The sequence below is a fragment of the Calonectris borealis genome, chromosome 1, assembly GCF_964195595.1.
Source record: "Calonectris borealis chromosome 1, bCalBor7.hap1.2, whole genome shotgun sequence".
NCBI classification, from domain to species: Eukaryota; Metazoa; Chordata; class Aves; order Procellariiformes; family Procellariidae; genus Calonectris; species Calonectris borealis.
The window spans coordinates 124,797,271-124,941,449 of record NC_134312.1 but is presented as its reverse complement, the minus strand read 5'-3'; the positions used below and the strand labels follow the sequence as shown (position 1 = coordinate 124,941,449).

The 144,179-nt window shown below is 42.0% G+C and overlaps 2 protein-coding genes across 9 annotated transcripts; one reads left to right on the top strand and one right to left on the bottom strand.

The window, feature by feature from the left end:
* Window positions 1-72,505: 72,505 nt before the first annotated feature.
* ATP6AP2 (ATPase H+ transporting accessory protein 2) lies at window positions 72,506-93,858 on the top strand. Of its 3 annotated transcripts, XM_075174091.1 has the most exons (10): window positions 72,517-72,767; window positions 75,526-75,656; window positions 77,983-78,111; window positions 80,508-80,603; window positions 80,802-80,939; window positions 81,266-81,319; window positions 82,704-82,853; window positions 83,902-84,018; window positions 84,904-85,134; window positions 89,809-93,858. In XM_075174091.1, exons 1-9 carry the CDS (start codon window positions 72,698-72,700, stop codon window positions 85,096-85,098), a joined length of 1,080 nt encoding a protein of 359 aa, XP_075030192.1. In that variant the 5' UTR covers window positions 72,517-72,697; the 3' UTR covers window positions 85,099-85,134; window positions 89,809-93,858. The 3 variants fall into 3 exon arrangements, with proteins under 3 accessions (XP_075030201.1, XP_075030192.1, XP_075030186.1); XM_075174085.1 differs by lacking the exon at window positions 89,809-93,858 and having other exon boundaries at window positions 72,518-72,767; window positions 84,904-86,001; XM_075174100.1 differs by lacking the exons at window positions 83,902-84,018; window positions 89,809-93,858 and having other exon boundaries at window positions 72,506-72,767; window positions 84,904-86,001.
* Window positions 93,859-105,120: 11,262 nt separating this feature from the next.
* On the bottom strand, window positions 105,121-143,817 carry MED14 (mediator complex subunit 14). Of its 6 annotated transcripts, none has more exons than XM_075174042.1 (31): window positions 143,540-143,817; window positions 141,619-141,645; window positions 135,720-135,825; window positions 134,860-135,033; window positions 133,963-134,092; window positions 132,103-132,231; window positions 131,614-131,721; window positions 130,636-130,768; window positions 129,934-130,084; window positions 127,228-127,339; window positions 126,460-126,585; window positions 125,485-125,563; window positions 123,151-123,310; window positions 122,579-122,773; window positions 121,850-121,984; window positions 121,345-121,421; window positions 119,266-119,426; window positions 118,841-118,987; window positions 118,658-118,749; window positions 117,370-117,522; window positions 116,880-117,149; window positions 115,406-115,561; window positions 114,734-114,830; window positions 113,959-114,090; window positions 112,686-112,868; window positions 111,782-112,017; window positions 110,918-111,097; window positions 110,618-110,725; window positions 110,065-110,190; window positions 109,259-109,448; window positions 105,121-105,729 (listed from the first exon to the last, which is right to left on the bottom strand). In XM_075174042.1, the coding sequence occupies exons 1-31, from the start codon at window positions 143,719-143,721 to the stop codon at window positions 105,656-105,658; spliced, it is 4,329 nt and encodes a 1,442-aa protein (XP_075030143.1). In that variant the 5' UTR covers window positions 143,722-143,817; the 3' UTR covers window positions 105,121-105,655. The 6 variants fall into 6 exon arrangements, with proteins under 6 accessions (XP_075030143.1, XP_075030134.1, XP_075030160.1 ...); XM_075174033.1 differs by having other exon boundaries at window positions 114,734-114,845; window positions 143,540-143,816; XM_075174059.1 differs by lacking the exon at window positions 143,540-143,817 and adding an exon at window positions 143,337-143,368 and having other exon boundaries at window positions 114,734-114,845.
* Window positions 143,818-144,179: the final 362 nt, after the last annotated feature.

Here is a 144,179-nt window from a genome sequence, read left to right as displayed (position 1 = left end):
GCTTCTTTCCCAGCCTGTGAACCTTGGACACCTCCAGCTTCCCGGCCTCACACAGCGGCAGGGTGCTGCAGCTCTGGTCCTTGGTGGATGTTCAAGGCTTGGGGGCAGAGAATGCTGTTGTTGCTGCCGCTATTCCCATAAAAGGCACCAAACCTGATGCCTCAGCACATGGGAGAACAGAGTGAAGAGGTGATGATGCAGGTATTCAGAGAGAGGAGAGAATCCTTAGGGATATAGAGTTTGGCTAGCAGTGAAATTGGCTCCATGGGCCGAGGACAAGTGGCAGATGAGAGGAGTTAGCCTGGGAAAGGATCTGACTCAGGATATTGACACATTTTGCCTTGCTTGAGGCTAACCAGTGTTTGGTAAATATGTTGTACCCTGCCCTCCCACCCCATCCTGTGCACCTCCATGATGACAGGTACCACGCAATCCCGCACATGTCCTGTTACTGCTTTGCAGAAAACCCATCAACATACTTAGGCAAGCAGAAAAGCGCCTAAACACAATCTGTGATAATAACAGAGAGAGTAAATGCTCCCAGCATTATCGCATCCTTAAAGCCCCACTTGGGGAGTTCCTCCCTGGGCATTCGTGTTTACAGTAAATTGCTAGGGGCTTCAAAACAAGGAGAAACACCATATAGACATGCTACTGCATAATGAATAAGATATAGCATATGGCAGGGTTATGAAGCATAGGTATATGAGAATAAAGAAAATATCCGCAGCGTGTGACCTCCAGGGTGAAGGTAGCCCTACCTATCTCTCTTTACAGGGGGCATCTTAACTGTAATATCTGGTCCCTGCTAGAGCTGGACGTACCTCTGAATCCCAGGTCGCGTTGGCCTGTGTCATTTCAGATGCTTGATCCTGCTGTTCTTGAGCAAAACTCCCATTCAACTGCATGGGCATTTTGCCTGATTCACAGCCGTTGGTTGGACCTTTTGGAGGTCGGGTTGAGAAACAGCGGGGAAGAAAGCAAGGGTAGCACTCTGTAGGTGCTAACGCACCAGATCCTCTCAGTTCTACAGCCTGGCAGAGCTTAATATCTCCTTTGTCAAAGCAACAGTCAAATCCCCATGATAGATCATATAATTATTAATTCTGTTCTCAGGTGATACGCACAATTTGGAAGTTTTCTGAAGGCAAGGTAGTAAGATAACATTTCAGGGAAAAAACCCAAAAAATTCCAAATTTCCAGTTCACTAAAATTTCAAAGGTAAACAATAAAAGTTAGAGCAAAAAGATGTTGCACAGACCAAAAGATTTCTCACTGCAGGTGAGATGATGGTACAGAGACCAAATACGAACTGACCCAGGCAAGGACTAATTAAAAAGGGTTGCATCTGTATCCTCCATAACTAGTTTGGCTCGTAATTGTTGGAGTTTAAACTGCAAATAGTTTAATTTCTCTCTTTGTACGAAAAGCTCCCCACTTTTCAGAGGTTCAGCTTTCTGGCTGACATTATCCATGCTCAGAAGATAAGTGATTTTAGGGAGTCATCCAGAGTAATGTCACTCAAATGACTTTCTACTAGTTAACTATTCTCCAGCTAAACTGAAAAGCAGGACACTTTTCTCACCATTATAAAGGTGGCCTAATGACCTGTTTCCAACCTGGTTTCTGAAGGCTGGGTGAACTTTAGCAGAAATTCGGCACGAAGGTGTAGGACTAGTCATATGCTGCAGTTAGGGAGGTGGTGAGAATTCAGATATGTGACAGAAAGAAATCCCCTGCCGAGCGTGTTTGCTGGGGATCACTTTCTACCCTTTCTATGGCAAAACCAGCAAAAGCGATTAGGGGAAAGAAAAAACCTCCTCCGTGAACTTGCATGTAGACACTTTCACATGAGCCCTTGCAAGGCTTGTGTTTTCCACCAATGTTCTGGCAAATGAGCGGTATCAGTTGTGCAAATGCTGGTGAAAAACAGCTATAGGCAAATCTTAGGGTTTTCTCTGAATGAATGTTCACAAATAACGTTTTGGAGAGCTCTTGGCTGGAACATAATCTATTTAGTCAGAATTTCCAGCACAGCTAGGGACACTAGACTAAAACAGCAGATGAGTTGGAAAAAACACACCCTACACACAGAAATGTCATGGGGACCTTCCATGACCCTCCCAGTGATAACATAGCAGAAATAACTAAGCACATAAACCCATAAACTTACGTATTGGGAATTCTCTGTCCTTGAGCTCTTCCTTAAAAGCGTGTGCATAGGAGATTGCTGTAAACTGGGCAGCGCTAATGGATTCATTGATCAGACAGAATGTATCCACTTAATACTGCAGTGCGGGCTTTCCATTTGTTTACCCGTTCCTATGTTTCAGTGGCATTTTCATTTTAAGCAAATTTCAGCATAATCACTGTATTTGCTTAAACCTGCGCATGTGCGACAAAGCCGTTCCTAGCCCATCTGCTCTGGCAGCCTCTGTCATGTAAAATGGACACCCGTCCGTCCGAGGTGTCAGAAGCAGAAGGAGGGATGTCCTGTCACATGTGCAACCGAGGACAGAGGGGCAGAGGCACTGGGGAATTGTTATCACCAGACACTAAGGGGCACGTGTTTCGGAGCCAAGATTTTACACCCCTCCCACATGCATATGTATTTTACCTCATTATTGGCTTCAGCTGTACTTATTGTTATCAATTTGTGTCCCGATGCTATTTTTCTAGGCAGCCTCAGTGGGAGAGACTTGTGTGCAGAGCAATATTTGCATTTCTGCAAGCCTTTACGGGTATACGTATTGTTAATACGCACATAAACAGGATGCCATTCATATTTAAACAGAGCTTTCGGAGTCAAATGGCATCACAGCTGAGGGAATGGAAACGTTCTGATTTGTATCACTTATCTCAGTGGAGGTTGCTTCCTTCACATATTCTAACTTCTGCAGAGCCACTGTAATAAGGTAGTTATATTCACACAGGATGAGACACTAGACATTTAATAACCCCCCTTCCTCCCCCAAAAGCGTAATAAGCTTGCTTTGCCAGTTGATCTTTACAGTCGCTTGCCCCTCCGTTTTTTCTAGACTACTGTGCTTCCTTTATACTTTAGCTTTTTTTTTCATTTTCATTTGCATAGATTCAAGGCCCTAAAGAAAAACAGCTCTGCATTAAAAGGCTATTGCAGAAATATATGCTATTTAAGTAACAATAGAACATGTTTTTCATTGGGAGGCAAAAAAAAGGAGGATATTTTAGTTCCCAATAAGATTTAAAAGGATGCCACATGATGTTCAGTGTACTTTGGCTCACAGAATTTGTCCTGCAGTTTGTTGCGGCTTCTGCTTTAGTCAGTTCCTGTCTTTTGCAGAAATAGGACTGTAACAGGACCGTGTGTATTCAGACACGCCACCTCCCTCTTCATCCGAGGCTTTCCCCAAGTGCAGAGGACCCGATGCTTCGCTGCACTGCACCCTCTGCTGCTATTTGCTCTTGCGCTAAGGGGGTGTAAAGCAGCGCTGCTCAGGCTGGACAGCATTTCACACTGCCTTCAGCAGGCTGCAGGGAGCCCGGCTCAGCAGGGCTCATCCAGGCATCAGTTCCAAAAGCTTTTCATTCCTAGAAGTCACGGCTGTGTCAGGCGGGATGCTTCTCCACTGCCTTTAGGAGACAAAGTCCCAAAAGGGTATGCATTTGCAAAAACATACGGTAAAAAAATTTTGGTTACACAAACAACACCCCCAACCTCACGGGTGCTTATGTGCGTGCCTGGGGGTCTGTCTCATCGCCCCCGATGGGTTTAATGCCCAGGACTGAGGCAGTTCTTGTCCCAGCTGTCTGCTGTGGCCTTCTGCTGGCAGTCATCATCACTCAGGGGAACTCGCCGAGTAGGCTGGGTGTCCTTTCCACAACATTCTCAAGGCACAGCCCTGCAGTTGGACCTAAGATCACATTCCCACCCGAAAGGATGATCCTGCTTTCCTCCAGCCTGGCTGCGTGTTCCCAGTGCCCCCTCCGCCGGCGCTGCTGACCCTGCAGCCGCACAGGGAGTGGGAGCTGGGCACTGATGGAGCTGAACGCTCACCTGGCAAAAGGAGAAAAAGATCCTTTTTCACCAGGTCAGCAAGGTGACCTGTCCCACCCTGCGATGAGGTGGCAGGAGCACATGGCTAGGAGAAGTGGACACATTCCCTTTCAATAGTCCATTCGTCATTAGTTCAGCTAAGCTGACAGCAAAGTCGCATTTTGAGTTTACAGCTCCAGCACTAATTTAAGCTGCTGTCAATTTTTGGTTCGCCTTAGCGCCCGGGGCTGGCAGTGCCGCAGCCGCAGAGGCTTGCCAGTGCCTCTGCTAGGGGACAAGACGCTCCACCAGAGAGAGAAGGGCAGGGATGGCAGCAGTATCTGCACCTGCTGCAAATTCATCTTCTCGCTTCTTTCTTTGGGAGGGCTATTTTTAACGTGATCGTCGCGGTGACCCAAGACGTCAAAATGCAGCTTCACAAACAGTTGCGTCACTGCAAACAACGTGGAAGTGAGCTGTGAGGACGTGGGGACAGGGAAGTCCCCTTAGGCCAGCCTCACCACAGAAGCCACCGCGCCATGAGGACCACGCCTCCGACAACACGGAGGCTCTGGAGATGTTCAGGAGGGAAGAGGCTTCCCTCTCACATTTAGGTGTATAAATGTGGTGTTACCCGTGCCCTTCAGGACTCAAGCTGGCTTTCAGGCAGCAGCTTTGCCTTTGCCTAGGCTCTGTGAAGGATTGAGCAGGATACATGAAAAATCCTAATGTTTTCCCCAGTGACAGAAGAACCAATGCTCTAAGAGGAAGGACAGTTTGGGTGTATTTTCAGCATATATTTTTTTGCCAGTGAGTGAAGGGGCAGCTGCTTTATAGGTGTGAAAACGAGAGGTAAAGGACAACAAGCTCTTGCTTCCATCCCTGTATTTTAGAAAGCAGTAGACAAACCAGGCGGTTTTTGAATGCAGGACAAAACGTCCTCTGAACAGAAATACGCAGGGTCATGACTCTTCAGTGTTATTCTCATGAGGGAACAGAGAGTATTAAAAAAAGAAACCCTAAAACCCCAGTGACATATTTACTAATTTTGTGTGTGAAATAGCAGAACAACTAATTTCTCCATCTTTATCCAAGGATTTCCATAGCCCATTTTTACTGGGTATCCAGGGCAGACTCACGGATAACCGCACTTCATCATTCCACCAGAAAGCTCATTCAGACTGAAAGTTGGACTATTGGTTTTTAATTTTAATGCAGTTTTTCATTTTGATAGCTCTTCCACCTGACACGGAATTGCCACGGTGCAAATTGAATACAATAAAATTGCTAATCAGCCCATTAGAATATGTTGATGGTATAACATCTATTAGTTGTTGAATAATGTCTTCCTCCAATGTATTTTGAATTAAGTCTGCATGATAACAAAATTAATCCAGATATGTGTACCTACCCATAAACACAGCCTTCTCTTGGAAATCCATACAACTTTTTAACATGGTGACAATCCCATGCAAATACCAGTGAAAGAAAATGTGTCTTCAAATAGTGAAATAAGCAATTAAATGCAAAGAAATTATCTGTGAAGTGAGACAGGCTACAGCCATTTGCTCTGATCACGTGTCTTTCATGGGAACACAAAACCTATTACAGGCTCCAATCCCACATCGTAGTGAATTTTTCTGACTTCAGGTGCTTCTTATCCCAGGAACACCTCCCACATTTTACCTCCCCAACAGTTAAAACAAATCACTCTTATGCATCAACGTCTTCTTACTCCATTTCCTCCTGCTTTTTTCCAAGCTCTTGCCTGACAATTTCTTAGGTCCTTAATTCTGAGGCCACAATTTTTTCTCAGCACCCCAAGCCCTTAGCCTGTTTCTTTTAAGGTCTCATTTAATTTCTTTACCCCAGTGCAAGTCTTCTACTATTGCAAAGACCCACAACTTCTTTTCTTGGCTGCCTCTTCTTGGGAAAGATAATTTCCTCCACTGGCAATTTCCCCTGTCAGCATCCTCTGGTGCTACATCCCGCATGGCTGAAAGCTGCCACACCAAGAATGCCTTTGTCTGAAGCTGAAAATAGATGAAAGTAGCAGCAAACCCAAAATTTCTCTTATTTTTTTAATATGCTCTGTTAAAAGCTCCTAATCATTACCAAATAAGATAATTTGTCCCTGTCCACAAACACAGGTTCTTTACATTCAGCAGAATCAACCTTTATGGTAATCTTCTAAAAGAGACATAGTGGTCCTATCGTAAAGCCCTATAATTTGGGGGAGTTTATTTTCTGATAGGAATCTTGGGATTTTTGAATGGGTCAAAACCCAGACTTACCCAGTAATGCGTAATAAGAATATAATACTATAGAAACTTTCTCATAAAATGGTACAGCCCACTAGGAGAGCAACTGTGGTCAGAATATTACTGGCAGTTTGATTTTCATATATTGGAAATGATAGTCCAGGAGGATTTGTAACCTTGGGCATTTGCAGGCATCTCTGCATCTTTATGCATCTACACACCTTCAAGGATCAGGTTGTCAGTGCACCTAAAGCTCATACAAACCAGCATCTGTGTCTCTTAAGGCATGGATGTGAGAGTAATCTTCTTGCAAGAAATGTTAGGACTCTACCATAGGCAGATAAGAAGAGGAACAATACAGTTGAAATGGGCAAAGATGATTCAGTTCAATCTGAGGAGAGTTGCTTTGTATTCCCAGTCAGTTTAACAATCCTTTCATCTTTCAAGGAAATTATAACTGTGATTCACTGGGACAAAGTTAGCAACATCTCTTTTTATCTAAGTCCTATTATTGGTGCTTGTCACAGCCATTCAAGGGCCTCCTGGGAATCAAATGGACAATTGCATCCTCCTCTCTCTGCCAGCAAGAGGCTGGGTATCATTAACAATGCTTAAATTAATAGTGAATTTTGGAGGGAGTAAATGCACCCCTGCAGGAAACCACGGATGAAGAGATAGGATATACATTTCAGTTCAAAGTCCTGCCTGCGAGTGGAGGTCTGTGACATTTTCCTGTTCAAAATTAGACATTCATAAGTTCACTGCAGCAAGGTGTGCCTTATTGTTTTGGTCTATGGAATCAATAGCTGTGAGGGAGGGGGTGGAAGGCGGCTTTTTGAAAAAGGGAGTGTTTTTCACAATGGAAAGAAATCCATAATGTGTAATAAGTGGTTGTAGGTGGTTCCCTGCCCTTGCTCTTTTTGTGCAATGTAAGTCTCAGGGCTCTGAAAGGAACTGGAACACAGGGTGAGGTCTTTTATCAAACTTTGTATTACTGTGGATAACATAGCATCCAAATTTTGCCAGATTATGTGAGCAGAGGAGACATGTAGAAGCAAAATAGCTTGAGCTTAGTCTAGGTGAGGTCAAGGTGGGGCTGGTAAGCAGAGGGGAAGCCTGGCTTGTGGCCAGCTGCAGCCCACCAAACCTTTGTGTGCAGCCAGGCAGAAGGATTTCATACCTGTGGCCGAGAGCCAGCTGATCTGGGAGGCTGCAGTGATTCTGCCTGGCAGCAGCAGACGAGGGGCTACACTGGGATGAGCGTCCTGGCACTCCAGGGCTGGAGCAATAAGCCGGTTTGAGCTGAACACCGCCTGCACTCCTGGAGTTACCAGAGCATCCTGCAGCAGCGTGTTCCTGCTCCTCGCTGCCCCTCCATCACCCTGGGTACATTTTACCCGGCAGTGAGAAACCCTTGCAGGGCCTGCCTCATGGGTGCCACACCACTGAGGCTTAGAGGACTCTGTGCTTTCACGGGGCATGGGAGGAGTGGGAGACGTACAGCCTGACAGCCCCTTCTCAGGGGTGCAGGGGGTTGAATTGTCCCGAGGGCTGGGGGATCTGGGGGTCAGGACTTTTCCTGCAAGTTGCAGCATATGTCAGGCTGAGGTAGGGCTCGCCCCCAGGCTGAACTCTGATCCAGAAGAAACACAGAAAATTTCTGAATTTATGCTGTTGCCACTGCGTCAGATAGACACAGAAGTACTTACTGCACTGCAAATGACTTTTGTTACATGATCCCCCACCATGATGCTCCATCTACTAAAGAAACAAAACTCTGGGAGCCATTGATCTTGGGGCAAATGCCAAGGTTATCCCTGCATCTCTTAGAAAGGATGTACATCCAGTCTGGGGTACGATGGTGGCATCAAACAGAACCCACTACTGCTATGAGACCGAAGGCAGCAGTAGCAGTATTTAATGCCTTATCTCACTTAAGGCTGGTCAAAGTTGCTATATTCATTCCTTTCTAAAGTGGACCAGACGTATAATGCACATCTTTGTAATTTGGAGGCTATGTAACTGTAATACAGTCTGTCTAGTTTCAAGATCATAAACTGAGATAAAAGAGAGCATTGGATAATCTACTCTATCTTCCGTCTCTTGCAGCATATTTCCCTCTTAAGTCCCACTAGTGCTTTGTTATATATATTTTAAGTGTCCAAAATGACAGAACTTTTACTCTTCAGAGACCATCTTGAAACTTAGCAGGACTCTCCAGAGGGAATTTTTTTTATTGTTGCTAGTTAGTCTTACATTTTGTCTCCTTAGAATTAACTCCACAGTTCCTGCTTCACCCTAAAACATACTATATTTTGACCCTGGTTCCATTCACAACTCCAATGAACTCCTATTAGCATCTTCAGAAAAAGCTGTGAGTGACCTCAGCCACGATGAGTCTAAGAATGGAGTGTAGGAGTGGGCATTGCTATAGGTAACTGCCCCATCCCTTCTTGCCCTATCTAGCTTCTAGATGCTAGAAAGCATCTAGCGCAGCCTGCTACTGCTGCAGGCAAGCAAGCTGGCTGACCATTAGCAATACTGGTGAAATCCTGGCGAATTATTACTCTTTTAAGTAAACTCTCAATGAACACTTTGAGCGTACCTGAATAAAACTGATTGCCAGGCTTCAGAATCCGGAACGACAATGATCCATCCAGTTTGTGACTACCTGAGCGGCACCAAACCCCTTCCCACCCAGACCCACTCATCGGCCGCCTCAGTGGCACCAGCAGGAAGCACCTGCTAGTAAACCGGTGGTTTTCTACTTCCTCTCCGTTATACTTCACCAGAGCATCTTGCACCACGCCGCATTCACCTCTTTCCAGTGGTATTTACATACTTCAGAAGCGTGTTGTTGGTTATTTTGTCACCCTCCTAGCTGTCACTTTGTTGAAATTTGCATTTTTCTATTGTCCCCTAAGTCAGTTCCTCCAGTCTTAACTGAACCGAGCTCAATTTGAGTGACCTTCAGCAGATATAATTATAATTATAGCCTTCTCCTCCTGACCCTCTTTTCACACATTTTATCGCAGACTAACAACATTTACCCTTTCTTTAGCAGTTGAACAAGCTGATGAGCTCAAAGTGTAAAAACAGAGGGTCATCTCAGTGTACCTCAGCAAGAGGGGGTCTTGGAGGTAATAAGAAGGATGTAGCCTATGGCTTTGCCCCCTCTCTGAAGAAAAAGCTAATTGAAAAACTGTTATTTTCATGCTGTCAAAGAAATTCAATCAGTAACAGGCAAGAAATAATCTTCTTATATAACAGGTCAAATAATAATATATCATCAAGGTGCTTTTAACTTCATTAAAATTTGTCCCTTGATAAGTGACATTTTAATTATGTGATCAGGTAATAAAATAATACATGCCTGAAAACTTATGTCCAACCCGTGCATCATTAATGGTCCTAAATTAACCCTGGATGATAGGGTAGACCTTAATCTTGGATAGAAAATACTCTACTGGACATTTTTCACATGCCTGTTTTGGAGTTTTGAACTGACGGTTCAATTTGGCAAAATAACTGACATAGTGAAATTAATCTAGCCCATAAAATAAACAATAAAGGTAACAAATGCTTTTTAATCTACACTGTAATGGTGCCATAATCCAACAAAATGTCAGGAATTTGAGGATTAGACTTTTATATTGCTTTAGCACAAGTATTCCCCCAAGGGTCTTGGCAGTTCATCTAGATGTCTAACTAGGAGGTGGGTCCCAAAACGGTGTATGGCTCTCACGAACTGAATAAGACCGCCACTCCTCTGAACCAAAGCACCCTTCTTTCAAGACCGGATGAATTTGTCTATGTGGTTCTGGTTTCTGGCCCAAGGCTAGCCAGGCAGCTGTTTCTCTCTTTGTCATTGAAGAAAAGACATCTTGTTTGCCTTTTTTTGATTCACAGTCTCGTGCTGGGGTTTCTCCCTTACCGCTGCCCGGAGTACATGTGGTTCCTTGGAAATCACTGTGCAGCTCACACCGAGCACCCTGCATGCCTTTGGCAGCGTGCTCTGCACCGCGGTGAACCTGGAGCATGGCAGCCCCTGCGCCGTGCTGCATGTAGAGAGCTGCAATACTCAACCGATAAATCTTTGCTGTTGGGGAAGACGCTATAAAACCAGGGGAGCTGCTTTCCTAGGGGAGAGTCTAATGCGAAAGGAAGGCACTTCTAGCAAAGATGAAGCTACGGTTGCTGTGGGCGGTTGACCCAGAAACAAGGCCTTAAAATCCAGAGCCAAGACCTATTAGAAGAGCTGATTAGCTCTATGAGAGAGCAAAGCCAACCTGGGGTGTGTGAATGCTTTGCCCGTGGAAAACTACAGCTGCAGCAGTTTCTCTCCTTGCAAGACCAGTGCTCACCTGGCTCTTCTTCCCTCTTTTGGTAGTCTGGCATAGGGGGATCTCAGATATCAGAACTTTTATAAAAGAGTGAAGCCTGGGGTTGGTTGGAGAGGGCTTTGTTTCACCTTCGCCAAGCCTGCCGCATCACTGACTGGAAGGTCTTTCAGCCCCATGGGAGAGAAGGTACAAGACGTCCTCAGGGAGGTAGCAAATGCCATTTTAATCTTGGGTACAGTTGGATGAAAGTTGGCCTGAAGAGCATGTTTCAAGGGTCTGGACTTCAGTATAAGCTCACTGCTAATCTGTGAAAAAACAAATCTGGAGTGTTTTTTCAAGCCTTGCTATGAAATAGAGATGTAGATTACATAGGTTTAGGCATGAAGAGGCTGATCTAAAGACAGTGCTTTTGTACTTTAACTTGTGTATCAAATATTTGAATATGCCTGTCCGATAGGAAAGTGATCTTAGTTGATTCGAATTTTTATTTAGTGACCTTTAGAAATAAAAAAAGGATTTAAGAAATAAAAACAATCTGTGCAACAAAATCTTAATCTGTGAACTTTTAAGACTGCTTGCATTTAGAACTATTTGTTGGAGCAAAATCCCTTAAAAAAGAATAAACTGTGCTGGTTGGAAAACTCAGTGCAAGTGATAAATTCCAAAGGCATAGCTCCAGAATTCAACCACTGGGCCCTAAACAACGCGAGTCTAATCTAATATATAAATGTCTCCAAAGCATTTATCACTGTAGTATCTGGGCCATGCACATAGATTTCGGAAAATAGTGGGATCTGTCCAGAAGAGATGATCAATTTCCCATTTGTCTGCTGTGCTGCCCTTTGGCTTCACCATTACATTTAAAATAATGGAAGTTACTCTGTGATCACAAGGATGTAACTCACAAATGTGGTGTCCTGACGTGATTTTGATGCCGGCATTCAGGTAAGATTTACCGGGGTTTAGAGTTGCTTTTCTGCAGTTCCCCAAACATATCCCAAAAGTACAACCTCTGGTTACGTTGCTTCATTCACGTCCTGCTGCTCCCAAACATCAAATTTGGGACCCCAGAAGTAAAAACAAACTGGGAAGACAAAGGTGTGCTGTTTCAAAGATGTCCATGTGCATCCGTCACCTCTTTTATCCTGGAGAATGGGAAGCTGTTGGTGAGCTTTGATCTTTTTGTGGGAAGACATAGACCAGACAGGGACTGGCCTGGCCTGGCCTGGCCTGGAGGATTGTTCTGTTTTATGCCTAAAGGCAGTATAAAAATCCCCTTACACCCAGGAACCAGCAGAATCTGCATCTTCCAGCTTCCCCAACCCCTAGCATCTCCTCTAATGGCCTGTCTCTGATGCTGGCTGTAAGCAAATGCAATGTCCAAATGCTGAAAGATATGGAAGTTACCCCCAAAATGTATGGTCCACTCCCAACTGGCAACCTGCAGGTACAAGAAAACAAGGGTAAATTTATGCATAACAAAGACGGGTGCCCAGGTGCCACTCTTGTGGCAGTGTTCCTTCAAAAATAAAGCAAGTAAGCAGTAAGAATCAGAATGGTTCTGAAGTGCAAAGCGTATAATAAAAATTGTTATTTTTTAATAGTGCTGCTAGAAACTCCCTGAGAGCCATATCTGCCAGGAGTGATATCTGCATGTCAATCGAACTCCCTCTTTTTATTCTGTAGCAAAAAAGCTGCATTATTGCTCTTGCCGCTGTGATCCCCTCTCAGGCTGCTCTAATACATCCCTCCTTTTGGGATAAATCCCCTCCCATGCCATCTGTCTTATGCTCTGGTTCCTCCTCAGCCCCCCCCGCTGCTTCCCACACACAGCCTGAACCAGAGGCTCCATAGCACCCTGCCCAAGCCCGCAGCGATAAACCCTCTGCTGAGGGAGGTTTTGGAAGTCACCGACACTTCTGTTGGCCTAGAGTGATGGGGCTGAGATAGCGAGGGATGCTGATGGAGCGTGTCTGCATCATCCCCGTGGGCTCAGGCTTTGCCAAACGTAAGAATACACTGCATTTCCTTTCCCCCGTGCAGAGCTTGACGGGCCAGGACAGCGCGCTCATGAACACTGGCATGGGATGCATCAGGAGGGTGTCAGACAATGACAGGACCTGGTGTTTACTTCACAAGGTACCCTGTGTTTGCCCTCCACTATTTTTGAGGATGCTGCCCACCGGTGAGCTAATGAGACCACTCTGACCTCAGAGGACTGGCAGAGAGTGGCTGCAGAGCGGTGGCACGTTTGGCAGAACGAAGGAACACGGTACTGTCTCCAAAACCATTTGGATGCCCACATAGCTAAAGCAACCAAGGTTATGGGGTAGCATCTTGTCAAAACCCTTACAAGAGGGCAGATAGAGTAGGATTTGCCGTATTTCCAATTAGCATCATCTAGCTGCTGTTAGGCCAACCTTGTCTCCAGCTTATTCCCTGTGCTTGAAGTTTTTTACTGGACAGCCTCTTCCAGGTGCTCCGATCCCGACACTGGCTTTGGATGCATTTCCCCAAATCGTTTCACACTCGGCTCTCCCCAGATACTAACTAGCAATCTGGTGTGCTCCTGCGGCCAACGGGCAGCGCAGGGGAAAAGGAGCTTCCATCAAAGCCTGCGTGATGGGAGCTGGATGTCATGGAAAAGGAGCAGGCCTCATGGAAAGCAGGCACAGGGCATCTCCAACGTGCAAAAGCCAGCAGATAGCTCCCAGCATGCTGGATGCAAGTAAGGAATGGGAAGGAATAGTAAGTATGAGCCTGGGCCAGTGTGATATGACACCGGAGAACAGTGACAACTGCAAATGCTGCCCAGGTTTGGGTAGCAGGATCCTGTGGGTGAGGGGCACAACGCACATGAAAGCGTGTTTGATCTGGTTTCTTTTCAGACTGCAGCTCTTTGTAAAAGCCTGCCTACACTCGGGCTGTGTTTGGCAGGGTGTCGTGCGGGGAGCCAGCGCCGCGTCACACACTCTGCATTGGCAGGAGGTAGCCAGGCAGACGGCACAGTCACCAATTAATAGCAGACAGCAATATTTAAACTAATCATTACGGGGATCGGCATAAAACAAAACTCTTATTAAAATTAACAACATAGTCACTAAAACTGATGCTGTTTCAAGCTATTCATTATAGCTAGCAACTGAATCTAGCCAACAGCACTTGACCGGGGCTGGTGTCGTTTTTAGTTTTGTGTCTTCTGGAGACAAGGCTTACCTGATTTCAAATGCTTTGTGGGCACATCGACATAACCAGCTGGAGTCATGCTAAGCGGGAAGGACTCTAGTTCATTTTGCTGTCTCCCATTACGGTTCCACACATCCACATCACATGTTTACCAGCCGTGAAGTCTGCACCAGTGCAGTCTGTGGTGCAACGCACCACACAAAGTCAGAGCGCTAACAGCTGGAAGACGTCCTGTCTACTCTGCAAGTGGAGCACCCTGGGTGGCACGTCAAGTGCATAACTCCAACCTTGGGTCCAACAGGTGGGAAATGGCTCTGAGGCTGGTCACTGCTGTGACCAGATGGGTGCTTGAGTGCAACTGCAAGACTCCAAGTAAGGACGCAAGGAGAATTTACACCAAGAACCTCTCCAGCACACTAAATTGCCAAGGTAGACACCTTTTCCTAATAACTTTTGAACACTTTGACAGGGTATGAAAGGCTTTAAACTTAATCAGCCTCCAAAATGTGTATGCAAAGGGGCAGACAGAGCTCTATTAATGCACCCACTGAAGGAAAGGCTGCAGTATGAACTCGCACCTCCTCTGGGAGGAGTGAATCCACACATGACAGCACCCTCAAAACAAAGCTGCCCTGAGTGATCAAATTAGCACAGCATAAGAAATATTTGACCACTAAAAGAGGTGGTCAGCTGATGTGATATGAACCTGTGATGCATCCTCTCCTAGTCCACTGCAAATACACAGTGAAACATTTGCTTGAAACGCTTTTATACTTTATCTTGCATTTGCAATGGTCTAGAAGTGCATGCACCATCATTTACCATGTCTCTTAAGGGGGAAAAACTGCTCAAAAGTGGTTTCCAAGAGACTGAGCTGGTACAACAGCAGATGCTAAACTGGCAAAGAAAACTGCCATCAGATTTTTTTTTTAATCTTCATATCTATCTATCTATATCCTTCATTTGACCTCCCACTCTCCCTCCTGTACCCCCTTGAACTCTCCACTTTTTAATCCTAACAAGGTTGCACTTTTGCTTGGTGGCTTCAGATCCAGCACTCTCCCTGCCAACCTCCAGCCAGCTAATTGTTCGACTCCTTAATGTTCCCAAGATTGCAGGATGTGTCACCTCCCCCCCTGACCTCTAGGGCACTTTCAATCTCTTATGAGTTGAAGCTAGCAGCCATCTCGGTCTAAAACCTCCTCATCAGCTGTACTGCAGTAGCATCAGAAGGACCCAGTGAGGATCAAGGCCCCATTGTGCTCAGATCTGCATAAACACCCAGTCAGAGACAGCTCCTGCCCTCCTGAGGTTATGGACTTGTCGTGGTTTAACCCCATCCAGCAGCTAAGCCCCACACAGCCACTCGCTCACTCCCCCCGGCTGGGATGGGGGAGAGAATCAGAAGAGTGAGAAAACTCATGGGTTGAGGTAAAGGCAGTTTAATAGGGAAAGCAAAAGCCGCGCACGCAAGCAAAGCAAAACAAGGAATTCATTCACCGCTTCCCATCGGCAGGCAGGGGTTCAGCCATCTCCAGGAAAGCAGGGCTCCATCACGTGTAACGGATAGTTGGGAAGACAAATACCATCACTCCGAGCGTCCCCCCCTTCCTTCTTCTTCCCCCAGCTTTATATGCTGAGCATGACATCATATGGTATGGAATATCCCTGTGGTCAGCTGGGGTCAGCTGTCCCAGCTGTGTCCCCTCCCAGCTTCTTGTGGATCCCCAGCCTGCTCGCTGGTGGGGTGGGGTGGGAAGCAGAAAAGGCCTTGACTCTGTGTAAGCCCTGCTCAGCAGTAACGAAAACATCCCTGTGTTATCAACACTGTTTCCAGCACAAATCCAAACCACAGCCCCATGCTAGCTACTCTGAAGAAAATTAACTCTACCCCAGCCAAAACCAGCACAGGGCTGAAAGGGAAAGCAGGCAGAGTGAAGGCGAGTGGGACACATGTAAATGGAGTATTCATGGTGATGCTAGTCACATCGCTTGTTAGTCTCTCTTTTTTTTATCTCCCCCCTGAAATGAATATAAAATAAGTTGTTGGCTTGTTTTTGGGAGTGTTGTAAATTACTGTTTGAAAAAGCGATCATCTGTTTCCATCCACCTTGGTTCTGTGCCAGCGCTGCTCTGGGCTGCGCTTCCTGAGGAGGTCCTGTGGCTCTGCAGGAATAGCACAGCACGGAAGCACCAGAAGACGAAGGAAAAACACTTGGTTGCCCACCCGCGCCATCAGAGATGGCTGCAGTCTAGCAATAAGCCCACCAACAGCAAGCTGAATGCAGTGCAGCCCAATATGTCCTGTCAGCACCAGCCTAGGGCTGGAGAGGTGGGAGGGACTACATCCCTTCACTTATCCTGATTACAACCCAAAAGCAAGGGAGCATCCCAGCCAGTTCGCAGAATATATACCTGCCAGGGGAGAAGGAAAGTTTTGAGAACTGAAAAAATTGCTCTGAAGTAGGGTACAATATCACTTCAGTCTAACCTTAAGAAGAATAATTTATCCTCCTCTTCCTTGGGCAGCAGAATTGTACCAGCGTCACAGAACCGCAAGGACGAAGGACAGCCTGTCCTGTCCTGATGCAAAAAAGTCCTACCCTTAAAGTGAGGCTTCAGAACGGTATGTGAGAGTTTGATTTGCATCCAGAGTGGAAACATGCTTGCCAGCCATCAGGCTGATGTGATTTGAAGCAGCTGAGATATTAAATGCACTAAACCAGAATGTATAATAGCCATGCTGGCAGACCTTTAATTATTGTCGTGCTTGTGGGCACTGATATCATTCAAATTAAAAGCTTTCCCCACTACTTGCATTTTTTTAATACGTTGATGTACTCTGCACTGATGGATTGTCCTCTCTTGTCCTTCTCTCACAAAATGCTTGGCACAATTTGCTTCAGTGCAGAAAGAAAAATGATTGGCACTCACTTGCCATATTTTTGGTGCTCTTTTTGTTTTGTTTTAAAGCATGGACCCCCTAACTAGAAGAAAAGTTTGGTGAGTTTGGAGGGGCAGTGTTAATTCCTCAGACACCAATCCTCCTTCCCAGAAAAAGCAGGAATGCTCATTATTAACAGCACGACTGAAGCACCGGTGCAAGCTTCCCTAGAGCAGCGCCTTTGATAGCGCTGGCTGATGACATAGCAAGGTTTCCTTGCTGTGTGCTGCACAGATGCTCTAATTTTCCTCTCTCAGCTGGTCCAGAGACAGATATTTTTGGCCAGTCCAGTGCTCAGATATAGCAGCAGAAAGCTCGAGCAGCTCCTCTGAAGTTGAAGCAGCTTCTCTGTTTGCACCATTGTCACTGATACCGGAACCTGGCTCCTTGTCTAGTACCGTGATAAGGCTGCTCGCTTGCTCAGTGTAATTCTAGAACAAGTGGAACTGTTTTAAGCAGAATGAGCACAGTACCAGCACAAAATATTTATCAGAAAAGTTTCTCACACCCTCTCCTGAGATGGAAGACCCATAAGGTAGGCAGAGGAATATTCTTATTTATTCCCCTGGATGACAGGCATAGCACATCATATCTCCATTGTATGGAGACTCATTTGCAGGAGATGCAGCACTCATGTCTTCCATACTGCTTCTAAATTACAGCCCCTGATTTGCCACAGCTGCCACAAAACTCCTCTCAACTCTTGCTACATTATGCAGCTCCTCTTGCTGTATCTTTGTTTTATCTTCGGGGCAGTGATGGAGCACAGTTAGAAAGGGACCAGGGCTCAAACCAGGACAGTGCTTGCCCCTACCTCACCTCTCCCTAGCTCTGAGCCTCAGCCTCTCCACAGACCCCAGAGCAATGCTATTGCTTCAAGGGGAAGGTCATGCCTTGTAGCTTATTTTATCCATTGGAGACTTGGTCTAATTGCCTGCATGCAGAACGAGGATCCAGAAAACTCCTGTGTTTATAAACCTGACTGCAGCACTAAATCTTTCACTGGCCTTGAGCAATTCACTTCACCTTTCTGCCTTAGTTTCCCCATGTGTAAAAGTGAGATAACGTTTACTTTCCTCCCAGGGATCTTTCAAGGATTAATGAGTTTGCTTGAAAGGCGAAAAGCATTTTACACATGTTAAGTATTGTTGTTTCTTTGGGACAAAAAAACCTCCCTCCACTTTACAGAAGTGATTTTAAAAGCTCAAAACCAAAGAAAGGAAAAGCTGAGGATACTGGCTAACTCAAAACCAGCAGGATGTGGGAATGCTGAGGAAGGGAGATCATCGCAACATGGAAAGATTTGCAAACATGAAACCTTTCAGCCCTTTGGAAGCCAGATGAGGTGAAAACGAGCAGCATGTAATGGTCAAGTAGGATCTCTTCCTTGGTTCCTGGCTCAAACCCAACGGAGTCAGCAGCCACCTATCCTGACTGTCTGGTGGCCTCTGAATCCAGTCAGTCTGGCAGCAGGCATAGCATGGACCTTACTGGAAAACATACTATCCCAGCTGGGCTTCCAGAAGAGCAAACAAGTTCAGTGCTGCCTCAGGTGTGCTTCTGAGAGACACCAAGGAAAGGCAAGGACATTCGCACTTTCCCTGCCCAGGCTGGGTCCAGCCTTCGGGATTAAAGGCAGGATCCCACAGCTATTCCTCCTGCTTCTCACCAGCATTGAATTAAATTAAAAGAATTCAAAAGTAAATGCCCAGGACACAAAAGGAGCTGCTGTCACAGAGGAGATGAGAATCTGCTCAGGAGACTAGGGTGAGCAGCAGCACTAACTCCTGACAAAAAAGAAAAAAAAAGGAGGGAGGAAGTAAATGAAAAGCAACAGCTCTCCTAAGGTGCCATTTAAAGAGGTAAACTTAGCAGGACAAAACCAATTACAGCAGTTACTCTTGGAAGTGCTGTTCTGCAACTTCTCAAGATGCTATAGCTGTTTGGGCATAAAGGTAGCATTAACAGGGTTTACAGCGACACCCAGCCAGTCTCTTCTGCATGTCGTAACGTCTCTGGGAGGCATCCTTACCCTCAGGTCCGCCTTCCCACCAGTGTGGTCTTTCCAGACGTGCTGAAGGAGTAGCCCAGGTGTACACTTTCTATCCCATAGCAGGAAAGGTCAGGCATAAATAGGCTGAGCTGCCTACTTGTTTCACTTAAAGTAAAACGGGGAAAGTTTATGCAAGCTGTTTTCCTGCCAGACCTGTCAAGAAGGGATTTAAAATCTATTAGCAAGGTGCTAAAGAGTACTTGCTCACTGACACAACTGGATCCAAAAGATGGTGTCTGCTTACAGCCTGAGTGATGTGAGAGCTAGCAAAGGTGAGGCTATGTCACCGACAACTGGCAAAAGAGGAGAGGCAGGTGTTGCAGTGCTTATACTGTTTTCTAAACTCCATAGCCCCTTGCATAGCTGCCACAGCTTGCTCACATCTGCCCCATCCCCCTTCTCTCCTTTCTTGTATTTGTACCCACTGTGTTGAGATGTATTTGCACCTAAATTGCTACACACATTTTGGCTCTAAATGCACTTAGTCGTCCTTCTTGTATCTTGCATCTTCTTGTTTTTATATCAATATAAGTCAGGAGTAATCCTAAAGGAGATTCACAAGGGCAAAACCAGTGAAAAATGAGTAGAATCGAAAGGAGGTCCAATTTATAGAGGCTGAAAACTTAGAATGGAGGCTAAGCCAATCAAAAGTAAGAAGCTTCCAGATTTCAGGACTTCTAAGAAAGAAAGTTTTTAGATATAAAGAACCAATCATTCCCAGCTGTCACAGGCAGTCTAGGTGATGAAAGCAATGGATGTATTGACTGGCTCCAGCTGAGGATCTGGCCAGGTGGAATTAACATTGTTCTAAAGAACAACCCTGCATGAGTTTACAGGCAGAGAAAAGTCCACGTGACGGGCCTTGGTGTAATCTTCCAGGGGAAGCGTGGGCCTGAGATGTGCTCCGTATTCACAGATAGGAAGGGCAGACGGGAACTGGCTGTGAGGCATCTGCATGATGTTCTCCCCATTCTGGTTTAGCCTAACAAACGTAAGTGTTTGTGGGCTCCTGTCTCACTGATATTAGCAAGCAGTTCTTACTATTGCTCAGCATGAGAGAAGGGGGAGAAGTTAAGGGAAAAAGGAAAAGAATACACATAGTGTTAAGACAGTGTTGGAGCCTGAAGTCAATATTGCCTGCTGTTCACAAAGTTGCTGCTTCTGTTTGAAGGACCGTGCGCCTCTCTGCCTTTATCACATTTGCAATTAGCTTTCCATACACATCTGCTCCTGACCTTAAAATAATTTCCCCTCCACCTCCAAAGGAAAATGATTTTATAAAGAAATTGCTTCCAGAATCACAGTTCTTTTCTCATCCTTCAGTGGCTTTGGCAGGCAGTCTCATACATCCAGCTTACTCCAGAAAGAATCTGTGCTTTGCCGAGCATCACATTTTGTGGCCAAGATTTTGAAGAAAGCAAAAGGATCCAAAACTTCAAGCACCAAACCCGTATTTAGGCACTTGTGTAAATGCCCTTTTTTCAGCAGTGCGTAGTGTGTAGTAGCTCCATTTCTTTTCGTTCTGCTCCTCTTTTTCACACCAAGTCCCAACATAACCACAGTGTTTTGATACAATGACAGGAGTATATGCTGCCTGGTAGACTCGGATCTGTGTTTCTGCATCCTGTGATGGTACTTCTCTGGAAAGGCTGAAGGGCAGAAAAGTGAATATCCCTGGATCTCGTGGCCATTTAACACAAACAGAAAGCCAGGGCTGAATCAGAATATTTCCATAGCATTGAATAATTTCCTTTGCTCCCTCCAGAGACGTTTTCGTTCACTCATGCACTAATTACTTTCCACTGAAATTCTCAAAAACGGGCTGCAAAGGGCTCTTGCTGGTGTAGAGAAGTATTTCGCCAAGTAACAGCTGGGTCTTGGTTAGTCCTTGCGTAGATTGAGCTTTTAGTCTTGGTTAGTGGATTTTTTTCACCCTGGTTTGTTCAGCACCTGCCCTGGTGTCCGGGTGCCCTTGGTGGCCGCAGGGGAATCCCTGCTACCTCCCCAGTGTCCCACCAAGAAAACCAGAGCCGCTGGAGGCTGCGAGGAACGTGCAGCCAGGAGGGAGCCCCTCAATATGGGCACGGAGGGAGAGGACTCAGAAAAAAAGGCTGGGAAGATGGAAAATATGGATTTAGGTATCTAAAGGAAAGAGAAACTACAAAACACTGATAGCAGAAGACACACTGGGCTACAGAAATTCATCCCCGATGTAGCTTTTATTTCAGTCGGTTACCCAAGAGCTGGATTTGGCCTGCTTGGCAGAAATTGTTTGGTTTAGCCAGTAATGTTAATTGGAAAAAGTGAGCAATATTACTTTAATTGCACAAAAGAGAGGGAGGACAGATCCCATTTCAAATTTCAGAGTAAGGCTTTTTTTTAAGGGGGGGATAAATATTAATACCGAAGCTGTGTTGATGAGCTTTAGGGGGGTTGCTAAGCAACACAGCCCTTTGTCTATATGCGCCAGCGATGCTTGGGAGGGGACCGTGTAGGAAAAAAATTCATATGGCTTCTATAGAAACATATTTTTGTAGCTTTTTTAAAATAAACAGAAACCCAAATCTGTCTCCTTGACTTCCTTTTTTTTTTCACATGAAAGACTATCTGCTGAAAATGTAGTTACGGCTGCAATCTGAGAGCATGTATTTGGAGGATGTTGTGAGCCCAACAGCAAAGTTGTTTGGTTTAACACAATATCAATATTCACTCAATGTATCTCTAAATAGCATGGTTTTTTTAAAACTCTCAAATTCAGATCTGTGTACTAATTTGCTGTTTATGGCTGCTGCCATAAACAGTTATGTTTTGGTTTTTCCAGGTCACCTTAAGGAATTTTGTAAATGTATCCCAGTCTAGCATAGAAACGGAATAGCTAATAACATACCGTTATGTAACTGATAAAATAAACCCACACATTTCCAGATATTAAAATCATGTATGTGTTGGTCTAAGTAGTAAAATTCAGCTCCACAATCCTTCAAATTCAATACGTTCATTTTTATTTAAAATGTAGAGCTCAGGAGTACAGGGCAAAGGAACAGCTTTTGATTTGAGACTTGCAGAGAGAAAATCATATTTTATTAAGTTAGTGAAAATGCTGACTGCAGAGAAATTTTAAATAATTTATTTTTAAGAAATGAAAGTACTCATGTTCTGATATGAAAGAAAAGCTAAGCTTTGCTGTTTATATAAGGGAGCAGAGGTGAAAAGTGGTAAACTCAGTGAACTGAGAACAGTCAGTGCCTTTCTTCTGTGATTTGTCCTGGAATCTCCTCTTCAAAACACATACACCACACATTTTTAACTACTGAAGCCATATTATTGCGGAAAAATATAAGGTGGACTGGAAGAGCCCACTGTGCCGGCAGAAAGGCTGTGGATTTGGTATTTACTCCATAGAGCATGTGCCGCCGTGAGATGCTCCTCACATGGACAAAGGGTCTGGAGCAAGAAGATGTTCCTACCCAGAGCAGTAGGCTTGGGAAAATAAGACTACTTTACTTCTACCTGCACCTCGTGAAGAGATGGTTGTCTTGAAAGAAAGGGAGCATGCACCATTACTTACTATTGCCTGTTCAAAGGAGCCAGCAGGGGAGCTGGCCAAAGGCTCAACGGGAGCCAGCTACAGATCCCAGCTTCTTCCCTTACTTCCTGGGTCCCCAAAACCACAGGCATCCGTGCTGCCTTGCAAGAGATAGGGGCCACGGAAACAACTTGGAGCTGTTACTCTGCTGGCCATCGAGTGCTCCAGCTCCTTCCCTATTTACAGGTCAAGTTCTGGCCTGTATCACAGCCATACGTTTGCCCCTAAGGATTCTCCCATGGTATAGGCAGAGCAAGAAGCTCACCTAGGTGTATTAGGGTAGCATGCAAAGAATATTCTTGCTTTCCAAAACCACGGAGATTTGTAAGAGCCTGGTGCATTTACAAGTGGAAGGTGACAGCAACAGAGCAAGAGGTGCAAACCTCAGAAGAAAAAGGTAAAGAGGAGTTGTTGCTTCTTAGACAGTTACTAAACCACGTAGTGAATTACAGAAAAAGAAGCCATTTCTCTGTTGATGTGGGTTTTGCCATTGTAGCTACATGAGATCCAAAGGCAACCATAAGGAGGTCATTGCCCATGTTACCAGCACAAGTTAATTTCCCAGAACTCAAGGTGAGTCCACCATTAAGCATGTGGAAAACATTGGGGATATTACTGCTGGTTGTTTCGGGTTTTGTTTTTGAAATTAAAAGTTTTCTTTTACAACAAGATGATCTCCTCTGCATATGGGCCCACTGTGAAAGTGTGCTATCAAAAATTAAACAAGGTACCACTGGACTCCCAACAGGGTGATGGATAGCATATTCCTGTGCTTGCAGAAAATTCTACCTGCAGACCAGTACCAAATTTCTGATTTTCTCAGAGTCCACCAGACATTGCTTTTTATGAACACTCTATGTAAAAACATTGTAACAGGGATGTATGTGGTCCTGCATGGCCTCATAAACAGGTCTACCTCAGTTTGGGGGACCACGGACTTATATCAAAGCTGCCAGTGTCTGAGACAAATTCTCATAGGATATATGTTCCAATATATCTTTCACAGAATTGAGCTTCCTTCCTGCATATGTAACTTCTCTGGCTTCACTTTCCTCCTTTCCCAGCTCCCTCTTCTGTTGTAGACTGTAGCAGTATCAGACAAATCATATGAGGCTTTTGAAATCCACACGAGCATTTTTAAGTGCATTGGGCTGGTGGAGGAGGGAGACTGGATCATGATGCAGGTAATAATGTGCAGGCAACTCCTGAAGAATAGCATTCCCGGAGGTCTGATGGCCTGCAGCCCCTCCACAGAAGTGGCACAAGGCACTGGACGGGGAACATTTCATCCTCGGATCTATCTGCAATATACAGCACTCAACAGTGAGCCAGACCCAGGCTGTCAGAGCCTGGCTTGGAGCCTCTGCCAAAAAAGACAGTGAGCCATGCTGTTCTCCTAGATCAGCCCACAAATTGAAAAAAATTGATTTGATCTGAGGCTTGTCTGCTCAGACCGGCAAGCAATTGGCCTGGAGAGAACAACACTGGGCAACCATTCCCAGTGTGCTGGAAAGAACAAGTTTTCCAAATCCTTTTCAAATGGAGGTAGACCTGGCCTCTGCTTTTTGCTCTTACTTAGCAGGTATCTGCATCACCCAGTTTTCTGTCCCAGCACGGGACTTTGGAGGTGGTTCAGAGAGTGTCTGTGAACACTTTTTCCAGCACCCATCTGTGTGTAACTAGCCTCCTCTGAATTCTTTTTGACATGCATTCAGATCAAACCTGTCAGTCTCTGGTCTGGGAGTGAGTCAGCTCCGCTGTTTTGTTCCTTTGAGGTGTACTGCTGTTCAGCTCAGGGACGAGGGGGATGCCTCACCTAAGACAAAATAAGCAGTCTCTGAGCAAACCCACAGAACTTACTAGGACCCATCCATAAAAGGATGGCTACAGATCCAGCTAGAAGCTATCTCCTTATAAATAAGAGCGACGGGGAGGAAAATTTCGATTTTTGCAGTGTGTGTGGCTAGTATAAAATCAGAGCTCTTCCATAGCAACGTTATGGAATTTCCTATCATGGTAAGTTATATGCAGAATTTGTGCATGCCAAAATTAGAATATGCACATATAAGGTTTTGAATTCAGCTTACCTCAGGCAGAAGGGACTGCATTTTACAGTGGAGCTCAGGGTGTGTTGTGTCTATCAGCTGCAATGCACAACTCAAAATTGTGATAAATAAATGACAGGTGAAGAGCCAAAATATAAAGTGTTTTTCCCAACGAAAACGTGTCATGTCCTTTTCTTCTACCTATATGTTACCTGCTCTACAAACAACTCAGTCTTGATTATATCTATTCAGATCTTTTCCTTTCTTCCAGCAAAGACACTTGTTCAGAGAGGCACATCACTCCTCATCTTCCTCTTGACTTGTCTCAAAGGAGTTTTCTGCTAATGTTGTAATACTTCTGAGCAAAGCAGACAGATGGTGTAAGCACTCTTGCTCAGCAACCCCTGTCTAGAACATAATACTCAGCTACCTGCTAAGTGACTTCCTACTAGTTAACGTGAAGAACTGTCCATGTTCTAAAGTCCACTCAGGCGAAGGTATAAAACAACCTGCAAATGGGCTGCTGGGGGTGGAAAAGCTGAAGTGAAAAGACCTTGGAGTGAAGAGGTGAGCCATTTCATCTGTACTCTGCCAGCCTCTGACATCATTTTACTGATGAGGAATCCTTTTTCAGTACATTTGATCAATGTTAAGAGGGAGAACCAAAGGTTTCTGGATGCAAATACAGCAGATTTTCGTAATAAAAGAACATTTATTACCTTCCATTCTTGTCTTAAATACCTAGAGCAGATGCAGAATATTGTTGATTCATACTACCCACTTAAGCAATAACAACTGAGTCACAGGGCATTTCCTAGGGATTAATGAATAGCTGGGAGAGTTGATGGCCCAAAGCAAACTGGAGGGCCATTAACCCCAGCCAGACATTAATTCCCTGGGAAATGCCCTATGCCTTAACTGTTATTTGCTGCTATGACCTCCATCCCCTTCTTTATACTGTTATACAGAGGAAAAATAGATCTCGAGCAGGGGCAATGCTAGATGCTGCTTCTGCCGGACACAGATATTTCTCAGCCCGGGGAATTCTTGGTCAGGCCAGGAGTTACCAGCAGCACATTGTGCTCAGTTGTGTTCATGTGCTGCTGCTGCCGATCAAGAAATATTTCTCTAGATCTTTGCTGAAAAAGTGCTTGTCTGTCCAAAATGCACAGATAGTAATGGAGTAAATTCTTCTGTTTTGAAAGTTAAGCTTATGAGCCACAGGGAGTGCAATGATCAGTGCTCTAAGAGCTGGGCATGGACCACAGAGCCCACCTCATCAGAAGTGCAACAATAAGCTTTCCAGAAGATAGCCCTTAGAATTAGTTCTTGTTTCTCCTTTTTTGGAGGTGCTGTGTAAGTGTCCCATGTTTGGAGTCTCAGAAAGAGCAAAGAGATGGGAACATCTTCCCACTCCAAAGCCGAATGCAACAGCAATGGTAGTAGAAGAGAGACATTGCATCTTCCCTGCTGCACAATACAGAACATATGCCATGCTAGGTAATACTAGCTGGAAGACAACTGCTCCTATAGGGCATGTCATGCTATGGATCACATGGTAACCTGCTGCACATAGTGTTCATTCAGAGCAGAGCAGTTTCTGCCCCCTCCTCCTGGGACACCACCCTGGAACAGCAAAATCCTTAGGTTGAAAATCTCTCAGAGCAGCTGTGGCCGGTTCCCTTTCCCTATAAGTGCTGGAGCTCAAAATACCCTCCTGCTTCTGGAGAATGAGGTTTCCAGGTCATTTTGATGCATTTTGCTGATTTTCAAAGCACAAACTTTGTGCCAATTCACAACCTGCATAACTTGAGTTAAATTAGTGGGGCTATCCAGAACACAAGCCACTGCCTTTTCTACCCTCCTTGGTAGTTGACATAGCGGACAAAAAACCCAATCAGTTAAAAACTACACAACATTACATTAAATAAACACTTAAAAAATACACTTATTTAAATTAAATGTCAAATTAAAACAATTCATATGAAGGCCTAAAATTATATCATTTATTAAAATAACATTCAGCAACGTGTTGCTACTGCTGGAGTTCTGGTCAGATGAACTAGGTAGGTTCCCTGGGACAAACATTTGCTGAAGTAGAAAAACAGATTTGGAAGCAGTAGCCTCTTTGCACATACAGAGTATTTAATCACTTCATTTTATTTAGTTAGTTCCATTCAACAAGCTCTTTTCAAGTTGAGAAACCATACAGAAGTTAAAAATAAAGGGGAGGACTTGTTTTTCCTTCTCCAATCTATGAATAAAAATGAGTTTTGCAATTTCTTGGCTATGACTTACTTCAGGACTGATAACTTACTTAATTATTAATAGTAACAAACCAGTTAGTTACTTTTAAACTTAGAAAAACATGTCTGGTTTTTTTAATTTTCTTATGAGATATCACTTAAGGTAGTTTATTTAAGTAACAAAGGGAGTATTAGGCTATTTTGGGAAATTTTGATTGAATTCTAGTTTTCATTCAAACATAAATTCATGAAAACAAGAAAAAAATCTGTAAATAAATGAACCATCCTCCATTTTTCAATTAAAAATATGACAAAATTAAGAATCTGCTAAAGTGATTCTTAATTTATCATCATAATAAATGTGCATAGATAAATACTTTTGGTTAACAAGAAGAAAGACCTAACTGTGTACTATCTCTTGTTATAAATCAAGGTGTTCTAATGGTTACCAGCCCATGAAAGCTAACTTTTCTTTCAAAAAATAACTAGCATAACTTACAACTGCAAAAAGAGATAAAATCTATTACTTAAACCAAGATTTCCTGCTTGGTGATTTAATTCTTGATTTAAATCCGTTCACTGTGGGTGTTGGAGTTGGCTTACAGCCTTCAAATAATTGTAGGGAAGAAAAGAAACTCTGCTGAGACACATGCTATAAATGTAATATTTGCTGGTATCTGAGACTGCAGTGACGTCTTTACATTCAGAACGTCTAGGTTATTGGCATTGGAAGACTGGGTAATGCCTCTGAATTGCATTAAAATAAGTGACTGAGGCTATGGAAAGCCACCGCAATCGGTACTTGACTATTTTAACATTGACCTAAAATGGTGTGCATAGCTTTTGAACACTGTTTAACAATCAATCTGTTGGCCAGTTACCTTCCAAAAGTTGTCCACCTTTCAGTATAGGACAGATCCTGTGATCCCAAAGTTTCGCAGGCAGCAGATGTAACCTCCAAATCATGCGACACATTAGAACTGCTGCAGGACAGCAAGAAGAAAAGAAGAGAAGCAGAACCACACACCATAAAAGAAAAGTATGGCTACAGGCACAGACAGCTAGAGAAACCTGCAAAGTGACAGTTCATAAAGCATATATATAAAGACTGCAAACTGGCACTGGTAAAATAAGGTGGTGTAATCTGTGCCTTCCCATTTTCTTCAATTCCTGGTGAGCTAATTCCAAAGAACAGTATTTTCTTCTCTCTTGGCTATTTCAGCAGTCTCCAAATCCACACAGACAGCAACACGCCTACAACTGGTATATGCTCAGAAATAGCTTCTCAGTTTATCCAGTTGCTTGAGTGCTTAGCCCAAATGCTTTGGATGGTTGGTGCTACATCCTATATCTGTATTTGTCTGTTTTTTAAAAGCATCATGTCTTACTGTGGTTCCCAAACAAATCTTCGTCAGCGGTCTAAAAAAGCCAAACATTGCCTTTTCTATCCGATACAGTCACTTTCAAATCCAATTCAAGAATGGCTAGTATCCATTTACCTTAAGCCAGCAATCACTTAGATTAAAAAATTTATTACTATGAATCGTTTTAAAAACAATTCAAGGGTTCATCTGCACTTACTTTCAAGTGGTATAAGACCAGCTGTCATTTACCAGTTGCATGGGCTTAAAAGGGATACAACATCAATACTATCCAGCGTAGTGCTTAATCTCAGTCTTGTGATGGCGAAAGGCTTCACCACTGCACAATGTTTCCCCTTTCTTCCCAGTTTCCCCCAGTTAATGTAAGAGACCTGCAAAGCAATACATTCTCCTTACTGGAGATACAGTTGTGTTGGTATTCAGATGTGGTTTGTCCTGGTAGACATGTTCCCTTAAGGGACAAGGAACAACTATGCCACTTATTATTTACATATAACTACATCTACAATGGTATTTTTTACAGATATGACAACACTGGTGAAAAGTCACCCTCACAACTGACATAGTTACTTGTGTGCAACTTCTCAGTTCTGACGAGGGCAAAGAATGACCACACCCAGTCAAATACTAATTTGAACTAAAAAATTAAATCAGTAATTTCAGGGTAAGGGGAGGGAAAGATTTGGGCACTTTTGAGCAAAGTCCTTCCAATGAAGCAACCCTTTCCTCCTCTGATAGTCTCCTGATCACTTATGAAAAAAACCTAGTTGTGTATGATGCTTGAAGTGCAGTTTGTGAGCAAGCAGTCAGTAACAGCTAGGGAATGTGGGATCTGCCAGAGAGCACTCTGTCTCACAAAACTAAATCTGCTTTCTCAAAATTAGATGGCAATCTGACTGTGGCTAGACCGAACGCCAGACGTATAGTAACATTCGTATTACTTCATTCACCATGGAAGGAGAGATAAACTCTTTCAGCCTTGCCTTTATATTGAAGCTTTGACAACTGTGGTACAGAAGTGATAGCTTTTTTTTTGTGTAAAGAACTGGAATAATTGTTGATACACAGCTTAATCAAGAAAAGAGCAATCTTTCTTTTTAAAGATTCTGCACTGCTTGCAGACATTTTATCAGTCCTGCAAAACCATTCTCTGATGTAACTAAACATTATCCATTTTACAAATGGGCATGCTGTGATACAGGAGGAGACTCAGTCACACAGTCGCTGGTGCTAGATGACCTATAAAACACTTCAGTTTTGACACACAGGTATTATTATAACCATTAGACAAGGCTACCATCTTAGGAATGCAGAGATACATTTGCAAAGGATTTTGAAAATACAGCACTCGCTTGACATCACAGCTGAAGTCAATGGGATTTCTTTAAGGTCAATAAACCCCAGAGCATCTCACAGGCTGCAGCCCATATTCATTGCTCTAGAGCTCCTCAGAAAGGCAGGTGGACTGTGCATGAGAAATGGATCTTCTCACTTTTCAGGTGTGCAGGAGGACTCAGGGGAATGGCCAAACACGTTATTTGATGGGATCCATTTGGCTGGAAGAAACTTCCTTTTCCCTAAGGCTTCTCTTTATAGCAATCTGCCTTGGCTGTGAAGGTCTGGAGGAGGCTCCCTATGGAGCTTTTCTATGCTGCTTCTTGACTGCTGCCCAGTGAAGTAGGCTTTCCAAGCCTTAGAGAAACATGCTGGGCAAAAGTCCTTTACCAGACACTCAGAGCCCAGGTGACAGCGCTAACCCTCTGGGTCAGCTCTATAGCTTATCCGTTATTAAATTTCAATCCTTCATCTCTTGTGATAAAATAGAAGCCAGAGGGCGGATACACAATGAGCATTTTCGAGGGCTGTACTTGTGTGATAGTTTACTCTGTGGTGGCTTAAATTCAGACCAGAATGAATGCTTAAATCAAAGCACAAACTTCTTTGGCCTCAGGGTAAGAAAGGCATTTTAAACATTGCTGGCCTCAAGGTACAAAAATAAATATTTGCTAAACTTCCAGACTTCAAAGAGTTGGCTTTTCTAAGGCAATTCCTTATTGCTACTTCTCTGGGAGGCTTTTCCCTTTCTCTGCTTCCCACCCTTCAGGAAGAACATAGACAAGGACTAGGAGCGCAGCCTCTATCTCCAGTTCCCTCTGCTCCTGTGGGATGATCATCTCAGCTCCTCGGGTATCAGCCAACACCGAGAAGCAAAAGGAAAGCAAGATGAGAGAAATACCATCTTCTGCTGATGGTTTAGAGATGGCTTGCATTGTTCTCATGCACTTAGTTCACTACACAGACCTCAGGGGAACACTGATCTCATCACACCTACCACGGGATCAGGAAGCTTGCTAATATCTGTACGCTTTTCTGTGCCCGGCACAGCACACTCTCCTACTTGATGAGAGGGAATGTGTCTTGCAAGGTGTTGAGAATGTAAAAATGTGATTAAACAAAGACCACCACCACCACCTCTCTTAGCTCCTAGGTCTAGTCAAGACACGGGATGGGATTAGGCATGACACAGAAGTTGTAATTTTTTTTTTTTAATATCTTTTAGAACTCACTCTAGCCTTCATTCAAGTTCAAGTTAACCTCCCTCCATCCCTTTACATATTACACAAACAACCTGCTGGGAACTTACCCTGCCAGTGCGGTGTTAGGTCTTATTCTTGGCACCTAGGCATGGTTTTAGGCATAAGCTTAGCAGCAGACTGCCCATTAACTCACCATTTGACCCAGTTCACTCATGACTGGCAGCAAAGTCAGGGAGAAAAGGAAACCCTTGCTGTAGTTTGATGACCATTTCCTTCAGTCTCAGTGCCAACACAGGCAGCCCTGCACCTTGCTGCTAGCTTCTATACCATGCTATGTCTTGACTGTGCTAGAACAGCTGCTCACGGGGCCATGCTGTGAACCAGACTGAAGAACTGGTATGAGTTAAAAATAACCAATGCAACAAAAAAATAGTAATTTTTAACCTATAATGGTTCCCTGACCCAGCTGGGCCACCACGCATCAAACTGTTACAGGTTGGCCAGGCTACACCTTCCACGCGGTAACGTGAGATGTGACGTTGATTTTGCACTGCATCAGAGACCGAGGCGCTGCAAGGAGGTACAGGCTGTCCCGCAAAGAGCCAAGCGGTTAACAGAGAATTTGAGCATCTGACACCAATACATGTCCCATGGGACGCCACAGCTTGCCAGACAGACTGAGGTTAACGTCACAGTGAACTAAGTGGCAAGGAGTCCTCTTCCTTCACCAAGTGCAAACCAAGCATTTCAGAGCAGGAATATCCAAAATTTTGAGAGGACTTTTTGAAATTAACCACTTGAAATTGAAATATTTTAGGACATTCCGTCCCACTGAGAAATTAATTTCAGTTCAGTTTTCATCCTAAGTCCAAGTGAAAACAGATTTTAAACATCTGAATAAAATTGAGCAAAATTTCTTATTTTCAGTGAAGTAAGGATTATATTTATACCAAGTATAAATGACAACAAGGACAAGTAGGGTTTGCACAATGTATGATGCACAAAAAGGATGAAAATCCACGGATCAAATAGGTATTATCATCTTTACACAGATCTTCTGTAAATGTAATAAAATAACATAGCAAAATATAATACATTTAACAATTGCTATACAATATAATACATCGTCATACTATATTGTCATGCAATACTGTCATATACTGTACACATAACAATTGAAAAATTGCACATATGCATATAAAATACTCACTGCTTGCTCCTCTGATACTTCAGTATAATTCTAGTATTATTTTAATCATAAACACTCTGAAGTAGCTTTAGGGGAAGACTCCAGAATATGAGAAATGTTGAAGCAATAACTTAATTTCAGGAAAAGTGTATGTAAAGGGATTGGTTCTGTCAGTGGAAGGTAAAAAAGAATTTTGTTAATTTGGTCTTTTTAAAATGCTTTTTTAACAGACAAGTAGATTAGAATTTTATTGCCAGTGATGGAAAGTCTCAAATATTTTATAAAACCCCAGAAATATCTCCACCAAAAGAAAGACTCTCTTCTTTCTGTAACATATCTTGCCATTGTCTTGATCAAAGATCTGCGATTCACAGATAGAAATGCTTTGTATCGCAAATATTAGTGCTATATAAGGATTTCTAACAATAAATCCATAAGACTATATAGATACAGTCACTATGCCACAAACATATACTGAACAAGCTATTGGGGAAAAGCTAGGAAAAAAGAAGTTAGAGCAGGTGAGAAGAAGTTGAGAAGAATTTCTGGATGAATTACAGATTTACAAAAAATAGGGCTGAGGAAAAGACCACAAGAGATCTATACTTGGACCAGGAGGCAAAATTACAAACATTTCTGACATGTTTGTTTATTCTCTCTTTAAGACCTGCCTCCCTAAGTAATCTGCTGTAATGCTATCCTGACCTCTTACCTGAGGCTGGGAGGAAGTCTGCTGCCACAACGTAAACCCCTTGCATCCTGCCCACCCCAGCCCAGAGCTGGTGAACAAGCTATTCCTTTTTCTCTTCACAACAGACTTTTCCACAGGATTCAGGGAGCGATTTAAAGCTGAAAAGAAGGAAGTTATCATGGAGAGAAAAAAGATTAAATGGGACAGAGCTTTGGGGACAGAATAGCTGAATGTTATTTATCCAAAATAAACAAATGACCTTGGAGGAAAAGCGCTGTGAGTTACTGAAGGCATGAGTTGGGGAAACAGCAAAGAATCAGAAAGAAATAAGATCCAAGATTTCATGAAACAACTTAAAAATGGATTATGCAAGAGCAGGTGAAGCAAGTACTTCCTGCGCAAGAACAGAGACACAGTGGCATGCTGAAGCCTTTGCTGGAAGTGAGCTGTCCTTTATAACATTAATGATTTTTTTTCTCTTTGGTGAGCCTAGAATAAAAAGACCTCAGATACATGCACAGCATCTGCTTCCCCCCATTGTGCTCAGCTGCAAAGGGAGAGTAAACATTAACCAAACTTGATGCAAATGAGAGGCAAACATTTACCTTAAAAAACCTCTGACTGCAGGCCTGGCTTTGTAAATCTCTGCACTTATTAGATCTGTGGGAATGACTCATTTTTATGGTAACTACTCAGCGATGTTCACTGGACAGTTTCCTACCTAAAACACACGTGCCCAGAAAAATGCTTTTAAATCAAAAAACCTGCTTTAGCAGAGCCTGAAACAGGTAGGACTGCAATAAACTAAGTTAATGGTATACAGTCCCAGTAATAAATACTGGCTTATGAAGAAGATGCCACACATCTTATCTCTCAAGCTCTCTGAATTATGGATTTCTCTGTACTGTTCAGGGAACTCCTGGAAACCGATCCTTGCACGGGAAGGACAATGTGAGGAAACTACACAGCACAGCTTTTTCACTCAGTGTCTTTTGCACTGGGAGGATAGTCCTTGCAAACTCTGAAGCTCAGAGCCTATAATCAATGGCTTGCCACTGTTATTACCACCTTTTTGTGATCTGCTCTGGGAAAACAGTGGTTCGTGCAGCACAGCTCCAATGGTGCCCAAGTCCACCTATATACAGGACCGTGGAGTCAAATGCAGAGACCAAACCCTGTCCAGGGCTCAGGACTGATATTTTGAGTTGTCTGTTCTTCTCTTCTGTGTTTAATTCTCATAGAAGCTACATAAACTGAACTTGAGGAAATTACACCTCCACATTTGCCTGGATTTCCTCCTCTCTTCCTCCCCGTGGGTGTCACAAAAGGCTTAAAATAGCTTGTGACTTACGACACTTTTCCTGTACTATCTATTAAAGATATTTGAAAAGGGTAGAGGGAGGGAGGTTAAGATCTCGGGTAGTATTTATAAGCCTAAGGAAATCATTATAACAGTGCTAACCTAGCCCTGGACCAGCTGCCTCTTGGACCCAGAGGTCAGAGTTTTAATGCCACCCATCAGCGTCTCCTGATTTTGCTGTTTCAGAAATGCGCATTGTGTTAAGAAATTAGGAAGTTGTGTCTCCTTTTGTCTCAAGGGGTTTGGCTTTGCTTACCATTCTGGCAGTCCTCTGTGTCCTTCGAAGAAAAAAACCCTCTTGTACCTGCCACTATTTTTAGTGTGTGTTTTTGAAGGAAGAACTCTGTCTACATTGAACAGATCCCTGAAGACAATCTCCAGTGCAGACATATAGTGACATATGAAAACAAATGTAATGCTCTGCACGGTGTGCCTCTGCTTCATCGGCCAATTCTGCAAATCTACCACAGTTTGTGATTCATGGAAGTTTACCTTGTCCTTAGACACAGAACTTTAATTCCCCTCTTTCCTGTATCAATCCACTGAAACCCACTAACTCTTAAGGAACGAAATATTGTTTGCTGATGTAAAAGGCTCCTGGTGTGAAAAAAGCAGCTTTTCCTCTACCGCCTTGCGGTGGGAAGCAGACTTTGCACAGCAAGGTGATGTATTATTATAACCAGAGAAATCCACAAAATTCCTTCATGAGATTGAAATAAATTCTGTTTCGTTTGTAACTGTGTTTGCTATTTTTGTTAAACTGCCCCCTCTCAGGTCCTATCCCAAGAAGAAATCCTGTCAAGAAGAATTATTTTTGGCCAATTCTCCTTCAAAGAGTCACAATCAATAATCTCTCTTATAGAAGGCAACCTTCGGGAACACAGTAAAGGATGTTAATGGTAGTTCCTATGGACATCTCACTTTCTCTAAAGGCAGCAAATAAAATATTAAAAACTAAGTAGCATTTAAACAAGTCACTCACCATGAAGTCTGTCTCAAAGCACACAGAGTAATCAAAACCAGAGCAACACAAGGGACCCTGGCTTTATAAAAATAATCTTTCCTCCTGTATCATCAATTTCATAAAAGGCCTTCAAAATCCACAAGAGTAAAACTGTTTCTCACTTAGAGAGAAAAAAAAAGTGTGTGAGCATTTCAGGCTTTTTAAAGGAAGTAATGTAGCAAATTGTAGCCTTGTGTAATTCCATTTAAGTAAGGCAAGTTAAATACATAGGGCCTACAAGGTTGTGGAGTGGGAATTTGGTAGGCTCTAGAAATTCAGAAACATTATAATCTCCTTACAATCACCTGTAAATGGCTTATCAATACAGACTCTCAAAGAAGACCTTCAGATTTTGTAACATACCCTGAAAACCTTCACTTCGAAACAATGCGTACTGTTTACCATACATATATCACATATATATCACAGTCATATATATAGTCATAACTATATATACAAATAGATATGTTTTTGTCGAGAAAACATAAACTGAAACATCCCGTAATACCGTTCCTGCCAATATCTGCCTATAAAATTATTCTGAACCTTACGCAAATTTGGGTAGGTCTGTGATCTGTCAGGTATTGGAAGTAACAGTTGGGGTCGTTTGCCTCTGCAGCTGTAAGCAGATACAGAAGGAGGTGCTGGCGATGCTGGTTCTCAATAGTAAGGCCATATATGACGTGCTGCATGTAAACTGCCTTTTGCTCTCCTCATTCCCCCCTCACCCCCGAGAGAAAATACTGAGCTTCACTGCCTCTGTGTTGCAGGAGCGAAGGCAAGATCCTTCCCGTTACAGTTGGTGCTGCATTGGCAGCCACACAACGAAGATCAACCAGAGCCAAATTTTGTTTCTCACTAGTCGGGGAGGTATCACAGATCCTCCTCTCTTTAATGTCAAAGAGATCGTAATGACTTTTACTTCTCCCTGTTCCCCTTTGCTCCTGGCTGCCCTGTGTGGGTTTCTCTGCATATGACCTCTGTATTGTCCACGCTGTGTTAAGCTCACTACAACTGCAGGCAGAAAAGCAAAGAACTACCCAAACAAGCAAAAGGGATGGCAGCCTCCAGCGAGAGTCTCTCCCATGCAGCACATCAAGTGCATCAAGTGCTGGAGAGCCAGTGTTGCACTGCATTCGTCAGCCAGAACAAGGCTTTAAATACTCCAGACAGCTTAACTCAGACTACAGCTAGCTACAATTTCACTATAATGAGTGTTTTATATATATATTCTGCAGTCCCATAGTTGTGAAAATCGTTCCTATGCAACTGTGTTCTGGCATCTCTGTTTAGCTTTTAATTGTGCTTCTAGCCTTTTCCTTGCAAGGACAACCTAAAACCCATAAGCTGAATGCAAACCGAGGCAGCATCACTGCCAGAACCTGCAGGAAACCACAGCCACCGGTCTGCAAAGCCTGGCCTGCCCCGCTCCCCTCCCTGGGGACTGTAGGACTGCAGCCGTTGGTGGCTGCCCTCCAGTGCAGCCGCGAGCACGGCGTGCTCTCCCAGCCTCTAGCTCTCCCCATGCGCGGCTGCTCCACAGGCAAACCACGGAAGATGTGCAGAGCGCTGCAGGCAGCCCAAAGGCAGCCTGTTCGGGTACCAGGCCTCCAATGCCTGGAGACACAGTACTGCAGGGCACCCTCCCACCCCACCGGAGGCTGGGCTTCCAGCTTCACCCTCAGTGCTAACAGGTAAATCTGACCACGTAAGCCTGCACAGCGTCCCTTACCAGAGGCAGCAAAGATACACCCAGTGAGTCAGAGGCCATGCAGTGTGCATCTTTCCCAGTTTGGCACAGAGCTTGCCACCTTCCCGGAGCTCACTGCTGGGAGGCGCTGGGGCTCTCTCTTTCCCTGCCCTGCCGGGTCCTTCCCACAGCTCCCTCTGCATCTCTGTTTGCAGGCACTAACGGCTTTGCAGCATGTGCACTGCAAGGCCGTGTGCCCTCAAGCAAGAGAGCTGGAGTCCACTTTGCCACAAAGATCAAGAGCAGCCAAAAGCACAGGACGGCAATCCTTGCCTTGAGGTTAGTGCAGCAGCTCTCTGCCACCTGGAGAGCAGGGGAGATGATTTCCTAAAGATGGCTATGAGCTTCTCACTTCCCCATCGTATGTGAGGAAATGAGGACATTGACGAACCCAAACCTGAAAGTCAGGGAGACGCATTGCTGAGAACAGGTATACATTCTCCCTTTTCAAAGCATGGGGCTCTTCAGATGGGCACAGAGAATGAGTCCTCATCCTCTCTACTGTTCCTGAAGGAGGGAAAGGGAAGCTTTTGCACCCCAGCAAACAAATTAATTTACTGGACTCCTACGTCACCTGTTGGAATTAGGAAATAATTATTTGCCTAGGACACTTGACTGCAGAACTTATATCCCTTTTAAGCCTAAGCATGAAAATGTCATGTTAGTGTTCAAAGCAAAACTAACCAGCAGCAGATTCTTTGATGTCAGCTCCTCACAGACAAACTGTGGACCAAGAATTATTCACGGGAATCCTTCTCTTGGGACATTTTCAATAGAAACACTTTGTATTTGACTATTTGACTTGAGTGGAAGCAGACCTCATCCTTTCCATCCAACTAATCAAGCAGGCCAAGAATATATCAATCATATCAAGAGCATGGGCACAAGTTTGGGTTTTTAAAAATTATTTTAAATAAACTCATCATTAGTAAGGATGTGGAAATGAAATGTTCTATTATCACAAACATCAGAATATCAGAAGGAAGTAGCAAATATTCTAGTATAGCTTTCCAGGTCCAGTTTGAATGAGGTTGGAGACGATAACAAATGGGCTGTGTCTGCCAAGTATTTGTACATGTGTTCAAACAGTAAAGAAAGCGAGGAATCTGACTATATATTCTTTGCTGATACTAGACAAACTGATCAATCATGGTGAAAACTCATTCATAATCAGACATTTGAGTTGGTCTCAAGTCACTGCATGGGGCAGAGATGTGCATGGCTTTTAAAGCATGTGTTGACCTTACTGCATGCCTAACATTACCCACATTCTTAACTTCAAGCATGGGAATAATTCCTTTAATATGAAGTATTTCTGTGAGTATTTGCAGGTCTGGATCCTAACTCTGAGCTGGTCTTCACAAAGATGTTCAGGAAAATTAATCCAAATTAAGTAAAGGCTTAATTTAAAGCAGATTAGTTAAAGTGCATTTAACCCTGTAAAGACTTTTCAAAATTATAGTAGTCTTAATTCAGCTTTGTATAAAGCTTAATCCATTTTCAATTTACACTTTAAGTTAATTTAGACTAATTAAGTTGAATGTCCTATGTAAATGAGCCTGAGGCCCTAATTCAGAACTGTGTCCAAGCACAGGTATAAAACTATCCCTATTCAGAAAAGCATACCCTTGAAATCAGCTGTTTTCAATAAGATGCATACAGGTACTTAAATATTTTCCCGAATCACACTCTTAACTATTTTATATTCTTAAACCATTTGAGAATTATAGTTTGATGGTGAGGAAAAATCACAGCCCAAAGGGCTGAAAGGCAGATAAATATATTTCATTTACTGTCCTCCAGATGATACCAATTTCTCCTGTGTGTATACAAGAAATCTTCAGTCATTGTTTTCTGTAGGAAGCCTCTGATTGACACAGAATTAAAAACTGGTTCTTCAGGCTGGAATTATTTTTTCCTTAGAAGGGGAAAAGAAGATTAACCCTTCATTTTCTGGGAAGACTTCATAATGGGGTGTTGTTTTCTCAACCCAAACTGGTAAAGCACCCTATCCATTCCCAATGGAAAAGATTAATTTCAGCAGCTGTATTTATCTAGGATTTTACATCCCAGATTTTGCAACTCTTCTTTCAAAGCTTCCTTCCATGGAAGTGTACTCGAAGTGTCTGAATCTAGATTATTTTCTTGCTGGATATGCAGCAAGAAACTGAGAAAAAAACAAGCTTTATAACAAGGTCTGAATAAGTACCCTACTTCATATGTAAGTTTAAATACTCGATGTTAGTTACATATGTGCTTAACTACTTCACTGAAGAAAGGTAAAACTGTACGATGGTATTCTTGCTAGTAATGTAGCAGCAAAGGTGTATTAAATGGCAAGTTGTCTGCTGGCTACCTAAAGTGAGCTAAGAAATAACCACTACCTCCAGAATAAAATTTGCCAACTAGATTAGGCATGGAGCCAGAAAGGCTATTTACAGAGTCATGGAGCCTAGGCAGACATCCCACGTCTGCTTACTCAGAGTGGGTTGGAGAAGTCAGCTCACATGTGATACAGCTCAGCTCCTGATCCATCCAACTTACTGTCCAAATACAAATTCCTTCAGCTCCCCCTGGTACTTGAATGGTCATATTCACACAGCGCAACAGAGCAATCTCCAAGATGCTAAAGACCTGAGACGTTGTGATGTATATATGATGTGCTGTACCCCAACATAGAGAACCAGTACAGTTGTATTTCCATGGCACTGAGCCCAAGCAAGTACTCTTCACCTCTCAGCAAGACAGTACAGCTTCTGGACACAAGCTGGCATAGATACGGCTGACTCATGCATCTTCACCTGATCTTTCTCTACTAGAATGGGTATGGGTGGAAGTAGATCGAGTATGTCTGCACTACCACGTACCCACAATCCACCCAATGCAATGATGCAGTTATGAGTGATGCCCACCCGATGGCCACAACAAAACTACTTGTAAATGGGTCTTCTTTTTAATTTCACTGTCATTGTTTCCAGAATTTCCATGGCTCGCTTTCAGTTGAAGAGATGTTTCTGCCACACTGAGCTAAAAGAGCTTTTTAGATGTGTTTGAAGACTGTTAGCCACCATCACACATCAGCCATTCTCTCCTTGTGTTCTGTAGCTGCTTCACACCAAGCACCAGTGGTCTCTGCACTTGCTGCTGTCTCCTCTTGAACCAAAAGCTTTCACTATTCTTCAGTTTGCAGATGTGGTCCGGATGAGGACCAGTGCCTAGCTGAGGTGCGTACAGTAAAATAATCATTCCAGACACAGAAAAGCAACTTCTCCCATGCACACATTAAGCTGGCAGCATTTAACAGCACCTAGATAATAAGGATATCTATTTCACTGCAAAACATGGTCAGGACTCCCAGCCATGAAATGGACTTGATAGCCTTTAAATTCTGTTTTACTGTGCTGGCTTACAGACATGGCTTGGAGCCGATGTGGCAGCTCATTAACACTCAGTTAACACTTCTCTATATAGCACAGCATTGACTTTTACGTTTTCTTATTTTCAGGGGAGCAATGCATGTGGAATTAAAGGGAGGGGTAATAGCTTAAGACACACAAAATATTATGAACAAATCAGTTTTAAAAACATTGAAATAAAAAATCTACAATGTACTGAAAGTACCATTTGTGAATATAAAGTCCAGGAGAAGCATTACTTTTACCTCGCCGAGTTTCCAATGCACATGATTTCTGAGAGTCCCAGCTTCAGGTACCAGAGAAAGACATCTACAGAGGGGCAGTTTGTTATCTGAGGAAGCATGCATCTAAATCAGCTTCCGTTTTCAACCTCACAGCAGCATCTGTTTTATTTAAAAACCCTATAACTCACTTTTAACGGTTAGGCTGCAAAACCGGGGAGAGTGCAACTCGCTTTCTTTGATGCTGTAGACTTCAGCTCTGAAAGCCAGAATGATCTCTTCTTGCAAATAAAGCAGTAAAAGAGGAAGTGAAAATGTCAGACTGCATTGGATTGCCAGAAAACTGACTGTTTCCCATAATAAAAGAGAGTAATCCCCATGTGAAATGGGGATCTTGTCTACTAGTCGTCTCAGACCTCAGGCAGCATAGTGCGTGCAGGAGTTTAATAGGCAGATTATCTTCCAGCCCTCCCCACTGCAACATCTGTCTGTGTTAACGAGTGGCCTAGCACAGAATGTGCTGAAATCCCACTTAGGTTGCTCTCCATCGGCATGAACCCCGATCTAGCAGCCACCCAGAGCCTAACTGAGGATTGGCAAGCAACAACTTGCAAAGCGACTAAAGCCTGCCAAGGAGGAGGAGGGCATGCTGAAGGTGGCCAGTAGATACCCTGACAGCCTACACAGCTGCCCAGGGAAACCCCCCTCTCCCTGCATCAATGACTTTTATCAGACAACCTCTCCTGGAGTGCTCAGCAGAAACAAAAGCTGCTTCTCCCTGCATAGGATTTTGGCAGGCAGCATTTCCACCCTTCCCCCCTGGGTCGAGCCTGCCAGGAGAGAACTGAACTTTTCTGATGAAAGGAGGTACTCCTCACACTCCCCACTACCTGCAGGAGGTCATGAGTCTTTTAAAGGTCCCTTTCTTGCTAATCCAGGCACTCTGTGGACACCGGGGGCCCGAGTGTGCTGCACAACACGATGCCCGGCAGAGTCACCAAACGAGTTCTAAGAGAGGTAGCGTGGTAGTAGGGGCAGTATAGCTGCATTACTGCAAAGCTCCACCTGGCCCCATTAGCCCCACTGGAAACCACTTTGGGCGTCTCTGTGTGGCCTTGCGTTGTGCCAAGTAAACAAATACATACAGCACATTTGCAAAGACGGCCTTTACAACTACGCCAGAAACGTTCATGCACAGATTGAGTCATTAAGCAGATTTCAGCTGGATAGCCGTGCATGAACTCTGGTGTTTTGCACATGGAAGATGGCAGGCAACAACTGAAGAAGCAGCTCCTGGCCTCTGATGGGGGCTCGTCTCACAATGAAGAAGCAGCACTAGCTGCGGAAGTTAAAAGGCATTGAGCTTTCTTTTGGAAATGTGATTGCCAATGGAGAGGGAAAGCAGTAGAAGAAGCAGTGAGAGATGATACATTCAGACAGAAATCTCTTTTTGGCTGCAATGCCCAAGAGGAGTGCCTCCATGTAATGCAAGGAACTCCTCTTTGGTGAGGGGGCAGATGGGACAAAGGCAAGCCTGACTCAACCTGGGGTTTTGCTCATATTTGTAAATGAAGCAACTCTAGTGTAAAGAGGACTTTTAATGACCTCTGCTCTCCCTTTTTCCTTTCTCCTCAGATAGCCCTAAAAACATTCAGCTGCAGGCGTCCTTCTAGTTGATCAGTCAATGCTGGGTCTCCTGAACATTTTCTTCCCAGGTATTTGATAAACTCTAATTCATCATAATACCATCTTTGGTTTTATTTTTTTAGATCTACCACTAATTCAGTGGGGTATATTCCATCCTTGAAAAGCAGTAAAATCCTTCATGTTTTTAATCAATAAATATTAAATGACACCTTGTTTTCAAATATTACATCACTTGTATATTCAAACACTGATTTCAAGTATTGATCTTGATGTACGTTAAAAATTTGACATCTCCATATTCTACATTCACCTCTAATTCTCACCTACCTTATCTTCTGGACATCGGAGGCCCAGAGTTTCCAGCAGGAAGAAAAAACATTCTACTTCCCCCAACCATAGAAAAAGCAAAGTAATTTCACAGAACATTTTACATGAAAAATTCAGCTTTACATCTCCTTTCACACTCCAGAACACTCCAGATCAGAAATAAAAAATATTTAGGGGCTCATAAGTTGGCCAAATATGACTCTCTGTTACAGCAAAATAAAAAAGTTCACCTTGCCACAGGAAGGATCTCCCCCATTTAATACTGTGTCCCTGCTATGGATGCATGGGTACGCTGAATTTCTTATATAAACTGAACGTAAGCTGTTTGACATGGAAAAAACAAAGTTTTATAGCCAGCCTCATTTTGAAAAATGGCTAAATTATCTTATATGAAACCTCATCATTCCTGCCTCCCTCCCACAAAAAATTGTAATCAACTTAGGGTATGTAGAATGGAAAATTGCAACCCCAACAGTTAAAGTTTGGTAAAAAGTCTGAAAAAAGAGTTACAGTGGGAAGTGTCAGGTGAGCTTAAGTGAAAGAATTACTACCTGCTTCACCTGTAATGTCTTCATTATTGGGGCCTTAGATATTATGGTGATAGCTGCTACTAAAACACCTCAGACTAATATCCCTACATTAATCTCTTTTGGTGATATTGGAAAAATGCCTGTAAGCTAATAAGTGCTCAGCACGAGAGGATCAGATTTGATATAACTGAACTATTTTTTCTGGGGCTTTGGCACTTAGCTACATACATAAGAAGCAGAAAATAGGAGAAAAACTGCAAAGTAATATGAAAGCACACGATGGTGGTTTATTAAAAGACTTACAGCTGAAAAGTATGAATGCCCCTTTTTTGCCTCTATACGTGATGTACCAGCCCCTCTCCCATAGCTCTTTGAAGGCAGAAAATCCAGAAGTAGCAGCTGGATTCTCAAATCAAAAAGCCAATGAGCTGGAATATTCCCCTCGAAAGAGATGATGGTGGCTTTATTGAAATGACTCTCCAAGAAGTGGCCGGCTCCCAGAGTGTGTGGGGGAGCCAGCCATCTCTGGGAACAGACTTGGCATAAATGAGGAATAACCCAAGGCAGTGTCCATGCCAGGCCTCTTGTCATCAGCCAACGGCGCTGCTGGGATGTTTAGTCTCAGGACCCCTCAGGAACACAGGCTTCCCCTCGGCCAGCGGCTTCACTCATTCAGAGTAAGTCTCATTCAGAATAAGGAATCAACAGTAGCACAACCAGGATTTTTGAGAAGGTACTTGGTGGGGCATAATGAAAGGGAGCCTGAGCCTCAGGGAAGAGACTAGAAGGCAGCATTGCCAACTAATGCTGCTAGAAACAAAGCTCTTGCGATAGCATCTCCTCCGCGGGCAATGAGCATGAATACCAGCCAAGCTTACATTCTAGTAGATTGCAGGGGTATTTGAGAAAAAAAGCCATCAGATACCCTGAGTGGAAGATGGCTGTGCTCTTGCCAGGCTGCCGATGTAGGTGAGCTGCTATATTTACAGATGCCTTCCTTTATAGAAAAATGAAATAACTACAAGTATCAGCAAAAGCACCACCGCATTTATGCAGTATAAATAAACTAGTAACAAATGCATCTTGCACACAAACTATTGGGGTTCTTTAGCATGCAGCACTGTGGCTCAAGACCTTACAGAACAAAAGAAAACAGAGCACTTAAAGAACCGTATGTTTATTTCACTATACAGTATATATAACACAAACTTTGCGTCTGAATTTAGCAATAAGTCTTTATTGCTTTCCATCGTGCAAATTGCCAAGTTGCACATCAACAATCACTTTAGTTTCAGAGAAAGTTGCACATAAGAGGTGGAATTATTTGCAAAGTAAGATGAAGTGTTGATCATCGTGTCCTCACCATATGATAAAAGGATATTGCACTGAGCTTCAGGATGCAGAGTAACAGCATGGTCCCTCCTGTGATCTCGCTCAGGGAAAGGTCAGCTAGCTAGAGAAATTATATTTACTTTTGGAGCATTCAGCTACATAAGCTACCAGCGAGGAAAAAAGTGTTGAGTGACTCAGAGGGAGATGATTCTACACCCCCAACATGAATTGAAGTTATGAAGGGTTAACAATGAGAAATGGTGGAAGATGGTTCAATCAACCGATCTGTGCCCACTGTTCCGAAAAGAAAGCCCAAACGTTCCCAAAGTAGGGAGGATTCTCCAAAGCATTTAAAGCCATTCTCTATTTCACAGATGAAAAGGTGCGTACACATCCATGTTACCATGGAGAAAACTACATCTTTGCTCTCCCCTACTTGTGGATTTCAGGCTTTGAACTTTAGATTAATACAGGTCATTTTTTACCTTCACCTATCCTTCTCCACAACACAGATGGCCCTGAAACTGAAAAGTAAAACCATTTATTAATGGACCCATAGGGTTAGATTCAAACCCCAAACATTACACTTTTAAACTCTCAAACCTTTGGCATATTTAAACCTAGCACTGCATTTTGCATGGTACCTATTTTTCTAACGCGTTGGAACAAATTCTGAAGCCTGACCACTTGGGCCAGATTCTGATACCTTTCACAATGAGCAGCATTTTTTCCCTTGAAGAGCCCCAAACTAATAGACTTTGTACGAAGAGAGACAGGAATGTGACACTTTCTAGCATTCAAAATCTGGATTCAAATTCATATTTTACAGGTTGGGTCTAGCCCACAATCCAACTCATTTGGCAACACTTTTTCTTCTAAATGAGATATATAGTTCAGCACGAATGAAATACTTCCACAGTTAAAGAAGACACTAAAAAGCCTTTTTCCAACAGTTAATTGAAATTAATTTTAAAGTAGTAAAAGTCTGATTATAGAATGATGTCATTTGCATGGACTAACTTCATTCTAACATTAGGCTAAGTCAAACGAACAAAGCTAATGAAGGTGAGAAGAGTAGCAGTGTTTTTAGCTGAAATTAATACTTTCAGCACTGTATGTTAAAACAGGTAACAATCTCCTAATCTTTACTTTGATATGTGCTTTATTTCCATATACACATTAGTGGCAAGACATCAATTAATTAGTAAAATGAAAAGAAAGATTTCTAAGGCAATATTAATATTTAAAATTTCAAACATCATCGTTCCTTACACTGTTCTCTTTAATCTTAAGTTTGCTCTTGGAAACTGAACCTAACTTCTCCAATGCGTATATTGCTCAGGGGTCCCTGAGCTAATCTGACTGCTGTTCTATATGGGTTTCAAAAAAGTGAGAACACTTCAAGTACAAAAGCAATGCAGAATAGAGACTATGCAAAAATGGTACTTCCTCATTCCTCATGCACCAAAACAGCAGTGCAAGGGAGCTTCATGGCTGACGTGCACACTGTGATTCCCCAGCTGCTTCCAAGGGACCTCTTGGAGAGCACCACGAATGCATCCCTGTTCCATCGCCCATGGGAGCCAGGGCTCACGAGGGCTCGGGGAGGGAGGTGAGCTTCCATATCTCCCCTCCACACGTAGTCGAGGCATCGCCAGGGTGCTCATTCAGAGCCAGAATTTAGGACTCGCCCTTGGATCCTATGTTTTAGATGCAGCCTGTATCTATCCACTTTATAGACAAGAGCAGCTGCTCACCACCGCATCCCCAACCCACTTGAGAAAACTCTGATCTGAGAAAATGAGCTAACTTCTATCCTGAGTCCTGCTTTATCAATAACGTTTTCTGTTAATAACATTGGAGCAGAAAAGATCTCATGGATCATTGAATTTGAGGTCCTTTATTATAGAAACTACATCACAAAATCTCTTTCATAAAATTACCGAGCATAGTCTAATAATAAGCTAAGTTGTTTGCCACCACCACTCTTCCTGGGACATTTTTCCAGAACCGCACTATTTGGATGACTGGAAATACACTTCTATCTTCTAGCTTTAATTTATATACCCCTACGGATTTTTACTACGAGCAATGATAAGTAAGCCAAAAAGAGCTTAGTTTAATTCCCGAAACCAGCATGAGCAAAGAAGGAAAGTCATTAGGAGAAGGTACCGCTTGGGAAGCAAGTTAGAATTTGAAGGTATAAGAGAAAATAAGCATCCGCTGTTCTCATATTCACCACCGACAGGTCTTAATTGAATTTTCTGGACCTACATAAACTTTTATCTGGTTTGGTTTTACCACCAGGAACATGGTCCTATTATTTAGAACCAGGGGAAGTTGTACCTCCAACTCGCCTCTCAGCACCCAGCCAAGAACATGCACTTCAGATTCGAAGATACCAAAGAACTGAATGATGTTTATGTGGACCGTTACAGAAACTTTGAGATATAATCCAGCCTAGAAAATGTTCTGATTAAAAATGTTTATTATTTATTTACAATAGAAAGGGGCACATGTTTTCGCAGATGAAAACCGCCATTTTCTAGCCAATTCTAGTTGCGAGCAGGAAAGGATATAAAATCTTGAATTTAAGTTTAATTTCTGAGTTTACAAGTGACTCAGCCTCAGTTCTCACACCAGTCCCTTATCCTCTTTCTGTCTCCATTTCCTCATCTTTAAAATATGGGTAATAATACTTCTGTATCCCTTGAGTGTTTCTTAAGCTTAATTAATTCAATGCTTTACAAAGTGCTTTCTGATCCAGAGATTGGAGTGCTGCTCATATCCAAAGGATTCTATTTTAGACCATTTGTAAATAAACAAAACTGTACTTTCTAGGTCTTAATTTTAATACAGAATAGGAATGACCTGGCCTCACGTGATCTTCTCTCAGGGAAGAGGCGTTGGAAGCCAGGTCTGCAGCCAGCGGTTTCTCCCAGGTCAGTGGTCCTCCCTTGCCTGGGGAATGTGAGAATGTGGCTGCAGGCCAGGCCTCTCGCGCGCAGAGGGAGGGAATTGGAGCACCAGGCCTCTGGCCAGCACTTGCCAACCAAAGCTGCACTTTTCTCATAGAAAGCTAATGGGAAAATGTATGTGCACGCCAACGGGTCTTGCTCAACTGAGAGCTCTGCAGCTGTCCTGCTAGGAAACGAACGTGACACAGGGGCAGCGAATTGTACAAGAGCTCAGGGGCCCCTTGTACCTTGAAGGAAGGGGAAGCGGAGGTCAAAAACTCTGGCCGGTCTTGTACTTCATTAGGACTACAGCTCCGCAAATCAGATCGCTTACGGTAAAACACGATTTTTGGAGCTGACACTTCACTGCAAGGCCGAAGATGGGAAGCCCAAGATGGGGCCAAGGTTTTTCAACTAGGGTTAAAGGGTTTATCTGTATTCAGCTGCAAAGGTGTGTGGAGTAGGGAAGGAACAAGAATTATTGGCCTATTACTTCTCAGTCAGGAAAGGTTTATTACTCTCTAAACTGAAAGTAACCAGGGCAACTAGGATGCTTTTAGAATCATAGAATCATAGAATCATAGAATAGTTTGGGTTGGAAGGGACCTTTAAAGGTCACCTAGTCCAACCCCCCTGCCGTGGGCAGGGACATCTTCAACTAGATCAGGTTGCTCAGAGCCCCGTCCAACCTGACCTTGAATATTCCCGGGGATGGGGCATCTGCCACCTCTCTGGGCAACCTGTGCCAGTGTTTCACCACCCTCATTGTAAAAAATTTCTTCCTTATATCCTGCAATACATCTGTTAAAGGTGGTTTTGCTCCTACACGTAATGGTGAAAATTAATCAGAAGGTGGCTTCTGGCTAGCTGTGATGTTTCTTTAAAATGAAAGAATGGTTTGTCATGGAAGAAGTGTGGTCAAGCAGTCAAGCAGCAAGTTCAGACTCAGGAAGCCCAGGGTCCATTCCTTATCCTACCAGAGGCACAAGAGCTGTACTTGTATTTTCTGCAGAACTCCTCATTGGGAATGCAAAGTGCCTCGCACTATTTTAAATCACCCCATCTCTGTGTCTCAGTCCCCCATGTGTAAAATGGGATACAATAGCAAAGAAGTCTCACAGGGACTGTGAGATGCTCAGATGCTAAAGAAGGAGAGGCCATATGTGTTCCTAAAATAAGTAACAGCATGGATAGGGCTATTTTGGGACAATAGAGCTGTGCTAGCTTTGCATGCAACTGCCTCCACCACAGCAGAAATGAAGTCTATAGGAGTTTAAAAAAAAATGTAAGGTAAATGATTTTTGGTTTTAGACTGCTCAGGTGATAGCATTTAGAAATTCTGGCAGCCTCTGAACTCCACTTTTAAGTGGCATAGATAATGCTGTGAGCTAGAGTCAAGTAGCTCAAGAGTTATGGCATTACCAGTTGGTAGTTTTAAGGGTGATGTCCAGGGAAGGGGACAGTGGTTTGGTGACTGCCTGGGGTGCCTGGTGTACCCTGGCTGCCCACACAGGCAGGGAGAGTGAGGTGAACACCAGTGCCATGTGCAGGACCAGAGTGGTGCGGTGAAGAAGTAGTGATGGTGGTAACGCTGCCTCGTTTCAGTAAGTTTCTGGCTGAGGCTCTAAATATCGGACTTAATCACCTAATGTGCCTAGTGGTGGCTTATGCCCTCCTGCAGGTCTAACTTTTTATACCTACCTCTGAACGATAAACGATAAAAGCTTTGAAATCTATAGCTATAAAATAAAGAGCATGTGGGGCACATATATAGCTTATGGCTGTTTGCCATAATTAAGGTCTGCACAAACTTGCTTTTTCTTGTCAGGTACAGATATGCCCCAGACTGTGCCATAATCCAAGCAGCAGGGAGAGAAGAGGACACCAGACAGGATCACTTGAACTTGTAAACAGACTTTCAACAACTGGAGATGAGAGCAGGTCACAAGGGTTGGTGAATGTACGTCTGGCACCCACGTACCTCATCACCCACAAATAGTTTAGGTATTTATTTAGATATGGACCTAGCAATCTGGCTTGTGTTCAACACAGAGATTCAAGTCCGATTTGACCAAATATTCCAGAGTTTTACCTTATAAACTGGTCTTTTATAGGTGTGTATTAACACACATATACCCATATGATACATTTCTCATTGTTGTTTGAATTAGAAATGTCACAGTGATGTTCACTGCCTTTTAAATCCATGAACAGATGCAAAAACTAGAGGATTGTGAAAAAATAATGTTGAAAAGTAGCCATGTTTCCCCAAATCTCAAAAATACTCACATTTGTGTTAAACTGCTTTACATATTCTAATTTATTTGCTTTTATTTATGGGTAGTTCCCAGGCTTCTTTGCCATCAAAGAAAGTGTATAGGTATGTGTACATGCAAGATAAATTATTAGACCAAATTGCTACAATCATTATAATTTTCACTCATGGCTCAGCTCTGAAAGGTGCTGAGCACCACAGCCAGATGCACTTGAAGTCAAGAGAATGAATGTGCTCACAGAGATCAGTGTAATACACATTGAAGATAGAGATAATTGGAATTACTCGCTATATTGGGCACAATTGCAAGGTTTTGGTAGGAGAGAGGGCTGCAGGGGTGACTTCTGTAGGAGGAGATGAGGGGCTGGTCACAGCCTTTTCCCGCTGGCTCCACAACGGACAACACTGACCCACTTGTGCACCAAGACCGAACCAATGAGAGAAGCATATGGTGCCTCTGCAAAAACATATTTAAGAAGGGTGTTAACCACTAAACAAGAAGAGATGTCAGAGAAGGAGAGATGCCACAGCAGGCACAGAACAAGAAGAGGTGCCCAAGCAGGGGCAAGAGAGACACCAGAGCAGGGGAGATGCTGGAGAAGAAGGAGGGACACAAGGAGCCAGATCCAGGGCAAAGCAGGGGCAGAGCAAGAGGAGAGACTCGAGCAGGGGTGAGGAGACTCCGGAGCAGGTACGCCTCTGAAGGGACTGTGGCCCGTGGAGGAACCTCATTAGAGCAAGAAACAAGGAGCAGTGAAAGAAAAGGAAAAACCACACACTGACCACCTTCTCCTGTGATGCCCATTGTCTCATCAAAGGGATGAAGCATCTCATGCAGTGAGGGGACTGGGGATGGGGAAGGGGAGGAGAGGTTTCGCAGAGGGAAGTGGTATTTTCCCGAAGTGTTTGTCGTCTTTATTTCTCAATACTGGAATAAGGAATTAAAAGTTTACATTAATTGCAAGAAACTAAATTCTGTGAAATTCCCCAACTCAAGACTGCTTTTTTGTCCGCGACACTTGGATAACAAAAGAATCAACCGAAATCTTTATTCCAAACCTGAAATAACTACCTACAGTTTAGCAAAAATGAGAACCTTTCCCCTCTGCTGTCTTTCTTCATGTTTTCACCATACTTACCCCAGATCCAAACAGGCCTGCATTTTATGAATTGGACAATGCCCAATAACTATGGGAATTAAAAGATAATAACGTGCTAAAACACTGACTGCCAGAGCTAGACAGACACAAGGGACAAAAAGAAATGTATTTTCCTAACTATCCAGCTGCTTTGAATTCAGCTGAAACACAGTCTCTCTCTGAGAAACCAAGCGAAAATGGCTCGCACTGTGCGAAGCCGACCCGCCTGCTCACTCGGGAGGGACTCAGCCAACCCAGGACATGGAAGAAGTGACATGAGCTTTCTGAGGAGGGGGCCAGATTGCTCCCCGTGCCAAGATATGTTGAGCCCAGGAGAAGGGATAGGATGCTAGGGAGCCCGTGCTGATTCTCGGATGATGCTGGCCCTCTCCCAGGCTCTCTCATCATGGGGCGCTTGAACTTGCGAGAACTGGACAGGGTCCCTGCAGGGCTGGAGCCAGATAAGCACCAAGAGAGTGGAGTTTCTCCCCCTCTCCAGTTTCATTTCTCTTGGCGTGTTGAGAATTCCCCATTGCCAGACTGACCAGCCTGAAAGCGATGAGGAGGTTGAGAACGAGCCCTGATTGTTGTTTAGCACTCGCAACAGCTAGATAGGCCTTGGAGTTTCCCACTTCTTCCATCCTAAACGCAGGAGTACTGCAAAGGCTAAAGTTAAAGTAAACTCATATTTTAACTGCAGCCCCTGCAATTTTTCCCCACATATCCCATTTCTACCAAACAGGTTCAAACTTAAGTATTTTGTGGACAGAAGCTGGAAAGGGCCAGGAACTTTGCAGAAAGCTCCTATGGATGATTTATGGGCAAACCATTGCTAATTCACAAAGGGTGTCCAAGTATGATTGCCTTTTCAGTCACTCCACACAGCTCCAGATAGAACAAAAGCTGGGATTGTCACCGAAATCGGGAAGGAACCTCGTAACACCAATGTAGTGTTAAAAGGCAGGCATTCTTTATTAGCAGCGCTGGGGACACGGGGGATCGCTCCACCACAGCGTGTCCAATTTGTTGCACCTTTCACCATAAATTTATACAACAAAATCATAAATATACATAGCATTACATCATTTACTAATACATATGCATGACTAGTCTTCGCTTCGTATTAAAATGAGCTCTCCTCCCATTTGCGCCTGCGCACTGTTGCTTGGTGGTGGTCGTCAGGGGTCTTGGAGATGAAGGCTAGTGACTCCTCTTCGTCACCGTTGGCTGACCCTTTTACTTTGCGCAGACTCAGTGGCCTCTTGGCTTCTATCCGACCTAGGTGATTTGCTTCAACTGGTTTCTTCTAAGCATCAGTTGCTTCTTACAATGGTATGCTAAATTATCTTCTAATATTTAACAAACCAACAATCCCTCATGTTCCTAAATTTATTTGTACTGTACTGTACTATAGAAACATGAACAGAACACTCTACCTGAATTTATAATAACTATTTGTTTCAAACATTACTCCTAGCAACTAGTGATTTCTTTTGATCATTAGTTTGATTGGAATTTAACCCAATCATGGTTTGGGGCTTTACAGAGAAATTTAAAGTAGCAGCACTGCTTGGTAACTGTATGGTAACATTTCCCCCCTTTGGAAGTCTTGAAATTTTATTTAATTTCAATACTTCCACAATATTAACTATTTACAAAAGCAGGATTCGTGTTTGCTAGATTGTAATTGTCACCACTATTTCCTACTAGTGCGAGAGTGATCTTTCGATCAACGGCAGCCTTCCTTGTGAATTCTCTTTTCAAGCAATAATAGATAAGCAATATCACTAGGGGAATAATTAACAAACACAATACAGTACTAATTAAAGATTTTACCCAGGATTCAAATTTGTCGTTAAAATTCCCCATGGAATCGACTCACCTACTGCTCTCGGAATTGGGAGGCATGCCGTTATTTGGGTGACATTTTGCAATTTAGCAAACTCCTTTATCAATCCTATCATTAGATTTTCTTCCGGAGTCCTTTTGGGAATGTGTATCAATTGCTCTGATGAATCTTCAATTTCTGTTTTGTTCATTTGATTTCCTTCTTCTCCAAATAAAGTTCCCACCAATATTAATTGCCAGATTAACATACATTTTCTTACAATCAGACACATTTTAGAGTCAATTTTGCAGTTTCTGGATCCCTATTAATAATTTTCCACGACGGGGCCTTCTTTACTCGAGTGTAATGTATCCACGGCTCCACTCCTTCTACTTTGATTGCAGTGTAAGTTGTTAACAGTACCTGGAAGGGTCCCTTCCACTTCTCCTGCAGTGGTTCAGAGTTCCAGGTTCTTACATATGCAAGATCACCTGGCTGATACTGATGTACAGGCGTATCCAAGGCAAGTGATCTAGTCAATACCACATATCTTCGGAGTGCTCCAAGGACTTTCCCTAAAGAAATCAAATATCTTTTCAAATCAGTTTCCCCAGTTACCTTCATATCCCCTGGGATTAAAGGAATTTGGTATGCCTTACCATACAAAATTTCATATGGACTTACACCGTCTTTTGATCTTGGTTGAATTCTAATTCTTAAAAGAGCCAACGGTAAAGCCTGTGGCCACCTCAAAGATGTTTCCTGGCAAATTTTACTTATCTGTCTTTTCAATGTTTGATTCATTCTCTCTATTTTTCCACTTGACTGTGGTCTCCAGGGGGTATGTAGGTCCCACTTGATGCCTAAAATTTTGCTAATTTGCTGGACCATTTCTGCCACGAAATGCGGTCCCCTATCAGAAGACATTCCTATCGGTACTCCAAATCTAGGTATTATTTCTTTCAATAATATTTTGACTACCTCTTTGGCTTTGTTGGTGCGGCAAGGAAAGGCCTCCGGCCATCCAGAAAATGTGTCAATCAACACTAACAAATATCTACACCCATTTTGCCTGGGTAACTCAGAAAAATTTGCCAATAATCTCCAGGAGAATTTCCTTGCTTTATTACTCCTAACGGTGGCTTCTTTTGGTTCAAAGGATTATTCTTATGACAAATTAGACACTTAGCTACTATTAATTTAACTATTCCTGTCATTCCCACGCAAACTGCAAATGTTTTCAAATTAGATATCATTGCATCTATTCCCCAATGTGTCTGCTCATGCTTTTCTTTTGCAAGTTCTATCATAACCTGCGGGGTCACTATTACTTGTTTTTCCGGTGTTACCCACCATCCTTCGGCATTTTGGGATGCCTTTAATTGCTCTGCCAATTGGTTATCCAATTTACTATATTTTGGTTTTAAATCAGGGAGTTTTATGTGTTTTACTGGTACTAGTGCAAGGATGCCTTGTTTTGCTGCCTCTTTCGCAGCTTTATCTGCCAATCGATTACCTATGTTTACTACTGTTTGACCAAATTGGTGGGCTTTGCAATGCATTACTGCTACTTCTTTCGGTTTCTGTACGTCTTCTAGAAGTTGGAGAATTTCTTCCTTGTATTTTATAGATGTTCCTTGAGCTGATAACAATCCTCTCTCTTTCCAAATAGCTCCATGAGCATGAATCACACCAAACGCATATTTAGAATCAGTCCAAATGTTTACCCTTTTTCCCTCGGCAATTTGCAGAGCTCGCCTTAATGCAACCAGTTCTGCTTTCTGTGCTGAGGTATTTGTAGGCAGCATCCTTGATTCCAGTACCTCGGTGGTGGTGACAACAGCATACCCGGCCATTCGCTTTCCTTCCTGGACAAAGCTGCTTCCATCAGTAAACAGTTCCAAGTCAGGATGTTCCAGAGGTTCATCTCTCAAATCCAATCTACTGGAATAGACTTGTTCAATGGTTAGCAAACAATCATGTTCTAAACTTTCTGCTGGATTCTCTGTTGTTAGAAATATTGCTGGATTGACAATTGGTGTGGTTTTCAATTCCACATCATCTTGTTCCAATAGGACAACCTGGTATTTTAGCATTCTGCTAGGGGACAACCAATGACCCCCCTTTTGCTCTAGAACAGTTATCACCATGTGTGGGGCATATACTACCATCTTCTGTCCCATAGTCAACTTTCGAGCCTCTTGGATCAACAACACTGTTGCTGCTACAGCGCGCAAACATCCCGGCCATCCTTTACTCACATTATCAAGTTGTTTGGAGAAATACCCAACCGGTCTTTTCCAGGATCCCAGTCTTTGTGTCAGCACTCCCAGAGCCAGATGTTGTCTCTCGTGCACAAACAGCTCGAACGGCTTAGTCACATCAGGTAGTCCTAAAGCAGGAGCCATCATCAACGCTTTCTTTAGTTCTTTAAATGACTTTCGGCATTCAGGTGTCCAGGTCAAATACCGGTCTTTGGATTCTTTCAAAGCCTCGTATAGTGGCTTTACATATAGTCCATAGTCCACAATCCAAAGTCGGCACCATCCAACCATTCCCAAAAAGGCTCTCAATTCCTTTGGGCTATTGGGTTCAGGGGTCTGACAAATTGCTTCCTTTCTTTCATTCCCCAATTGTCTTTGTCCCTGGGATATTTCAAAACCCAGGTAAATCACAGTTTCTTTTCCTATTTGGGCCTTAGTCTTAGAGACTCTATATCCACCTTGGCCCAGGAAGTTCAATAAACTAATAGTACTCTCGAGGCACTCCTTTTTGTTTTCTGCCGCTATCAAGATGTCATCCACATACTGTAACAATGTGCCTTTCCCTTGATTCTGTCTCTTCCATATTTCCAATTCTTTTGCCAATTGGTTTCCAAATATTGTAGGGCTATTTTTAAACCCTTGTGGAAGTACAGTCCATGTCAATTGTGTCTTCCGTCCTGTGGTAGGGCTTTCCCATTCAAAAGCAAATATGCTTTGGCTTTTTGCATCCAGGGGTATGCAAAAGAAGGCATCCTTTAAATCCAGTACCGTAAACCATTTATGTTCCTCTTTTAGAGAGGTCAATAAAGTATATGGGTTAGCTACAACTGGATGCATATCTTGCACTATTTGATTTATAGCTCTCAAATCTTGAACTAATCGATATTCTTTTCCTCCAGATTTCTTTACTGGCAATATGGGAGTGTTATATTCTGATTCACATTCTACCAAGAGCCCATATTCTAAAAATTTTGTAATCAATTCTTCTAATCCTTTCCGAGCCTCCCACTTAATGGGGTATTGTTTTTGTCTTACCGGCTTGGCTCCAGGTTTCAGGTTTACTTTTACCGGTTCTGCCAACTTAGATCGTCCTGGTTTTCCACTCGCCCAAACCAATGGAATTACTGCATTTTCCACTTCTTCTGGAATTTGTTCTTCCTTGGGGAAATCCTGCAACATAAACGCCTTTGCCTCTATAATTTTTGACTCCGGTACTAACAATTTAATTTCCCCATCTCTAAAAGTTATCTGTGCATTTAACTTACTCAACAAATCTCGCCCTAATAAGGGCAATGGGCATTCTGGCATATATAAAAACTGATGAGTTACCCACCGCTTTCCCAATTTAAACTTTAATGGTTCTAAAAAGGGTCGGTTCTCTCTTTGCCCTGTCGCACCAACAACATTAACTGATTTACTACTAAGTCCCCCCTTACACATATTTAGTACTGAATAGGTAGCTCCTGTATCTACTAAAAATTCTATTTCTTCATCCCCTAGCCTTAACATTACCAGAGGTTCAGCTAGGGTTGATTCCTCCGGTCCCCTTCATAAATCTTCGTCCAAGGTCATCAATTTAACTGCTTGAAGAGTTGGATCTAATTCTCTAATTTTGGGGCATTCTTTCTTCCAGTGTCCATGCTCCTTGCACGCGGCACATTGATCTTCCGCCAATCGGAGGTTTACCCTTTCTCTATCTCCAACATTCATTCCACGTCCTCTTCCTCTACCTCTACCCCTCCTATTATTTCCAGCTAGAACAGCCAGCAATTTTCCATCCCTTCGTGCATCCCTTCGTGCTTGTCTTAATTCTTTCTCTTTTTCTCTATTATTATACACAGTCCATGCAACTTCAAGCATTTTACCCAAATTCCTAGATTCAGAACCTTCCAATTTCTGAAGTTTCTTCCTAATGTCTGGGGCCGACTGGCCCATAAATATAGAGGCCAATTGCGCTTCTTCATCTGGTTTATCTAAATCTAAATTAGTATATTTTCTAGCAGTCACCTTCAGTCTTTCCATGAAGGCTGAGGGAGACTCATTTGGTTCTTGTCTTACATCATATAATTTTGACCAATTCATTGCCTTGGGCATTGCATGTCTCACACCGTATAAAATCCACCTCTGATATCTATTTAACATCTCTCTGGGCCCTGGTTGATTAGGGTCCCATTCAGGATTCACGGATGGAAAATTCTGTTCCACTGTTCCCTGTAAACCCCCGTTAGCATGTGCCCCTTCTACCTGCTTCCTAGCAGCATTTAATACCATCCCTTTATCAGTATCATCAAGCAAAGCATCCAATATCACTTGTAAGTCACTCCAATCTGGTCGCAATGCGAAAAACAAATCAACATATGCCATTTCATCCCATTTACCTTCCCTCTTACAAAATAACATCAGTTGTAGGATGGTATTATATTGCAATGTTCCATTCTCTGGCCATTTTTCCCCATCTTCCAATTTATACATGGGCCACCAATTATTACAATATTCAATTAGCTGTTTCCGAGTCAAAGGATCACCCCCCAAATCTTTCCAATGCTTCAAAATACATCCCAAGGGTGTTCTTTGTGGGACCGGTTTCTTGCTCGGAAAAGTACCCATCCTCCAAAGACTAGTTGAGTGTGATTGTGCACTATCACCAGTCACTAGTCAGAGGGACCCCAACCCCTGGTGGAGCTCCCTCTCCGGGGCCTCTTACCCCTTCCTTTACCCGGGTCTCTAGCCCAACCCTGCGAAGCTTTCACCGCGACTTATGGGCAGGCGTTATTACTAGGTACCTCTCAGCCCAACTCTGCGTAGCTTTCGCCGCGCCTTACGAGCAGACCGCGGGGACTCTACCCCTTTCTTTTTTTTTAGAAAAGAATGCCTTTTTACCTGTTCCAGGGGACTTGCTTTGAATTCTTCGGTCCGGGGATCAGAGGTTCTCCCCGAGAATCCCTCGGTGCCGGCTGGAGGTCCTGTGATCCCACGGATCCGTCGAGATTCACAAGCAGGGTCCCACCTGGGTCGCCAAAACTGTCACCGAAATCGGGAAGGAACCTCGTAACACCAATGTAGTGTTAAAAGGCAGGCATTCTTTATTAGCAGCGCTGGGGACACGGGGGATCGCTCCACCACAGCGTGTCCAATTTGTTGCACCTTTCACCATAAATTTATACAACAAAATCATAAATATACATAGCATTACATCATTTACTAATACATATGCATGACTAGTCTTCGCTTCGTATTAAAATGAGCTCTCCTCCCATTTGCGCCTGCGCACTGTTGCTTGGTGGTGGTCGTCAGGGGTCTTGGAGATGAAGGCTAGTGACTCCTCTTCGTCACCGTTGGCTGACCCTTTTACTTTGCGCAGACTCAGTGGCCTCTTGGCTTCTATCCGACCTAGGTGATTTGCTTCAACTGGTTTCTTCTAAGCATCAGTTGCTTCTTACAATGGTATGCTAAATTATCTTCTAATATTTAACAAACCAACAATCCCTCATGTTCCTAAATTTATTTGTACTGTACTGTACTATAGAAACATGAACAGAACACTCTACCTGAATTTATAATAACTATTTGTTTCAAACATTACTCCTAGCAACTAGTGATTTCTTTTGATCATTAGTTTGATTGGAATTTAACCCAATCATGGTTTGGGGCTTTACAGAGAAATTTAAAGTAGCAGCACTGCTTGGTAACTGTATGGTAACAGGATTAGCACTTCAGGGGATGTATAATCAACAATCAGCAAGGCTGAGGTATGCAGACACTATTTATCTCAATGAAACCCTTTTTACATTATGATGACCTGAATTTAATTACATCAGCTTCATCCATCAGCTGACATGCGGTCTCTCCACTTAGATTGTCTCTCAGAGCATTGAACTTGCAGCATAACCAAGAAGACATCAGCCCTTAAATCATCTTCTCTAAAGCATGGAAACATACAAGTTCTTTTAGGTTACAAAATATTTTTTTTTTTTAGTAGGGCCTCTTTGTTAGGCATGTTGAGTCTAGTATACCCATGTCCTGTAAAACTTTACTGGCTTATTTGTTTTGTGTAAGCTAGCACAACACAGCTGCTCTTTATGGACTGAAACTTTTACCTGGCACTGAAATGATCCTTGGCTTCATTTTATAAAGCTGTGGAAAACCTCAACCTGTGATTATTTTGTTAGCTTTAAAAATGACTTTTGTTTTCACATGCCTTTAGTACTCTCTAATTGTGCTAGGGAGTTTGCTGCATAATTTCCCTGTGTTGATTTGGAAACTATTCTTTCTGCCATAAGATCCATGTGTGTGTTTGTAGCATGGAAAGTTCCAGTTTGTGATTCAAAAGCTGCCATTCAATTAGATATGGACATTTCAACTTCAGTCTGGCAAAAACACTACTGTGATTTCCCAACATCACAGATGCTTTATCTGCACACAAACCCTCCAGATGCTCATGCTGTCACATACATACCGTTGAAGGCTGTCCAACAATGCTCCAAGATCCTAAAAGCATTTACAAAATCAAGCTCAACTGCACTCACCAATGGAGAAATCACACTGAAATATGATGAGAGTGAGGATATTGCAATGAAAGCAATGACCAGAATGGGCAGGCACCAGCAGGAGCTGAGCACCTTTGGACAATTAGCTCAGGGTGGAAAGGGACCTCCAAAAGTCCCAGTTGTTTTGTTCTTCATTTTGACAACCAATCCATCATTTGATTTTAAAGACAGGCAAGAACAGGTTCAAAGCATTTAGGGCCTGACTCAAAGTCCCCCTGTAATCAGAAAGAAAATGCCATTGCTGTAGGGGTTGGTGGTGTAGGTCTGTGATGTCTCTTTGAGAAAACATCAATTAAAAGATTATGAAACACAATAAATTGCCAAATTTCACGTGGAAAACTGTTTTCTAAAACTTCATTTTTCATATTAGTTTTAATTTCGCTTGTAGCCTTTCTATTTGTATGAGATTTTGCTGCTTGTATCCATGACCTAGGCCTTACAGAATGGAGCATCATTATGCTCAGCTGCAAGGAACATCTATCACAGACAAGCCTCCAGCATTGCCCAAATCCAACTCTATGTTTCTTAGGCCCCTTGGAGAAAGACCGCAGCCTCGACCTCATAAGTAAGGAGGAAAAAAGTGCTTGCCATCATAATGACAGTTCAGAGCAAGATTACAAGGAAGAAAAAAAAATTGTTGCCTGAGCCCATCCATGGAGAACAGGCAGTTTCTACTGGGGCTTCTCTGCAAGGAAAGTCACCATCACCATGGGGATTTCCCCTGCAGCAAGAGAAATAACCCCCAAGCTCTCCCCGTTGAGACTGCACTTCTGTTAAAGTCATCTCCCAATGGAGGAATGGAGCAGCCCATTGCCCCACTCAATACCAGTTACAGGGAGAGAAGAATTTTCACCCATTATTTTCTAAGTTCTCTTTCTGTCAGGGGAAAGGGCTCTGGAGCATTCTCTGGGCCATCAGTAAAGGAGGGTGGGGTTTGCTGTGAAAAGGAAGCAATGAGCAATCAAAATCAGTCAAATCATGTAAGAGCAGTGTTTGGAGGCGTTTGGGGAATTATGAGGGGTTTGTCTCAAAATTCCTTTCAATGCAATGTGTTGAGAGAGAAATAATATCTGATGGAAACACCAGTTCGGCAAAACATTACGCGGGTACTTAATGTAAAGTTAAATATAAAATAAAAATTAACGGAAGGCAAGTATAATCCACAAACTTCCCATGAGTCTTCTCAGCTACTTCTTTGCATGGATTTATTGCTTACTTGACCCAAGAAACCACCATACCCAATCTATTCCCATTTTTCTCTTCTAGGAATGGGCCAAAATCCTTTTTTTTTCCTTCCCCAGAAAATCACTTTAATAAAAAAAGAAAATTCCCCACCCTCCTGCCTATGGAGAAGATATTGTGGGGTTATACCATGGTCTTCAACAGATGCTCATAATTACATAATTACATAAGTGTTTTTCAGAGATTGGAAGAGAAAATGGTATGTAGCAGTTGAATTCTAATTATAACCCACTGAAGTCACTGGAGAAGGCCTGGCACTATCATGGCTGAATTTGGTTGGGCATGCGCATATGTCAAGGGTTTGTTTTAAAAGCACAAGATTACAGAATGTCAAACGGACAGAATTAGTATACTTAGATATATTCTCATCTCAGAACACTGTGCGCAGGTTCTGCAGTAATGAGTTTGACCAAATCTCTCAGGTTCATCTGTGCCATCCTGTACTCTTTACAGGCACAGGGAAAAATATCTTCCAAAGCAAGAGTAATAAATTTTGGATCTGAAAAATATTTAGCTCCCAGGACAGTAGCTATGCATGCAGATACGAAGTAGGACTGAGAAGCATGTTAATCTGACCAACATCATGTTGGCCAAGGGTGGGAAACCTTTTCCTTGTTGAGGGTCAAAGAGACCCATCTAGCCCCATTACCACTCACCTTATCTAAAAATGAAAAGAATCCCACCACATGAAATTAAGTCACAGGTCACAGCCAGCCAACAGCCAATATTTCCCATCCTTGCCCTAGACGAAGCTTTGTGGAGCATGAACTTTATCTTCTTGTCTGTAACTGTAAAGACTAATGCACATATATATCACACTGTAAAAATTGCAGTTTCCATAGTGGAACACTATAGGTTCTGAAATGGCCCACACTTTTATAAGTACTGTTCTGTTCATAGCCTTGTTTATGAAATGTAAGGTGTAAAGACTTTCTGCAGACTTAGAAAAAAAAGAAAAAAAGTGACTTAAAGATTTAACTACCATATGGATTTCAGAATGAGGCAAGAATTTTTCCAGTCTTCCTGATGTAATTCACTTATTTGCCCGATTTACAAAATAATAAAAATAATGCTCGCTGCTCCTTTCTACTTCACTAGGCTGCTATGAAGACCATACATACAGTACGCTGAATATGCAAAATAGTATTTAATTGTGATATTTGATCTCGCATTCAGTAATCAGAAAAACATGTTCCTTTAAATTCCATCTAGTTTTATTGGAAAATTATTTGCTTCAGAAAATTTGTTCTGGCATTTTCAAAAACTGTATTGTGTGATAACTTTGTTTTATTCTCATCATTTATTGGCTTGTTAGCCATTTCATTTAGTGTTAATGATGCAAACCATCTTGTTTAATGCTTTGATGCTGCCCAACATATTATTGCTTTGGTCTGCAGAATAGGGCACTTTTAATACCTCTCTTTTAAAAAACATTATCATTATTTAATTTTTATTACATAAGTTTTACAAAAATGCCATCTCAGAAGAAGTAATTTATAGATCAACGAATACCACAACAGCTTTTAAAAATCACTGCAGTGTTCCAGAGCATTGGCCTAAGACATCATAGCAAGAATTTTATGAGCTCTTGTGTTTGGGACAAGTACTGTGATTTATCCACACTACAATGTCCCTTTTTAACAGTCAAACGCAGTACAGTGCAATGCAGTGTCATTGCAGCATCACTGCGCTGGAATGCCGTGTTTATTGACACGAGAATGTTCTAGGCAGAAGTTTTCCAGTGAAAGAGACAGCGTAGCTTTGGGGGCAACCTTTACTTGAACAAAGTTCCTTGTCCAATGTCAAGAGAAAGTGACTTTTCTGATTCTTAAGAGACTGTTGACAGTAAAAACATAGGCTGAAGCAAGCAGCAGTGGCAAGCTGAGCTGCTTCAGGGAAATACTGTAAAGCTCTTTTATGACTACTACCAACCTGCTGGTGGGGCATCAGCGGGACTACACTGAGGTCTCAGCAACAGAAACGCCAAAGAATACAGCCCTCTATTTGTTCCTAGAGGTAAGACCAAGCCCTTGCAACTTTACATGGAAGAAAGAAATGGGAACAGGTTGAAAATCCAGAATTCTTGCATGGTGGCATAGAAACATAGCAGAGGTACTTTGCTTTACTTTATGTACTCAGGCTGCAGTCCCCCAGCCACCCCTCACACCACCACCACTACCTATACGTTAACTTCAACTAGAAATTTCTCGTACTTGAGTAGTTCTTCAACTTCAGCAGGTAATTACAAGACCTCTTCGGCACCAGTATTGCTGTGATGTGCTTCAGAGCCGTTGTTCTGACCTCACTTACTCCTTTCAGGCAGGCGTCTATGGCATCATAGACTGTCAGCCCTGGCTTAACATTGCTGCTGACATTTCTACCCTGTTCCTAATGGACGTAGCAATTCTTTGGGCTTCATTTATGTTTTGAATGGTTTATAAGGAGGTAAATATTTTTAATGTGCTCCAAGAACAGACAGTATAGAGATTGAAGAAAAAAAAAGACACTGAATTCTGCAGATATACAACAGACATTCTCTGTTACATGATTAGTATACATTAAAATAGTATATGGTGCCTGTGTAGCAGGGTCTCCAAAAAAGTAACTTTCTATCAGCAAGGTCCTTGTTTTTATAGGTCTTACTGTGTTTTGGTTTTTTTTTTTTTTTTTAAGAAATAGAATAAGCAAAATTTAATCAGAGGAGTCAGTCTAAAGCATCTTTTACCCACCTCCAAAGTACGTTTTTTTGGTGCAGGTGTTTTTTTGTTTTTGTTTTCTTCTTTTTTTTTTAAATCCCTTCCCCCACTATTTCAGGTTACAACTTTTTCTTTTCCATTCCAATAGTTCCAGTAACCGAATTGCTTACTTCAAGGCTCTATTTCTTCCTGCATGATTCTCAGCTTCTGTTGTGCCATTATATGAAAGACATTTTTGTTTGACATTTCACAGAGGCTTATGAGAATAATACACTTCATGCATCACCTTTTTATCTCATTTCAAGCCACTAAAAGGTAAACTTCATTCAACCCCGTTGAGGTTATCTGTCTTATCCCAAGTCCACACTAGCTAGGAGAGCTCTTTCACACAACTGCTCAGGCAAAGCCCTGCATTTTCCATTGCTAAGGCTGCTTCCTCACCCACAGCTCAGAGGCCTTTTGACCAGCTTCTCTCTTTCACTTTATGAACAGATTTTTTTTCTTTTTTAAACACAGGGGACCCCCACAATGGTTATTTTAAATCTGACAACAGCTCTCCAATAACCCAATGACAGACAGAAAACCATGAGATGGAAATCAGCTGAACAAGTTTATAATCAGTTTGGGAGACCACTAGGGAAAGTATCCAAAGCAAGCACCAAAACTTACTTATAGAAATTGTTAAATGAGATAAAGATATTGCAAGCTTGAAAAGCCTTTCTGTGGCTTACAGTTGAAATGCTGAATCCCTCTTCACCCTCCCAAAGGTGTATGTAGCTACACTGTGGTTTCAAATTCCATGAGGTAAGATGCAACAGGAAAAGGGTAATTTTCTCATGTGGTATATTACAAAAAACATTCTCATTATCTCCGTTAAGTTCACTGTTTGGCCTTACAGATGTTAACTATTATACTGCCGTCCCTTCAGCTCTCAAGCATGCTATCTCCTCCCACAACAAGTATCAGTAACAAATGAGACCCAGGACGCAGCGCAACTGTGTATGAGTAGAACTGGCCTGATTTTCCCAAACATTAAGTCACTACTAAAGAAAGTGTGATTAACAGGAGAATGGTCAGCATGTTTGTATTTAGGTGTCTCATTTGGAAGCCTGATTTGAAGGGCACAGAAAAGAAAAATCAGGCTTAAAGCCATGGATACATAGTCACTTAATTCAGGTATGAATCCGCGCTGGTGCTGAGACGGTCCCACCTCCAGCCAGTGGCTCCTGCCTCACTGCTTGCAGCAATGTCGACGTTCGTATGGCCACACCACGACCTAGCTCACAGAGCTGATCTCACCGAGGGGTGACGCACCCCAGAGGAAGAAAAGCTCCCTCGACTTGAGCTTTAGCATGAGGGAGACAGCACAAACAAGGGGAGGGAACCAGGATTTTTTCTGGCAGCAGCAGCAACCGGATTAAAATGACTGTTTAATCACGGACCCTGACCTTACATGTAAGGCCAAGAGGCACAATGCAGCCTGTGCTAATCAAATGCTATCAGGGCACCGAAACAGGGAGGACCCTATTTCACCCGCTCCCATCCACGCACTCCTGCCTTTTCCCTTGCCCTAGCTTTGATATTCATCTCGCCTCTCAACAAGTCAGTTCAGCTTCCTGAAGTTTAAGAAAACCAACTCCACAAAAGAGCTGGGTTGGAATAACCACACAGTAAACTGAGAGGAGACTCACAGCCAATGTGATACAGAGTGGGGGATAACCAAACTTGGGGGAGAATAGAAACATCATCACCCCTTTCAAAAGCAAGAAGCTATAAGCTTAGCTTAGCAATCTTCACACTAATGGTTGCACTGATTACCTTCAAAATATAGGACATATCTAAAGCACCTAGTCTCTTCAACAAGAGCTTCTATTGAGCTCAGGATGGAGATAACATAAAAGCTTAATGACAACAAATTATATTTTAAGTCTTAACTACTCCATTGTTAACCATTTTAGTAGAAACAGCAAGCTAAGGTGTTTATCTGCTGGTAGTGACTTCTCCCCTGGGTGAATTTCAATTAAATCTCTTCAAGCATAGGGGGAAGAATGTCAAATTTAACTCTCTCTCTCTCACCACATCCTAAATCTTCTCAAACTGGAAGAAGAGGTGCATTTCCAGAAGGGCTGAGTAGTCACAACAGGATATTAGGTTTGTGGAGCTGCAAAACACAAGAGGTCAGAGCAGAGAGGCCTCATTAACCAAAAGTATAAAAGACCACATTTGTCCTTCTCAGTTGGAGAAGTGATAAAGGCAGATTTCAGAAGCCAACTCTTAAACCTGCTAGCTACGGAGAAAGCATAAATTAGATTTACCCTTCACCAGAAAGGAGCCAAAGCACCCTGTCCTACTGTCACAGCTGTGTATGAGTACACATGCAGGCAGTTACTGCCGAGTTGCTGACCTGCTGGAGAGTTACTCCCCAACTTACTGTGTGACAAGTGGCTGACATGCCTACACTTATAAGCTCAGGTTGGGTTTTGATTTTAATATTAGGCAGTTGTGCCAGAGGAGGGATAATAGTCTTGGTACATTGTGTATATTCTGCATTTAGGACAAGATGGAGGAATGCCATTTCACAGTACCTAAACCAGTCACCTAACACCCCAATGTCTCCTCTCTAGCTGGTTAGCCTCTAGGGTTTCTTGGAAATTGGGGGAAATTTTAGAAACAAAACCGAATATCAAAGTTGCAGGTGGGAGACCAGGTAGAGAAAGAACTGGAGTAGGGCAGAGGCTTTTAGGGACAGGAGGAATTAGCAGTGTTTCCCTGTTGCATATGACCAAGGCCTCTCTCCTGCTTTACAGCTTTTCCTCTCCAGAGCTCAGAGCCATGACTGAAAGGATGTAGGAAGGATTTCAGGCCTTTCTAGAAGGTACTCAGAACTTCTAAGAATGGCTGCATGTCAATTAAAAACACAGTCTAACTTATTCTTCTAGCTTTTGGATGACTAAGGTACCAGCTTCGATCTTTAACAGGAATTAGGAACAGAGATGCTGTAAGTGTTGTCAGCTAAAATCTGCTAAGCTCCCCATGGTACAGCTTATGAGATTTTGCAGATTGTCTGTAAAATTTAGCCTGGCACTTGTGAAAGCAAGTTCCCCCTAATAAGCTAATAAATTGTTGTGAATGACCTTACCTCTTATGAAAACGTATAAGCTCAAACAAGTGGGTTAGAACAACTTACATTCTCTACTGACCTGGAAGGAAACAGGGAATGCTGATGTCACCCCAATTCCCACCACATTGTTGTGTTTCCTTGTTCTGACTCAATTTCTGTCACCCACTTCAGTGGTGCTCTGAGCCACTGTTTTCTAGAAAGGCTGGGTAGTGGGACAGAACAGGAACCTACAGAGGGGACACCAGATGAAGTGCCCCCGAGAGGCTGCGGTTCATCGAACTTTTGGTTGAGTATGAGAAGACAAACCCGGAGAGGCTGCAGCCGCATTTTCGGCCACCAGATGGTGCCAGAAGTGCCCGCTACCTGGGGGTGCCGATTCAACCCGCCTACCAAAGGCCGCCGGCAAATCTTTGCTTTGCCACAGTCCTTACTGCTAAAATTATTAAGAAAAGTTGAATGAAAATGTAATGAACAAATCAACTACAATTCATATGCATCACGCACACACACCTTAATTTCTCTTCACAATTTCAGGAAAAGCCTGGGTTTCTTTCTCCCGGGCTTCCTTCCTCATTAGTGCTACAACCTCAACATACAGAAGCTGCGAACCTTTAATTACATCAAATATCCTTAAAACCGTACTCTCCCCCTACTTTCAAGGCCATTAAAATAGCACATTAAAAATGTGTTTTGATTAAGCTGACTTAATTAAAAGATAGTGATTAATGTGACTTTGAAACTATTAAAACTAAGCCGTCTCTTCTGTGTGGATTACAGATGACCATCTTCCTCAGAACTGTTACATCAAAATTATATTCTTAGCAGACTGCCGTGTTGTGTACAGGAACAAAATGTTTGTAAAATACATTTCTAAAAATCAGCTATGATCACTGAAGGCAGAGAGATCCCTCAGGGGCTGAGGGGGCAGCATAAGCTGAACTACAGGCAAGAGAGGCAAGGTCCTCGTCCTCCCACTGATCTGCTGTAGGAGCTCGGGCGACTCAAGTCACCTCATCGATACTCTGTTCCAGCCCCTAACACTATTTGGACTGCAAACTCTGCAGGATGGGGACCGCCTTCTACAAAACACACGTACAGTGGCACTCTCACCTCCAATTAAAGTCATAAACAAGGCCATGGAGAGAACTGCTAGAGAACGCCAAGAGTCTACAGGAGCTGCATCGCAAGATCACAATTTTGACATTGCGACATTTGTACTGATATACAAAAAAGACGTATTGTTCTCTTTATATGATGTGCAGATAGAACCTAGCAAAAAAGAACCCTAAAATGGGCTTCTCATGCACATTTGGAGGCTTTAACTGTAGCTCAGTCCCACAGATGAGAAAGCTAGTAATCCTCTTTAAGATCACAAGGTCAGCTATTGACTGACAGAAGTAAAAAAGAAAGGCACTTCTCCTTCCTTTCACAAAGAGGTATAGAAGATATTTCCACCTTTTAGAGAGGGCAGCACTTACATTTTGCTTATGATTTGAGTCATCATGAAATCAGCTCTGACGCAGTCTAAGATTTAGCTGAGTGACAAGGTTTTTTTTTTCTTTTTTTTTCTTTTTTCCCTTTCTTTTCTCTTCCTTTCCTTTCCTTTCCTTTCCTTTCCTTTCCTTTCCTTTCCTTTCCTTTCCTTTCCTTTCCTTTCCTTTCCTTTCCTTTCCTTTCCTTTCCTTTCCTTTCCTTTCCTTTCCTTTCCTTTCCTTTCCTTTCCTTTCCTTTCCTTTCCTTTCCTTTCCTTTCCTTTCCTTCCTTTCCTTTCCTTTCCTTTCCTTTCCTTTCTCTTCTCTTCTTTTCTCTTCTTTTCTCTTTTTTCTTTTCTCTTCTTTTCTTTTCTCTTCTTTTCTCTTCTCTTCTCTTTTCTTTTCTCTTCTTTTCTCTTCTTTTCTTTTCTTTTTTCTCTTCTTTTCTTTTCTTTTCTCTTCTTTTCTTTTCTTTTCTTCTTGTTTTCAGGATTTTTTTGAGTAATTTAGAAATTATTTGAGCTGCCTTTGATTAATTTAGCCTTGGTGTCCACATGTGCAGGAACAACAACTGTTTCTGCTTACATAGATGGAGTCTGCAAACGGGGACGGGAGAGCTGAGAGCACAAAGCAATTCAGCGGCAGGGACTAACAACTTTTCACGCGAGACCTGTCTGTCAGTTGCAACCAGTATAAATCGCCAAGCCAGGCACAATCATCTCCAGTCTCTCACCTCCCAGTCTCCCACTATATTAGCAGCCCCAAAACTAACTTCTCGACAGAGAGGCTTTTGAACTTGTCCTGTTCCCCCACCACACCAGGACAGGGGGTGTTCAACTAACTGTATGGCATTAAACACACATTCCATTAGTGTGTCAAGCTCAGAAAGCACCACAAAAAACAGTGTTTTATCTTCTTAATTTTATTTTAAAAGCTTACGTTCAGCTTCTGCGCATAAATTTTCTGTGAAACTGTAAAGCCTAGTACCTAAGGGGATATTGCTTACCCCATGTGTTTCTGGACCTGGTAACTCCAAATGGTACCTGGCACCGGGATTTCATTCTTTCCCGTAGGATACGACTGGTCTGGTGTTTACAGCAGCTAGGCAAATATTCTCCAGTTAAAGCACCATTTTGGAAATAATGGTTGAGACAATTACTTCTGCTAACAACTACACTAGATTCAGTAGTGATACAATGAAACCAAATAACACAGTAGTCCAGTACAGACAAATGGCTGGCTCTTTGTTTTAGCCTTTTCCTCATACTCCCTCATCTTCAACGCTGTTAGTACAGACAGGGCTCTAGGCAAAGGCAGCATCCAAACACCACAGGAGCAATTCCTGCCGAAGACATTTTTGCACAGCACACTACTAAAAGAGCCAGTGAATACTGGTATTTTGCCTACAGCTGGCACTTTGATTTTGTGACTGCTACTAGCAGTATATGGCTTTATAAAAATTATTTCTGACCTAATGTGCATGTTGTCTCGTTTTTTTATTTGCCCTGAGCGGAAGCTCAAAATGAAATCAGTTTAATAGAATAATTTTACTGCGTGTACATTTTGTCACAAGTATTGCTTACAGGATTACAAAACTCACTCTCTTCAAAGCACAGCTGGGATCTAAATTAAGCCTAGAGAAAATAGCTAGAACTCTGCCAGCCTGTAAAGTGATGGTATTATTCTCTTATACTGGGCTTCATTGACATACAGATATACCCAGTGGGCACTGAAAACCAGTGTACAGAGTTAGTGAGACTTGACTGTTTCATAATAAAATGTATTGCTTCTATTTATTATTTTCCAGAGAAGAAACCAAGATGAGAACAGGAAAACATAAGATATAAGAGAGAATTCTTAACAAACCAGGTTTCTATTGTGATTTCAAGAAGAAAAGCAATTCAAATAGCAGAGAAGGCATATAGGAATATCCGAATGCAGAACTCTGATTTCTCTTCTATTTCTAGAATTAAATTATAGTATTGCCAGCACCAAGAGTTCAGAAAAAAAAGGGAATGTGAACCCTAAAGTCTCACAAATACAATTCCTTCCGCAAATATGAAAAAACAAGATGAAACTCTTTGGTTGTAGAATGACTTCCAGAGTGAACGTTTTATGGAAAACAGTATCAAGATAATAATAACAAAATTTGAAATGATTGCTAACATGCATAGATATGAAATACAGAAATAGTAACAGATGTAAGAGAAACAACTTCTTTAAAACAGTCTTATTCACCCTGCCCCCTTCTTTTTACACATCATATTTGTAAGAAATCCTTGATTTAGGTGGAGAAACTTCTTCCCTCACATGCTCCTTTCCCTCCTCTGCACTTTCCGCTACATGCCCATCTAAAACACCATCACATCCACCTAATGCCCTCTAGTAGTTTCATAAATTTACTGCTTTGAGCCACCCTTCTTGCCTTATTTCTATGAACATTTTGGCTGTAGACCCAATCTGAAGCAGGGGGACACATGACTAAGGGGGACGATGCAGCTCTACAGCTGCTACTGTGACAAGGCAACCCAGTGTATACCCATATTTGATGTCCTATGATCACCTACTTCAGAATACAAGCATCTTGGTGCAGGAACCATATTTTCCCAGATAGGTAAAACTTTGTGAAATGATGCTAAAATATACATAGTAAATAAGAGCACACTACACTTGCAAAGTAAAGCACCCAAGAGCCACTAAATGCCAAAAATAAGGTAACCCACATAACCTTAATCCAGAATGCATGGGCATACACGTTGCGATATCATTGTCAGCTTACAAGACAGCATTTTTTTTTATATCAACCTGCCTTGCTCAGTGCACAAAACAGGCTGGGCTCATTGAAAAAGCAATCATTCAATATCTTTGTTGTTCAGTGATCCAGGCCTGTATGCTCTTCTAATCCTGTTCTGAAGGCAGAAGAGCCCATAAGGAAACAAATATTTCGATCATACTCTTTGCTACAGTATCCAAGTAATCACACAACCATTTATTTGCATTTATTTTACAAAAGCTGTTATGTGGTGCTGGTTTTGTGATGCACAATACAGAGTAAAGAATAAATGAGTATTAATTTGAAGTGCTCATAACTTGCCCGGCTGCTGAATTTGAGAGGTACTTGGCACATTTGGCATGCTTTTCATATTCAAAGTATAGTTTCCACCTGACAACAGTGGGAGCAGTAGCTTCTCTTCATTTATGCAAATTGTCTCACAGGCAAGGAATAGACTATTATTGCCACCTATGTAAAGCTGCGTTTAAGTGATTTGCCCATTGTCACACACTATCATGTGGCAGATGCAGGGATATAACTTTGCTCTCTTAAATACTGTTCAGTTGTTGTACACACACTTCCATTGTACTACCTGCCATTCCCCAACTCATTCACTGATTCTCCTAGACACAGCCCCTTTTTTGGTACAGAAATGTTGCTCGGGAAGATCTTCAAAGTATTTCTATAGTTGGCTGGAATTTCTAAATACATAGCAGAATAGCTCTGGTCAGATAGCTGCATGACCAGTAATCTCTGGCACGTTCAGCACATAAATACAGTCTCACCATGTAGACGTGACACAGTTGCTGTGTTCCAGCAAAGCAGATGAAATACTCCCTAGCACTGCTGGATTTCCTGTGAACATACACACGTTGCTTTCTGAGGAATCCAGGAGAGAAATAAGACAGTCTTACTTATAGGATGTTCTCCACAATGAAATGAAGGTCTTGACCTCCTACACTACATGACAATTCATCCTCAAAGCCCAGTTTTCTCTCCCTCAACTTGCAGAGAGTCTCATCAAGACCCCTGAGCCTAGTAGTGTACAAAAACTCCACGAAATACTCACAACTTGATTGTTCATGGCCTATTACTGGAATACTACACATACACCAAACAGTATGCACCCAGCAGCCTGCTCCTACTACAAGCAAGAACAGCTGAAGTCAGATGAGCAGGGTTGGGGCAGCAAGTGCATATGTTACTGTAACTGTTCTCAACAACAAACCTTCAGGGAAGTGGGCAGGGATTTCCCAAATACTTCATCTTGGCCCCTCTCCTTCACCAGCTTAATAAACCCTCACCAGCTTCATGGACCCAGTCGAGACCTTGAAGGCAGCTTCCCCCACAAATATCCAAACCAGAAACTGTATGGAGGTACCCAACTCACTGATTCAGCTCCTTTGCTTGCCTTTCAGGGGTGAAATGCTGAAGCAGGTGACAGGCATAAACACACAAACTTAATTTTTTAATTATTATTTCAAACCCCGTTGAAGAGAGAAACAAAAAAGAACACCAACAACTGCCACCCTTCCCCATCTGACACAAGCCCCCTCACCAAGAGGGACTAGCCCTTAACATGGCTACTTGTCCTCAATTCTGTGCCTCCTCGAGTACACCAGGTGCCCTGCTAGAGGGGCACAGGGGACAGACTGGGACACCTCGTGCTGCCGCTGAGGGCCAGGGCCAGGGCCTACTCCCACGGCCAAGGCCTCACAGTCAGATGACCCCGCGCGACACAGGTGCGAAGAAGGTAGAGGCGGCGCCCTTGCTCTCTGACCGGTGCATTTAACTGTCAATCAGAGCTCCTTCCCGCCCCCCGCGCCGAGGCTGCCCGATCCAACCGCGCGTCCGCCGAACGCCATCGCGGTCATACTGATGAGCGATGGGAGGGGCAGCGCCCCGATCCCTCGCATTCCGATTGGCCTAATCAGCCGTCAACTCATTCCGGCGAGGCTCCGCCTCCTCACCGCTCCCCTCTAAATGTACGGTGAGGGAAGGAAAATGGTGCAGAGATCTCTCTCGATCTGATTGGTCAAGTGGAAACGCCACTCAAGTTAAGACTCCGCCCCGCCGGCGGGACAGCGTCTCAGCTGATCGGTCAGCCCCGTGACAGGGTGGGGGTGGGCTTCACTGGCGAATGGTCAGTTCCGTCAGTCACTCCTGCAGAGTCCCGCCCAGCCGCCCTGAATCTCACCTGCAGATTGGCTGCGGCGGTTGTCCGTCAGCGCTTCTTAGTTCGGCCTTCTCTGTCCGACGGTGCGGCCCGGCGCCTTCCCAGCGGCGTCTCGCAGCGCGGTGGTCGGCACCGCGGCGGACATGGGGCGGCGCGGCGGGGCTCCCTGGGCCCTGGAGGTGGCGGTGCTGGTGACATCGGCTTGTTTCGCCGGTGAGCGAGCGGGGTCGAGCCAGCGTGGGGGAGCGCTGGCCTGGCCAGCCGCCGGGAGGGGCGGGGAGGGCTGCGTCGCCGCTGCGGAGGGACGTTGCGGGGGAAGGGGCGGCCGCGCGCCTCAGCGAGCCCGGCCGCCACGGTGGGAAAGGGGCGCGTGAGCGACTGGGGAGGGGGAAGGGAAGGCGCGAGCTGGGGGGTGGGGGCGAAGGGAGGCGCGCGAGCCTTGCGGAGCGGCAGGGGAGGGGGGCGCCCCGGGGAACGCGCGGCCCTGGGCGGGCGCTGGGGCGCCTGATGCGCCCTCGGAGGGCGAGCCCGGCCCCGGCCCCCGCAGAGAGCCCTGGGGCTTCTCCCACCCGTGGGCAGCGCTTGGGGGCGTGTGTGTGGGTGTGCGCGCCCACCAGCTTCAGGACTGAGAGGTGGGAGCGGAGGGCTGCCCCTTGAGTAGCGGCTGCCGCTCCCTGCCCCCCTTCTCCCCACCCACCCACCCCAGCTCCTCTGGAGACTCTGCCAGGAGACTTCCCTCTCCCTCCCTAGCAAAGGGCCGTGTGGAGCGTTTTATAGATACGCACCGTTTTGTTGCCTTGTACGAATTTTCACGTTTTGCCGACCTGCTTTTGTGATCTCTGGAGGCTTTCTGTCGTTCGTTGTGAGTCAGGCTTGTGATCTGCACTTGAGGCTTCCAGGCCCCGTAAATAGTTTTCACTCAGTATACTTTAGTTCTTCAGTCCAGGTTCACAAAGGCTTTTGAGAGCCGAAGTTCTCCTGAGGTACAACTTTGGTAAGGTAGAAGTTTGATTAAGTTTTCTGTAGGTGGGTGGATAACAGTGTGCAGGATGAATTGCATCTCAGAATTTACTCTCTAGACTTCACTGAATACGTGGCCCAGTGGGGTATCACGGTCAAGCAATAATAGCGTGTCTGAGGAAAAGGCTTGTGTTCCCAAGTTCAAATTCAGTTTCGCTCATTGAGACCTTGAACAAGCCTAGCAAGGCAAATTTGGTTAAAAAGGGTAATGCTCTAATTTTGTCCACCTAAGCAACTTTGTCCCAAGTAAGCCAACTTGTCCTAAGTAACGTGTGTGACTGTCTTATAGCCTTGTGGAAAATTAAAGCAATATGTGAAATCCTACAGACTGAGCAAAAATGTTTGTAGCAATTTTGTAAATTCCTTCCTAAGCAAATTGGTCTGGAAACGTTTCTGTTCTTCCAAATACAGGTTGATTAAAATTGATAGCAGGCCATCCAATGAACACATATCAATTTAAAACAAAAAATGCTTGAATCTGCTCCATATACATCTGTTGGTTTGGCCTGTTTCCTGCCTTTTGCCACCGTTCCCTGACCTGCATCACAGTACTTTGTTCCTTTAGTATGTTTATTGTAATATAGCTCAGATTTACTGTCAACATTTGTATGCATGATCATGATCCAGGCTTTAAAACAGCATCTTCAAGGTCGGATTGGTTAAATTAATGTTAGGGAAGATTATAACTGCACAACACATCAGTTTACTATTGCATTATTTTTGTAAATAGCCTTTAGATTTGCAGATGCTCTGGAAAATTATTTCATATAGCTGCTTGGATTGGTAACTAATTTTCAGTGATCATATGAGTAAATACTTCTATTTTGTTTTGGGTTTTTTTTTAAGAGGGTTATCTTATTCACGTAATTTTGGAGTATCTAGTCAGACTGATTATATAATTAGAACTTAAACTTGGATGGCCTGCAAATATTTATTGTTCTCCTACTCGATTTTCTCGAGTCTTGTATCAGATTGGTTTTCTGGTAGAAACATACATAGGTAGCTCATTGAGGGGCATACGTCTGAAGTTTTGCATTGTGCATGTTACTGCTTATATACACTAAATATGTTTTAAAATTTATTTAGATAAATGTTTGTGTACACAGTGTTGCAGTTATGCTTAAGAGACTTTAAAATAGGAAGCTAGACTGAAATAAGCCCATCTCTTATTTCATGGAGTCCTCTCTGACTTTATTACACAATACATTATTGTCACATAATACAGATTAGAAATAATGCTTTTAGTCAATTTTGCTATTCAGGGTAATGGGGAAAAGAGGGAAGGGGGGATTTGCAAATAAGTGAAAACCCAACATGAGAAGTATTGCAGATTGTGGCTTCAGGCAATCAGCTTGGGTCCAGTACTGAGGAAGAAAAACGTCTTGCAATGTCATGTGGTTGAGAAGGCAGGCCAGAGGCACCGGAGCTGTTCTGCAGAAGCCAGATTATTCCTGGCAGTGCTCTGTTTAAGCCAGCACTGACTCTGCTGATCCTCCTGGCTCTGGGTTCAGTGGTTCAGGTTGTTTGCATGAAAAGAGGGGTTATGCCAAGCAGTCCTGGAAGCAAATGGAGCCGTGTTAGTGCATAGCTGCTTGTGAGCTAACAGGATTTTGGAGTCTGCCTGTCTCTACTGAGGGTTAGCTTTACCAGATCTGAACTGTGACACCGCTCACAACCTGCTAGTGAGTATGCAGAAGCGTACTGTGCTGTTGCTTGAATAATTGTCCTACTCTTGTTAATGTGGATTTGTCAATCCTTAGTCGTTGCTATATAGAAACCTTATTTTGTATTCCAGAGCATTAAAATGATCGGTTCTCATTACTTGTGTTACACACATTGATAGGTATGAGAGGGAGGAATAAGAAATCTTATTAAGCTCTAACACACTCCTTTTCTGTGATGTAAGGGAAAGATTGTGAAAACTCTGACAGCTCTTTTGGTTTCTTTTTAGGTGTCTGCGGTGATGAATTTAGCGTCTTACGATCACCTCAGTCAGTTGTTTTTCGAGATGGAAGTTGGCCCATTCCTGGAGAGCGGATCCCGGATGTAGCTGCATTATCCATGGGCTTTTCTGTTGAAGATGTATGTTTCGGGTTTTGATTTTGAAATGCTTCTAAAACTACAGACCTGCTCACTTAACATGCAAATCTTCCTGTCATGTGCTGGAATATATAAAATATCATCCTGTTTATCTTGAGGAATGCATGATTTGTCAGTGTGGTTTCCAAGCATAGAGCTATATCAGTCATATGAGCAGCAAAAGGCTGTGCTAGCTGGCTAATTTGAATCATCAGCTACAGAAGGAAGCAAGACTGTGGAGTCTTTAATGTGATGTTCTTCAGTTCCTCTGAGACCCAACTACATGCTGTATCCCCCCATCTGTAGTCATGTACTGAGAATCCGTGGAAGCCACTGTCACTCCTTGCCTACGAGCTATATCTGTAGAGCTCTGCTCTTGGGTACTCTGAAGGTTGTGAGAAATGGCTTGGCTAGGCAGGCATTTTGTCAGGTCAGCAAGCTTGTCTGCTGAGCATAGTTAATAAGAACAAATAAACCGAATAGTTAGGAAGTAATCCAAAGACTTGAAAACCTAATTTGTGGTAGTGTTTCCCAAATTAGGTTTTTGAACATCGCTTTAGTGATGTTTGAAGTGGGGCACGTGAGTAGGAGCCCTTGGATTCATTCTATCTTGCCTACTGAATTTTTTGCTGGGCTTCAGCAGGGGTGGGTGGCTGTTGAAGCAGTACGGGAAAGCTTAATAGCCAGGCGTCTCTAGCAGCCTCTGTGTGCAGCCAGATACTCAAAGCTACAAGCTGGGATATTCTCACAATGCTGGTGAAGGAGGCTGGTTCCCATTTCTTCCATACTGCAGCTAAGCAAGAGGTCTGATAAGTCTGGTTTGAATGCAGGTCTGTTTGGCCTGTGTTTTGGAATTTGTCTGAAAATGTCTTGCTGTCAGTTAATTATGCTTTTTTGTCATTAAACTAGTAACAGAAATTCTTATGAGTAGTATTCCTGAGAAGGAATTTTGGTTATTTTATCAAGAAAAAACAATACATCAGATGGTATTGTGTGCATTGCATGTAAAGACACCCAGAAAAACGGCGGATTTTGGACCATTTTGGACACTTGACTTTTGGCATACTGGTCACCTGGAGGTATAACGTGGTTGTCGTGGGAAAAAGTGTTTCAGTACACACTTTGTGCCTTTGCTAAAGTTTGGAATTCTTTTGCTGTGATGGTCTGTAGCATCCTTTAGAAATAGTTCTCTATTAGTATTATTTCAAATCCTAGAAGCAGGCAGGGAAGGAAGTGTTTAAATTACTCTATTCAGTTAAACCCTGAAACTGAAAGTTATAGCATTGTCACTAAGGCAGAGATCACCGTGTAGGCAACTTCCAGCCCTGGTATGGAGAATACTGCAGGGCCCAAACATTGATTTTGCAGTTTATGTCAAGGCTGTAGTCTAGGAACATAAACTGACAGTGCAGTAGGTGCGCTGTGAAGAATTTAGAATTCTTACTGCATTACACTGGGGATTCTCAAAAACAGTCATTCAATATTCCTCCCTTGTTAAGGCAAGATAAAACTGAACTCCTTTTTTGTCCCTGACGATGCTTTAAAAGGTCTGTCTCTTGTTTCTTTGAGGTGATACAGGTCATAATGTCAATGATATTTAATTCTAAAATCCAAATAAATTTATTTCATAAAACTTAAACAAGCAGTTATGTCTTTTACACAAACAGAGAAATCTATTTGAATTTATTCCAAATAGATGAACTTGTATTTTGTGCCTGAATAAACCAGCCAGGTAGCTTTCACTGTGCTCTCACCTATACATAACTGTAGTAAGCTACTAAGGAATCTTTTTATGTTTCTATGCAAATTTGTAAGTTTTAAGTTAGTACGCTGTTGATTGACCCTCCCCTCCCTTTTTTCCACCTGTTTCTTTCTGGTACTGGAAATATCAAGATGTTAGTGTTTTAATGTGCCTAAACATCTTTCTGTGGTGTTTTGCAAAAGGTTGGGGTTTTTTTGATTTTTTTTTTTGTTTTGTTTTGTTTTTGTTTTTTAAATTCAGCCTTCACTTACTAAATAGAGATGATTATATTTGTAATTTAATTATGGGAAATAACTCTTGATATATCCAACATGTATAATGCTTTCTCAGTGTAACTATGAAGTTACTGGCAGCTTTTAAACTAACAGTTTCTTCACGTCTAACTTGAGACAGCATTATTGAAGGTGAAAGCATTCTAGTATTGACTTACTTCCCATTAAATTTCCAACAGGCTGTCCTGCACAGAAATATTAACAAGACAGTAAGTTATGTTGCTGTAATGGTGGGGGAGGGCTCCTCTCTTTCTCCCTGTGAAATACAAGTTTTTTTTTTTCTCTTTTGTAATAGGACCTTTCCTGGCCTGGGCTTGCAGTGGGTGACCTGTTTCACAGACCACGAGCTACTGTGCTAGTAACAGTGAAGGGGGTAGACAAGCTGGCGTTGCCTGTGAAAGGGATTTCTTACCCTATTGAGAATGTGAGTGTCCACGTTTGGAACTGTCATGCCATTTCTGTAACTCTTGTGATCTAATGAGAAGTACATGACTCTCTACTCACTTATTTCTTACTTCACTTCAAGTTCATATATCTCCTAGAATGATGGATCAGGCTGTATAGGTAAATAATCCAATCAGACTCCTTACAAGGTGAGAGGCCTTTAAGATCACCCAGGGCCTCCTAAGTTGAGTTCAGTAACTTGTTTGACCAAAGCATGTTCTCCTTGAAAGGCATCTGGTTTTAATACGTTAGTACCAAGAGGCAGAGAATCCAGTGCTTCTCATGTTAACTTATTGCTACATAGTCAGAATTACTAACTTTTTTTGCTTCAGCTGAGTGATAGCATTTTATATGATGTTGTTCTTTGATGTATTGTATCACCCTCTAAGCAGGTTTGAGTTTTCCTCAAGTACTTGACTGTGAAATACAGCACTTTGAGACACCAGTTGATTATACTGTATCAAAAAGAAAACAAACAACATTACGTTTACCTGTCACTGTCTGTCTTTGCTCAGACTCTTTCCTCACACTTTTGACAGCATCGCAGAGTCATTTAGGTTGGAAGGGACCTCTTGAAATCGTCTAGTCCAACCCCCTGATCAAGCAGGGTCAGCTAGAGCAGGCTGTCCAGGACTGTCAGGTTTTGAATATCTCCACAGATGGAGACTCCACAACCTCTCTGGGCAACCTGTGCCAGTATTTGACCACCCTTACAGTAAAAAACTCTGTTCTTATGTTCCGATAGAATTTCCTGTCTTTAAATTTATGCCCGTTGCCTCTTCTCCCGTCATATGATTTTGTCCACACACCTCTTAACAGGAGCACAGTAACTTACAAAATATTGGTAACTATACAGTGTCTACACTCACTTCTCTGTTATAAATACATTGTCTGCTTTAATCCATTTTGCTGCAGTATTGGACCGGTTCTTCATGTTGAGCTGTTGTTTGTTCAGCATGAATCCACAAACCCTTTTCAAACAAGTTGGTTTTCAGGTTATTTCTAGTTAGTTCATTCTGCTTCTGTCCATCTTGGAAAACTTTGCTTTGCACCAGTTTACCATGCATTTTGGCTCTGTGCGACTGCTGTGCTCCTGTTAAGAATTATTATTTATCATTTTATTATTTCAGTCAACCCGTGGAATCATCAGCGACAATGTTGAATAGTGTTTTGTTTGATATTGGCACCCTATTGCATACCCCAAGATGAGGTGATGGTTTCCCTGTGAAATTACTTTTACAGCTATCAGGCAGTCTTTTAATCTATTTTAAAATATCAGCGTTTAATTGGAATGTTACGTGGCTTTACATTGAACTGAGGTCAAATTCAGCTTAACACAGATTGCTTTCACATCAGCTTTCAGGCACAGCTCACTAGTTCAGGCACAGTTACATGTTGGCATTGCTGAAATGGTATCTGGACCGAAACTGATTTAGGATTGTCTGCACCTGACCGCGTAGGCGTCGCTAACTTGCGGAAACCTTAAATATACTGAAGTCTTCAGTTGTATTTGCACTTGTAACTTTGATAAAGTTCCGATGTATACATAATGCATATTTTCTTTATTTCCCATTAGTAGGAATTCATATTCCTAAGCTTTAATTGTTTCCGTTAACTGCTGCCATGGCTTCGAATGAGCTGCCCCAAATGTATAGTGGCAAAGTACTGGTTCTCCAATATTCGAGAATAGTTTCAAACGATCATCACTGAGTTCATGTTCAGCACCGCTGGGTACAAATTATCCTGGCTTACAGACTTAGTAAAATTTATTAGAAAAAATGTTCTTATGCTCTTTAACTAGTGAATGGAAATGTGCCATTCTGCTGCTTTTTAGACGAAACCCAGAAGTAAATATTTAGAAAAACTAACAGTTTTATTAGCACTGTACTGTGCTAAGATTTCTTTTATTCTTAGTAATTTTTATATGGCTCTTTTCTTTGGTGTTTCAGCAGTTGGTCTTTCTACTGGTATATTTTCATTCATCAGTTTTCTGTGGTTCATAACTTTCCATTTGCACTGAGATTGGTTTCCCCTTTTGTATTGCTTCTATATTTGTTGCTTTTGATTTACCGATAAACAAAGCTATACTCTTAGCTTAAGTAAGCCTCTTAATTACACAGTTATGGCCCCTTGGAGTTCTTAAAAATATACTGTATCCACCATATATACAAATTTTCTGTTCATAGATACACAGTTGATGTTTTGTTTTGCACATTGGTTCCTATTATTTGTTATTATCACTTTGGAAATGGTCATACTCTTTGCTCAAAAAGAGGTTGTCCTATTTTTCCAGACTTCTGTAGTTAAGCAGATTATCTCCTTTTATATCGTTAGGCCCTGTTTTACCCAAAAATCTAACTAGACTTTGTCTTCCAGGCTGTTCCTTTCAGTCTTGACAGTGTTGCAAATGCTATTCATACTTTGTTCTCTGAGGAAACTCCTGTGGTCTTGCAGCTGGCCCCCAGTGAGGAAGTGAGTATTGCTTCACTTCTGATTCCAGGTGTTCTAAATAGTAAACCTCTTTCCGCTTGTGTGGCTGGAGCAAAACCGATCGGTTATATGAAATATTCTGCATTGGAGAGAGATTGCAAGTATGACTGATTATTAATGTGTGACTGGAAAAACTGAGAACTAACCTCTGTTGTTATTAAACAATGGCTATTCCTGCAGAGAGTGTACATGGTGGGCAAGGCAAACTCTGTATTTGAAGATCTTTCTGTCACGCTGCGCCAACTGCGAAACCGCTTATTCCAGGACAACTCCATTCTCGGTTCCCTTCCTCTCAACTCCCTCAGCAGAAACAATGAGGTAAAAAACCTTAATCAGTGGGAACTTCTATGATTTTTTTCTCATATTCTTAGTTAGCTTGTGCTTTTCTAGTTTTTTTTTCTTTTTTTTTATCCTTGCTTTGCCTAAGAGAGCCCACTCTAATTTTTTCTAACTGAACTCTAAGACGTAAGTTTTAAGTTCTTTAAGTAACTTTAGTGAAAGAGTAATTTCCTTCTAGCATGTTCCGATGCTGTAGCAGACATAACCTGTTATAAAATACTGAGACTTGCGACAAAATGAGACTTCCCTAACTTTGGTTTCATCAAAGGAAATACCTGTCTCTTTCTTCCTGCCTCTTCCCCCAGGTTGACTTGCTTTTTCTGTCAGAACTACAAGTCCTACATGATATTGCAAGCCTGGTAAGATTTTTTTTTTTTGAAACACTTTCCCCATCTTATGTCAAAAACTTCAGAGATGTCATTTAAAGGTAGAGAAGCCATAGCCAGAATACTTGGCAACCAATTATAAACATCCAATCAGTTGGTTGCATCAGTTTAAATAATGCATTTTCAAGCGATTTGTATCAGCCCTGTCACTGATGGAACCTTAATCATCTGTAGTTTCTTTTGTATTGTGTTTGGTGAGAACAGGGGGAATTCTGAGCTGCTATTTCTCCATACCCAAAGACATAGGAAGTACTCAATGAAGAATTTGCTGGGGCTTTCCTTGTTTTCTTACTTGAGAAGTATAATGGTAGTTAAGAACATGTTCTTTGCCCTGTACACCATTTTACTTCAAAATACTACCATAACATTTTATCTGAAAAGACTGGAGTGACTTTTATATCGTGAATAGTGGTGGTGATAGAAATGTTCCAATGGAGGGGTGAGCTTTTGATTCTGATCTTTTTAAGCAAAAAGCTTCCTATGATCTTTTTACTAAGAAGCTACTGTCTTGTTGCTGTGGTTTAGGATTTGTTTTGGGGTTTGGTGGGGTTTTTTTTTGTCCTTTAAGCTGCAGCCCTTAACTACTTAAAGTGAAAGAAACAGTCATGGAAAAACTCAGGAGTTCACATTAGGTGAAGGGCTGGTGGAGAGAAATGGGGCTCTTGAGGAAATGAGGTAGAACAACTTGTTTTTGTCTTGCAGACTAGAAATGCTGTAGTTAAAGTAGATGGGAAGATAGGAACAGATGAAATTCCTTGCTTTCAGAGGCCGTTCTTTTTTGCAAGCAAATGTCAGTGCTGCAGCTTCACACCTGTAGAAGTGCAAGAATATCACTACTCTCCTTTGAGATAATTTGGATTATATTGGTTGGATTTTATGACAATGGGATGATATTCCTTTAATAAACTACTTTTGTACATGGGCAACGGCAAAGTAGGATTTGCAGCCTACTTAGTTTTGCAGGGGCCAGCTTCAGTGGAGGGAATAGTGGTATCCAAGTACTGTAGTTACGTATTTTTTTTCTCCAAGCTTTATTTTTACGGCAGTTACAGAACAAAAATGCTGATGTGAATAACTATAATGTTTCTTTTTAGTAGAGCTCTATATTACATGTATATAACATCATGTTAGGAATAGATGCTACATGATGATCTGCTTTCTTCTGTAGAATAAGAAAAGAAACAATTGTGGACATCTTCTAGTTAAGTTGGCAAGAAATTCCACTTCCTTATCAATATGGAATATGATTGTAGAAAGGGAGGCTGGATTAGTCCCAGCAAACTGATTTTGTGAAATGTGTTTTTAAAGTAACCTATGTATGAATTAATTTCTTTCTGCCCTCAATGGTGTGCCAAAGCTGTCTCGACACAAGCACTTAGCCAAAGATCACTCCCCAGACCTGTATTCTCTTGAACTGGCTGGATTGGAAGAAGTTGGAAAACGATATGGGGAAGACTCTCAGCAGTTCAAGGATGCTTCTCAAATTCTTGTAGACTCTTTGCAAAAGGTATACTTTCTACCTAGTGAACAAAACTCACAGGAATCCTAAGAAAATATTTTTTTTGTGTTAACCACAAGGGAATTCGTTTATTGGCTGTCTTCTGCTTTGAATTGTCACTTCATTAGTGATGTCTTGACTGATGCTTGTTTTTGTTGTTTGGTTTTTAAAATGCAGTTGTTCAGTTATAAAATCAAATGTTACAATTTGTCACTCTGGAAAGTGTTGACATGATTCTACAACGTGTTAGATATTTTGCCTAAAGGAGTAGAAATATATTGAAACCATATATCAACATTACTCCATATGTTTGTTTTTCCTAAATAAATTTCTTGCATTTAAAACCACCAGTATGTCTCACAAAAACTGGCGCTCAGAAATGTGGAAATATCTTTATCCCAGAGTACAGTGGGATAAAGCCCTTGCCCACAAAGCTGTATAAATCTAAATTTCCAAGCCTCTAAAATAACTGCTGTTCATCTATCAATGTGCTCAAGAAAGTAATTGCTTAGCTGGTCTGATGTAATCATTAGAAGACCAGTCACTTTTGAGAGTGAAGCATGATGGAAGAGTGTAAAAGCATGAATTTGCTAAGCCAAATACCTTTTCTCTAAACATTATTCTTCGGCCTCTTTGCAGTTAAGCAAATATATTTAAATACTAGACATGTTAGTCTTTGGACCCGATTAAAATTTTCAGGTTCATAATTTCCCAGTAGAAGGTTGAGAACCTAAATATTTTTTTGAAACTGACAGACATACAATTGGGAAACTATATGGTGATGGGCCTTTTGTAAAAGGGATGAAAGAATGAGTTTCAGCCCAGAAAGCAGTCATAAGCTACAGTCTGCTGAACAGTGATTGAGGGGTTTTAAAGGGACGTTGTAAAGCAGGTGAAAGTTGGCAATTTCTTAGGGGAATTCTAAAATAGTACAACTTTCCATAAGCTTCTTATTCCTGAAGCTGCCATCTTATGATTTAGTACATCTTGCTAACAAAACTCTCCTTAATTCCTGGCTACAGTGCAGGTTTTAAATAAATCACTTTTGCTTTTCCAGTTTGCAGATGAGATGTTTAATCTGTATAGTGGGAATGCCGTAGTAGAAGTGGTGGCTGTAAAGACATTTAATTCTCCCCTCACGAGGAAGACTCGCTCCATTCTCCAATCTTCAGAGGTAGTAGATGCACATTTTTCTATATAACATTTATTAGAAGTGCCAAACTGCATCACTTCCTCACTTGAGCGTTACCATTTTTTTTAAGGACTAGGATACTGGCTATGATTTAGGCATGGGTGCGAAGAGGTTAGCTTACCTGTCTTGATCTTCACTTATCATGTAGTAATTTAGGTTGAAGAGGGCCGCTGGAGATCATCTAGTCCAACCTAAGGCTCAAAGCAGGATTAATTTAGGAGTTAGATCAGGCTGCTCAGGTTCTTGTCCAGCCAAGTTCTTGAAAAGTCCATGGCTTTTTGGAGGCTTTTTCCAAGCCTCTCTGGACACCTTGTTCCAAAGTCTTAACCGCTTTCACTGTGAAAACTTTTTCCCTTATGTCTTGTTAGAATTTGCATTTCTGCTGTTTTCTCCCCAATACAGTAGTGCATGCAAGTCCTGCCTGACGGGTGGGGAAAATACTGTTTTCCTTGACTGTGCTGCCTACACTCCTGATGCAGCCCAGGATGCAGTTGCCCTTTGTCACTGCAGGGGCACACTGCTGGTCCCTGTTCACCTTGTCTACCAGGACCTCCAGGTCCCTCTCTGCAGAGCTGCTCCCCAGCCGGTCAGTCCCCAGCCTGTGCTGTCACGTGGGGTTGTTCTGTCCCAGGTGCAGGGCTTTGTGTTCGTCCTCACTGAATTTCATGAGGTTCCTGTCAGCCCATTCCTTTGGATTCCATTGATGTCAGTCACATAATCACTTTTGGATTTTGTGCCCTAGCATCAGAATTGCCTAGACAAAAATGCATCTCTCCTATTCAGATTGCTTAGATTTTTCGATGTAGTCAGAATGTGTTTTGTATGCAAACTAACTTCAAAGTAATACACTTATTTTCTTTATTACAGAGCGAAACAGAAAATCCATATAACCTTGCCTATCCATATAACTACAACTACTCTGTAATCTTCAACATCATTCTGTGGATGATGATAGGTCTTGCTTTAGCTGTGATAGTTATCTCCTACAACCTCTGGAACATGGATCCTGGGTATGACAGCATTATTTATAGGATGACAAATCAGAAGATAAGAATGGATTGAACTACACTGTATTTCAGCGCAAGGAAATGATGAAGAGTAAGGTCTCCTTTAAACTGTGTGGAAAACAAATATTATGACATGGTTAATTGTGGAATTTTTTTAAAGGTGTATTTATTTCTAAGTTGTTTGGTTCCCCCCCCCCCCCCGCCCCCGGCCTATTTTAAATGTTAGTAGTAGCACCAGATGGGCTTTAGAAATTGAAATTTGCTTGTTTAAAAAAAAAAAAAAAGAACAATCCCCAAACTAATTGTTAGAGTAACATCATTCCATTTTTTTATTCATGTAACATGAGTTTTTGAAATGCCCTGTACTGCCTGTGACTGTGTGCAAAACAGATAAATTGAAATTATGATAGCAACATGTTGTTTGAAACTTTTACACTGGAAGATTAGAAATTATAGCTAAATTGTTGTGTTGTATATTATGAACCAGTTGTAAATGTTTGATGTAAATATTTATAATGGCTATATGTAACTTCAGAGAGGATAGTAATTATTCTTTAGTAAAATACTAAATATAGAAATATTTCTACAAGACTACGATTCTAGTGGCACAAATGGCATTTTGATCTCATGTTGATGGCTCAGATGTAAGCTGTAGACAGAAGGATCCTTTACCTAGAACTTTAATGATTTGGAGGTAAATAACACTAGTGTGGCTGGTCTATACAGTGGAGAGTCTATAAATACTGAAGTAGCACCAGTCTGATCATGGTCTAATGTCACGTACAGTTGAAAGATCCTATTATGATGCTTCATATTCCTTCCATTTGTGTTGATCTTATTATAAAAAAGAACTAAATCAATTCTTTTTGATAAGAGTGGACCAACACTTGATTTAAATATACCTGGATTATAGTCGTGCTTCAACCATACAATAAAACAAAGAACAGTTGTTCTGGAATGCATTTATTCTTTGTGGCTTCCTAGCTGTGGCTATTTCTATTTAGTATGAGCTTGGCTGAATAGAGTAGGTGCTGGCAGCCTCCTATATGTGACAGTGGGCCTAAGTCTATAACAGTTTAGTTTTAACTGTCTTTCAAAAGCAAATGTTGGAAGACCACCTTGTATGATTCATTTTCCTAAACCAAATAGTGAGTGTAGTTAAAACAAGTGATTCATCTCTGGCTTGAATCTTTTTTAGAACTACCTACTTTTTAGAAACTCTTTGTTTGCTCTTGTGGTAAAAGGAATCCTTCCAGACTACAGCAGCGTGAATGGAAACTACTTTTTTCATCTTGTTGTCCTCTAATGTGCTTAACTTTCCCTATTGTTAGGAGAGATTTGTTCTGCTTCCAGAAAAGATCTGCTCATTGAATTCATTTGTCTTGTTTATTGGGAATGTCAGATTTGGAGGGGTTGAAGTTGTTCATGTCTTGGAGATCCCGGACAATGCTTCATATTGAATTGAGTCACACGCTGCAGCTTTGCCCAAGTCCAGGAAATCCAGTTTAGTATATGTTACAATCATTTGAAATTACTTTTAATGGCATTCGAAGTTAATCTGGGTGATTAAGACCAATACATAGAAAGGAAGAGTTGCACTGCCAGTTTCTCTGACAAGAATGTGTAGTCTAATTATTGAACATTCTGTAACACACTTGCAGTGTTTTAATGAGAATCAAATCTATCTGATGAAGCTGTACAACTTCATTATGAAAACAATTAAAATACAGCTCTATCATCCTGTTTGATAGGCGTGGACCCTAATGTTTTAAGTAAACTATTACATGATAGTCTATATGTTGTTTTAAACTTCTTTGACTGTTTTGAGATCACTTAATATGGAAGACAATACCCCCGAACTTCACCAGGGAGCATGATCTAGGATAAGAAAGGGGATAGTACAATAATAGTAAAATCTTTTCAACTAAACTATATCTTAAAAAAACTATGTGTGTGGTAGGAGGAAGAATGATGATGTCAGGTTACTGTCAGATTGCAGGGACCAGTTTGCAGTGAAAGGTTAACAAACACAAAGGTAAGGCAAAGGTAAATGCTCTGGGAATATTTAGAAACTTGCATTGTTTTCAGCTGTCTTGGCCATAAAGCAGTTGAAATAGAGTAAGCTGCTTTATGGGATTCTGCTTGTCCTATACGACCCTAAGAGGTTTAAAATGTTAAAATACTCTAAAAAAACAATGCTGCAGTAGGTTCCCTGATATTTTAAATCACACTTTGAAATTTCTAATTACCGATTTACAGTTTTTAAGTCTTTTTATTCAATTCCCTTATTCTTTAAGGAGATGCTTAAGCTCCATTTCTGAGACTTGTTGCATGAACTTTCTGGTCAATTGCAACATCTTACTACAATGTACAGTGATCACAAAATGTGCTAAAATGACCCTATGTACTGTTAGAAATTAGGAGCTCAGCTCTGCCACAAGGGTAAAGCTGCTGCAATTCATTTAAAGTAAATGGGAAGCATTATTGTGACAGACTTTTTCTGGAAGAAAATGGAATATGGAAGAACAGTATGTCTGGGGGTAAAAATATACTACATTGTGATTCTGATAGGCCAAGTACTGGCATCAGAAAGTTTGATCTCCTCTTTCACCTGCTTTTATCAGCAATAAGTAACTCAAATTGCAGCTTTGTAGAGAGTGGTTCAGCAAGGCCTTTTAAGGAGGTAAAAAAAAAAAAAAAAAACAAACAAAAGGGATAAAATGTTGCACATCTACTATCTCGTACTAGGACTCCCAATGCTTTTGCAAGATTAGGCTGTCTGCACTGTGGGTTCTTCATTTTAAACAAAGTGGAGTGTTGATTGCCTGAAAATTAGTCATGCTATAGACTTTTTGGTGAGGATTTACTTCAACATGGGCTTCTTGCTGGTCTATATTGAATTAATGCATTCCTAGTTTACTTAATTCAGAGGTTTAATCAGATTAATAGTCCACTTCAGATACTGGTGCAGAGTTTCACAGGAGCTAGTTGTTTTAAGTGACTGTGTAATTCATTGTAAGTCTTTAATGTCTGCATGCCATATACCTAGGTAACTATATTGTAATCAGTCTGAAGTTGGCAGTATAGAGTTTGTTTAAATGCAGAACCTGCTGTTGAGATGGTCATCCTGTCAGCTCTGTTCCAGCTGCTTGCTGCTGCTGTAGGCTCTAATTTTACATTTTAAAGCTAGTCTTAGATTACTGAAGGGCACATTTGAATTCCCACTTACTGTGTTAGTACCACATTTGTTCATTTTCATGGCTGCAGGCCCCCAGCTGGGTTCTAAAGGTGCTTTTGCGCACTGTAATGTGCGCTATTTCTTAAATGCCAGTTGCTTTGTGCAGCACAAGCTACTTTTTGAACCACTCTAAAGCCACTGTGCTTTAGTTTGAGCTAGGTAAGCAAGACACGTTATATTGTGCAACAGTACTGGTCCTTAACTGGTAATCAAATAGGCAATTACAATACTGATTCCTGAGCCAGGAATAGCCTTTTCATGCTTAGAATTCAGTTAATAGAATGAAAATGCTGTCAACACCATTAGACCTGCTATTGATCATTCTCTTTAAATTTAATCATTCCAAGAATATAAATTGTAAAAAAATTTATCTGGTATAGTAGAAATCGTAGGTTTTGTGTACAGTGCTACCAGGAAAGCAATGAAGCTTTCATGTGAAGCTCTGTGAAGGAAGACAACAGTGAGAGCAGAAGCCCACAGTTTTGTTTTCCAAAAGGAAGTTATCACTGTTCTTTTGAGGCACTCCTGCAAGGCCGAGGGAGGGAGAGCGATGCAAGGGAAATAGAGCCTGTACTGGGATCCTGTCTGCTCGAAGTGAGAAGGGCAGGAGAGTCAGTATGCAATATTCAGCCGCAAGCAACTTTCAGCCAGGCTGGGAAAGGCTTGGTATAGTGCTGTCTGTAGGATTTAGGATGTAACTGCTGCAGGGAGTGGTGGTCTGGTCACCAAAGAGAGTTCTTCCTTGGGGAGCTTGGCCACTGGCAAAAAGGGTGAGATGCATTTGATTGGGTCTGCTTCAGAGCTTAGTCGTGTGTTGTCCAGTATGTGGATTGGGGAGTACCTAGAGTCCGGGTAGCTGTTTTCATGAAGTGCTGCCATTTCTGAAAAAGGAAAGAATTCTGGGTCAGAATTGAAGCCTGAGCATTGCTTTTGATATTTAGATTGAAAAAGGAAAGCAACCCATAAAATAAAGGGTTCTTCTAAGAGCCATTGTGCTGCTTTTTCTAGATAATCCCCCAAAGTCTAAACTTGGCAGAAGGGAGCTAGAATCTAGGCTTTGCGTATAGCTCAACGTTCCAGGCTTCTCTGTGGCAGGCATGGGAACTTTCAAAGTTCTTCCAGCCAATGCACTGCTGTTGCAACACACAGGCAAGGGAAGCCTAAAGCTGATCTGAAATGTGTAAATGTTATGTTCAAGCCACAAAAAAAAAAAATAGTGGAAATGAAGAAACCGTGTTGAAATGCAAATGTTGAGCAACATTGCAAAGGATTACTGGGATTTATAGGTCAGCCTTAATGGAGGTGACAAGGACACTGCCAGAGTCTAGCGTAAAGAGATAAGCATCTGTCTCAAAACAAAAAACCTCATAACAACAATGACACCATGAATCCTATGACACAATTTTTTGGCTATGGTGAAGTGGGTGCTTTGAACTAAAATTCACAGATGTTCTCCAGAAAAAATAAAATCTCGTGCTCAAGTAAGGGTTGGGGACTGTCCTGCATTTTTTATTTTTTCTTCTGCAGGCCCTGAACCATATTCTTAAGAATTTTCATCTCTGTAGAGGGAGAGGGGATCCACACAAGTATTGCAGGACAGAAAAGGAAGCAGATCAAGGAAGACTGAAGTGGAACTATAGATTTCAATTCGGCAGAACAAAAGAAACTGAAATAAATGGGGAACCCAGAAGTTTATTTCCTGTCCTGTTCTGCCACTAGTGCAAGGTGTTGCTATGGAGGAACTACACTTACTTGCAAGGCGCTAAACTATAAAGGACTTTTACAGCTCACGGTGTGAAGGATGGAAGAGAAATGAGTGAAAGCTAGCCCGTGTACACAGAAGCCCTCTCCCTGCAGGAGCAGGGCTGGTATGTGGCGTGTCACTGGATCGGAGAGCAAAGACTCCAACAACTCCTTTTGTGCAGAACGAGCACAGACGCCGGCACTGCTGCTGCCAAACCTCCAGGCACTGCTTGCAACCACAGACCACGGCAGGTCTCTGAGCTGGGACCACTCCTGGGCAAGTCTTTGGTCTTGCTGTAAATGACCGCAATCTCCTTGTCCAACGACAAATTTGGGCCCCTCAGCTTGTGTTCTTTTTTTTTTTTTGGGAAATATCTCCTGTAGTCAGTGGAGCATTAGCAGGTATTACAACACTTCCCATGCTTCTTGGAGACTCATGCTCTGGCACAGTGCAGCTGCTGTGAAATCGCTGTGCTGTTCTTTCTGCTCAGACTTGTGTGACACATGTCCTGCCTGACCAATGATGAGGTACAGGGTACAGAAAGCCCAGGTGACCACATTCATCTCAAATAAACAGAGCAGAAACTGACGGATGGCATGAAGCCACGCATCCAAATAGCCTGCTCCAGTGCGCGCTCCTACCTGAACTGCTGGAGTATCGATTGCTACAGATGGTGTCTGTCTATGACAGGAAGGAGGTGGGTCTGCTGAAAGGCTATCTGTAACCAGGAATGGATAGGCGGTGCTCTGAAACTGAAGAGATTCTGATAGATGTCTATATCAAAATTAGCAGGAATTCTTTCCTAGAATAGGTCAAAAAGGCATGCTAAACTGCAGCTGTACTCAAGAGTGGTTGAGGACAGCTTTTAGAATATAAATCCCATCCTTAAATAGGGACTTACCTTGCCAGTGTAAGGTAAGTCCCTATTCTGCTGTTGCTGAAGATTCTGCTGTTGCTGAAGAACAGCTTCACACTAAAGGACTCTGGCAATCAAATTTAGTAATGCCATTGATGTCACCCAACATCACCAAAAATACATAGCTAAGTTCTTGGCATGAATACACATCATAAAATATTTAGAATGCTTCATAAGGGAAATAAAATTCATGGTTGCACCAAATGTTTTTATAAAGGCAGTCGAATTCCACTTTAATTATGTTCCAGTGCATGAATTTATGATGACAAATTTACATGCCCTTAATCTAGTGAGCATATGCTTTTCATTAAGGAATGGGGATAGAAGCAGTATGGCTGGGATAAATTCATAGTAATTTAGTTGGTAGCTTATAGCCAACACTGTAAGGTCACTGACTTGAAAGACTTCAGTGCTGCCTACCTACTTACCTGATTAACCCCCTTATTTTAAGTACTTCCTTAAAATGCCATGGTCAAAGTACCCAAGGAATTGATTAAAAAGTCTGTCGCAATATCCATGTAATCAATTACAGCATTTGGAACACAGCAGAGCTAAACAGGAGCTCTAACTACATCCTACAGTAGCTCATCAATCAAAATCTTGACTAATGTACAGCATCAGCTTGGAAAGAAAAAAACCTTTAAATGATCGGACAGCTCTCAACTCCTAAGAATCTGTCACTCTTAGTCTCTGCTGCAGCAAAAAAAAAAGGAAAAAATACATAAAACCGGCTGTACCAATTATTTTCAATCGACCTATCTCAAATGTTTCAGCTAGTTGACAGAGCCAAGAGGAGGCAGCCGGTGCTCCCTGTAGCTGAGCTGCCATCTCCACAGCTGCTGGGGCAGCCAACCCCGAGAACGTCATCAGCTTTGCAGACAGGTGAGTTAGGATAACCTAAGCCACGCTGGTGAATGTGCAGCTCTGCCCTCTGGAAATCTTCAGGTTATTATATATATGCTTGGGAGCAGAGAGGCTCTGTTTCATGGCCGAATGTGGTCTTATTTCCAGGTAGCTCTAGGTAACCTGAAAGGAAAATGTGCTAGAAAAAGGAAGGGCAACCAACCGTCAGTCATGCAGAGAAGCGGATGGGGTGGAGGAGGCATAACTGGAAAAAACAAAAACTAAGATAAGCACTCTCTGTCTATGAATTGGCCTTGATCTCTTTTGTGCATGTGCGTATGTACACACATATACAGACATTGTTATATGAGTCTTTACAAATGAAATGTTGGAAGAAAAGGCTTCCTCCCTCTATTAAAAACTACTTTTATTAAAAAGTGGAAATATTTTTACATTCTTTCCGTATTTTAAAGGAGATTTTAAAAAAAGGTATGCTCAATATTTTGTAAAAATGAGAATTTATACTCAGAAGGCTAATAGGAATACCTCCACCTAAAAAGATGTCCAGTAAAAACATCTGCAGGAAAAATGTGCCCATACCACCAACATCCCGAAGGTGATGCTGACTACCAGAAACCGGCTTTGATGTGTGTTACTTTTGGAGAAAACCAAAATAAACATACCAAAAATAAGCACAAGCGAATCAGGAAAATAAGGATGCTGGGACACAAATAGCACCGTCAAAGCATAATGGCCTCAGTGTCACCCTGCAGTACAGTGGTCACTTTAATTTTGCCTTTGTCCCCTAACTACTGGTTTTTATCCAAGGGAATGGAAGCATCAGTACCAAAGGGAATACAGAGGGAGTCACAGGGGCCAGGCACAAAACTGAAAGAAATGGTATCTCCTGCAGGCAGCTGCTGACGCCACAGGACACGTGCCAGGCCTGTGGTTGCCAGCCCCCTCCGTCCTCTTCCCTGAACTTTTAGGGAGCCCAAGGGCACAAGCTGCCAGCGTCCCCGCAGGGCTCCCGCGCTGCTGGGCACAGGCAGCCCCCAGCCCCCTGCCACCTCCTCACGCTCCCCCACGGCCCTTCGGGACGCAGCTTGTCCCAACGGCAGCGGAAAGCCTGAAACTTTAGAAAGTTGTTTCCAGGCAGCGCTCCCTCGAAGCCTGTCTTCCCTGCCACCTCAGGGCAGAGCCGGAGCCTCCTGTGCTCCTAGCGAGGAGCTAGCTGCGGGAGAGACTGCTCCATCCCAGGAACCTCACTTGGGAAAGCAGCCTCTGACATGTCGCAATAGGAGTCATGATCATCGTCATGAGACTGGCTTCCTTGTCTTGAACGGAGTTAAACATCACAAACACCACAAAGAACCCTTCTGCACTTTAATTCCTCCTCTGCTCCCTTTTCTTTTTTTCTTTCTTTTTCTTTTTTTTTCTGTTATCCCAGAGGTTCCCAGGAGTGCATCCACACAGGAATCACCTCTGTTTCTTTCTTCCACCCCGTGTTTGGCCACTTCCACACCACAGACCAGATTCTTAACAAACTCCACAGCTTCTGAAATATTCAGATTGTTGGCAGTGGTAAAACAAGTCCCGGCTGCTATCATTTCCAGTGCTGTATAAGAGTCATTAGTTACCGTAGCCCAAATTAACTATTTGGCAGAGGGGAAAAACAAAATCTAAAAAGCTTAAGTCTTTAAATCCTATTGCCTGCCAAATTTCTTTATGAATTTCCCTGTAACATACAACATAACCGTAGCTAGAAAATAAATACATTTACATTCCTACCTTCATTTTTTTCCTTTTCAACCTCTTCTTCTCCAGTCTCTCTTAAAATTTGTTTTCGGTCATGTTTCTATTTTTCAAAGCATTGCAGCCTCTGCACTCCTGAACTTCCTTCGAGAAGTTCTTTATAATCTGCATCTCTCGTAAGTGCTGGAGTAGCACAAATAGACAAAAATATTCTCATGGAATGAAATATTGCTACATAAAGTGCCTCATTTTCCTGATATCTGATGTCTAATGTGAAACTGTATGTTATCTAGTTCAGAAATAAACATTTCTGATCTTGGACTTGCCCATGAACTGCAAAAAACAACGGTGGTTAAAATATTTTAAAAGCACAAGCTACGAATCAGAGCAGGGATCGAGAAAAGACCCAGCTATAGGAAACACCTGAAACAGGTTACGGTGATGGCAGGTTGTTTAACACCTCCCAGTGTTAAAGCCCGCTCAGGTTGTGACCGGTCAGCTTCTGGGACATCTGAAACCATCGGAAGAGCTGGCATTTTTACCACGTGCTGTTGTGAAAGCGGAGGCTCGGTAAGATGCAGGACATCATCGTGTGAAAGACCCAGTTGTTTCTCAGCCCATCAAAGTCAGACCGACCAGGCAGCTACGCTGCCTGGCTGCAGCACTGACCCAGCTGCCCGCGGCACGGATCAGTCATCGTCTCACTTCGTAATTTACATCCATAACTGAACGTACCGTTGCACGTGGAGCTCCCCTACTGCAACAGGAGGGCAATTTCAGCTGCCCTTGCCCCATTTTCAGCTGCATCCCCCAGCACCTGCCCCAGGATGGCCTGAGTCCGTGCTCCATGAGAGTTCGAACAGAGAGGCAATGAAATTTGTGCCGTGTCCGATACTGAAACACCAGAAGGATTTTTGGTGCTGAGTACAGAGGAAATAACTAAGTTTCCATGTTGGAAACAAATTTATGAAGATAGTCTGTGAAATGAAACAAAGGTTCTCAGATTAAAGTCTATGAAATGCCAGATTTTGGCAACGGAGCACTGATGGTCAGGACATGGAGGGATGGAGGGAGGGAACCACGCACAGAGTGGGCACTCTTCCTCAAAATGGACAAGGAGAACAGGAGTGGAAAATCCCTCCAATACAAAATTTTGGTTTTGAAATACTGAAAATATTCCATCTGAAGGGATACTTACCAAGTATGCAGCAGAGCCAGATAGCAAGTAACGGTGATGTATTAAATAGTCAAAGGGAAAAATATTTATTTTCATTTTCTTATGGATCCAGGTATGTCCCAAGCAACCATGAGGTTAAAAGTACTCATATAAATTGAAAACCTACTACAAATTTTAGGAAAATACATGGAACGCAGAGAAAGCTAGGCTGGAGGATATTTTTCCCCAGAAAAATCAACACTTCAAAGAACATTTCCACTGTCATTGTAAGAATTGCTGTTTAAAACAACAACAACAAGGAAAAAAAAAACCAACAAAAAATACCCCACTCGCTAAAGGTAAAATTAGATTTGTTCTATCAAATCATCTGCGACAATGGAAGAGTGGAGGAGGAGGAAATGCCACATTTGCTAAAAGCTTTATTTTAAATCCTGATCTATGGAGGAAAACAACCAAGAGCTGTGCAGGGAGGAGGGCTGGAGGGAGCTGTTAGCCAGACAATAGCAGAGGCTGTCAAAGACAGAGTCTTATTTAGAGCAGGAAAAGGGGGTTCTGACAGCACAGTTTTTGCAAGGGCATATCCAAAATCAAAGGTCAGAAATTATCAACGTGGGCAGCGGTTCACAAGCGAACCCCAGCTATTACTTGCTTTTTGTTCCTAAGGCTCCCACGTCAGCTTGTGCTGAAAGACTTCAAGGTGCAAGAATGAAACAGAGGCGTTACAGGGGAAAAAAAATAACGACCCAATTTCTCTGTGCAAAACATTATCAAAGCAGTCAAACACAGCCAAATTTGGGACAACACTGTGAGATCCAGCAGGTGGGTTCACCTAAAGTAAAAATGGAGTGTGTATGTAGGTGTATGCTAAGCACCCTCCCACAGCCAGAAACTAAAGGGTTAAACACATCTTCCTTTCAACCTGGATTCAGAGCCACATTTTTATTTAAGAAAAAAAAAACAGAAGTCTTTCCCACAGTCAAAGTGTTTATGGAGTTCAGAAAGGCTCCGTGCAGTCCTGGGTCCAGGCCTGCTCTCGCTGAGAAAGGGCTCCTCCGGTGCGCTCCGGCGGGTGCCAGCCAGAAGCAGGCTCCTCAGGATACCTCTCGCTCAAGAGGATGATGTGAATTAATTCTCCATGGCTGGCCTGTTCCTGCACAGCTTGCATGATCTTCGTTTTGTCAGCTTTAACCTGCGCTCTGCCAATCCCTGAACCAGGCTCATCCTGCATGTTTTAGCATGTGGGGCACCCTGGCAAAGATTTGGGGTGGGATGGAGGGTGGTACTTCTATTTATTTACTTATTTAAATGCTTGTGCAACTCAAATGCGGAGGAAAATTTGGAAAGTCAAAGAGAATCAGAGTAAGATTTTGATGTCCTTCCTTAAAAACTAAGGTATGAAAAGCACTGAAGTAAAACAACGATACAGGCTGGTCAGCCTCCCTTTCTGTTCGCTGTTGTTGATTAGCACAATGTTGCTGTATTCAGATTTGCAAAAACACAATGATTTTCACATTGAAAAAAAACCCCAAACAACAAAATGCAACCCCAAAACCCAGTAACCCCCGTCTCAGCTATCTCCACTGGAATTAGAATTTGCATAAAAGATTAATTTTGTAATAATTCCATTTAAAAGTTTTTAAATGATTAAAACTTTAAATGCCTTAAAATTTCCTCGTAGTGTTAAATCAAACTATGTAGACATAAATAGTCTTTCAAATTTTCTCCAAAACCCGATAATGACAAGTTGGCTTTATTATTTTTTTGTATAAGCTTTGCTAACTTAAGTCCTCCAGAGTCATAGCATGACGCATGCAAAGTCTTGACTGTAGAACAAAAAGCTCCAAGAAACTGTGGGATGGGAAAAAAAGCAGAGAAAAATAACTTCCTTTTAAAATTCCTTCTTTGGAATTTATTTTGGTTAGTTTGGTTAACTGAGGAGCCCTGCTGCTGGCAGAGGCAGGTAAGAAGTGTCTGAGAGCAGCGAGAGAGCAGCTCACAAAAGCCAACAACGGAGGCAAAGGCCAATACGCGAGGCCTTCCCTGCAAAATTGCTGCGATGGACTAGAACAAGAGAGTTGTGAATTGGAGAACATTTCTGATCCCTTTCAGAGGGACTCCAAGTTTGTCACATGGCAACCTAAAAGTCTGCCTTTGCTCGTGCAGACCTTCATCAGCAAATACTTTGTTTAAGGTCAAACAAGGAATCCTACAGAGCTACCTGCCTGCTGCTTTCCTAAAACTAACCTCTCTAAAACGATAAATCGAGTTCGATGGGGAGAGTTGAAGTATCTTCTCAGGCAACCTCTCCTGCTCTTCTAGATCTCTTGAAATCTTTATTAATTCCTGCTCTATTTCATTTACTTGTGCGGAGATCAAGCACCCTCCCATCTCTTCTTCCAATCCACCTCATGGATCTGCCTCCTCCTGTGCATGGACAACCCAACCCAACCCAACCTGTCTGAGGCGCGAAAAGGACAACAGAACAGGCAACGCCAGCCCAAGAGAGATGTTCCTGCTCCCTCTCAGTTGCAGGGAGGTTGTCCCAGCGCCTGGGGCTGGGAGAGTGGCACGGGGAAGGGGAAGGAGGGAAGCAGCTGGGGACAGTCCCTCCAGCCAGCCCGTGGTGGGTCCTCCCCAGGGTGCTGAACACCCCTGGGCCAGCCTGCGCTACACTCCTCCCTCCAGCTCCCTCCACTCCTCCCTAACTTTAAGCTAGGTCTTTAGAAGAGAGCTGTGGCTGGGTGGATTTCGTTGTTGTTGTTCTTGCAAGAGAACAAATCAAGATGCTTCCAAAATCACAATTTAACAGCTGCTGCCTGACTGTGGTCCTAATCCTGCCCAAAGGGCCTGGAGCTCAGAAACAAGATGGAAAAGGGGCAGTTTTTTCCTTGGACGCTTAATAGCTTTCTGTGGCTGACATAATATCTGTAGTGCACCACAAAGCTCAGAGTAGTGAGGAGCTCCAAGAGCCTCCCCAGGGGATACTGAGCAGACTTGTGAGTTTAGGCAAAAGCACGTAACTTTAAGATGGAGCCTGCCAAGTTTATAAACAGCATTTTACAGCGCGTTTGCCTGCAACGGATCTGGGTTTGCAGACGCAGGAGGCCACTGCCAGCCCTGTGTTTCTCACTAAATGCAAAGCAGAACCCCTGGTTTTACCTTTTTTAATAACTGTATGAGTGGTCAGACCTCTGTCACCTTCTGCAACAGTGAATCTTGGGTCTCCCTCCCAAACCCCTTCAGCCAAGAGGAAGAAGAAACTCACTTCTGCAGAACGCATCTGTTCATTGCGGCCTCCAGTCTTCCAAGGAGAAGATGAAGAGCAGCAGCAGTGCCACCGCAGGGCCACGACCACTCTGCGCCCAGCACTGGTACTGCTGCCCACAAATACCTTGCACAATATAGGGCTGTACAGTACTACATATTATGAAAGAAAAGAGGGCTCCTTAGAAATACTCTGGTCAGGATGACCTCTGTGACTTTCTGCTGATGTATGTCTGTCTCTGAGGCAGCTGTAGAAGTTAAAAAGATGGAGGAGCGCTGCTGCGTCCCACCAATCTGGCCCAAAAACTTTCTTCTGCCCACAAGCTAGGTAAACCTGCACAACAAAACCCACACGGCTCATGGGTCACCTCGGGCTTCAGCTGCATACTCGGTCCAGCGTCACGACCTGACCGGGAATGCCACTGACGTTTCCAGGTCATATCATCCAAAGTAAATGAAACAAACGGGAATAAACCTCTTCCAGGATGCCCAGAATGTGCTGTTTGCTAGTTAGCAGCATGTTTGAATAAAAGGTTGATTCCTTCAGACTTAATCCTTCAGACTTAAATCTTTCCCTATTTGAGCAGCTGACTCCTCAGCAAGAGTTCAACGTGGATGGTACCAATGTGCCAAACCGTGCAGTGAGCAAGAGGTAGGAGGTTGTATAAACAAACTTCTTTTTTCCAAGCACCCATCTGCAACAAAACAAACGCAGAAAAACAAATGCAGAAGTGTGTAGAGGAAAGCAACTTACAAATCTGGTTTCAGGCCCAACGAGCGTGCTTTCAAATCTAAGATTAATTCAAGTTGACTATGTATAGACCCGGATACCTGCAGCATAGAAAAGAATGAATTTATTTCTAAAGCTTGCCCTGTTTGCCATTTGTGAGATACCACAAAAAGAAAGACACTACCCAGCACAGCAGTCACTCCCGAGGTAAATTCCAGCCCACAGAAATCAAAAGGAGTTTAACATTTCTGAGCATCCACAGCTACCCCAAACACACACGTTATGCCTGCGCATTCAGCATGGAGCTACGTGATGGTGAGGGACTGCACCTACACTGCTACGTGAGAGGAATAGGACCCATCGTGGGCCCTTCAGACAAGTGGCCCTGACTGCTCGCCCCCACAAGTGTCCATACCCACCCCAAGCAAATTTAGCTTATGGACAGCTAGCCGGAACAGAGCCGGGAAGCTTGCTAGCCAGTAGGCTCTGCAGGTCAGCACAGCAAGCCCGAGTTTGCTCCCTGGCCTGCTTTTATTTAGCAGGGGAAAACGTGCTTGAACTGAGCCCACCCTTCGGAGACTCCCGGTAAACAGAAAATTCAATAGCGTGACCGCTGCAGGTTCCCAAGAGGTGCCTGGCAAAAACCGAGGTCTGCGGTTCGGTTTCCCCAGCCGACTCCTGCATCCCTGCTGGTGCAGCGCAACAGGGTGGAGAACAGAAGAGGTGTTTTTCCATGGCAGCAGCTGCCAGGAGAGCGCTGCCGGGATGGCTGCTCTGCAAACGGCTTCTCATATAGTGTCCCGACACGTTAACCGAGAGCGGAACTGGAAAACTTGAACCCAAAAGTGCACAGTAGGTGGAAAGGGTAGAGCTAGGTTCAAATACAGGTTAGGTCTCAGCTGGTGGAAAAGCTGGCAGCTCTTCTCTGGGCACTGAGGTGACAGCTAAGCAGGACTCGTGGTTAAGATGGGCTCAACCAGGCTGCTTCCGTGTGGGGGGCAAGATGTCTCAGTAGTATTTGAAGTTACATTTCAGTTTTCACACTAAAATACCTATTTTAACATAGCTAAATCCTTAGGAAATGCTCTGCTTTGCAGGCTGCCCAAACAGTTAAGGCATACATCCATTTTACGTTTTTTTTTCAACCTCATTGGTGACACACGTATACAAACACTTCTTTTCCTTGCAGCTTTTGATGGGAGAAGGGCAGGGGATAGATTTAATTGAACAAGATCTAGTCTGTCCTGCTATGTCTTAAAAGATCAGTAAGTCAAAGTGTTAGCTCTTATTTAATAGCACCAGCGCGTGATAAATGCAGTATCATTCAGTATTGTGGAATTGCTTCTGTGGAGGTACACAATGAACAACACGGCTTCTCACCTGTGCATGAAAACCATGACGTGTTCCTCCAGCAGTACAGCACTTCACGAGCAGAGGCCTGATAACAAGTACAAACGGGGAGCGGAGTGGCTGGAGAGCAGCCCTGCAGAAAGGGATCTGGGGGTGCTGGCCGACAGCAGGCTCAACCCGAGCCAGCAGCGTGCCCTGGCAGCCCAGAGGGCAACCCATGTCCTGGGGTGCATCAAACAGAGCGTAACCAGCCGGTCAAGAGGCGATTATCCCGCGTTGGTGCGGCCTCACCTGGAGCACGGTGTGCAGTTCTGGGCCCCGCAATTTCAGAAGGATGTGAAGGTCCTTGAATGCGTCCAGAGGAGGGCAACAGAGCTGGTGAAAGGGCTGGAAGGCATCTCCTGTGAGGAGCGGCTGAGGACTCTGGGCTTGTCTAATTTGGAGAAAAGGAGGCTGAGGGGCGACCTCATGGTGGTCTACAGCTTCCTGAGGAGGGGACGTGGAGAGGGGGGGTGCTGGGCTCTCCTCCCTGGCATCCAGTGATAGGATGCGTGGGAATGGTTCAAAGCCGCACCAGGGGAGGTTCAGACTGGACATGAGGAAGCATTTCTTTCCCGAGAGGGTGGTCAAATACTGGAAGAGGCTTCCTAGAAAGGTGGTTGATGCCCCAAGCCTGTCAGTATTTAAGAGGCATTTGGACAATGCCCTTAACAACATGCTTTAACTTTTGGTCAGCCCTGAATTGGTCAGGCAGTTGGACTAGGTGATTGTTGTAGGTCCCTTCCAACTGAAATAGTCTGTTCTATTCTGTTCTATGTAACCTTGAGGAGCAAGGCGGGAGCTTCGGTGCAGAGCGGCACCAGAGACACCACCGGCAGCTCACAGCCCTGCGCCGGGCTGGCTCCGTCCCCGTTTTGCGGGATCGACATTGCACAGATCCGTGCCGAAAGCACAGCGGGGCCCAGGCTGGCCTGCAGCCCCCCAGCCGCCCCCTCCCTCCCTCTGCTGCAAAATCGGCTTCAAAGGATGGGAACGCTTTTTTCTGTCTCTTTTAAATGCAGCACCTACGGTTTGCCTGCTGCTTCGCAAGCTTGCCAGCTGCTTTCAAGGCTGTATTCGTCACGCAGGAAGCCTCAAAAATAAAGATACAGAAAGCAGCACGCTGCCCGATCAGCAGCAGCCCGCACGGCAGCAGGCAGGGCCGGCAGGACCGGAGGGCTGTCGGGCTGGCCAGGCTGCTGGGAGGCCGGTCCTGGCCTGTGGGGTCCCTGCCCGCAGGAGCACCGAGGCGGGTGGGGGGCTGCAGGCGAGAGCTGGGGGCTTGGGGCTGTGCTTGCCTGTCCATACACGTACCAGGTTACGGCAGTGCGGAGATGTGAGTGCTTCAAGGCCACAGTGCAGGTTTCCTAAGGGCAGGGTAGGGCTCCTCATTTATTTCTGATGAGCTGAAGTGACCCTGAGAGGGGTCAGACATCCAGGAGGCAGGCGCACCCCCAGGGGTGGCAGAGGAGAGGGAGGGGACCCCTTCTCACCTGGACCCGCTCTGCCCTAGGAGCTGCCTGCCCCAGCACGTGGCAAGGATGTCAGCAAAACCCTTCCCCACCTCAGACGGGCCTGTTAGCGCACCACTTCTTTGTAGTTTCTGACAAACTCCCTCTTTAGCCTCTGCTCGCCAAAAGAAAGCCTCGGGTGCAGCTGGAACTCCCCCGCTCGGGTATTTGCAGCCTTGATAATGGCCTTTTAAAAACATGTGCGGTGGTGGGGAATCATAGGGGGAGTAAAACATGTCGATGACAAACCTAAACATCACACTTTTTCACGGCAGCCCTATTTCACATAGCAAGAGACCATTTTCCCCGCAGCACTCGCTTATGCCAGGCGCTGCTGGCTGCGTGCAGCGGCTCTCCAGCGAAGTGCGAGGGGAGGCGCCTGCTCTGGGGGCTCTGCCTCCGGAGGCCCCTCCGAATTCTACTTCTTGGGGCAGGAATTCACGCTGTCCAGGCTTAAGCTGCCGTAGCTTTCCGCATCCGTGCTGCTCTGCACAGCCCCCAACCAACACGAGTACAACCCTTCCGCACTCGGCATCTCTTATCTTTCGGAGCAGCAGCCGGATGTTTCCTGTAAAACCTATTTTGAGGGGTCATTTCCCAAAGAAGTTAATTACCGCTCTGGAAGAATGTGCGGGGCTGGGAGTACATGGGGAGAGCGTCACGCAGCGAAGGGACAGCACAGCACTGCTTCCTGATGCTCCTGGAGGCAAAGTTAAGTCTTAAAAACATTCCTAAAAAATTATGATCTCCCTATTGAACGCTGAACCACCAGGCAGCTGTTGGAGCGTCTTAGGAAAAGCCTCGCGTATTTGAAGTCAATGTAATTTAATCTACATACGAAACTCCCAATTATATTGCTATTATGGGGTTACACAGCAGTCGCAGCTTTGCAACTACAGTCTAGATGCTACGTACGGTTAATACATTTCAATTACACATTAATTTATTGAAATACATTCTTACCTTAGAAACATTTGAAATTCTGTAGTACATGGAAAATTTGGGCCAGGGCAACGACTATAACCACTTAACCTGAAATAACCAGTGTAGCACAGCTTCTGAAGTGACACCTTTGACAGTTCAATCATAAATCTGATTAAAGTGACCCAAATATTCTCCTAATAGTCTATCTGCTATTTTTCATACAGAAGATTTTGCTTTAAAATGCCCGCTAACTAGAGTAGCTTTCAACTAATAGATGAAACCGAGCACATGCTTAAAGACAAACTATAGCTCCTGAACGAAAAAACACCTTCTAGTTTTATGAAACTTTGTTTTGTCTCAGCTACTTATTATCAGAACTTGTTTCCTGCAATTTTTGTAAACTCAGTTAAAAATCTGCAGTCTCAAAGGCAACCTGCGGGCTGTGCCTGCAGGAGTGCCTTACGCTCAAATGTGTAAGGATAGCAAGTAATTTAAACTTAGTTTCAAGCAAAAATAACCTCCAAAAATTCACCTTGATTCAGCTCCTTGTCTGAGTGTTTGCAGGACTCAAAAAAGCCTCTCCACTCTTTTCTGTATTAAGCAGACCTTTAACACAACTTGATCAATATTTGTTATAGCACAAAGTCCATTGCTGTCATCTGGGATGGCTTTTTGGATAGTTAAAAAGTTGCGTGTTCCCATTTGACAGTGGCTAACATTGCTATGCCAGATCTGCGGATCAGTTCAGAACTGCTATTTTTCTCTGAATAATTTCTCTCGCACTTGTCCCACAGGCAGGTTAATGAGAAACAATCTGTGGGTACCACAGGATGTGGAGTCACTGCTGCATTGTTAGTGAAATAAATGGACAATTGAATCTCCTGTAACAATTAAAATCTACAGATAGTCCCAATGCAGCAGGTAGGTATAACATCTGGCTACCAGAAAACTAGACTGAACACATGAGAAACTAAACTTAAAACTGCACTTGTAAATACACACGGTCATTTCTTTGAAAGGAACAAGTGCCGCTGGTCAGTGGGAAACGCTTCCTTTTACTAGTAGCATTTTCCTTGAGGATTTAGTTAATAAAGGCATAAAACGTGGTATATGTTAAGAGAAGTGGTGTGTATCAGATAAAATTCAATCTTCCCATAATCTCGGGTTGGGAATGTCAGTTCATAACCATCTGCCCCAAGTTTACATATTTTGTGATCTCTGCCCTATGGGTAGACCTTCCCCCTCCCTTTTCCTTTCAAGCGCTGAAGCTCTCGGGGGGCCTTTGCCCGCCAGCACACTCACCTGCCCCTTAGCACAAAGAACAGCAGATACTTCTCTGTGTATCAGAAAGCTGCTTTTAGGCATGGGAATGCTCAGATCTTGAATCCAGACTAGTACCCAGTCTTTTTCAGACATACTTGTATCACCTCTCAATTGTTCTGAAACATCAGTTTAGTTGTGAAGAGACAGAAATAAAAAAATCTTTCCAACTGAGTAGCAGCAGCAACAACGTTTAAAGATTGCCAGGGTTTTCGCTCCAGTGGACAAGTTTCGCATTTCAGAAGCAGAAACTGCATAAAAGATTTTAGATAAACACAGGTCAGTGTAAAAGTACCAACACCGAAAACCACAGGTTCAAGGCTGAAATCTGAAGTGGACACCAACCAAAAGATTATTTCCGATGGCAAAGAGCTTTGAAGGAGACTCATTCATTCACAGGGAAAGAAGCGTTGCGACAGTTGTAGGGGAAATGGGCAGCCTCAAAGCCAGCAAGGCAAGCTAGAATACATCCACCAAAAGATTTTTGAAATTCGTTTAAAACATCCTTCAGCTGAGCAGGGAGCTGACGGAGCTCTGCAAAGGGAGTGAGGCAGAGTAGCAGAAAGCTATTCTTGCAGGAAGTCAGGAAACCAACTTGAACTCAATAGAACTTTGAGAGTACTGATCCATGAGGACAAATGGTTAAATGACAGAGTAACTCCTAAGGATGGAAATTTTATTCAATTACAAGAGCCTTCAGTCATCACTGACAAAGTTATCTACATACATCCAATTCAAAAAGTTAAACGTGAGGTTGTTTCTTTTTTGGATCAGCTGTTTTGGATCAGCTTCTCCAATTTCATGGTATACAGTTCAAGCTTCTATCTTACCTGCCTTTACAATAAGACAAATAATACTCTGTTATTATAGAGGTATCTACAACTACAAACTCCATGACAGATGAAAAAAAGGTGCTTTCTTCCACTAAACTTTGCTTTTGGGACAGAACAGATGTAGTTCCTTATGACTGTAAGAAATGAAGCATTATTTTAAGTAATTACTGGTTATTTATACAACCAGGAAAATGAACAAACTCTGTTTTCCTACGACTTGGAACAAATCAAACCCACAGAATAAATAAGGGTTTTTTTTGTTTCTTTGGGCGGTTTTTTGGGTGGTTTTTTTTTTTTTTTAAAGTGAGCAGCAGGTGTGTGTGTGTGGGGAAACAAGATCCCATACAGAGATAGCCAAGTAAGTGTGAATACAAGAGATCTGGCCAGTGGTTATAGTGGAGAGGAGTAAAGTTTAAGATTATACAACATCCAGTTTAAGATTTTTTAATCCAGTTTATTAAATATTGCTTTTTGGGGACATGTTTACAACAAGCCCAAATAAATTGTTTAAGGATTCAAAGCAGTCATATTAAAATACAGCTTCAATATAAAGTTTGTCACAGTTTTACAGTATTCAAAAATGACAGACCTGCCTTAAAAAAAGACTATTACACCAAAACATAAGAAAAACAGAAAAACAAACAAGTTTGGCATTTTCATAATCTTTATAGTATAAAACAGAATATTAAATCTATTACCAGCAAGCTGATACTTCAATCTATTACCTAGTCTGAAGTGTCTCCCATTAAAACACACTATACAACAGCACTATACAAAAGTCACGGTGATACTCATTTGATGAAAGTGCATCCCTGAAAGTTTGCCAGTTTATTATAGTTAGCTCTTAGGAGGAAAAAAAAAAAAAAAAAAAGGTAAAATTAAAACGTCCTCTTTTAACCGAAGGCTTTACTATATATATTTTTTTTTTTTGCGGTTTTGTCTCACTTTCAGCCTTCTTTTAAAAGTGTCTAGGGACGCCCACCAGGGGGCAGCGTAAGATTAACCATCAAATCACGAACGGCTGCAAATATTGTGCATTCACCTGGAACAGGGAAAAGAGACAGGTTAGCATCACGCCACAGACAGGCCTTCGCCCTAACAAGCTCGCGAGGCAGCGCGCTACGCCGGCTCCGACCACGCCGGCACGGCCACTGCCCCGAATGGGCGGGCGTTGACCACACGTGGTGACCGGCCACTCGCAAATCCCAGCGACCTCCAAGGACGTCGGGATTTGCAACGATTTTAGCGGAAGTAGCTCCGGCTTTCCCAGCAGGACCGCTCTTCTGGGTCATGAAATTGCAAGCAGCTCTTAACTTTTAATCGCCTTTGAAAGTCAGATTGAATCTACACTAGAACTTATCGTACACGGCACTGCAATCCCAATTTTTCTGTATGTTATGACTTAAAAGTACTACATCTTACAGAGAAAAAAAAACTTTTCCAAGTTCTATTTGTATTGATTAAGAGCAGAAACTAAACATTTCAAAAGACTCAAGTCTGAAACAGCTGGAAGATGTTTTCTGTCCCAAGCCAAGTTTTGGAAACATTTCTAATTCCAAGACTGGGCAAAAGTCAGAAATCTCTTTCTTTCAACCAAATTGCTCTGGCTCTGCCCTTGACGTCTAAACTGCAAAATAAAATACAGAGCAAATGGACTTTTGTTTGAAACTGCTGAGATCTAATACAGAGAGGAAAAACCAGCCACAGCTGTCTCAAGTTTTGAACACCAGCATTTTTTGACAAACACACACACACATTCTGAAATAGCTTAGAAAAGTTAAAACCAATAGAATCAAAAGGGTTTAATTAGAACAACAAAAGGTGAAGTATTAGGCAGCTGTGACTTTCATCTACTGTTTCCTGGTAAGAGAATACAATTAATAGCCACTGTCATACCCCGGTCACTGTGGGCTGAATTTTTCCTGCATATTTCAAGGAACGTCAATTAGAAGACATTGAATTTTGTTGCTGAAGGAGCAACAGTGTGAGCAAAGAGATAAGAGCAGAGCCTGCTGGGATGCATTAATCCTAACTGCCAAACTAGGGATTCCCAAGATTATTCTGGGCAAGTCATTATCATATCAAAGCTATAAATCTGGGCTAAATACCATCCACTGCATCACTGAAAATCAGACACTGAAAAATGCTTGGTCGTGAAGTGCTTTAAGAAATATCACGAGTCCCTTGAGCTCCTCTCTAAGGGTCACCTCCAGCATCTGTAGGGACTTTCATTTCCTTATCAGATTGATGTCCACTACATAATGCAGGTTGTAGACTTACAGCTCAAGTTTAACCCTACTATTCCAGGGCACTGATTCCATCTCAGTTCATACAATTATTTCCCCCAAATAAAATATTTTTTCCCATGGAGGCATACGTAAAGTGATCTCAGAAAGACAGCGTACTCACAATAAGTCAACATTTTACTGTTAAACACAGCAGAATGTGTTTGCCCACAGATCTGAAAAGAAAACTCTTCCAAAAGAACTTACTTTTCAGGCACTACCATTTTATTAAGAAGAAAATTAAGCTGAGTACAAAATACTTTCTCACAAAGAGAGAAAGGTAAAAAAGATACAGCCAAAATGAGGCAACACTGATTACGGGTTACAATGAAAGTGCCAGTAATATCATACGTGCATGACGGGAAGCCCTGGTCCTTTCTGACTGAAACAGTGAAAAATTCACTTAACCAAGCAAATTGCAATTAGTGCAGCAGAAGAGCTAACACAAGTAGGAAAATCCTGGTACAGCACAATAGCATCAGAAGAGAAAGGATATGCATCTGGGATCTCCCATGTACTGCTGTTGTAGAAGTCGTCTCCCAACTATCTACTTTCATCTGTTGGCTCTCCTATCACCTTTCAATGGCAAAGAAAAGAAGGTATCTTGTTCCCTTTTATCAGATATAATAATGTAACTTTTGACAGTAAGAACACAGGAAATTGCATCTCAAGCGTCCTCAGGGAAGGTTCTGCTTTGGCTGAGGGGTAGTGGTGGAAATAAATAAATAAATAAATAGATCCATACAGACTCATTCTTTCTTTCAGAAGTCAAAGGAAAGACTACTAGAAATGTCCTCTGCTCAGCTAGCTACATTCTTCTTTGCCTGGATAAGATCCTGCTTGGGGCCACAAGCTCTTTTTATACGCATTTTTTTCCCGTCTGCTCCCTGTACCGCATTCCCAAACTACTTCAAAACTTGTGTGACAAACAAAAATTGTCTATCCTGATCTATCTAATGATCATCAGAAGACATCTCACCTGGGATACGCAGGAGCTGCTTTGACAATTACTCCCTACGCTGCGGTATTTTGTGGAGGGTTTACCTTAAAACACAACTTAGTGCAATGACAAACAGCAAAACAAGTATCTACTCTTCCCCACACTGGGGGAACTCAGTGGGGAAGCACCTTCCAAAAGAAACGTCTGAAGTTTAGTTAATGTATCTTGAAATAAAAGTGCTATACAAACAACAGTTCTGTACCACATACAGAACTCTTACAGGTAACCCCACACGCCCTCAAGGCTATTCTCTTTCCTATTTACCTACACTATTACTGTATGTTAAACAGAAAATGCATGTTAATTTAAATCTCATCACAATTTTCAGAAATGTATGCACATCCACACCAATTTAAGATAAACATTGCTCATGTTCTAGCAATTGAAATAAACCATCAAGCATAGTTAAAATTACCGCATAACAACGAGATGAATAATTATACAGAATAGAAGTAGAATTCAACCGCTGGATTCACAACTTCAATCTATTCACTGGGTTATTGGAAAAAGGCTTTGTTCTTCAGCATGTAACTACAGCAGAACTGAAAGTTATTGTTCTTATGAGCCATCTGTGTACTAGGACCCCAAACCACTGCTTACAGACAACATGCTGCCCAAAGAACCTGCTACTGTTGTTCAATGTTTCGGATATTAAAAAAAAATAAAAAGCACGACAAACAAGAGGGAAAGCAAAGCACAACGTTGCTCACAGTGCACTACCTACGGGCCAATGAACATTCAGAACAACCTATTTAGCTCAAACACTTCACAGCACGTTTGGTGGACAGAACTGTATGCACCCCTGTTAGTGTACACACTGACAAAGGAGCATACAATCACTCAAATTACTTTTTAATCATTCACAGCACGTGGACAAGTTCTGATAACTATTTTAACATCCCTTTATATTCTACTGTTAATCTCAATAACTTCATAATTAACCATGAAAACTGACACTTGACCATAGCATATTTCTTGTGACTCATTCTGGGCCCATTTGTTAAAAAGTATGACTCCTACTGTGCAGCAAGAGTTGGGCCAACAAGAGGTGCATTCTATCACTTGGGCAGAACAGCAAAATCCAGCCTGAATCATCAGTGTAACCTTCTGCTGTGTTGCCAGTACTTGCTATCATGTATTGCCTGTCACGTCAGGAGTTTGTAATCACTAAAGAAGTATGATAGAAACCAAGAAGAATTCAGACTTAAGAGAGGTTTAGTTTTACACTGGAGATTTGTCACAGATGTCTGGGTGAAGAGAATATATCTACTGGACATGTACAGTACCTGATCGTGGTGAATTCAGTTCAGCAAACCTCTTTAGAATATTGCTAACCATCAGTGGAGCAGCAACAGAAGAGTTCTGCTGCCTGGGAATGTCAGCCTGTTGCGTTGTACCCGAAGCCATATCATAAATAATTGGGACAATAATACTAACAGCTTCCTGTGGGACTGTTGTTTTCTGTGTTAGCTGGAGCTGCGGGAAAAAAACACAAAAAGTGTGTTAAATTGAATGACCGTGTACTTCAGTGCAACTTCCGATACAGTTAAACACGCTAGGCCTACAGACAGCATGCACTTCCGTCCCCTCAGTTTTCAGACATCAATTCTGTAACAGAGAAGTTATCAATCAGGTGCAGACTATTTTCTTCTCAAAAGCACCCTATAGTGAGCATTGCCTCAGAGACTAATACAGATTTGTTCTAAACATCTCATTCCTGCCATCCTTTCCCAGCACCACTAATATGTATATCACTTAATCCAGGTGGTTAGTGCCTCAAAGAAGAGCAAAACATGCAGAAGTTGAGCATTCGAAGATACGTGCAGCCCAGAGGGAACTGAACTTTGTATGTCGTAAATATCTCTCCAAGAACACAAAACATGAAGAGTTGCTGTGCTTTTATAGGAGGGAGAATAGGAATACTAACTGAACCCATTACAAAAGAGATGCACGCAAATCTAGGCTTCCAAACAGCAGAACATTTTTAGCTATTACAGTTGTCAGACATAGCATGCTTATGTTTTGCTACTAACCTGTGATGATTTCAAAGACATGTAGCCCACAAAATTTTAAAACAGATAGCTCTACTTACAAAAAACAACATTTTGGATTTCAGCACAACAGCAGGTGTTCCTGGAGGCGCAATTGGCGGTGCACTGGGAGGAATTGTTAAACAAAACTGCACATTCCATTTCAGCTGACTTGCCTGATCAGGGAACTGTTTAGAAAGAGCAGCACAGAGAAAGAACAGCAAAAGGTCTCACGTCAGTGACATACATGGCTATAAACTAGGGAAGCCTCTCTAGCTACACTTGCAGATGCTGCCAGGTTTAGCATAAGTCAGAATAACTCTGAAAAAATTGAGCGTAGGGTGAACAAGAATACAATCAGAAATTTTCCAGCCAGCCTATGCATGTGCCTATTGTGCGGTAATGTGCCTGCAGTTTCTCAAAATCATCAGTTTAAAGGAGAAATTTTGGGAGTTTCCAGGAGAGCTAGTAGTAAAATGAAAACTTCTTTATTAACACTAAATGACATATATATAAATTTAGAGTAATTTATGTCTTTATAGATAAAGATACAGCATCTTTTTTTTAAAATATAATAACCAAAATTGGGTGAACTAAATAGAATGGTTAACTTACCAGCTCAAGTTTCATGATGTGTACGCAGTCCCTGAGGATATGCGTTGGAGCCCCTAGTAATTTTGTGAAGGCTATTAGGGTGTTCGCTTTAAAAGGTGGTCCTGCAACCTAAAGAAAGACACTATTTAGTACTGCCTATTTAGATAATAGCTATATCATTTAATACGGTAACCAGCATGCACAGCTGTTAATTTTGCAGCCCTTACACATGCCAATGAAATTCAGCAGTACCACTCAAAACACCACCAGAGATTAAAAGCAATGCACAAAAATTTAAACATTAATGATTTGAGTACATACCCGTGTTTCAAAGAACTTCTCCAAAACTTGTAACTCCTCCGATTTCCACTGTCCTGTATTTTCAGGTGTTACTTTCAGTTGCAAGGTCTGGTTGGTTTTGGGATTGAGAGCAACCCTGCACTTCAGTGCCTCCGTCTTAAACATAATTACACCTGGTTCATTGGAGTTTATTAACTGTAGCTGCATAAAAAGAAGTATCACATTCAATCAGTCATTCGTTAAATAGCATGAACACACACACACGCATTCACTCCCAAGACTGTAGTGATCGATCTGCCCTCTTTCCAGAAAGAAACACATGATATATGTATACAGGTAAAATTGCCTTGAGAATGAAGCTTATGCAAGATTTGGCTTCCTTCTCTGTCACTGAATCAATGCCAAAGAAGTGAAGAGGTGCACATTGTCTGTCCCAAACCCTAAAGCAACATTCATGACGGAGTATTCAGTTACTGTTAACTAGTAACTAATTTCTTGGGCACTCCTGCCAAGTAGCGGCATCCACAGTAACCCTGTGGCTGTTCTAGTCAACTCCCAATGGGCATGCTAAACTCACAGAAGCCATGGCGTTTGAAAAGCTGGTCATAGTCCTGCTATCGTATGCGTTATCAAACTTCATCTGACCAAACAGGCTTTCCACTTCTAATTTGTGTGGAAAAGAAGCAGAACTAAATGTTTTTTCTAAATTTTGACACTTCAGATGGCAAGATTCAGAAGTACAGCACAAGTCCAACACTAAATACTCACTATATTTGAATTATTTCAGTTTGTGCCTGATTTGAAAGGCATGGAGTACGGAAGCATGAAAAAGAACAGTTGTGAAGTCATACTTGCAGGTCAATGTTAAAACAACCTAAACCATACCGTTTCCTGTTGTATGATCCTCTGAAGATGCCTTCTCATAATAACTGATCCAAGAAATCGCTCAAGAGGGGAGCAAAGATAGCTGCCAGCTAGTCCCGGCATAAGTCCAGGTGTAGGAGAGGGCAATAGCAGAATATTCAAGGCACTGTGGGTGAGGATTGTAGGTATGGATGCAGCCCAAGAGCGCTGAGGTAGTTTACGAGGTGGAGGCATGCTAGTCGGCATTGCTTGGGAACCTATTGATACGGAAAAAGTACTTGCAGTAAGGAGGGATTTAAGCTGAAACATAAGATATGTGTTCACTTTATTCGTTGTCACTATGCAAGCAAAGAGTTCTCTGGGCCAAAGCTTAATCCTTCTTATTTAAGAATTTGGCTGCCTAGTGATAACCAACAGATAGACAAAATCAAAGAATTGGAGTTTTGACCCTCCACCCGTGCAAGGAGTCTCAGTAACATTAAAATCGTACTCCCTTTTCCTCTTTCTGCAGCGTGCCAGTAGAAAGGCTTGTACAACAAACTCGTTGAGATGTAAAGATGGCTAAATCAGTCATGCAAGAGCAGCATTACAGCTCTATAATGTGAAAAGTTAGTATTTGGGTAGGCAAATACGCCTATCATTGCTTTCATTCTGAAGAATTTTTTCTCAGTCACAGAGCTCAATAGTTTAAGACTAATTTCTGCAGTGCAACAAGAGGTATCAATCCTGCTGAAGTTTATGCTGTATGATTTAACTCATTTTCCAGTTTGTTACAGAAGAACAAGGACAGAATAAAGGCTTCATTTCCTTAGCTATTTTACTGCACAAGGACTGTTAGGCTGACACACAAAACTGCCAAAAAGAACAGAACTAGAAATGTTAGACATGAGTGTTTCACAGTCATAACACTGATAAAGAAACCTACTTGTTCCAGCTCGTGGGGAATGAGAGGCATCTGGGACAGGTGAATGAAGGGAAGGGTTGGCTGGTGACATTCCAGGCATTCGTGCTGCTGGTGATGGACCAGAGACCTGGGGAGATCCTGGCCAGTTCCCTGCACGCTGACTGGGTGACATCATGGTGTATGGTGAGCTTGGGTCTATGGTACCTACGGATGTTACAAGACTGTTGTCATTTTTTTTAAGAAGTACAAGGTTTTCTAATATAGAAACCTAAAAAAAGGCTTACCAAAATCTGTAAAGCATGAAAGTGCCTGCAAGCTTTTAGACTACATTTTATAACCGTATAAAAAAAACATAATGAGGGGGGTTTTTTAAAAAAAAAAAAAAAAAATCAAGATACAGATTCAAGGGTTTTCTGGTTGTATTTTTTAAAAAGTAAAATAAAACTGAGTATTAAGGCAAATCGTCATGTTCAACACGTAACAGGGTCTAAACTAAAAAGAGCTCTTTGCCTATAGACCTCAACTTCTACTGCGCCTTAACAAATGAGAGCCTCAGCTAGACTGTTCCTTATCTTTCAGTATCTTGCAGTTACCTCTGCAAAAGTATCTTTGGTTTTGTACTCTGCTATAAAGACTGATCAGAACAAGCTTCTTAAACAGTCTGTTGTATATCTATCTCACTTTGTTCATCTTGACAGTTAAATTGGTGTGCTAAAATTACAATCTGAACTGTTCATTTATTGTGATCTATGGAGTGGTTTCCAGTGCACTGTGATTACAACAAACTGTTGTTTTGGCAGCTTTCCCAAAAAAACTTCATAAAGGAAACAACCAAAAGGCATGTTGCTTGCATATATGTATGTCAAACCAGCAAGACTCTGACAATGTTTTCAAATTGCAAGTATTTGAATTTCTAACCTGTTCCACTTTTTTTTCCAGGAAACGCAAGCAGTGAAAATACATTAACTAATCTAACAAGAGACAATGCTCATTAAAAGCTGCAGCCATTGTTCTGCTACAAGACCACATGGAATTTCTCCACATTAGTAAGCAGGTAAGAGTGACTGATAGTCAATTTTTAAAACGTTAGGAACACCTCAACGTGCCATGCAGCTTCTTTTCTACTGTTAAAAGTTACACCACATGTTTGAAAACAGCTACTTAAGCCAATTACAAAACACAGATTTTTCTGAATTAACTTAAGTCTGCTCTGGAAGACTTAATTTCAAGAAGCAAATGTGCTCTCCCTGTCAATATATATATATATACACACGCCTGCCAGTAAAGAACTCACCATGTGGGCTGGCAAAGTTAGCTGTTTGTCCCATTGTGATTCCAAGAGAGGAAGGTGAAGGAGTTGGACCAAAGGATGCTGGTGACGGTGCTCTTAAAGCTCCGCTAGGTGAGCTTGCAGCATGCAAATTTCCTAATCAAAGACAATCACGTCACTCAACATACACATTTCCCATTTTCTGTTATAATTTTTTCTATCAACTGCTACAGCTACCTCCTTTTTAGGAAGACAGCAAACAAGATTCATGAGAATTTGTTTTTGCACTGAAAGGCTGTATTTTGTACATGCATGAGCATTATATTTTCCAGATTGATTCACCATATAAACGAAATTTTCCAAGATATTTGGCTTGAAGAATGGCATTTCCCCCCTGCCCAGCCCTTCCCCAAATTTAAATATTTTCAGCTGTTGCGCTACAACAGCCAGGAGCAGAAAGCAGAGCTTTGGTGATGAAAAGCTTTTCTGAAAAAGCAGGTATTTAAAATTAACAGGTTTTGATCTGAGCAAGTTGTAAGCCATAAGAATGAAACAGTCCCAAATATTACGTAGCTAAAGATGACAGTTTCACAGAATGGTTTTTTTAGCTTCAAAATGTACTTTCCAAAACATGCATGGCAGGACTTTGCTTTGCTATTTTTCCACAATATAAGGTGCATTCTCTTGGCTAACTTGGAGCTAAACACAGCTCAAATAATAGAAAAAGCATGCACACACAAAAAGAGCTGCATATGTATTTCCAGCACATAATTACCACACAAACTCTCAGTCATCTTACCTGGTGACTGTGTGTGCATCATCGATGGAGATGGCGTCACTGTGTTGTGATAGGAGGTCGGTGGTGAAGTAAGAGGATATGCTCCCGATGCTCCTGCCTGTTTTGCAAATGGCTGAAATTGTCAACACAGGACAACGAAAATCTTTGATCATTCTGTACTAAAACTAAAGTTAAGTGCTAAAGGAGAATACTAATAAGAGTTTAGTCCCCACCTATGAAATGTGACAGGTCCACATAGTTATTTGATTCTTTTCATCACCTTGTTCAGGGCACACTATTTTTTTTCAGGGACTTTTTGCAGTTTTTCCTCAAGACATAATACCTCTGCACCTCATTCCTTTTTATCTGCCACCCTATAACAGAGAAGCCTCCTGACCCTCCTTCCCATCTTTTATCTTAAACAGTCGCTTTCCCTCCCTCAGTCCTTCACTTCTAAGGCAGCAAGTCTCATGTGACCTTCCAAAGCTGCTGTTCATATGCTATGGGCTGTTTACACTGGAATGAGAAACGGCAAAATAAATTAATACATTTTGCCCCAAGGGGAATTCCACAGCAGAGCAGTTTTATAGTCTCCTTTTCCATTTTTTACTGCTAATCCTTTTAGAACCTAAGTTCTTGAAAACCTACAGTTGTGGAAGACAATAAACATTTCTTATTTTGCCTGGAGGGTACCTGTTGTTGTGGTTGCTGTGGTGGCTGCTGGGGTTGAAGCTGTGATATCAAAGAATCCATCATGTCTCCTCCAATAGGAGAAGGTGGGTTATCGTCTTCATTTACAGATCGTCTTCGTGCATCCTGATTGCTGTCAACAAACATGTTCAGGAACGTCTATGGAAAAATCAGTTTTGTTAGCAGTTTCCCCATTTAAATTTTATTACATAAATGAGTACAGTATTTGCTGAGCTTTAATGCTATCTTTTATCAGCTACAGCACATAAGAAACAGACAGGTCTCTAGAACTAACTACTAGTGAGCATTCATTATATACAGTATGAATAGTTTGCAAAATATATCAATTCATAAACAGAGCTTCTCAGTGGGTATTTAAGCTTAATTTCCTTTTTCTTTTAAAAAAGGGATCTTGCATCGCCATCCAACAAGAAACCTTGCTCATTAACATGAAATATCGCTAGTTAATTGAAATACCAACATTTTTCTTTTTTGCTTAAAAATAAGGAAAAGTGTACACCCGGAAATAGCTGTTCCAGAACAACTCATCAGCATCCAGAACCTACTGGGCTGTTGTACCACACCTACAACTGTCCTGTTTGGGCAAGAACACCCAGGTCACCTCCTCCATAGCATTCTCTTGTACCCAGAGGAATTTGCCAACCCTCTTGAATTACTTCCTCCTCTACTTCCCCAATTTCATTCTCTTATACTTTTCCACTGGTATCTACAATCCCCTTCCTCTTCCCATTAGCCTTCCACGAAGAATTCGTGAAAGAGGTAGATGTTTAGGATCAGCTAGATGCAGTACCAGAGAAATCAGTGTTCTGTTGCAACCGTCAGAAGAAAAAATCTGCAAACTCTCCTGTTTCACAATGGGTGCCACTTTCCAATATTTCAGTATAACTGGCACTGGTACAAGCTGCCCTCAGCTAAGCTATTCTGTCAGAGTGTGCACAGATTCATTTTTCAGAAAGAGCAAACCAGCACTGTATTCAGAAGCAAAGCCACAAGCTCCTGCCACACAACGATGGAAACCATTTTAAAAGAGAAGTTTCTGTCTAGAATCATCTGACATGGAGCGTTTCCTCATCTGCAACATATGAGCACTGCCCTGCCACACAACATAGTTTGTGAGGAGCACTTGTTGTTAATCCCGGAGAATACATCTAGCTGGGCCACAAAGCTTCAGCAAGTTTTAACAACAGGTTGCTTGAAGTAGCCTCTACCTTAAATTATTGCATAGATAAGAAAAAAAAAAAACCCTGACACTTGATGCTAGTTTTCTTAAAGGAAAAGTTTTAATTCAAACTAATTAACAAATATACTTATAAATCAGAAAACTCCTTCTGTGCTCAGAATTTTGGAAGGATTGCAGCTCTTCACAAAAAAAGTTTCACAAAACTCTCCACATCAGATCCATACTTCCAGTTAGAAGCTCACTTTACAACATGCCAGAAAACACAGAAACAATCACCTTTAATCCAGGCGCAGGGTAAAAACCTTCAACTATTTTGCTGTTGTCAAAGAGACTGTACGCCCCATCACGTATTGCTACAACACCACGACTCCGGCAATAGATGTCAATGCAGTACATATTCCTAAAAGCCAGCCTGATATGCGTGGGTGACTGTGGCAGAATTGAGAAACACTGATAGGCAGTGTTGGTGCGTTGAGTCAGACCCAGCATGGGCACAGTTGGAAGTTTGTTGATGGCATTTAATGGAGCCTGAGTATCAAACAAAACCTGAGAGAGAGCAGATATTGAGAGATCAGGTAGCTTATCTTTAAGTAAAAGTCAGGGAAAATGGGGCATAGGGGGGATACAATCTTCCCCAAGCCACCTTCTGCCAATGAGATCCATAAACAATCATAACACACACATGTAATTTTGAAGAGAACAGTTTAATCAGAATTCAGCTTTAATTATCTTGCACTGTTCTTGAGGGAAGTTTTTAAAACATTACCTGTAACAACTGCACCACATTTGGTGTTTTATTAAACATCTCCTGGAGCTGGTGCAGAATTGTGTTGTGACAATTACTGCAACCTGAGTTCGGGCCAACAGTTCCCAGTGAAATGTGGAACTTCTGCAGTATGGAGTTCCACTGAATGCTGATCTGCAATGTCAAGAACATAAAATGGTCTTGGAAACTAGAACAACTAGGAGGTTATAACAAGAAGGCTGGTCTGCTGTCATTTTTCATCAAACCTCAACAGATTCCTAACTCACCTTCCTCAAAAGTTGTTGAGGTTCTGAAAAAAAGTGCTGTTAGCTTTAACATCCATTTAGCTAGCTGGATTGTTGGCAACCACAAAACCAGGGAATTACTTTAGCAAGTCAATCAGAAAGAACAAAAGCCTTTTCTGCCAAAGGTGAGATAGAGAAAATTAAACTTGAGAGATTCACGCTGCAGAGAACTGATTAATGAGTTGCTGGAGGTGGATTGGTTTTCTCAGTCATATCACACAAAACCGAGAACTCGACACGCTAATATGTAAGGAAGTGACATGCAAAATCCACTTGCTACTTATTAACTGTCCCAATAAAATGCACAAATACACTTAGAAATTCGTCTTAGAATATGAACACCAAAACCTTCCAGAAAGCAAATTTCAACCTCATCAGCCACTTTGCACTGGTTGCATGCAAAAATACATTCTTAGTCTGTAATAAATGTGCACTTACTTCCTCCTCTACCTTGCATTTAATGCAAGGGTGTGAGCAAGTACACAGTTATCAAAGTAATTAATAAGCTGTAAATTCAAATACTAAAGAGCGAGCTAGAGTTCGTAACAGGGGAACAGCACTGCTACAAAATAATTAAAGACCACCTCATCTGAAAGCGCAATACTACATTTAAAACTTTGTTAGAGTCCTTTCTTCTAAGGCAGCATTAAGCACGCAGCTTACATATATCCATATACCCCCGTATACAGCAGTGACCAGTAGCAACACTTACCATAAGTTTGTCAGACAAAGGCTGCCACGCCAGCTTTTATCAATCAGGACCACACAACTGTCCTTCCCACAATTTGAAGCATCTTACACAGATTCTCAAAAATTCTGAACATCTAGTAACCTAGCAAATTAGCAATCTGGCACCCTCTATTTCTGTCTTTTCTACATTCATCAATATTAATTCCACAATAATGCAATACAAGGAACTATTTTGTAGCACAATTCTGAGAACTCTAGGCCTACTCCATTCTGTTTTCAAACATACATTTTAAGTGCACTTAGGAGTTACTTACTGAGCTCCCCTTGGTAGTTCCATAACAAAGGATAAGTTTTCGGTAATTGTAGATACGAACTTCTGAGAAAATGTTTAAATGGTTGGGTATGTCTTTGAAGAGAGGAGGAAAAAGAGTTAGAGTGAGAAAACCATTGTAATCTGTAAACACAACATTTTAATGAAAAGGAGATGATTTCTGCACCTGGTAAGGATCGTGCAAACTCCAGGACACATTCATACAGCCGAGCAATACTGTTCCAGTCATTAAGGAACATCTCCACAACTTTGCGACCTCCAACTGGTTCAGATAACTGGTTTTCATACGTCAGGTAAACATGACGGGTTGGTCCTGCAGTGTTACGAGATGGTAAATACTGATTAAACTAGTGGTTCCTAAACTGTGGTTTACAGACTGAGAGTGAACTGTGGCAAGTGCCCAGGAAGCATATTTAAATAATAAAAGTGCATCAACTCAGCAGTCAAAATTTTGATTCAGGTGCACTGTGGTTTATTAGAAATCTTGAGAGCAGACAGTTGTCCAGTAACACCAAAACATTAGAACTACTGGAACAGACAATGTAAACCACAAAGAAACAAAATTTACCAGTCTTCCTAAATAAAACTTACCTTGCTCCCTGGATGAAGTGCTATTAAGTGGACAGTTTGCAAATACCAGCTCAGCCACCCACGTGCGATTATTTCTACCTTGTAATCGGAAAGTGCAATCAAGAAGAGATCGGTCCAGAGCCTTCTGCGTTTCCTCGTTTACACCTTTACAGGGAGGAATTCTATTCATGAAGAAAAAAGGATCTCAGTTACACACAGTACAGTTCCAAAACTAAAAATACTACCTTCTAACATTTCCTGAAGGAATTCCAAGTCCGGACATGAAAGAATGAACAAATCAACAACAAAGATAGCTGGACTGCACAGTGATATATCCTATTCCTCTTCAAGGACTGTAATAAGTGTGTTACAAAAGCACCCTGAGTTAAGACAAATTTTTATATGGATTCAACAGCTGCAAATTACAAACTGTTAAGGGATCTGCTGAATTGCCCTGATCTCCTGGTGAAAGTAAGAGCACACCAATATAAAGCTTTTATACAGAGAAACAAGGCAAAAAAGATGAAAATAAGTAAGTTCTGTGGCAACCGGAATTCGTAAATCAGTTCGCCTTCTAGAACAAGCTCACTCTAAATGCAATGAACAACCTGGCAGTTATCTTAGTACCCACTAATTTATTCATATCTCAATGTGAGAATTGAGCTCAGGGGACAGACTAAAAAAAGCTTAAGTAAAAACATGCCGAACTTTTTCAAATCCCTTGAGAGTCTATCCAGAAATTTCATGTACCATGCTTAACTTCAGCTCACAAGTTCTCAGTACTTCTCTGCTCAGATGCAAAGTTAAAAAGGTAGGTCCTGATGCATTTAAAGACTGATGCCTTTATATCACTGTATATTTCTGCAGCTTAAAAGAAGTTAAGAAGGTTTTACTTTGTTTTTTTTTAATGTTTTAAACTGATATAATCTGTTTTACTTCATAACACAGTCCAAAGTTTAACTGGTGAGCCTTGAAGCAGGCTCCAAGAAGTGTGAAAAACTGGATGGACTGCCAGGTAGAAAGCACTATGGTCAATAGTTGCAGGTCCAATTACTGGCTGGTTGTGGCTGGCATTCCTTGGGGTTAACACAGAGGCTAATACTATTTAACAATTTCAGTAACCTGTGTGATGCAAAGGGAGAGCAAGTTTGCAGATGACACCAACTGAAGGGAGCACTAAACATGCTGGAGGACAGGGCTGCCGTTCAGAGAGACCTCAGCTGGCTGGAGGAATGAGTTAACAGGAACCTCATGAAGTTCAACAAAAACAAATGCAAAGTCCTGCCACTTGGGCCCAATAACCTCAAGCAACAGCACAGGGTGGGGACTGACTGGATGGGTAACAGCTCTGCAGAAAAAGAACAGGGGGGTCTGGGAGACAGACCGAACAGGAGTCAGTAGCATGCCCTTGCAGCAATGACAGACCGCTGCATCCGGGGCTCTACTAGCCAGGCAGTCAAGGGACTACTCCCCTCTAGTCAGCGTTTGAGATCGCTGTGCCCAGGGAGGGCACAAAAACCCTTGGCGATTGGAAAATGCAGCTGATCAGCCCTGCTTTTAGCAGGAGGTTGGACCAGATAACCTCCACAGGTCCCTTCCACTCTTAAATTACTGTACGATTCTCAGATGTTTCCTCTACAAGTTTTTTACCACGCAATTGTCTTTTCTGGGATTCCTTGCATTTTCCTCTGCAGAATCACATACTGGTAACTGTCAAATAACGTATGGAGTATGTAGGCCTCTGATCTGATCTAAAATTGCAATTACATGTTCATGAATCATCACCATATCTTCCTTAGCAGTGACTGGATTTTAGGATTGAGGACTGTCAGATTGTTTTCAGAGCTCCCAGTTTAGGCTAATGAAGGAAACAAATTATAGTTGGCTCTGTCTCTATTCTTATTTTCCTCTTTCTCCAGCATTGCTTCACATGAGAGTGCAAGACACACAATAATTACGAAAAAAACCAACCACCAAAAAACCCAAACCCAAAAATGCCCCCCAACCCGATATTTTTAGTGTTACTCTCCAAACACTCCTTTTTTTCCTCTCAAGCTGATGTACAGTAATAAATTGAAACACAGGATCGTATCCTCTTACTTTAATAAACGTATTGCATGGCTGAAGCCATCTCCTTCTACTTGTACTCCTTGGTGAGGAATGTCCATATTAGATAACTAGAAACGAACAAGAAAAGTGTTATCCGAAGCAAAAAGTCAAGCAAAATAACTGTAACTTTTTCAAGGATTTTTTTATTCCCTAGGGGTGACATGTGTTTCACATCCTCAAGCATTGGAAAGCCAAAAAACCAGTCTCTGCAACAGCCTCTGGTATAAAGTGTCTCCCACCCCCTCCCACAAACATTTCTTTCATCCTCTCATTTTCCTTTTCCCTCAACTTTTCAAGCTTTTTGTAGTGCTTGGTATTAGAGAACCAGCTACAAGACTAGACCAACCCAGTGTAGAACATCAGTCACCCGGGCTCAGCTGGTGGGGGAACTCCAAAGTGAATACGTGACCATAAGTTTGCAGAATAGTCGCATCTAAACAAGAGAATCAGTAGCAGCAGAGGGGGAGAATGAAATAAAATATTTCTTAACACATACCTCCATACGAAGCCCTATAAATGGCATATTTGTATCACACATGGCTACAATATGAGCTAGCACTTTATTGAAGGCACACATTTCTCCCGACCGTTTTGGTTTCTTAGGTTCTATGGAACATGGATCACCAGATAACTAGAATTAAAATAAAGACAAATTGTACTTGCACATTTGGAGTAAACATTTTGAAAAGATGTCAGAGAATAATCTAATTCATCCAAGTTGTAAATGAATCACACCCTGTGCACAAACTCCTGAAAGGATCTGGTCCACTTCAGGACTGAAGCGATTCAGTTAAAGTAATTTTATAATCACCTCCTTCCTTAAAACAATATTTACGTATCACTAAGCCATGTCAGCCTGACCTCAAGAAGTAACTCTTACCAGCCCCTGCAAGTCTTTCAAAGACTACACCTACATAGCACAAAGCATATCACGCAGATACCCGTGCTCTGCTTATACAAGCTACTCTATCTACCTCAGCACAGTGCTCTGCCTTGGCTCTTTAGAACAGCTGAGAAGGCCTGGCATGAATTAAAAGACAACTGTTAAAAAATAGTTTCCCAACATCTCCCTAGGGAAGCAGTCCAGAGAATCAAGCCGCAATACAAGAAAGATGTCAGCCATACAAACTTTTGAAACAACACTACTAAAGCTGGTGTTGATGCTCAGAACATGGGTTTAGTTTTCATGCTCTATAACTAGCCCGATGGCTTTTGAAGCACATACCTTGCGCTTGACACCACTTTTCATTTGTTTCCCACTTTTTGTGTCTAGTACCAACTCTTCAATGTTTGGTTTGAACTGCTGTAGTAAAAGTGCAGTAGCAGGGCTGTCATCTCCTTCAGCATAGCTCACAGAGAGAAAATGGTACTTATACTCTAGTTCTGTGGGGTTGCCAGGAACATCAAACATCTCTACAACCTATATTGAAATAAAACAACAAATTCAGAAGACCCTCAAGCTAAGAATATGTCTACATCAGTTCCTAACCTCCCCCCTCAAAGAAAAGACATTAGTCTTTTTCAAGATATTAATACTGTGGCTAGGAAAGGGATCCAAGAAGAGAAGGAAAACTAAACTTTCAGGAAACATAGAGAATGGGAAGGTTGCTGAGTAACAAACCTTTAGGCCCCCTCCGCTCTATGCTTAACAAACCCACTGAATGAGAGAAGGGAGGGAGAGGGGAGAGTCGAGGATTACATCAATCACTTGGTTCCTAATGTTAGAGTTAACAGCACAAACTGTCTGGTATATCCATGCCTGGGAGCAAAAGATAGAAGCATTTTTCAGTTACTTACAATGTAGTACTGTGGAAGGCGAGTGAGTTTGATAAACAATTTGTGTTTGGAAAGGTTTCCCACTGGATGGCTAGCATAATTAGCTAGTTGAAGAGTTTCGCTGCTCACTGTAGGCAGATGTTTTATAGACTGTTTGCAACGTTGCTGTCCAAGCCAGAACCTTGTATAGAAATAAAGGTATTAGTACCCTGAGATTGTTTAAATTATTCCAGTATACTGCTGTTCAGAGCATTACTGTCAAAGTAGGAGTCAGTCATATTCTAAGTCAACATCTATCCTTGCTGCACAAGTTATACACAGAAAATCACACAGAAAATTTTGTGAGTTTATATTTTCTTATTACTATCTTTACATATTGTCTTCAGCCTGAGTAGCAGACAGATGATAATTTAAGAAGAAAAGCTCTGAAATTATTTGCTGAAGGAATACATAAATAAGTTTTTATACACCACAATATAAAATTACAATATAAAAAAGAAGGGACATATTAAAAAACATGCAGATTACAGTTATTTTACAATTTGGAATCTTCGATTATTTTTTGGTATAGAAAAGAAAGTCTTTGCTCCCATATGCTGGTAAGGAATACAGTAAAAGTCACCAAAGTTGGACTAACGTCACTCTGGATTATGTTATAAACAAACCCATTCACCTGAAAAAGTTTGGATGTGAAGAACCACATGCAAGACACCAAATTTATTCTAATGTTTGGAATTAAACTTGTTCTACTCCAATGGATTTTGGCTATAGTGGCAAGGCCAGAAAGCCTAGCTAGGCTTGTGTGCTGGTTTTGGCTGGGATAGAGTTAATTTTCTTCGTAGTAGCTAGTATGGGGCTGTGGTTTGGATTTGTGCTGAAAACAGTGTTGATAACACAGGGATGTTTTAGTTACTGCTGAGCAGGGCTTACACAGAGTCAAGGCCTTTTCTGCTCCTCACCCCACCCCACCAGCGAGCAGGCTGGGGGTGCACAAGAAGCTAGGAGGGGACACAGCCAGGACAGCTGACCAAAGGGATATTCCATAGCATATGATGTCATGCTCAGCACGTAAGGCTGGAGGAAGAAGGAGGAAGGGGGGGACGCTCGGAGTGATGGCGTTTGTCTTCCCAAGTAACTGTTATGTGTGATCGAGTCCTGCTTTCTTGGAGATGGCTGAACCCCTGCCTGCCGATGGGAAGCAGTGAATGAATTCCTTGGTTTGCTTTGCTTGCGTGCGCGGCTTTTGCTTTCCCTACTCAACTGCCTTTACCTCAACCCACGAGTTTTCTCACTTTTACCCTTCCGATTCTCTCCCCCATCTCACCGGAGAGGAGTGAGTGAGCGGCTGTGTGGGGCTTAGTTGCTGGCTGGGGTTAAGCCACAACAGCTTGAAAGGGGCTCAGAAATGCATGGCTTGGTTTTTCAGTCAAACTTCCACTGAAAACAGCAGTAGAAAGTGTGGGTGCTCAGCATCTCTCCTTCACGACACACCACGTTTATTCTCATAGATACACGTTAGATATAGCTGTCCTAAAAGACATTTCGCGGGACTGCCTAGCTTCCTCAAAAACTGCAGCACTACCCAAGCCATTATCTCGAGTACATTATTTATAACAAAGGGAGGTTGATTAGTTTCTCCAGGGTGCCAGTCCTTCATGCGTCATCATGCTTCTTTTAGAAGCAACATTTCTCAAATAGAGGTTTCACCCTGCAATTAGCTCAGAGTACTGGGAATTTCCAAAACGACAGAGCAGGTGGAATTTGGTTTTCATGCAGATACAAACTGTATTCGTATTATTCGCTACAACCTCTTGTGAGAGTCAGACGTATCTTGTGCCTAAATCTCAGGGCTTTATGGAAGGAAGATTAGAGGTTTAAACCAGCAAGGGCTGAAGCGTTAGAAGATAAACAGATATTATTTAAATCATCCTAGGCCACTTCCTGGTTTTCCCTGTGTTGTAAGAAGGGAGATAGTTCTAGAAACAAGCAGAGTTCAGCTGTAGAAACAGAGCGGAATAAAGGACATAGAAAATGAAAGTGAACACAAAATGAGATCCTCAGGAAGCAAGTGGTCTGCTTGAAGTGAAAAGACTTCATGCAGAGTGTATGCAAAGCAATGCATGGGGCTACATGTAAGGAGGCAGACTGAAGAAGGACTATGGAATCAACTCCAAGCTAAAGCAGAATTTCCTCCACTCATTTAAAGCAGATGGCAAATACTCAAAGTTGCTTAGAACAGGGAGAAAGTATATTCCCTACTGCAGTAAAACACAAAGTCATGCAAGTGTGAACATCCAAAATACAAATATGGTGATTCATTCTATGCAAACTAAGTGAATCATTCAAGTCTCTTACTTGAGCTGCTGGAGCCAAGGAATGATACGCTTCATATCATCATTAACAGACTTCTCTATGTCATCGAGTGTCAATTGATCTACAAGAACATTAGGTGAGTGAATGGTCTTAACATCTGCTCTTCAAACAAAATTTTGACCTTTTAATGAATGTGTCTCATCTAATTTAACAAACAATTAATCACAGAATCACAGAACAGCCCAGGTTGGAAGGGACCTCAAAAGATCATCTGGTCCAAGCTTTTGTGGGAAATGGAGCCTAGATGAGATTATCTAACACCCTGTCCAACTGCATCTTGAAAACCGCCAGTGATAGGGACTCCACCACATCCTTGGGGGGGTTGTTCCAGTGACTGATTGTTTTCACTGTAAAAAAAGTTTCTTTCTTATATTGAGACGAAACCTCTCCTGGTGCAACTTGTAATTGTTGCCCCTTGTCTTCTCCATGTGGCTCATTGTGAAGAGAGAGATTAAGATACACAACAAATGAATCATAATGTATAACGTGGTTGTAAAACCACAGCAGTATGTTATTAGGCAAATAAACTAAAAGAACTCACTACTTCTCTTAAGTAATATGAAACCTAAAGTTAAGACTTGAACAGTAACTCAAGACGTATAAGGTCACATAACACAATTCTCAATCAGGTCCATATGAAATGACTGCATCCATTAACAGCACAACCTAGGAATCATGAGTCATAAAGAACATGCATTGCAATGATGCTTAAAAATATTTAGTTTGTTGTCCTCTTAAAATATACTTAACTGAACTGTGACTCTTAAGCACAAAGATCCACTTCTCTGTTCCTCAAACTCAAATACCTAGATGATGACCCAAGTGCGGTGTTCATTTGCATTATTCTTACTTACTTACAGAATTTCGCAGATTTGACAGAATTGTTCACACAAAAATACCTCATAATGCAGGACTCTTGCAAGATATTAAATACAACCTGGTTTTGCATCTACTTACCAACACCATACAACATCAGTTGAAACATTCCAGAGTGGAGATCAACAAATACATGTAGGCACTCCGATCGTCCACACGGTTCCAAAATCGGAATTACAAGAGTTGGAAGAGCCGTCTCAATGAATGCTAAACAAAAATTGATGTTAATAATTTGACACAAGATTCAAGCTCATCATATTAAAACTTAGCCCATTATAATCACAAAACCCGTTTCTTTTTTATAGGAGCAATCTTCACTTGCACGTTATTATACTGTTAACATAAAGAGGGAACTGAATATAAGAATTTTTCTGTGAAAACAGTGCTAGTAACAAATCAGTGAGAAAAGACAGACCAAATTTGAAGGAGATTATTAATCCTTGAGTATCTTTTAACTCACTGCTTCACGTTTAGGAGCTCAATTTGAATCCCAACAGTTTCAACAACAGTTTAAGCAAAGTCTCATCCAAAGCTGGCTCAAGACAGTGAAGGATTTGCTTTCAATTCTGAACACATACAAGTTTTACAGTAGACCACTTTTAACCCTTCTACCCAGACTATAATGTTCTACCAGCTTCATCTATCATACTACATTTAGAGATATGAGTATTTTATAATTATCAATGCAGAATAATTTAAAGCTGTCTTGTTAATTCTGAACACAACTCCCTTTATTTCTTCATATTTTTAATTTAAATTAATAAAAACAAGAGACGCCAAGGAAAAAGGAAACCACTCCTAGAGCAAATGGAAATTAACTTGAAACAAACTTCAGTAGAAAACACATACAATTGTCATTAACATTGTAGCTCTTAAGAATGGCTTTCAGCTCCTGGAGTTTTTGATGAGATCTTGCATGGACACTGTCTATCAGGAGTTTTTCTATTGATAGGTGGTCAATCTGTAAAAAAGAAATGTACTTGAGCAAGTTCAAATTTGATGTGTAGACTATGCATTAGCACACTGGAACAAAGCTACATAACTTAATAAAACAATCACTTAAGAAAGAATTTGCTCTGAACTGTGGTGAACCAAATGAACTATTAACCTGAGTATTTGGATTGCTATAAAATACAACAAACGAACTTAAGATTCTGTCTGTGCAGCAGGCAGCGGAATGGTTTTTGAGAGAAGACTAGAAGAAAATTTAAAAGAAAAGAAGTTTCACAAACGATGCTGTTACCACCCCCTGTGCAGACCTACTTGTTCTGGATCAAGGATGGAGTATTTTCCAGCTTAGCTTGCGCCCGTTTATAACTAGCTTAAGCTAAGGAAAAAAAACCCAAAACCAAACCACAAAACCCCCCAAAACAACACTCTATTAAAATACAGTTGCCTCTACACAAACATGTATGTAGCTGTAGCATGAAATACAACACACTAGTTTTAGTCCTGTTAATGGGGTACCAATGCAGACAGTGAAGATGCAGTGGCAGACAGTGAATATGAGCAACTCCTCCCAAGCCAGGAGTGGCTAGAGGCTTGTTGCACTGCCAGTGCTGAAGCTTATGCCACCTCTTATATTAACTGTAGCTTACTTGTGCAACCTAAATTAAAGCATTTGCATTTATATCCATTCACATTACAGGCATATTATTTACATATTAAGCAAAGCTACAGATTACTGCAAAACCTTTTCCTAGTTAACCTCATATTGCTTTGAAAACTGTTCAAGGTGAATTAAACTCAAATTTTATTCTAGCATAAGAGATAAATGCAGAAGAGATTTATATCAGGACAGAATTATACAGAATTTCAGTACATGCCTTCGTATATACCAGAATGACCTTCCTCTAAAGACTAGCTTTCCAAGACAAGGCCTTAAAAATCAAGTGTTTATCCATCCACAAGAGCATTTCAACTCAGCAGCTGCTGAGTTAAATCTTCCTCACAAACAAGTGACTACAGGTTCTATAGCTACATCCAATTTTCAGTAGGTTAATATATAATAACCTTCTTAGACAAATATATTTGTTCGCGCCACTGTTTTATATAGTATCTTAAATAAACAGAAACATAGTGTGCTATCTACGTCATTACAGATGAGATCATTATTCAAACACTAGAACAGCAGTGTATATATCATAGCTTATAAATTTTTTAAGCTCAGAGCAAGTAATTATAAAGAGAGTCAGCATTAACTTTGATAAATCTCAAATTTACAGTCATCTCATATCTTAATCTACAGTCTATAGACCTGATTCAGTGAGCTTGGATTGCGTCAGTTCCAGTGGAACTTCAGCAGATGTTCTAGATAAAGCACATTTTCCTGGATTTAGGCATAAATACAGTATCTTCACTAAATTAACTGTATATTTAGTAGCCTAAATATGCTAATTTAGGCTATTAAATGAGTAAATGTAGTATATATTTACTATACTAATAGTAGAGTTTCTACTCCAGAAATAGAGTAGAAGGCTACTATGCTCCACTAAGTTTCCCACATTCCTCTGTTGCCCAAACATATGAAGTTCTTGATGTTCACCATATAGAGACTTGTCTGTCAGACTTGGTAAACAAGATAGGCCAAGAGGCTCAAATACAAAGCATGTACAGTAGGTGAAGACTATCATCTGTAGCAGAAGGTTCTGTAAGACAGGTGAAAAATCTGAGCTGGAGAGTTTTTCCCTGTGGAAAAACTGTACTGAAAGTCTGAAAACTACACCATTCACTGCAGTTTAACTCTCTTAAAAAACCCAAACACTGTAAGAAATAATGACAAACACACATCCTCATCTATCACAGCCAGACTTGCTGAGGAAATTACAGAAGACTTATTATAAAACCTAGAACGCAGTGTCTCTTAGATATCATTAACTAAGATCTAGAATTATGACCAGTGAAGCCTTATGCAAGCAGGAAGTTGACTGCGGTTACTATTTTGGAGCATTTCAACAACCCCATCTTTAACATACGGGAATTTGAAGAATACAAAGGCACATTCAAATAGGCCACATGACATAATCTGGTTAGTGATAACGTAAAATCAAGCTTCACCTAACACTTGTAACAAGCAAACCACATTAGCTCTTTTGCACAAGATTTCCAAATCATAATGTAAGATTTTCTAAAGTGAATAGCACTGCTGGGTAGCGAACTCAAGCGATGTGAGGAAGCTGATTTTCAGATGAAGTTTACACAGCATCTCCAAGACAGGAAAGGGAAGAACTGGCTCTCTAGAAAGCATTTCAAGCCAAATACTAAACATAACTGAAACTTTGCTGTTGTTTCCCCCCAGCCTCAGCATTCTGTCTCGTAAGTGGTATATAATGCACTGTAAGGTAGGTGTAATTTTTAAGATGAAGTCAAGGCCAATAATTTGTAACAACAATTTTAGGTCCCAACATAAACTCACCACAACCTAGAGTAACTGCTGACTAGAAATCTTAGAAACAGGTCTTTAAATAGAATCAAAGTGAAACAAACTGACAATGCAAAGCATTTTTAAGATTTTGATTTATAAAACCAGATGCCTGCTGCAAAGCAAACCTTTACCTTCATGGCTCTTTCCATCAGTTTGGAATCACAGGCTGGCAGGGGAGGCTCATGAGATATTTGTAAGGGTTTTGAGACATCAGTCTCGTCAATCTTAATAGTGACCTTATGAACAGACGCGGTCCCTGTTTTCCTGCCAAGCACCTGTTGACTTAAAATAAAAAGAATAATTAAACCATGTAACCGGAATAGCAGAAAATATGCTTTTCAACAGCTAATCCTTGATTCTGAGAGTTCTGCATAAAAATAACATGATGTCCGCTGAACTGAAAAAAAAGCATTTGTTTTAATTTACATTTTAATGCAGAACTGTTGGTAAACTATAACTACATAAAGAAGTTTTAGATGGCTGCAAATTCAACACAGAACCAGAAGAGCATTTGGATTCCTTTTTAAAATTTCACCTAGTGCAAGTCAAGCAATAAATATAGTGAAAGACTGACAAAGAATTGTCTAATTCATTTATTTAGATATCCACATAAATACGAGCTGATTTATGACTGTATCCATTGTTCTCCTGTACATTAATGTACATCCCTCGCCTCTTTGCAAGTCAAGCAACATGTTTAGGTACTTAATGACAAAAATTTAGGAGTCTCCTATCAAAAAGAAAGTACAATTCTGAAAATTCTGGCTCAAGCTTAGTAAATGAAAACCCTCCTATTATTTCATTTATTAACAGCCCTTTTAAAATTAACTTACTTCCAAACAGAGAGCGAGAGACATTTCCCTGCATGATATCGCTCCACTTGCACAAGGTCACCCCAGCGCTCTCGAATCAGCATTAGTGTTTGTGAATGCAAAACTTCCAATTGAAGTGCTAAGCAGAAGGAGTCTAACGAACGGAGTTAAGAAAATATAAGACCTCCAAAGAGTCTGTACACTACATAAATCCATTTGTCACAAAAGTCAGACAAGATGCTGTCTGAAAACACACTAATGTACTAACCCAGAGATAAAGACATATAAACAGCATCAAATTTTTCTCAAAGTTTTTTTTGCCTTTTTTTAAACTTTTATCTAGGGCAGAGTGTTAGACAAGAACGCCACAATAGCTTTGTTTTATAAATTTTAACTCTGGTTATCTTTTCCCTAAAAGAAGATTACTAACGAAGAAATTCAATTCACCCTAGAGTTGCCAATAACCCCATCTTCCATGGTCACGCTAAACCAACATGATTCTATTTGTTTCTGCAGAAACCGTTTCACTGAAAACCATTTCACATTGTGAAGCAATTTGTCCTTTGCACGTAGAAAGTCACTGCACTACTTCCTGCACATGCTATATCCCATTTTATTATTCACACAGGTGCAATACAGTTAACACACCATCATCACCTTACTGCAGTTCTTGTTAAGCTCTTGTCAGCTCCCATACCTTCCAACTCAGCACCGTATTCTATCTCCGAAATTAGTACATGCAGCCAGCTGCTGCTGCGCTGACTTACCACACAACCTGCTGCCTTGATACCTCACCTTTACCTTTGCAGATTAAGTGCGTAAAATCAAATTTTACGTGCTGGCACATGAGAATAACTGTTTCCAAGGCCATCATTTTTACTCCACATCCAGACATTTCCCCCTAGCTTAACAGTGAATCCATCTGTCTTGACTTCCAGCTACTAGGAAGAGCAAGGCTGCATTACACAGCTTATTCAGAAGCAACTCTCAGAAGGATACGCAGACAGCTGTACATGTCCTGAAGTGGCTTTTCATCAGCAAACAGCCGTGACTGGACCAACTGATGGATGAAGTTGATCTGCATGCTGTGAACCAAGGCTCGACCATCTTTTGTGAATTAAAAATAATTCACATTAGGCATCGGGAAAATAGGTATTTAAAATAATTAAATAAAATAATAAATTAAAAAGAAAAAACATACAACTGTACTGAGCAATTTCCATACCAGAATTTCTAACAAAATAACAAAATCCTTGGTTTACTCCGGAAATTTCAGTCAGTCTATTACACTGTCACAGTCTACCACTGTTAAGGTATCAAAAGCATATAGAGCAAGGTGAAAACAGGGCAAGTATATACAGCTTCATTATCTTAAGTTGTGATATGTAAAAGACCCTGTATAAATAATATAGCATACAGCATACAAACTATACAGCATCAGGGATGAACATCATGTTAAAAGAAAGTAAAGGTTTGATTTTTTTTTACCACCAGTTTCCTTGTCTTCAACCAAAATTTCCAGTTTGAGAAGGCGCCAGGGGATGTCAGGGTCATCACCCATCACTGTCAAGGTGGCCTCAAACTCACCCTCAACTCGGAACTTCACACGGCCATTGGCTAAGGAAGAAAAAAATGTTTTATTTCACTCAGTCTCCTCAGATGCGTCAAAATATCAGTGTGGTAGCTCCTGGCACTCACAATGGATTACTTCCCTGTAGTTTCTCTCTGTTGCATATGTTTCTGTGCAACTGTAAAGACTTCACAGTTGCTTCTGCAACAGAACAAGTGTCAATAAGCAGCATGGACAGACGTCCCAAACTGTCCTGAACAGCAGTACTTTAGTCAAGATAACTTGTTAACACTTGTGTTGCTATAATACAGAGTAACATTGAGCTGACAACCAGCCTGACAAGTTACACAAACAAAATATCTAGCTTAATTTTTCTAATTCTTTGCTACATCAACAACGAATACCTTAATCAATATTCAAAGGAGGTTCATAATGCGATCTCAGCCCAGGCTAAAATCTAGTCCTGGAAACACATCTCACTGCAAACCATTTATTTAACATTAAAATATTATAACTCCATTTTCACGTGAGGAAGATAATCCTTTGCATAATTCATATATACGCACACAAGCAAAGATTACGTACACTATTTATCTAATTGACATATATATCCTCACACCTTTATGAACACCGCTATCAGTTTCAAGAACTGGGAACAAAGACTGTCAAAACCATATAAGCAAGGTCATAAAGAGAATGAGTGGCAGAGCAAACAATTTAGTACAAGTCCTTACTATAAACTGTGGGTCAACCTTCTTCTCAATCACCTACAAAATATGCCATATACCTTTAAAATTATAGACATATAGAAATATTTCTGTAGAAATTTTAACCATTTTAACTCATGAAGTTTCATTTTCAAAAGCATCCCACACATGCTCTTAAAACAAACCAAAGCCCAAACTAGAAACTAATAGTCATTGAAACGTTTAGTTAACTCAAAAATCTGAAGAGCTCAGACACGTATCCATTTATACTTCTGTTAGACAAAAATGGCTCTAATATTGATATTGCAAGCATTCACATAAGGACCGGTGAAAACTGATTTTTCAGAAACATCTTCGATCTAGGTCTGTGGGGTATGGTTTACACATGGCTAACCTTGTCTTAGTTAAAAGCATGGACTAGGTCCATTCCAGTCCTATCTCTGCGATTCTGCAAAAACCTAGTCCAGTTTATAGCCATCCTTCCTGTAAAAAAGGTCGTCTTAATGTCTACCACTACTTGGGCTAAATGAAAACAGAAATCTGAAAACACATTAAGAGATCTGGCGCTGCAGTGAGCCACAGAACAAAAGGCATGCATAAATATGAACAGATTCTATGCATGGAGATGAATATCAAAACAGATTAAAAAAGCAACATTAGAGTGACTTGTTTAAGCTAAAGTTCAAAGAGTTTCTACAGAAAGACCTAACAGTTTAATTAAATCGCATTTTAAAATTAAATTAAGGTAAAGCAGTTACATTGTTAGGCCTAAGACTCTTTCATAACACGTTTACTGAAAGAGCAAGACAATGTCTACAACCTTTTGCCATTACCTGCACAGGATTTCTTCTTGAAAGCAATTAATATTCAGCAATATTATCACTGGCCTCATTTTTCAAAAGGGGAAAAGACATATTTTGATGTCATACAGAGACAGGATCCCAGTTTTAATAGCTTAAGCATGCCTAGTAGTCTCTTTTAGCTATCTTTTAGCTTTGCTTTAGCACTAAAGCAACACTTTTAAATCAGCCTGCAATAACGTATTCTTCAAAAAGTAATTCCAGTTCTTACCAACTGTAAGATTTGCCAGCTGAGGAGGGAGATCTGTAGTCACTAGTCGATGTCGAAGAATCTGGTTTAGCTGATGAAGTGTGGTTTGCTTCTCACTCTTTGTTATTGGGTCGGGAGGGATTATTTTGTCCTGTTAAAATAAACACGAACAAGTCTATGTATCTCAAACATGTATAATACATTGACGGTAGGAACGGTGAAAACTAACCAAACTAGAAGTCTGAAAATATAAATACAACACGCCATTACAGACGAGCGAAGTTTTGTATCTCACATTCAGATTTGTTTTCTAGTTGATTACATTTTACCTGACACCGACTACTGAATAAAATCGTTCAACTTGGATCAATTAAATAAATTCAGGGCCTTACATCAGGCTAAACTTGTTTTTAAATACTAAGATTTGAAAGCCAGTCCTTATCTGTAGCTATAGATCTAAGTCACAGGTACTACCGTTTATGTTACTTCACAAAATCCTGTTATTCTGCATTTTATCAGTACGGAAAAGCAGCAGCATTAAAGAGAGCTGTAAATATTGCAGTACATTTCAAAATACAGGCAAAACCTCTAAGAACAACAGATGTCAGTATCTCCTTTTCACGCTTCATTTTTCTAGGATGGTGGCTTAGCATGTGCAAATACTTGAAGAACCAAGGAAAAAGCGTTGCTACTATACTCATCCTAGAGCTAGTTTAAATGGAAAGAACGTTTTACTGGGAAAGCATTACTTGTTCAAATAGGAAGTGCTCTGCATGAGAAACTGACACTACAGAGACTTGGCACTAGGCCTGTATTAAACTACAGTTCCATTTGCACACAGACAATTAGTTTCATTAACATGTATTTGATACTGGGGGGATTTTCACACCCCCCCCGACATATGGTAGCATTATTTACCCTAATGCAGGTAGGCAGACGTGGGTATGATCCAGTTGTCAGAACATCAATAGCATACGGGATAGCAAAACTAGGTAGACGAGCATGAACCAAAGCATCTCTAGCTAGCGATGCCAGACGATCAGCAGTGTCCACAAACAGAATGGCCTGCTGATCTAAGAAACTTGATATCATCTGCAGAGGACAATGAGGGGGGAGGGGGAAAAAAAAAGATACGCATCCAAAAAATGCACAAATCAACGTCCCTTTATATTCAGTTCATCTAGTGCACATGACTGAGATGATTTCATCTGTCACTTCCAATTCAAGTAACCACATCTATAAAACAAAGAAAGAATGAATATTCTGGCCATTTCTTACACACGTATGCAAGGACGCTTTAAATCTGCATGCCATTTCTGATGCTGTGGAGGATCTGTAAAGCCTCACAGCTCTTTATCTGATGATTGCTATTGGAATGCAACCATACTTGTTTGTAATCACTCGGGGCTTGTTTTTTGCAACATTCTGGACTTTATTCTTATTTAACCAAGAGCAGGATGAAAGTGATAATAAGAACTAACACACTGAGATCACCATCTTTCCGGTCCTATCACCTAACCCCAAAGCACTCCTGAAACTATGTGCAGACAAGCCTTTCATTTTTTGCCACTGATGAGTTTTTGGGAGCATGAACTGTTAAAAGACAAGATTATACAATTTCTAAATTGGAAGAAATTGGTTATAATTTTATTTTCACCTGCCTATGAAATGGGCTTTTTTTTTTTTTTTTTAACTTCTATAGTAAGGAGAAGCTAGGGTGTACCAAAATCCCATATCACTTAGAGATTATTTCATACCAAACTCTGTTGCTAACTTACCGCACATTTTTCCACCTTTCCAGCATTATTAGCCCATTTGACCAGGGCTAACAAACGAACAAACAGTTGACGAGTGCGACTTGCAAACTGCACTATTTCTATTTTTCTGGAAAAAAACAAATGTACATTAAGCCAGTGCTCAGGTATATAATAAAGCTGCAATTTAACTCTGTGCCAATAAAAAAAGCTGTAAATATAACTTCTAATTGTGTTAATGGAGGCAACACTAATATATGGCTTGTTTGATTAGAACATGGAAAAAAAAATAGCTTACTGTTCTGAATACCTAAATGCTAACAACATACATGGATTCTAATCAACCAAGATTGTCTGGGGAAACAAAAAAGCATACTCACATGAATTAATCACTGATTTTAAGAGAAACAATTCCACAGTGAACTCAACTGAATTATTTTTATACCTTTTACAGGATTTCCCCAGGGCTTATGATTAAGTTTAAAGTAGACAAGGCACTATACCTAAGGGTTACAGGACCTGATAGTAACATTACACTGACATTCACTAAAAAAAAAAAAAAGAATAAATCAGATAACAAACAAAATATCACTTCAGTAATTTTAAGACATCTTTACACAGTATGTTACAATATGCTACCATTTTGCCAGGAAACAGGCTGGTGGTGGGGAAGACCACGAAAAAACCCTACCTTTTTACTTTCTTCTCCATTCCTGCCTTGCAAAGAAATTGGGATAAGGAGAAATTACTGATAGTCAATATTCCTCCCATGGTGCTTTGTATGAGACAGTCAAAATGAGGCAGTGTATTTTTGCATGTCTTTAGAGTTATTTTTCGTAAAAGAGAATGTAGGGGCACACACAGATTTTCCCCCTTCATTACAGATCTACATTGTAGATGCATTGTAGATGCAAGACATGCAGATCTACAATATAGATCTCTAATACCATACAGTCTGAAATACCATTTCATCTACTGTTTATAGAGGTTTTCCTCCCTTTCTACATGTTCAATTCACTAATTTCACCACGGTTTTCTAGTTACTTTGAAAAAAAAACCCGAACAAATCCAAGATGTTTTCCTGATATGGCTTTCTAAAGTAACAAAAGCATTTGGACAAAAAGAACATTAATCAGTGCAACAGATATTGGCCTCTACCAAACAAAAGCTGCACCTCCTTCTGACCCTAATCTGTAAAACACATACTCATAATATAGATGGAGCCTGTTTCTGCTGAAAGTGTTGGTGTAATGAGGTTAACTCTTTTGTGCAATACATACAGCATAATCTGCTTGGAGCAGATGAACATTTAGGCCAGAAGCACAACTAATACCATCTGGTCCAGATTCTTGCATTACATACTACAAACCTCATCCAAGAACTTGGGCATTAAGCCAGTAACTTCTCTGCGTTCTAGCGCATATGTTTTAGAATGGCATTCAGCCTGGTATTAAGATTTCAAGTGGTGGACAAGCTGCTGTATGTACATACTGCTCTAAGAGTAACTACACTATGAAAACAAGATGTTGAGAATTTTGCAAGATTCAGAAAAACTTTATGGGATTTGAAAGATGTCTACAGTGAGACTTTAGAAAGCCAGTGCTCTCTCAAACTCCATATAAAAGTTGCTAAAACCTAGTAGTTATGCCAATCAAACTTCTGTGGTGAAAACAGCACGATAGCAAGAAAAATTCAAACTGATGTTCTGTGACCGGAAATCAAAGGTAGACAAACCTCCCCACCGGCTCCCTCCCCCCAAAACAGAAAAAAGCAAAACTAGACACAGTATTCCAGTAACTGTTCCATTAATACCACATGTATGAAGTTACAGAAGACTTGTTACGTCTGCTTGACAGAATCCTGCTTCCAGAACCACCACCATCACCCCTGAATGACAACTGCGTCGGGAATTCACATCCATCTACTTCTCCACTAAGAACCCAAAGTCTTTCAATTTTGCTGCATTCCTTTGCCCTTCATTATAGATACAGCACCTCATGCTGGGCTGCACAAAAAATTTTATTCAAGGAAGATGAAACTGAAGGAAAGAATACATTTACAAGGCCTATAAAAGCAATACAAAGCACATTAAAAAGCTTTCTAACGACCACAGTACTCAGTGCGTTCTTTACCTTGGTCTTTACTGGTAAGTTCTGATCTCAGGGGTTTCAGATCCTTCAGACTAGTGGCTGAGTCTGGGGGAGTGAAGCATTAGCTAACAGTAGAAGAGTATCAAGTTAAGGACCACTTAAGCAAGCTTGACATCCAAAAATCCATTGGAGTGGATGGGATATATCCACGGGTGCTGAGGGAGCTGACCTACGCCACTGTAAAGTTGCTCTCTATTATTTTCAAAAGGCCATAGCGATCAAAGGTCTTGATGACTGGAAAAAAGCAAACATCATGCCCTTCTTCAAGGAAGAAGGCCAAGAAGGATCTAGGGACCTATAGGCCTGTTGGCCTAAGCTCAGTTAAGAAAAAAATTCATAGAATGAATCTTTCCAGAAGCTACATCCAAATAAGTAACAAACATGGAAGTAGCCTGGGAACAGCCAGCACAGATTTGCTAAGGGCAAACCATCCCTGAACAATGCAATTGCCTTCTACAGGATGAACAGCTCTGTGATCAAGGGGAGAACAGAAGATGCATTTACATTGACTTTCGCACAGCTTTTGACAAGACCTCCCATAGTATCCTTGTAGCCAAGCTGGTGAGATATGGCATGGGTAAGTGGACTATAAGGTAGGTGAAAAATTGGCTGCACTGCCAGGAATAAAAAGTTGTGACTGGCTACCAGTTGAATTTCTTTAATGCTGATTACTAGTGGTGTTCCTTAAGGGTCGATACGAGGGCCAATACAATTTAACACCTCCATCAACAACCTGCATGATGTGAAGGAATGCACTCTTTGGAAGTTTGCAGGTGATGCCAAACTGGTGGGAGCAAACAGAGGGACCTCAGCTGGCTGGAGGAACTGGTTGACAGAAACCTCACGAAGTTCAGCAAAACCACATGCGAAGTCCTGCATCTGGAACCAAACAATCTCATGTTACAGCACAGGCTGGGTACTAAGCAGCAGGTGGGCAGCAGCTCTGCAGAAGTGGACCTGGAGGTCCTGGTGGACAGGTGAACAGGCATCAGCAATGTGCCCTTGCAACAATGACAGGCTGTATTAGCACCGCTGCAGCCTAGGTCAAGGAAGGTGACTCTTCACCTTGAGTCAGCATTTGTGAGATGGCACCTGAAGCATTATGTCCAGTTTTACACTCCCTAGCCAAGAAAGATACTGCTGTACAGAAGTGGGTTAGGGGCTGGAACACATGACAGACAAGGAGGGACTGAGGAAGCTGTGTTCATTTACACTTAAGAGCAGAAGGCTATGGTGAGATCCTATAGCTGTCTTCAAATATCTAAAAAGGGTGTTATAGAGAAGATAAAGCAGACTCTTCTCAAAAGTGCAAAAGGCTGAGGGACAACAGCCACAAACTAAAACCGTGAAAAACTAGTTAGACACTAGGAAAACAAAGAAACAAACACACAGAGAGGCAGTCAAAGAGGTAGCTTGCCTAGAAAGATTGCAGGATTTCCATCCCTGAAGATACTTAAAACTCAACTGGATATGACCCTGAGCAACCTGAACCAACTTTGAAACTGTCTTTTCCTTCAAGCAGAGGGTTGGACTAGGTCTCTCTAAAGTACCATTCCAACCAAAGTTATTATCCGTGTCTATGAAAGGAGTGAAATAACAGTCATTTTGTCATCAGAAGAGAATGGAACTCAACGTTTCACAAAAATTAGGTGTGGAATTGCACTGTTGTTGAAGTCATAAATAACATGTTTTACAATAATTCTGAATGCCTTTTTTTAAAATTTTGTGTAGATGATAGTGTTGCTGCAAGTTTGAGAAGTAATGCTCTTGTTCACTAAGTAATGCAAAACCAGTAAGAAAACTGCCTGTTTTTAGGAAAACAGTATGTTTATGTAGTTCTTGGACATATTTTAACAATAATTCTCTTTTAAATATTTCTCAGCAGGAACTGTTCATTCAGGAATGCAGATTTTATCTTCCATTTCCCCACAACAGAAGATAGGGTCTTACAGAGTCATTACAATCCAAGTTCCAGATAAATCTTATACAGCCGTTACTGTATTTAGGTAAAAGTTTCCCCATATATTACACTTTATTGGAGGATAAAAAGGAAAAGATAAAGAATACTGAGCAAAAAAAGGTCTCCATTATCAAGAAGCACGCCCCTGGACTTCCCCCAGAACTCAGCACTATTAATTTTACATGACAGTACTAATGTTTTTTTAATCCAACCACTTCTTTCTTGTTGCAAAACTGATTTATTCCTATCACAAGGAAATAGGAAAGCTTCACCTTCTAACTAATAAATGACCCTTTACAAAGAAAAGCCATATTATACTACGATGCATAATTTCCTATCAATTTTTCTTATCACAGCATCTTTTAGCTAGGTACTATAGTAATGAACTTAGATTTTATGTGAACTTTATTAGAGGATAATACTATCACATCTTCACCAAAGTATGTATGCCATGTCACCAGGATAGCTTCAAGAATCAGAGCTTAAAGCCCAACTACTGCTCCCATTACAGCTCTCAAAGTTAGGAAAAATAGAATAATCTGGATAATTAAACTACCTTCCTTACAGATTTCCTCCAAGAGCTGGAAAGCCACTTCATCAAGAAGAGTTGTAAGTCAAAGCTAACAAGGATGTGAACATTTAATTTCAGGACAATTTCAATTGCAGGACATTCTTTGTAACCATTGAAGGCTGTCTTGTTTTCTTTTAAGTGTAATCCATTAGGACTCAAGATGTTGCTCCAGACCTGTGTGCCCCACAAAGTAGATTCCAGCTTTACCAAGAAATACTAAAAATCTAGATGGGAGAAGCCCCCGCACCAGTACAAGGGAGCTCTGGATCTCAGTTGAATATAATTTCCTCAGCAAACAGAGTAATAGTTAAAAAACAAACAAGCAAAAAAACTCAACAAAACCCAGATTGTTTCTCTTCATAAAATATTATGCATAAGGAAAAGAGGCACAAGGAATCATCCCAGGTTATGATTCCCTGAAAATGGGATTAATTCCACAACATGTTATGAGAGTTTTGGAAGTTTTGAGATAACTGATTTAATGATTATCCTGGTACACAGAATTCTTTATTAACATTCTTAGGAATATCATAGCTGCTATATGTCTCCAAAGAAAATTAGGTCAATTAGCATGTCAGCACAAATAACAAAGGAAACAATTTTTTGACAACTTCCATAAAATTTATTCAAAGAAACAAAAAAGTAAATCAAGTTTGTTCATCTTGGGGGGTGGGAGAGGAAAACAGTCTATTCTGGTCTCTTACATTTGTTTTCTAACGATCTTCACACTTCAAAAAACACATAAAACAGAAGCAGAAAACAGTGCTCATGATAAGGAAAATCAGGTAACATGGAAAAAAGCAGAAAAGAGGTTTTTACCTTGTTTTAATTGATGACTGCTTCTTCTGAATAAAAAGTTTCTTTATCACACTAACTAGAGTCTATTTAGGTTCTCCAGTTCCCTTTCACATCAGCTTTACTGTCACTTCATTGCTTCAAGATTCATGAACAGAAAAATGCCCTTAACAGAGTTCACCTACTATAACAGCAACAGTATGTTACTGAACAGTGCAATAAAAAGCCCAAACAACAACAAAATCAAAAACCAACAAAAACTAAAATTGCCATTGACGCTGAGAAAAATCTTGAAACTATGTAGCGACAGCAAGACAGACAAGGCTTATTTTCTTGCATAAAATTAGGAGAAAAATATTTTATTTAAACAGTTCTATATTAATCTTGACATCCTAAACAAAGTTCTATATTTTAACATGCATTACAGACTGTCTTATTATAACTCACCTTTCCATATCAGTCTTTCTTGGTAACCTATATTAAAAAGAAAAAAAAAAGACGTATTATATATTGTTCTATTACATTTCAAACTACCAGAAATTTTGTTAGTAACCTTCAACTAAGTATAAGAAGAACTTCTACCTACCTATAAGAAGCATTTAAAAATTTCTATGATTGTGTTTCCTAAATACAATGAAATTACATGTTTGATAAAGGAAGTAGCTTGACAGCTCTAGTAAGCAGCCTAGTTAAAGGGGAAGAAAAAAATAAAATCAGATGTATAACAGCACCACAGTGCACCTGCTACTACTCTGTACCAGGTAAGCTGGAACTGGTCAAATTAATTTAAAAGGGTATTGAAATCCCAAGACTTCCGCTAATCTAGTGAGCCACATAGTATCACTGCCTGTGCTTTGTAATTGATGAGTCTCACTAAGCATCCATGACTAGCGTTAATTAATTCATAGTAGCAATCGTAGAACATCTGCAGCAGGTTTTAAAATTGGCTGTTTCCTGACTTGCCTGAAATGACTTTCTCTTCCCTTTTTAATCAATCTAAAAGTGGAGAAATGCCATACTCCAGAACTTCATCAATGACTTGTGTGACAGATATTACTGCAGAGAGGGGACTGTATTTTTGTGTTCTACACATATCACAGGCATCTCATTTAAAAAGTTTTTTTTTTTTATTCTAGGACTAGGCTGGTGGGCTTTCTACTAGCCAAATCCATACTTTACGGGGAAATAAGTGGAAAAATCTAGCTCACTGGGCTTTCTACTAGCCAAATCCATTCTTTATGGGGAAATAAGTGGAAAAATCTAGCTCACTCTGCTTTTGGAGGGGACATCACATAGATTATAAACTACTTGGTAAATCAAAGTGCCCAAAGCATTCCCCATATGTTATTCACACCACCCATTTTATTTTCTACCTTAATGATGTACTTAAGTCAAAAGGACCTGTTCTACACCTTAAAACAAGAATAAAAGACATCACAGGCACATGCTCCTACAAGAATGCATACAGCAACTACTGTCTACACATACCATAAACACACAGGAAAGACTTCTTGACTGACATTTTGGAAGTTCTTCCAAAGCAAACTAAAATTCTAAAACTCCTGGTCCTTTCCGGAGTTTGAACACTCTTAATCCCAAGTCAAGCAAAACTCTGTTTGCATACTTAGCAGATATGGTATTTTACAAGAACTATACCTATTTTTTTCCATTTGTTCTGTATGACACTTCTTAAAACATACAGGTTCCCCACAAGAACCTCTAAGGTTAAACAAACTAAAAGGGAAACAGGTTTATTCAGAGTCCAAATGCTTTCATTAAAGTTTTTCTTGGCCCAAAAACATTCCTTTGTTTTGCCACTTCAAACACAACACCATCAGCACAGCACGTTGTAAAATAAATGTAAATAACTTATTTTCTTTCTCCAAAATAATCAAATGGTATTTTTAAAAAGTACACGGGTAACTCAAGGAGTTGCAGCATCTGAAAACATCTTAGTTCCACACATTTCGGTTTCATGTATTTTGTTATCAGCACAACCACTGCAGTTGGGTCTTTTGACAGTAACTTGGGGGCAAACTTAAGCATTTAAGCAGACAATCTGCATTCAGCTGCTCTGCATTCCTCACAATCATTTTCCCTCTTTATGACAGACCATTCAACAGCTTTCGCTAGGTCCCTGAACACACCCCGCTGCAGAGACAAACCTGCAGGAACAGGGCATTTTTCTGGGGTTGGAGAAAGGGAAAGGAGCAACCACCTCCCCCCACTCCAGCCCCGGCCGGGGTCCGGGACAGATCCCTGGCGAGGCCTCCTCATCCTCCCGGGATGCTGGGAGGCGGCGCTGCTAGCCCTGGCAGCCGCGCAGCCAGAGGAGCAGGAGGGGGCCGGGGGAATGCGGGGCACTCACAGGTCGGCCAGCACGGTGAGTTCGGCGTAGGTCCGGTGCAGTAGGAAGTCGATGAGGGTGCTCAGCCGGTAGCCGGGGCTAGCGGCGGCTGTCACGGCCCCGGGGGCCGGCGGGGCCGGGGCTGACGCGGGGCCCCCGCCTGCCGGCACCAGCTGGTTGCTCTCCAGCTGCACCGGCGCCATGGCGGCGGTGGCAGCGGCGGCAGCAGCAGCGCCTCAACCCCGGGCAGGAACCGCTCGGCAGCCCGGGGCGGCCGGCGCTCCCGGCGGCACCGGCACCCGGCCCGACTCGCCCCGCACGGAGGGAGCGGGGAGGCCAGCGGCGGGGGCGGGCGCGAGCCCCGGCGCTGGGGCGGGCGGCGGCGGCGGCAGCACCGAGGGGGCTCCGCAGCGTTCAGAGCCCGCTTAGCGCAGGGGCCGCCGCCATGTTGGGGGCACGGAACCGGAAGCGAACAGCTGTGGCGGACCGGAAAGAGAACCTTTCCGGGAAAGCCGAACTCGGGGGGGGAGGGGGCGGAGGGGCCGGGACCGCGCTCCAGCGAGCGGGGCCGGCAGGCGGCGGCGGCCGCGGAGCCCTTGGGGCGGGGCGGGGCGGGGCGGGACGTTGCCGCCGCCGCCTGAGGGCCAGCGCGCGGGGCCGG

What these genes read in the sequence shown, in the direction of transcription:
- MED14 (XM_075174033.1), bottom strand. Translation starts at nt 143,721, where the DNA reads ATGGCGCCGGTGCAGCTGGAGAGCAACCAGCTGGTGCCGGCAGGCGGG. An exon ending in GATGCACACACAGTCACCAG is followed by an intron (nt 114,091 to 114,733) that starts GTAAGATGACTG and finishes GTCTTTGATTAG; the next exon opens with GAAATTTGCATGCTGCAAGC. An exon ending in AGAAGTTCTTTGAAACACGG is followed by an intron (nt 110,726 to 110,917) that starts GTATGTACTCAA and finishes GTCTTTCTTTAG; the next exon opens with GTTGCAGGACCACCTTTTAA.
- ATP6AP2 (XM_075174091.1), top strand. Translation starts at nt 72,698, where the DNA reads ATGGGGCGGCGCGGCGGGGCTCCCTGGGCCCTGGAGGTGGCGGTGCTG. An exon ending in GACATCGGCTTGTTTCGCCG is followed by an intron (nt 72,768 to 75,525) that starts GTGAGCGAGCGG and finishes GTTTCTTTTTAG; the next exon opens with GTGTCTGCGGTGATGAATTT. An exon ending in TTTCTTACCCTATTGAGAAT is followed by an intron (nt 78,112 to 80,507) that starts GTGAGTGTCCAC and finishes TTTGTCTTCCAG; the next exon opens with GCTGTTCCTTTCAGTCTTGA.